This window comes from Echeneis naucrates, chromosome 10, assembly GCF_900963305.1.
Source record: "Echeneis naucrates chromosome 10, fEcheNa1.1, whole genome shotgun sequence".
In the NCBI taxonomy this organism is placed as follows: Eukaryota; Metazoa; Chordata; class Actinopteri; order Carangiformes; family Echeneidae; genus Echeneis; species Echeneis naucrates.
Window position 1 is genome coordinate 12,223,691 of NC_042520.1, and position 101,202 is coordinate 12,324,892.

Consider the following 101,202-nt stretch of genomic DNA (forward strand, 5'->3'; position numbering starts at 1 on the left):
TATACGACAAGAAGCTTTTATATTGTAGTATATGGTATATATATCGTTTTATATTTGTAGTCTGTTATAGATTTTATGGCTTATATGGTTATGGTTATATAGAATTACACACTATTACTTATAATCAGTCAAATTACACCAAGTTTACAATACATAAAAGAAAATTGCCACTGATTGTGCACCAACACTTGTTTGTACTTGGAATGTGTTAGGTCTAATCCAAACTATGTGTTATTGAGCAGTTTAGAAATGACTTTCCTGCAAGTGGATTTCTGTACACAGCTGAGCCAAGCACCTGTGTGGTTTGACCTCAGCAGCACACCTATTGTGTCAGTGACATCCTGAACGCTGCCCTTCAGCGCAGCACCATAAACAGCATTCCAGCATGCGTTTATGATGTTAATCAGAGTGGCTACTCCATACCATCCATTCACTACTGTCACTGAACCCCCTGCATTGTTTCTTCTTTCTTTTTACTGTCTCGTCTGCCATACCACAATTCCCAACTAACTCTGTTAAGTTATCACAAAAACATGCCTTACATGGTCATGTTTTAGGCCGCAACTTGGAAACAGATACGCAGTCGAAGATGAATGAATGAATAATAAGCGTCAACTAGTCAATCAGTCTGAAAAGCTTTAATGATCTCTGTAAGGACATTGGTTGTTTCAGGCAACACTAGTTGATGTGTGAAGTGTGTGAAAGTGTGATTTGAAAGGGCAGGAATGCTGAATATGACTTGTCTTGTTCACAATTCCTCAATTGGCAGGCTCCTAAGTTGATGGCCTCTCGTGACACAAATGATGCAATCATGCAATATGACCCTGTAACTGGTTGAACTATGGACTGTTTCTCCCTTGAGTGAGTACTGATGATGTACATTTGACACCCTTAAGTTACACTCCGCACGAATTTCAGTTGGGCAAGAATGACAGATTATTACCATCTTCATTAACAGATATTAGATAATAAATTTATCAGCCACAGCCTCACTTCGTGATGAGTTTATTTCTAGATCAAATGTTCACAGGCCCAGCTTTGTCACATCTCTGCTTCCTGTTTCTTCCTCTCTCCCCGCATCATTCATTGGTGCACTTCATATGCAGACCAATCAAACAGAAACTCCCAAACATTGTCAAGGCCCAAGAAGTGCTGCACAACACGCACATACACGTAAACATCAGTTCAGACACCCTCACAAGCCAATCACCATAGCAACAAAGTCCGTCCGAAGGACATGCGTTACCAGAAGTTAACAGGAAATTGTATTATCTGATTTCTTTTCTTTCTCTTTCTCTCGACTTTTGATGAGTTTTGTCCTTCAGGGTGTAACTCAGTAACACTCTGCCACTGTGGGTGTGTATTTTCTCAGCTCTGTCTGTCTTATCAACAGATAAAAATGTTATATATATATGTGTATCTGTGCATGATCAGTTGTGTATAGATTGTGAGCAGACTTGCTTAGACAGAAGACAATGAAAACTTGTGTGTGTTTTGTAGAGCTACACAGTATAACTAACATCCCCTCTCTGGTGTAATTTGTCCCAGAGGCCTAAGGCAAGGAAATGTTTGCAGCCCTCTTCTCTGCTCCCCTTGAAGCTCGTGCTCTCCACAACCCTCTCACCTCCTGCGTTTGTCCTCTTCTGTTTCTGTCTCTCCTGGCAGGACAGTGAACGAATGACCTCCTGAAAAACAGGAATTCTAGGGATTCAGAGGAGAGATTAGACTTTCCAATGCGCCGCCCGCCTACTGCCTGGAAGCCCCCCGAGGAAACAAATGTAGCATCATGCACACATATATAAAATATTCTTACTTGCTTGTCTAAACATATACATACATGGCAGCTTCCTTCTGTATTATTAGTGGCTTGAAAGCTCTTGTGGGTGGGCTGTATCACCCTCTGCCAAAAATCCACACACATCATGCACTCGAGCGTGAATACTCACATGAGCATGCTCACTCACACAGCAGTTTGTCTGTCATAAACACTTACGTTCAAAAAATGAACGCCAACTTACTCTTACACAAACAAACAAAAGTTTATTCTCACGTGTGAATGGATGCATTGACATCAAAGATGTCTTAAGCTCTAAATCCCTCTTGCAGACCAGAAATTCAAAGACCAGAATGTGTCAGTCATCATTTTGCACACAGCCACACAAAGATACAGACTCAAGCCAACGCTTCGATCACCCCGTCAAGACCCTTAAGCTGTCTCAGTCTGACATTGTAGCATCCCATTTGAAGAACGTCCTATTGAGAAGGCCTCATCAAGACAATCCTCTGCAACAAACCAAGGGACAACTGTGGACCATGAAGCTGTCACATCTTATAATCATAGCCATTAATCACTAAATCCTTTAATAGAGCCATAAGAAAATCATGTAGCTTGTTTCACTGACATACATCCAGTTAAAAAATTAGGCAACCATAGTTCAGAGGCTATTTTTTTATTGGTGGAACGTCAATATCTAATTTCTAGAACAGTCAGTTGGCTGATGGAGTGGTGATGGAAAGACACATCGGGGGGGGGGGGGGGGTCTATCAGAAGGAAAGTCTTGTAGAGTGTTTCACAATTCTTCAAAACTGCAGCGCACTGATTCGAGATGGATGGATGGACTGATATGACAACTCCCTGACAACCCTTCCAGGTGACTCAACCGGCCCCCGAAGTGAGTGAACTGCTGCACTAAGAAATGAGAGTATAGGCAGCCCTGAGTCTGCACTCAGCGCAAGTACTGCACATGGGATTCGTCTTCGTCATCCCGGCTGTCACGATACTGCTGTTTTCTGTATTGTAACAGATTTTATAATGTAGTTTGTCCTGTCTGAGTTTCAAAACTTCAGCACTATGTTTCATTTTTGACTGGAGTTTACTAAGCACGTTAAAGCCTCATTGTGAGGACGTTCGATGCTTCTGTGTGTAAAAATTGGTCATTGACCTGCTGTTGGACCAAATTCAACTTATCTAAATTCTTTTAGAAATAAGAATACCTGGCTTGGGCTGTGTACTGCCCAAACCCTGCGAAGATATTTTACTACTAAATTTCGGACAAAGGGAGAATTTCCTGCTTTTGAATGATCCTGGGTAGCACTCATCTATGACAACTTTAAGATTATAATTGGAGCACTCTAACTGGAGTGCAATTGCCATGAATATTTGAATCTCTCTTATGACAACATCAATTTTAGGGGGGAAAAAAAATCTTATTGAACGAATTATCCTGAAATCATGTCCAAGAGGGTGTACCTTTAGCTCCTTTTAATATGGAAGTCCAAAGTAGGCAGTACGCAGGCCTCTTCCAAAACCCATTACATGCATGACTCAGTATGTCATCATCATCATTTTAATAGCATTTGGCCCTTTGCTACAGTACTATCACCATTTTCATCCTCAGTGTGCTTTGTAAAGCTCACTTTTCTGATTACTACTGACAGCAGTGAGTAATAGATATGGAATGCTTTGCAGCACTTCCTGGGTAGCAAACACAATCTCATTCACTCTTCGTAAGAGCTGTGTGTGAGTATGAGAGAAGACTGAGTGAGACGTAGAGAGGAAGTTATGTTTATAACACGAAGCACTGCTGCTCGTTATATACAGCAACATTTCCCCTCAGTATATTTATGTACCTACAACATAGTTTCCCTTTTATGGGCCGGCCATAGCTGCAGCACCACCATCTATCTTCTGACTCACTTTGCCTTTCTTTGTCTTTCTTCTGCTCTGGCTTGGATTTGTGATTTTTTTTTTTTTTTTTTTTTTCACCTTCGCCTCCTCTCACACATGCACCCTTCTATTTTCTTTTTGTTTCTTCATCTTTGTCAAGCCTGCTGTTTGTTTTGTTCCATCTCCACATTGCTTTTGTTCCCTGTTTCCACTTCTTTTCTTCTCATGTTTTGTGTGTTTGTTGGGCTCTTCCTCTCCATGTCACTAGTTTTGTCTGAATCACTGCTGCATGGGACCCCAGTTATGCAAGAGCCAAGACGCATTGAATAATTAGCTGTTTCTGTCTCACCATGCTGTCCAGACTCAGTTTATACACACACACACTTGTCTTGTACGGAACACAGTTTTTTTTTTTTTTTTTATATAATTATTTTATTTCTTGATCTGCTTACTTTCCTTTAGCGCCTTTACCTGCCCATTCCTCTTATCTTCCACCACACATCTGAGTGTTTTGCGTAACCAGAGGCTTCTTGGTGGAATATTACTCCAGTTACTTGACCAGGGACATCCCCAAATTTAGGCGAGAGTCATTTTTTTCTGGAGCCTTCCCCTCCTAAAACACCCTTCACTTGTTCTGAACACAACCACACCAGAGTTGGTGGTTTAAACTCAGATGAAGGCAAAGGAAACCGAGGAACACACATCTCTACTGCCCTCTTGGTGTTTGTTTACAGTTCTCAAGATCGCATTTGTCATTGAGCTAAGAGGCCACTTGACCTGCACTGACATCTGATTCTACACTATGTACACAGTAAAATTCTTTGTGAAGTCAAAATATAAGAGTATACCATGTGGCCATAGGTTCTGTGTGTGTTTCAGAGATACATACATTTTAAGTATCCATTCGTCATTTTCACTCTGGAGGAAAGCAAATGCCTCTCATTTGATTCCTTCCTTCCCCCATTGGGGGTTTGATGTGCTGACAGGACTAAATCTTATTTTCCTATTTTAAAGCTGAAACTGTTCACAGAAAATGAATACAAGCACCAAAAAAAAGGAGAGAGGGAAGAAATTTTGGTGGCACATTTTTTGTTTGTTTAACATTTTTGTTTGAAATCAGTCAGAGAGAAAATGGAACTGTATTGACATCTGAGATAAAGTCCTGTCTGCTTGTGTTGCCATTAGTGATCTTATTATCTGTGCTGTGTGACTGTCTACACGTGTTTGTGTGTATATATGCAGGATTGCACACATCAACTGCTGCTGTGTTTTAGTCTAGACAGTCTGTCTGGATGTTTCACTTCACTGTGATAGCGTGTTTGTGTGTGAGAGGTTTTATTGTTTAGTATTATGGAATTATTGAGCATTAACAATTTGGGGCTCTGATATTATTGGTTTTATGAGACAGTCTGGAGTAAAACTGAGAAAAGCAGAAACAGATAGACTCTGTAGGCAATATATTTTGGTGGCTGCTGTGTTCTTGCTTGTGCTTCAAGTGACTCAACTACATTGAGGAGCCCTTGCTGAGGGAAGCAACAAAACAATATTACTGTTTCATGAAGCAAAAATAAACAAAACTCAGTAGATTTCAGAAATTGAATCTCAAAGGAATAAAAAGTGCCAGCTGAGAAAAGCACTGCTGTGAGTACCAGTGCTTTTTCATTAGTGCTCTTTTCTTTACCCTTGCTTGACATGGCTTAATTTGAGGCAACTGAAAGTTAATGATGTGAAACAGTGGCGAAAAGCTTTAAGGGAAGATTTTCTAAATTTTGATCCTTCCCCCATGGAAATAAATGAAAATTAAGAATAATAACATAACAGCCCCTGAGCAGACCCAGTTCTCCAGTTAGCTAGTTTAGGCTTAGCAGAGTTGGACTGCTTAGGTTATGTGTTTTATTTATCCCTCTGTGTGTTGTGTGTGTGTGTGTGTGTGTGTGTAAATTAGAGACCAGTGTGACTGGTAGGTTGACCGTCCATCCATTTCCTTCTTGTAAAACAAATTTATTGAAATCAGAAAAAGAATCCCCAAACTTTTAGTTTTGTTGTTCTCTGTTTTAATTCATGGCGCTTCATGGGTGAGTTATCGTTCCCCCACTTTTTATGGATTAAGAAGCAGAAGGAGCTATAGAGTGTGGTGGAGAGCGTGAGTAGGAGGAGAAGGTAAGAAAAAAAAAAAAAAAAACGTGCAAAGAGAGGTGAGAGAAACAGACCAAACAGAAATGGAAAAGAGGCACAAAGGAATTAGAATGGCAATGACTCCAAGAGTAAACAGCGACTCTGCATTGTGCCTCTGTTGGTGTGTGCATGGATGACACAGAGGAAGAACATGTGCACAATGCTTTCAAAGAGGTCGTTGTTTTGTTCAGTGCCTGACAGTCTGGGACGTTGAGGGGGACTCAGCTGAGCTCCTTAATGAAGTCTGTATTGGTGGAGAATTACAATTCATCCCTCTTAATCAAAATTCCACTCTCATGGCTTACAGCTAATGAAAAATGTCTGACAAAACGATGTATTGATCAACAAATATATTTATTTGTATATCTCAACCTTACTCCCTCCCCATCGTCCTCTCCTTTCAGCTAAACCACATTGCTTGACCATAATGCCTAGTTTAAGAGAAACACCAACTTCAGAGTGGAGTTTTGCAATTACAGTACAACTCCGATCAACACTCGAAGGCACTCACACAGAATTTGGCGAAATGGGTCAGCTTTCCTTTATGTGTGTGTGTGTGTGTGTGTCTAATTTGTCTCAGAGAAGCAAAGCTGCCCCATCCAAAAAGCAATAATAAACAGTAATCTGCTTAGTCGTCACAATTATTGCTGTCCCACCACATATGTAAACAGGGATTTGGGCTGTATTTAGATTTCCCATGTGACATGTACATTCTGCCAAATTCTGGTCCATTGTAATCCTCTTTACTCTTCAATACAAAGAGTTGTTGCGGACATCAAGTCATTGTTAGCTATTTGTGTAGTTATCTGTAGACAAGCTTGCCTCAAACTTCATATTATCTGCTTGTGTCTGTGTGCGTCTTACCAAAGTTTTCTGTAGTTTGGAGGGGGTTTACAGTATTTACGGTGTGGTGTAGTGTGTGTGTGTGTGTGTGTGTGTGTGTGTGTGTGTGTGTGTGACCCTCTGTCCTTGCTCTGTATGCCTGGCAGCCATTCTGATAATGACAGAACAGGTGCAGATGAATATGAAACAGATCAGCAGAGCTTTTAGGGTCTAACACTCTATACGCATACTGATGGTTGAAGAACCACCGAAACGGCTTCAAATCTTCATCTTCAGCACCTTCTTTTTTCACACACACACACACACACACACACACACACACATCAGGCCACATGGGAAAGGGCAGCATTGTTGGTGTTACAATAATAAATGGAAGGAGCATAGCCAGGCACTAAGAATCTGCTTGGTACACCCTCTCTAAGATTCAATCATCCCCATGATTCTTACACACACTCACCAGCCTTACACTCTCCTTCCTTACCCCAGTGTGAGACATTCCCCACATGGCCATGGCTCAACTTCTTCCATTACTTTGGTTTAAGGGGATAGATAGCTAGATTGATGAGGAAGAGAGGGGGGGGGGGGGGGGGGGGGTGAGACAGATAGAGAGAGATATAATTGTGACTCCTTCTACTCCTTCTAGTAACGAATCTCCTTCCCACTCCGGAGCTACAATAGTCTGTCGCCAGCTCGATCTATCTCTCTCTCTCTCACACACACACACACACACACACACACACACACACACACATCCCAGGGCGATGGAGGTGGGCTGCAGGCGACCCAGTGTGCTGCTGCGCTTTCTGCTAAATCCCTCCTTTTGTCCCATTTCAATTCATCTCGCTGCCAGTGCACTTGTAGGCGGCGTTTGCGCCTGACAAATAAATATCCGAATCTTCAATTTTCGACAACTGCACACAGGCAATGCTTTGGTATCATTTATCCAGCACACATCGACCCTGTAGCGGATATAAAACCCAGCAAAGGGTTGGAAATTCACCAGTGCCCTTCCTCTGCGTCCTGTACGCACAAGCAAAGGCGACCTAGCTGCGCACCACGACGCGCAGAGACTGATGTGCGCCTCAGCGATGCAGTTCAACTTCAGCTCCTCTGACGGCTCTTAGTCATTTGGACGTCCCCACAGAAGCCTCGCATATAAAGCAGTTTGGATTTAAACGGCGCACACGTCGGTGCGGTCGCTTTTCCTGGAACCTGATCTCTGCCGACACATGGATCCAACCTGTTCTAGCTGATGTGACGGCAGACGCTTCGCCCTCGACCCCGCTCTGAGTCACAGCCTGCTGGAAGCCACCGAGCCGCCGCTCCACCACAGCGCGGCGGACAGAGCCGGGGACGCCGAGGAATGCGGAGCTGGGATTTGGTCTTTTCCAGCTCACCTGCGGAACTCTTCGCAGCGCACACGGAAGTGAGTGATTTCCAGAACTTAACAATGCGATTTGGTTCGTTTCTACAGTAAAGCAGCAGTCCTGTGCTGTTTTAAATAATCGAGCTTTAGTTTGTTTAAGGTGTTTTCACCAGGATGCAGCTTATTTAGTGACCTTGTCAAATGTTAAGGAGTCTGATTTACTGACAGTGACAACATTGGATTTCAGTTTTGGAAAGTCTTTCCTAAATTTGCCACAGCTGATTATTTAATCGCGGTGGGGCATCAGAAATAGGTTGTACAGGGTGCGAAGGCTGTATAATCTGCTCCGTGTCTTTTCATCCTGCAGCCGGGGAGCTCGCAGGACGCCATGCTGAGGCAGATCCTCCTCAACTCCACCGACACCCCAGATTTCGGTCTGGTGCTCATGGCCCATTCCTCCACGCATGCTCCCTCTTCCCTGAACACCTCCAACGGAGGCTCGGTGAGCGTGGCGGCTCTTCTGAGACCCACCACGGGGCGAGGCGGAGGAGGGCTCCGGGAGGGCGTGATGCACAAACCGGACCTGATCACCTACATAGTCATGTGCCTGCTGCTCTTCCTGTTGGTGCTGCTCATTGTGTTCTTCATCAACTGCCAGCTTCGGAACTCTTTCTTCGCCTCCATGCCGTATGACAGGTCTCTGAGAGAGGCCCGGTCCTCCTACAAGTAGGACTGGACTGGCAGGACAAACCTCCAGGACAATGGACTCTGTAGGTAGACTCCTTTGGGGATTAGGGACGAACTGTTCTCCTTTGGACTGCTTATGCAAATACTAGCGGACACATGAAGTTGCCTTTATTAGTTGTTTTGGACACGGCTGGTGGTCTAAGTAGACTGGAATCAACAACAAGAACTAACATCATTAGTTTTGCCAAATGTTGCCTACATTTTCACTTGAAAAGTAAAACTCCATCCTCAGACCACCGGGGACGTTTCGGGAGATAAGTGGTGTTGTGCCTGGGACAAATGGAGAGATAACACCGAGTGTGATTAGATGAGTGACTTAGATTTTCCGGTAATTCGTGAATGAATTATGAAATAACCCATCTTACACTGCAACACAGCTTTCTCCCAGCATTAATAAAAACTTGTTTAGTTCTTCTTCCAAAGCCTGTATTAATTCATCTAGTTGGTGACTAATTTGACCTGCAGTTTGGGTCCAAATTCATTGAATTTCACGCTGGCCCGGGTAAGATAATATGTGTGGTGTTTTTTTGTTTTTATTATTATTATTCAAGGAAAAGTGATTTATGTCAACAAAGAAAGGGTTTGTATATAATATATTTTGTATGATTATAACTTAAACGTCCTGTCTTGTGAAACGATGGAATCTGCATACAATTTCCACTCTTTTGTCCATTGTAAAATCAATTAAATGACAGACTAAAGGTATTTAAATGTACTTTGAAGTGACAGTCCTTTTGTTCATCCACTAATGCATGAATGACCATGCAGATGATGATGATGCTGCAGATGTTTAAGAACAAATTGTTAAGCCTTGAATAAGTCCGGAGGTGTATTTATGGGAGAGCCATGGGTCTGCTGGACTTATTCTGCTCTTTCTCTTGAATTAACCTATCTATCATTATTTGTAGTGCCGAGGCAGAATGAAGCCATGAGTCTGTATGACGAGACCTTTGCGATAAATCAAACTATTGTTTCAGTGCCACTGGTGATGTGAAAATCCTCTCTGGTCCTGTTGTTGGAAAACATTCCTCACATACCAAGACAGATAGATCAGGCTATCTCTGTAATCCTGTGCCAGTGCTTGTGTGTCTGTGCACAGGGTTGTGTCAGAAAAACAATGCATTTCAAACAGTGGACACTTTGCCTTGAAATGATCGAGTGGGGATTGTTGCAGGGGGGGTGAGGTGTTGAATCTGTGATAAGTGACACTGACTGAAAAACTAAATGGTGTTATTCGTATGGCATTTTGCTAACAATGACCCAACTCTGTGGCTTCTTCGCTCACTCATTTGCTGACTGCTGCCTTGTCCATATTATAGCATTCTTTTTCACACCATCATTTCCAGTCACATTTTAAATGCAAGGAAAAGTTTCAAAGAACAACACAAGACTTTACAGGAAGGAGATTGTGGGTCTGACTCCTGGTCCTGGGGCCCCTCTGTGTGCAGCTTGCATATCCCCCCTCCCGGTCGCTGGCTTCCTCCCACATGCATGTCTGGGTTATTTGGTGACTATAAATGAACATGAACATCAAACAGGTTAAACCTAGTGTTGACTGGATTTATGTCCATGCATTTTACCTGCAGTTTATATTTTAACCTTCTGGTGGCGCCACAGCTCGAGTTATTATTTTAGTGGCACAGTGTCACAACAGCACAGGAGGCTTACTAAATCACCAGTTTGACAAAACAGTTGCACCTGCTTGAGGACAGGAATTAAGCAGCATCACTGATATTCAGTGTTGGTCAGGTTACTCTGAAACACTAGTTACTAGTTATTTATTACTCCTAAAAGAGTAATGAAGCTACTTTACTTATTACTTAAGAAAATTAACAATTACTTTATTTTAACTTGCCTACCCCTCCTGAAGAAAGACAATATATATTTAATGTAAATTAACATTTTCTTAAAATATTTTGGCACAAAGAAGCCGAGGCGAAGCTATGGGTCTGCAACAAAACGATGGTTTGTAGAAAAGGGGCCTAATGTTAAACAGACCACTGACTTAGTGTTGACAGCTAATTTCGCTAAAACGTGAAGACTATTCAAACAAGTGAGCGTACACCAGGCTATGCTATGCTTTTTTCTTTATTTTATTTTAGCCTGGCACTAAAGAAAGTTCCCACGCCTGTCGGCACTGTTGGCGGCTAGCGAGATGACGTCAGCGTCTCAAGACCTGATTTTGACCTCAAGCTCATGAAATCTCCGCAGATTCGCAGGTTCATCACAAAAGACATGCAGCAAACAAATTCAATAACTGTAATTTATATTACTGTTTGGCAATTGTAATAACTCGTTACTGACCAATACTGCTGGTATTGTTAGTTTAATGAGGAAGTTTCATGATACATTGTATCCTAGTGAATTCAATCCTTAAATTTGCCCCATTACCAAGATTCCTCTTCACATATACAGCATGACATAAGATCCGTCGGTGAATTTGTAGAAATTGAGGTAAAGGAAGAGGTAGCCTTTCTAATACAAAGAGAGGAGCTTTTTCTAACATGGTAATTATCGTTTCATGCATTAGACTATGCTTACTGTATTTTAATCCCCCATGCAAATCATACCAAAACAAACTCCGCAGGTGTCTTGGGCTAATGTTTGCACTAAATGTGTGTATGGAATTTGATGTAATGCTGAACTGTAAAATCTAAAAATGTGTCACTGGTTAAACTTCCGTGTATCGAGGTTCCTGATTCACACAAGCTTCTGTGATAGAGGTCTGTCTGGCAGTCTGCTGAATGCATATGGTCATCCAATACCAGAAGCCTGCTATGAGGCAGCAGGCCGGCGAGTAGCTGGTCTGGACTGCCTGCTGGTGGTGAGTTTTTCTACTACAATGCCCAAATCAAATTTTAATTGAAGGTCTATAAATACGCTCTACATCTGTTCCATCATCTCCTCATTCATTTTGGATTCTGTTTCATGACGCAATAATCATCAAATAGTCCACATTGTTCGTCAGCATCATTCCCCGGGCTCTTTGAGTACACATAGGGTGTAGTGATGCCCTGAAAACTAACGAACAGCGATCGTTGTTCACATTTAACACTGTCTGACACCTGACGGATTTCCATCGCGTCGGCCTGCGGGTCTGTCACAGATCCGGTGCTCTCTGGACCTGGACCCGGGCCATCGGTTAAATCCTGCCAGGTGAAGCAGCGGAGCTCAGGCTCCTCCTCCCGCCTCTGACCGGCCCCGAGCGGACTGTCAGTGAAACAGGAAGGGCCGCTTCTCCGCTGTCACAACTTAACAAAGGAAGAGTTAAACAAACTTATGGCAGCCATGGGGACTAACTTGGGAGACACCGTCGACCCGACTCACCCGTAGAGTCGACTCGCCTCCGGTGTTTTAGGCAGCGAAGCGGGGTTGATTTCTTCTTTTTCTGACTGACGGAGAATTTACCTCCAGCAGCGGAGAGGCTAGGTTAGCCACAGCTAACGTTAGCTCTCCATACTTTCGGCACTTAAAATCCACCTCGTTAAAGCGCCTCATTGTGATAAAACCGGCTACTACTGAGGTGGCGTCCTAGTTTGTACTTAATTGGCGCAACAGATATTTTTTTTTTTTTGCACTTTTCGGCCCGAGGCTCGGGGCTGAGCTTTGAATTTCCCTCCTTCGGTGACACGGACAGACGGCGCAGCAGCGACGGGCTCGTCCGGTGCAGCTGGCTTTCTACCAAATCATTAGCAGCGCTTTGCTAATTGTGGCTAGTTAAGTTTAGGGTAGAGGAAGTGGGGTAGGCCCAGGGCGAGCAAGGCAACGCCGTCGGATGAAACCCTTTTCTTTGTGTTTAGAGGGAGGAGATTGCCGCCACACTGCTTCAATTTGACTTCCAATTCAAGGAGACGGATTAACTTTTAAAAACATGGATCCACAGTCTGGCAGCGCTGCCTCAGCTGCTGGTCCCAAGAAGGACAAGAAATCAAAGAAGAGCTACGAGGATGGAGACGGGAAAAAGAAATTCGTGAGTATCCCATCAGCTGTACTTCTGTGATGTTTGGGTACGCAGGCACTCAGGTTTTTTTTTTTTTTTTTTTTTACCTGACACGACAGAGGGTGTCATTTTCTCCCTCTCGTGTTTCGAGTGAATCCACGAAGCACCAAACGCCCTCCATACCTGTAATTACATTCAGACCCCGAAGCTGTTCACCAGCTGTCAGTAGAGTCTGAAATGTTGTAATTCACAATTTAAGTTAAACTAAGTGGCCTGTATGAGGAAGTAGCTTGCCCCGGACTTTGAAGGCTTACGCAGTGAAAACGCACTGCAAATTGTGCAAACCTGACACATTGAAACAAGTCAACACACGATTGACTGTGAGGTGTTTTTTATTTCGCACATTCTGTGAAAAAGCAACGTTGTCTTTTCTCTAACGACTTAGTTGCCGCTTATTTCTTTTGCATATCTTGGATTATTCTAAATTTGACTACATATTTGAACAGGATAAATGAATAAATAAACTCGGAAATTTGTCATGGGGACTTCATCACAGGGTCAAGTGTGATTCTGTTTTGGTGGGAGCAGAGCAAGAGGTAGTCACTTTTATTGATTTCTGTCATCAGCCAGAGCAAACTTGTGTAACTTAACCGCATGGCCATGTCTAGCAACAAGTGAAAACCGATATTGTACAAACAGACTAGTGGTAACCAGAGAAGACACATCTGGCCACAATTTAGACAGCTCAAACACATGGGTGTACACACATTCATGCAAAGTGTTCACACTCTTTATCCTGTCAGTATTCCTTCTGTTTAAATGGTCGCGTGCATCATATTTTGTTGATAGGAATGAACACAAACTCTTCTTTCACACTGTTGCATTCTGAACAGTTTGCTAAGGCTTTTGTGTGTAGCACCTATGCCAAGCAGTGGGCACTGGAGGTTGCCGGTGGTTTTTCTTAGCTGATCTCAATGACAATTTGTGCATGTACGCAGTCCCGTGACACTAACATGTAAACAGATTCAATGGCATAGCGCAAAAGTATATTTCCAGCATTTCAAAACATGTTTTTGTCCTAAAGAATATACAGAAAACTAGATGACAGTAAAAGTACAATTTTGTATGGTAGAATATTTTAGTACTTTTAATGTATGAAAAAGTTCCAGGTTGGCCCATAAGTAAACATGAGTCATAAACAGAAACTAGTTGTGCAATGCCCTCAAATAAAACTGCATGCACATGTTTGTTTGTTTGAATGAATACCTGCCTGAAATTGTGATTCTGTGTGTTTTTTTTTTTTTTCTAAGCAGAATAGCCATCATAGTAAGGTCTATCCTTGACTACATTGCACCACTTTAATTTGAAATTTGAACTTTATATGGTAGAATTTTTCACTATACCACAGTCAGAGTTGTGACAAAGGTAAAGAAGTGTCGAGTTATTCATGGTGTACTTTATGTGCAGAGTGATTTAATCTGTCAAGCATTTATGACTTCAGACATACCAGAGATAACATGATCTGATATGTCTTGACTTATTTTCAGTTTCCAATCAATTCAGTAGTTTTTGTCATTGTGTCGTATGGGACTGATGAAGCCCTGTGGGTCTGTTATGCAGTTGAATCATCATTTCTGGATTAATCTAACACTGGATGTATGTTTTGATTTGGTTTTTTTTTTCATTTAAGACACATTCTATGGTTCTTTGTAGCATCCAGAATTAATGACGGATCTGCATTTTCATGCTTTTTTATAGCCAATATCAGCGTATTTACATTCTGCCCTCATCATATATCACAACTTTATATGTTACCCTGTCTGCATTCTCCTCCCTCTCTGTTTTCACCGCCTGTTAAAACAAATTCTGCACTAGAAAGCTAGACTGGAGCGGACAATCTACTGATGCAGCACTCTTAAGTGTGAACAAAACCCAAAACACATCCTTGCTGGTTGTGCAAGACTACATGTCACCGAACCTCAACATCAACCATCATGTTTACTGCAACTCTACCCAACGAAAATATAATTTATAGAGGGAATGTTTTCTTGGCTGTCTGTAAACCTGTGTGGCTGTTTCGCTTCTTACTCTGGTTTGTTTCTAGTGTGTATGTAGTGTTAGGGTTGTATTCAACATGAATGTCTATGTTTGGCATGATTGACAATGTTCACAGGTATGTCTCTAGTTGAATACGTCCCAGGTATTCTGTTTGAAGCCACAAGCAGTTTGTTTTAGCTGTGCTCCCTGAAGCTCTATCTGTTTCAGGTCCAGAGACACAGAGAGGATCTGCATCCATGAATTATGTTGACACAAACAGCCTGGCTGAGCTCAGCAGGCAGGTGCAGAGTGGATTAGACAGGGATCACTGCCTTGGACAGTTGTTTGGGATACAAGGTGAATTTGTAGATCGCATATTTTGGCTCTGGGACATCTTGTTGCATTTGGAAAGTTATCTGATAATTTTTAGGTGAAAGGTTTGATGAATTCTCTTAAGTAGATGGGGACTTTTCCTAACTTTAACTCATAACTTATAATTATAGTTGATGCCAAACGGTGAACTCACAAGCAAATGGCTGTGGTACATATTTCTCTCCCTTGTTAAGTACTCATAGTTGGAAAGTATTCTGACTTGCTCATGCATGCAACATCAACGTACCAGCTGGAATCTGACTTACTATCATGTTATTAAACATTTAACTTTTTCACATAATGAATAGTTTAGTATTTTGTTGCAGTAATAAAATATATTTGGATAAATAATTTTCATGCATAAAGAATCATCTTGCAATCAATTATAGCACCTGAGTTTCAATAGAATTGTTAGGTACAAAGAGATTGCGGCTGTAGAATCTTGATTCTTAAAATATTTGGGCCCTAGGTTCATTGTTGATCTGTTAAGGTCTGATTTATAGCACATATGAATACATTTTCCTTCAAGCATGAAAACCTGTGCCTATGTATGCCTTCGTGCAGCAGTGCACCTACTTCCTGGGGGAACCACCTCAGCAAATGCTTCACTAAAGATGAAACCAAGAATGAAGTGTCTGACTCAAGTAGTCTGAATGAAGTTGAGTGGTTAAGAGATTGTCTCAGTCTACAGTAGGTCTCCTTTTGCCCTCATCCTTTCTATGTCTGTTTTATTCACCCAATACACACAGACACACATTTTCCGGCTCTCTGCACTTCAGGTGAAGAAGAGCATACTGTGAACTGAAGAAAAGGATGACAGACTGCCAACATGACTCTGGAGTGGTTAATGGACTGCTAGTGGCAGGGGCTGCTTGGCTCAAGGTTCACAGGAATATTTAGAAAACAAGGTGGTGTAAAGGAAAGCAACTGAGCCATCAGTAATTGGAGCCTTGGGGCAAAAGTGTGAAAAGAGATGTGCAAATAAGGGGATTAGGAAAACCATTTAATTTATTTATTGTTAAGTTAACATTAAGTTGAGGAGCAGTCAGTGGTAATAAGTTACAGGTGTTGTGGGTATGGAACTTTAAATTTAAACTGTTATCTTACAGCAATTGAAATTCACTACCAAGTTAGACTAATGTCCTGTTCAGACATTAGTTATTAGATGGAATAATTGATGGAATAATCATTCCTAAGTTTAGGTTAAAAAGCACTGTGATCTCTGTTTGCTCTGTTAGTGTACTTCGCAGATATGAGGAGCGACTGTTGGCTCAGCTGATGGCAGTGTTGGGTGTGCTCTGCTTTGCCTGGACTCACTGGTTGTGACACCTGAGTGGTGTAATAAAAGTGACCATGACCACTTTGTCAAGGTACACACGCATAGGAATGCAGAGTCACAACACCGCTATCATACTTTGACTTGTCTTTCACCTTATGACCAATATTTTTTTTGACTGCAGTATCTGATTTCAATCACTCAGTGCCTGACTAGTGCATAGCTTTTAACCATTTCACAGGTGGGTAATGGGTCCGTGTAATAATGGGGGACTTAGCATGTTGCCTCAGGGCAACAATGTCCTCATACTCTGATCCTACTACTACAACTGGGAGACACACTGGCTTGCTGAATGTCTGACTACTTATGAGGATTGTGATCTGGCGCTGAGCAATCTCCGCCACCTACCCCCCCTTGTTTTTACCACTCAAAATGACTAATGAAACCTTCTGCACTTGCTTAAAGATGCATATGCTACCACTTGCATAGTGTGACAGTGAAATGTTACAGAGGAAACGGCACGGTATCTGTGTATGCCATTCATTGCCATGCTTGTTTCCTCTCACTAAGAGGTACTTTCACTCAGTATCTGTGCACATTCATTAGCCGTCAAGTCTGTTCGGTTAAAATGAAGAGGATAGTCCTTACAGTGTTTCACTTGGTTGTTCATGCTTGTGTTCTACTTCTCTGCCCGGTCTGGGTATTTCTGGCAATTTATCAGTTGGATTGTTGTGGCATAACTTTATAGCAGTGTTTATTCTAATAGTAAAAGTTCTGAAAATATGAAGACATGGGAGAATTTTGTGTTGAAGGACCTCTAATCTCTGGAGTATTTTTGTTCTCAAACTCATTTTGTCAATTGTTAAATCTCACTTCTTTTTACTCTTTGTAGTTGTAAATATACACACACGGATGAACACAAATGTTAGTGTTTCCATGCTGTTTCTATTTCTCAAATTCTGTGGGCTGTGACAGGAAGTTGTGTGAAAATGGTGAACAGGATGCTTCCTTATTCATCCCCATTATTGCATGGCCTTATCTTGCACACTCCCTCCTTTCCAGCCATTGTGCACAAAGGTACCAGTGGATTACTCAATGTTTACATATATCCACACAATCCCCTATGGATTTTAGAGGCCTGAATGATTTTAAATCGTAAGGAGTATTTTGGACTAAATGGACAAGTTTGGAATATTGTGGAAATGGATAACACTGAGTAATTGTGTCATACCCTGGGTAAACGGGACATTGTTTTTGCTGTTGGGCTTTCCAAATTGAATCTTTTGAATACATAAGACACCACCAATTTTCATAGGCAAAGCACTTCAGGATAAAAAATATTACAATTTACAGAAAGTTAAAACAACTTATCAATAAACACACTATATACAAACAACAACAAACAAAATATGGTGTTGGTCTTTGTTGTAAGGGGTATAGCAGAACCTATGTCACCCATCAACAAGAATTGTGACTGCAGTCCTATTGTTAGTTCAGTCCTGAGCATGACTCTTAATTAGTGAGGAATTACTTGAGTAACTTCAAAAAATGACACAACTCTCTCTCTGGCAATGTATGTTCCTTCATATTCCACATTTTTCTATTTACATTTGTGAAAAACAGCATGGTTTTGGTGCTTTAATCAGCATTGCTTATATGTGGCTGATCTGTCATTTATGGTGAAGTTGAACAAAATTCTGTGAATTGTTGAAGACTATTATGTTGCTTGACAAGTGCAATACCAAGCTCACTGAAAATGGAAGTTTTAATTGACATTACCATACAATAGTCATTCTGTTCGATGTAGCAGTACAGAAGACGGTGTTTTAGGATCTATCTATTTTTAAGTTCAGGAGCAACGTACTCAAGACACTGTTGGGTCATATGAATCCTGTTACCTTTTTTAATTATAAGATACTGTTGACTTTGTGTTACCGATGTGGGTTGGGGGTTTTTTATCTGGGATTCCAGTGTCAGTTCTCCTCTGTGACTCTTCTTTGTCTCTCCCTGGCATATTATAGTTAATCTCAGACTGCTGTGTTTTATGAAATGATACCTGTAAAAAGCATGGGCCTATGTGCTGTTTTCACAACTGGGTGCATCGAGGAAAATGCATTCAAGGCGGTGGAAGAAATTTCTTTGCTGAGCAGGCACACATGCACACTCAACAGCATCTTGGCGACAAACTCACACTCAACAACGTGGAATCTGTCATTACTTCACTTTGTAATCATCAATGTTCATATGTAATGAGATGGGGAGTCTGTTCCAGATGGAAGCCGACAGGGCCAGAACAACTCCTATGAGAAACTTTTCCTGTTCTTCCTCATTGGGAAAGTTTCTTCATGCCTGTTTTAAGATTACTTTGGTTTATTCTTTAGGTCAGCATAGGAAGAAATCCTGAGTGTGCCACTGTTGATAAAGAAATGTGAAGTCAGTAAGAGCAGTTAACGATGCATGCATCGTATGAGGGAGGTAAAGAGAATATCTCAGTGAATGACCTTTGCTGTTTCTAATATCGAGGTAAAAGGTTGTGATTTTGTGTGTGGCAGTCTTACCTTTTTGTATAATTTAAGGATCCAACAGAATTTGAATGATATATGGTTGAACACACCCTACCACCAGATTTTATTATTATTATTATTTTTTTTTATTCTGTACTTAAAGTGTGAGCTAAATTTAGGTCCATAAAGCATGCAATCATGATGCTTACGTTGTCAAAGCTTGCAGCAATGGAAGTTAACCCATGGAAAACCCCTTCATCCATTCCTATAATCATGCTAGCTTCATCATTTGATAATCTGTGGTGATGGTTCTGGGGTCATATAGAAAGTAATTTTTTTGTTCTCTATCTATTCTGTTGTTTTGCTACTTATGCTGACGATAAACAAGCCTTTTCATGTTTAGTGATGATAGGTGGGGTTCTTAAAATTAACTGCACTGTTAAATTCCATGGAGTTGGAAATGTAGATTGGGGTTGACCATATTTTAGTATTTCTTATTTTTTTTCTGAGCTGTATGCCTTACTTGTCAGTGTAATTTGTGAAATATTAGCATCAGGGACCAAGATGTTGAATACCCTTTTAAATATCTGTACAGTGTAAATGTGAAACTCACTTGTAAAATCCTCTTTTCCTCTTCAAATTACAGGTTTAGCTTTAGTCGTGTGTTATTTAATATGCCCTCCCCACGTTATATCCTCTACGCAGCTTTCTGTGGTAGTTGGTATATAACATTTCAGATTTTTTGTTCCTCTGTTTGTGTCCATGTGTGTTTGTTTGGCTGTCTCTTTTTGTTTTGCTTTCCCCCAATATGTTTAGATTTACTGGAAAATGGTAATTTTGCATTTCATAAAAAAATTAAGATTGTGTGATTTACTTGAGATTTGTGCCAAACAGGCTTGTTTCTATATGGCGGGAGAATTGGATTTGTAGGCCTAAGCCATAACTGAAGCGTTGTGGTGCTTCAGTTATGGTCTGTTGTGACACAGGTTATCTTTCAATTTTGATCTTTCGATTTCAATGTTTAAGTTAATTCTTCGAGAATATTCTTCATACCAAACATTGTGTGATTAGCAGATGAGTCGTTTCTAATTGTTGAATAGTGAAAACCCATCAGTATGAAGGGGAACATGCTGAATGTCTGAATCTTATTTTTACCGATTTGAATTATATTGCAGTCAGAAAGTTAAGCTTTTTTCCATATGTACAATGAAAATATTTGTAAAGGAAATAATTTGAAATGTGGGATTTTACCTGGGAGTGCCTGGACAACATAATTGAGATTGGATTGGATTATTCAGCACACTGGTTTTATCCCATAGCAATAATATGAGAGGGGCCCATCTTTCAGCATCCACTTCAGATTACTTCATCAGAGGTTTATTGTAGACTTTTACTAGGTCTGCTAAGTGGCCACCTTTAGGCCAGGAAAAGTTTTCACTCTGACTTGCTCTAAGGGCAGTGTTAGGTTAATGAAAGGCTTTTTGATTTCAGCCAATTAGCCTTGTGACCTAACAAGTGAGAGACTGTCTTTATAATTTTAAATAGCATGAGCAGGAAGTGCTTGAAAAAAGATGATAGGCTTGTGGCTCAAATTAATTAATATCCCTGAAATTGACAGCTCTATTGGGGAGCTAGTGTCCAGCAAATTCTGTTTTTCTGCCTGGTCCCCTCAACTAGCTCAAACAAGGGGGACTCCAGGTGATTATCAATAAATTAAACACATCAACTTAAGCTTGTCTGTGAGTACGATAAAAGTCATAAACTGACAAAAGGATAAACTGTCAAAAAATAGAACAATTTAGAATTAAAATATTAAAATAAATGAATGTAGAAGACAAATGTTTGTTTAGTCAGCTTGAGAAGTTCAAGTTGGCAAATGACATGGCCGCAGTGGCCTCCCTTGTTTTAAATAGGCCAGTTGGGTTTTATGTCTAACAACAGTAGACCAAAGATAGTGAGCAGTCATGCAGAAAATATGCCCCACTTGGACAGACGTACAATCATAATATCTGTCACACACAAACATTCATTACATTCAAAAGGACCTTGAGTCAGTAGGTCTGAACTGTATAAGAATGTTAAGTGCAGGTTAGAGAAAGTTTGATGAGAGAATTTGCAGTTATCAAATTCAACGTGGTGTAATGGAGACGCTGACATCTTAGGGATAGACCCTAGGATTTAATTTTGTCTCTGTGCCTTTTGCTCTGTTGTCAGCAAGTGTGCGTTCTTTTGTTGCAGGTTGCTAATAAGTTGATACTTGGAATGGGAGTCAAGGACATATTTCAAATCGGGCTTATCAGTTCCTTTTATTGATGTTTTCACTTTTTTTTTTTTTTTTTTTTTTTTAGGAGTTCCATGCAACATTGGATTAAATTACAAGAATGTCATGTACATTCTACTCACAAGTGCCAGTGTTTTTGTTGATGCAGGTCTTTTGTTTTTGAATGGCCACTCCAGTAGCTTGACTTTGTTGTTGTTAAGCCATAAGGCACAACTTGTAAGTATGCATGCATACATTGTCCATTTTTTGGAGACCTGTTATTGACCACTTCCTGGCAGATGTTTTGGACTGAACTAACTAAATTCATCTCTACGAGACAAAACACGTCTCGTTACTGAGTGCTATGACACCAACAGGGACCCATGGTACTAAGGTTGCTACAGATTAATTTGGTGCATTCTTATTCAGATTATGTCAATTAGTTAATTAGTTCGCTTCTAAAATCATGGTATGTTTTGCTGGAATTTTCAAAGTGGTGTGAAGACAAGAAACTTGAATACAAACTTCTGTCCCATTGGTGTTATGATGCAATGAATCATAAGTGAACCAATCTGTTAGCAGTTGTCAACGAAAATACTGGTGTCATGCCCAAAATGATTTTTTTTTTACTGACTTGCCAAAACTATATTTTGACAACATTAAATGGAGGAGTTAAAATAGTTTGAATAACTTGAATTAAATTTTATTGAACTGTCTGACTTTAACTGTGTATATATATATATATATGTGTAATAAAAGCTCACAGCTTTCTGAGCGTGTAATACCTCAGTTGTTGCCAATTTCCTGTTTCGGCTGTGCGAAGGAAACTCTTCAACTGTGTCTGGGTGTGCCTCTACAAGTACTGTTTTTCCCTGTATGATGACATGTAACCATGGCAACATGGTAAATAATATTAACTCAGCAAGGTTAATGTGGTGGCACACTGTATGACTCGCCACAATAATCTTGTTCTTCAGCTTAATCTTATGTCACAGATTTTCAGATGTATTTTTTTCACACTTCCAGTAGCTTTTTTTCTCTATCCCATTTTATGGGATTTTATGCTGCCTCACTCTGTACATGCACAACCTCACCCGTCCTTTCCACACTTTCATGTCCTGTTTTCTCCTTCTTAGAAATTATTTATTTATTTTCGGCCTTCCATTCAGGGATTTTGCCTCTAACAGGTCACAGACCAGATTTCTTTTGTACTTGACCGTAAATCTTTTATGTGAAGACAAATAGTTCACCAAAGTTAGACAAAGTCAAACGGCATATGCAGTCAACATAGAAAAATGTATCAAAATGTATAAGAATCAAAATGGACTGCACTAATAAACAGGCCTTCACAAAAAAATTGCTTGGTGATCACTGCCAAATAATTACATCAACAAAAGAAATATTTGTTTATTCAGTTAAAGTTTTATTTTGAAGACCCGAGGGATGCAATGATACAGTATTCCCACAGTTTGGTATGCGTTACGGTTTTTGGGCCATCTTAATATAAAGCTACTCATTGGAAAAGGCAATATATTGCATGTAAAAATAATTGCAAGCAAGCACATCTATAGTCAAACCACTTTATTATAAAAATGTAACACCCTACCATTTAAAAAAAACAGAGTGGTATCCAATAAAAAATAAAAAGGCAAACATTATTGTAGCCACCATAATTAGAAACTACTTAACCGTTACAAATAAAATATCAGAGAGCAGCACTGATGTAGTCGAACCACAAAATGTATCATAGAAAGGGAACACTTATCTTACTTGCTCTTTATCAAAAATAAGCAATATCAAATAGAAAGCACCAAAATACCGCTGTTTGCCTCTGTGTATTGAACCGAACAGGATGTATTGAACAGTTCAATTGAATATTGTTTCATCCCTTGAAGACCCCTTGTTCATTCATGTGAACATCCAGAATAGTGCACCATGGAACTTCTTCAAGCCTAGTTTCATAAGAAACTGAGGAATAATGAATAATACAAGATAAAAGTAAAGTTCCAGATAATGTGCTTTAATATTTCTCCTCCAAAGTCTGGTGTGCGTTTCTTGATATTATGATAACAGGAGCTCGGTGCAGTTTTATTTTGTGGCCTATAGTATTCATAAGTTATGTTACATACTTATCACATCAATATCGATCTGACAAATATCGTTTTCACGCGTTATGCTGCCCAACTTTTGACCTATGTAAGCCACATCTGGACTAATCTGACAGCTGTGGCTACTTCACACATTTACCTATAAAAGTAGGTACTCTGCTTTCTGCTAGTCTGCATTTACACAGTTTGACGACTTGCTCTGATTTACATAATACCTGCTACTCAAATATATATACAATGTTAAAGAGAGAGAACTTTTCTAAGCAGAATGGTGGAGCAGAGCATTGAACTGTTTTAACTAGCAATGTAAATAACTATTTACTACATGCATCAAAGTTGACTCATGTAGCTCATTAGCTGATGTACAGAGAGCAGTTCTGAAAGTGGTTTATGATTTTATTTATTTATTTATTTATTTATTTATTTTTTTTTTCTCTCCATTATTGTTGTGTGCCAATGCTGACTCAAACACTGTGGCAGTTTGTCTATGAGTGCTTCTATTCTTAACTCTGCATGTGGTCTAAAATAGCGGAAATTAGCAGTTAGACTTTTTTTTTCCTCTTCCTCCCCATATATCTGTAGCTTTCTTCTTGAAACATTTGTATTCAGTTTCTTGGTGATTACCCAGAATCCTCTGTTATACTGTTAGCTGTATATTTCCATTCTGTTGGCTAAATAGCACCACAACATTTTTGCATGTTTGCGTGTGCCTGCTGCCACTGTGCGCACGAGTGTGCGCGTGTTTGAGTGAGTGAGTGCCTGCATGGATTGAGGGTCTGTTATTTAATGGCAGCTGTGTAAGCAGAATCTTCCTCCTCTTGACTGTTGCCCCCCTGAATCTTGATTTAGATAAATAAGAAATTAAATAAGAGATTTGCTGCACTCAATTTCTGTCTTTTTTTTTTATTTTGCAAGATGCAACGACTTCACTATGACTGTCTTCACTTAAATTTTATTCCAACGCATCAAGTTTCAATCCACTGTCATCTGCCAGTTAGTCGCTGAGGCTGTACATAGCAGGGGAACTGATAGATACGATAAAGAAACAGCAATTCAGGAAAAACCTGTCATGACGTTTCATTTGTTTATTTTTTTCTTTAAAAATGATTGTAGTTGAGGTTTGCTCTGCTATGTGCAACAGTGCATTTATTAATGCTTTCCCTTCTTTAACCAGGTACCTTAAGTTTTAAAATACTGGAATTCTTAATGTAAATAAAGATTTTGAAAAATAGTAAATGTATATGTTGTTTTCAAGCTGAACCACGAAGAGTGTCCTCTCTTCTTGGTCTTAAGCTAACACAAGGAGAGAAAACAGCTGTGAGAAGCACAACACTTGTGTGTTTCCTTCAAAAAGAACTTCACGAAGACTTGTCCCCTACTCTGTTTGACCTTGTGACCCCTTGATCTTACACTTCTTTGGAGATCAAACTTGCAAACTGTATGCAGACTGACAACAGACTGATCTTTATAGGTTTTGACGAGGATTATAGCTTCTAGGACTTATGTCCTCCTCCTTTAACAAGATCATTGTTTATTTTTTTTTCTTTTTCCTATCAAGCCTTGTTTTGTGATATTTATGTTGGTTGTACTCATTCTAAGAGATACTTTGGTGTTACTTGTACCATACAGACCTTGTGTGGCCTGAAATCAGGTCTGCTCATACAAATATTTCTAGGTGTAGCCTGACATCTAGGGGCCACAACATGGTAGTGTGATCGTTTTTTGTTTACCGTTAAGGATGCAATGGTATTTCTGTTCTATTTTGATACCCCCATCTCCATTTTCTCTATTAATTTGAAGGTAATTTAGAAATAGCAAATCTTGAAAATGTCTTCTTGTTCTTGTTCTTCAAATTGTTCTTGAGTAAATTGCCACAATTTTTTTCTTTTAGGGTTTCTCTCTGTCCTCCAGTGAATCACTCACAAAACATGCTATGAAACTGACATTTTCCTGGGTCTATTTGGTGCCATAAAATTATTTCTAATTGATTATTTCTTTTTCTCTCTCTCCCCCCCCCCCCCTACCCTCCATCTTCTGCATCTTCCTGTCACCACTGTCATCTGTTTGATTTCCATGGCATATTTCTCCTTTTTACTCATTCATCCTCTACAGAAACTCAAACGGCTGATTCCTGATGAGGTAGGTTTGTTACAGCTTACCACTGTGGCCTGTTTGGTTGACTTGTCCATCTGTCACTGTGCTCTTTACCCACACTCACCGTTATCCATTTAACATTATGTCAGTGTCTGTCTAAAACCTAATCCACTATAACACGTGTAATTGAGTATCTGTGTCCTGTGATGTACTTGTACTTGTTTTGGATGTGCATGTTTTCAAAATGCACTCTGACAGCATGAAATACTTGGCACGCAAAGCAGTGATGCCTTCTTGATCTTGATCATTATTTTCAGAAGTCATTGTGGATGATCATTAAGTAAATATGTGACAAGGCCACATTCACACTAAAGTTGACGTTTTTCAGCGTCTTGCATTTGGCAATAGATTACATTCAAATCAGAGCCAGCATTGGCAATGTGCCACAGCATGAATGAAAGGAATGAAATTTCCAATGAATGATAACTCTGCATTGTCTCCAATCGCTTCATCACTATCTCACAATTTGGAAAGGTTTCTACAGCAGTATTTGAAAATTCATAGTGAAATAACTTTGAATTATTATTAGTATTCAATTATGGAATATTGATGTTAATAGTAGGCCCATTTTCAAGCTGTGAGTTGATGAGGGAGTGCTGCCTCATTTATTTGCCCCAACTGTGATCATTGCACTTATGCAGTTTTTCTTTCTGAACCCTTTTCTCTAACCTGTGTCATGTTGTCTGCGAATCCAGTTAGAGCGATTCACCAGCATGAGGATGAAAAAGGATAAGGAGAAGCCCAGCCATATGCCAAGCCAACGTCATTCTTCAGCAGCCAGCTATGAGCTCACTTCTCAAAGCTCCATGCTGCACGATCATTCTGATGAATATGTCCTGGAGCTCTTCGAACAGATGCTGGTGAGAGGCAGTAAATGTAAACGTGTATGTGAGTGTGAGAGAGAGAGAGATTTTTATCTTCAGCTTCGAGGGAGTCACCTATTCATTATCTCACCTGAACAGCCATGAAAATGTGGGCTTGGTGTATTTCACACATGAGTATCACTCAGTGCATAATGACCCTTACTCTAGAATTAGCCCAAAACCACTGTGAATTTTTTATTTATTTATTTATTTTTTTAATCAGGTTCTATATAAATCTTTGTCTCACAATAAATTGCCTATCCCTCCATCCTTTCTTTTTCATTTCTTTCTCCAGGTGGATATGAACCTGAATGAGGAAAAGCAGCAGCCTCTAAGAGCGAAGGACATTATGATCAAGAGAGAGATGGTCTCTCAGTATCTCCACACATCTAAAGCTGTCAGTACCAAAATAAGTAGTGCATAAATATTTGGCAAAATCAATGCAAGATATATCAATTTGGATCTTTACATCTTTACATTTTTGCTACATTTGCTAATCAATTCACTAACTGAAGGTTTTCAAGGCTTAAAAAAAAAAAAAAGACCTTATGTGCAGACAATAGCCACCCCTTGACTGTTAATATTCAAGTATTGGAGTAATAATTTATTTTTACTGCAGTTAGGTAAACAATCCTTCAAAACAGCAGGTGAAATATACTTAAATATCCTGAAAGCAAGGAGCTCAAGGGGCCTACACAACCAAGGACAGATGGTTGCTAGTACAGCTCATTTAACTGTAAAAATAAGCCTATTAGGAATGCGCATTGCCCTTCAAATCAACATTTCAAATTAAGTTTGACTTTTGCCCTTTGTGATTTCTTCTGGAAATAAAACCAATTCCAACCTATAAAAGGAAAATATGATTGCAGAAAACAAACTGATTTCTTTATATGTGTACTTGTGTGTGCGTTTCTTTTTGTTTGCTAGGGACAAAACCAGAAGGAGAGTTCCAAATCAGCCTTGATGTATATCCAGGAACTAAAGTCAGACTACAGAGATGCACAATTTCTAAGTGTTCTTGAATCGCTACGAGTCTCACTCAATAACAACCCTGTCAGGTAATACATGTATTTTCATAGCAATCTTGTGCAAAAAAAAAATAAATGCTTTCTCATTCAAATTTTTAGACACAGAAAGCTTAAAAGATATTTGGGCATATACTGAAGATTAGAACAGAATGTAGAAAATCAAAAAACATGCAAATCTATACACAGACAAAACGTATTTAGGTAAATGGTGACTTACAAGTACTTCACGATCATTGTGCACTTTTTGCTTAGGCTGTATGCAGTATATACACTTGAAACAAAGCAGTTTGTATTTATAGCCTTTGTTAGATATTTTGTATTTTGAATATCATAGTGCATACCTGAAGAGTACATGTTTCAGAACACTGATCATCCAAATTAAATTCAGAACAAAAAAGACACAGAAAGGTGTGTGTGATACTGTGAAAATGGGAAAAAAATAAGCAATCAAACAACTTTAACGGTCTACTTACCATAAAGTTTTGTCTTCCAGTTGGGTGCAGAACTTTGGAGATGAGGGTCTGGCTTTGCTGTTGAATCTGCTTAGAAGACTTCAGGAGGAGAAAGTGGACTACTTGTAAGACTCTTAAACCACAGAGTGGCAAAACTGGACCTTCTAGCAATGCGTTCATAATATCTGTATCTCTCTCATTTATACAGAATGACGGGGGTGAAATGCCAACATGAGATCATTCGATGTCTAAAAGCCTTTATGAACAACAAGGTAGAGTAAGACACCAGACTTTTTTCCTTCACTTATGTCAAAATGTTAGATGATTTCTTTCTTAGAACTTGTAACAGAAACGTGCCCCTTTTTTGTCCTTGTTGTAGTGTAGAAAATCTTCCACTAGAGGGGATAAAACTGGAGTGCTCAAGTAATTGAATGCAGACAGTGATCACATATGAGACCACTGTAGTACTCATGTAATACTGAATATGTAATGTGTATGTGATTTTTAATAGACAATCTAATTTTAACTGGAAATTTTCTGCTATAATCACTGTAATTTGAACTATGAAACACCACAAAGCCATCCTCTTGCCTGTTTCAAAGGGTACCTAAGGGACTTCTCCCCCTTCCTCTCTCTCCCTTTTAGTATGGTCTTAAATCTATGCTGGAGTCAGATGAGGGAATTCCTCTGCTGGTCAGAGCCATCAACCCTGAAGTGCCTCATATGATGGTGGATGCTGTCAAGCTGTTGTCTGCCATCTCCATTTTGCAAGTTCCTGACAACCTGTAAGAATAATGGGCTTGATATGATTCCGTTTAATAAGCTTAACACACAGAAATTATGGCCAAGTCTTTCCCACATTGTGAAGTGTGGCGCACAAGCCTGTATGTAAAAAAAGTTAATGAATTTTGAATTGTTCCCATGACTACCTGCAAAAGTGTATAGTTTCATAGGAAATGTGTCCCTTATTTATACATGTAATAGCAACATAGTAACATGTAGTAACCATTTCTAATATTTAGGTGTCCTTTTTTTTTTTTTTTTTTTTTTTTTTACAGTCACGAACGTGTCCTGGAGGCCATTACAGAAGAGGCTGAGAAACGTGACATTGAAAGATTTCAGCCTCTCATTGCTGGGATGAACAGTCACAACATTGCTCTTAAGGTATATTCAGTTAAAAGAGGTACTAATTATAAATTCCACAGAGCATATTTGTTTGACCAACAGAATTACTTGAGCGGTACTTAAATATATGAAGCTTGACAATTTGCTGTAGGCATATAATCATAAGGTTCTAATTGTAATATGGTGTGTTTTTGACAGGGTGGCTGCATGCAGCTTATTAATGTCTTGATCAGTCAAGGAGAAGAGTTGGACTTTAGAATCCATATCCGCTCTGAACTGCTTAGACTGGGACTCAGAGACCTGCTGACGGTACAGAAAACCCACTCTTTTGATCTTTCTCTCAGAGGGACTCTCCAATAACAGACATTTGTACAGCCTTACTCTTCATGTCTCTCATTCTTGATGCTTCTGTCTTGCTGACTGCCAGAGAAACAGTCATATGCTGCGAAAACTCTCTCTCAACTGTTCAAACTCACTGTTTCATTGTCACACTCTTCTTGCCATCCCTTGCCTTTTCATCCCCCTGCATGAATCCTATCCCCCTCACTGCAGGAGGTGCGGACGATAGAAAATGAAGAGCTGAGGGTGCAGCTTAGCGTGTTTGATGAGCAGGCTGAGGATGATTCTGAGGACCTCAAAACGCGTCTTGATGACATCCGCATTGAGATGGAATATCCTTCCATGGGAAAAATGTTGCAGAAATTGAAGATACATTTTTTTGACTTTTAAAATAAAGAATGTAAGCCTGGAAAAATCTGTAACCAAGTACAACATCGTGCTGCAAACTCGTAGTTTTATATTTGCATTTTTTCCCCATTCCCTTTCTTCCTCATTTATAGGCAGCTTTACAATTGTCCTACAAGAGAAGGATTAATTAAATATGTTCACCTAAAATAAGAATACATTTGCATGCCATAAGGAGCCAGTTTAACCTTCTGCTGCTTTTTTTCACATTTATCTGGAAATAATAGATATATCTAATATAAGTACCGATCCACACTCAAGAGCAATAGGAACTTCTTATCTATATTCCTAATGCTTCTTAATTAAATGTGTTTCTTTATAATGATGCAGGTGGAGTTGATTGTTCATGCACCTAAATTTTGATATTGTGATTAAATGCATAATTTACACCTGGTGAAAAAGGTATAACAGCTGAACCTAAAATATTTGCATTAACAGTCTTCTGTCATGCAGTTTTAGTATATTCCAATAGAACCATGCCCATATAGAAGTCCTGATTTAACACATACATACTTAAAGAAAAGGATATTTTTCGTTTTTTACTCTTTTGTCACGCAACACATAGTTCAACCTGCAGCTGTAATGCTTTCTGCTGCTTTTGACATGCAGTTGCAATTTTTAACACAAGGTGTCTCCTAGGGATAGCCGATGCAGACGGCCTGTCCAACCCACTGTACGTACAGTGCATTCAGAAAGTCTTAAGACCCCTGAAAACATACACATTAAACCGATAAGGGATAGATTTTATTAAACTGCAGCCACACAACCTAGATTCTCAAATGAACAAATTCAGTGTCGCTCTGATTTGTATGTCTTTGTAAGCTTTTATGAATCTCATCTGGATGAAATGTTGTGAGAGCGTTCAAATACCATTTGTGTTATAGTGACTCTTTTTATTTGTTAAATATTTAGCAAAAAAACTTCAACTTATTGTGCTAATTGAGCCTTAACATCCTGCTTTAATGATGTTAGGGAAGTGTTTGACATTCTGGTCAACACTGTGAAGGACTCCAAAGCCGAAAGCCACTTCCTGTCTTTGATGCAACATTTGCTGCTGATCCGTACTGACTATTTTGCCAGGTAACATGCAAACACACATAGTATACAGGACAAACTATTCATTTGCTCTTGCTAACACATACAAATATTCATTCAGCTGACATGTTGATATAATATTGTTTAGTATTAAGATGCTGTGTCATCTGAGATTTACTTGCCCATCATTGGGAGGCAACTATCTGGTTGGGTAATAAAAACTAGACAAAAAAACTAAACAGAGAGATCATAATAGATTCATACTACAATACTCCATACATAAAGACATCACACATGGCACACAGACACTAATGCATCTTGCACAATACCACTTATTACTTAAGGTACTTACAATGCTCATGATGACATTCACCTCATCGTCCTCTCAGCTCTTCACTCCATTTATGCTGCTATTTGTTTCTTAGCGCACCATTTCTGAGATGTGAAATTAATACATGCAAAAAAGTCCCATGCCGTTTTAATAGAGATGAGAACCATGACCTCTTATCACCAGAAATATGCTAATGGCTCTCCTTGTGTCTTCAAAAGCCCAAGGGGGTTTAACGGGGGAAAAAAGAGTAGAAAAGAAGAGAGCATTAATGAATGGCAAGAGTTGGATGATAGTGTGTGCGCATTTCATATAGTATATCCACTTTGATCCTCAACAACACAAAAATAATGGCTTTCTTCATGAAACCCCAGGAAACGGTCGAAAACATGCTAGCATTCACATATTTGACTTGAGTTGGTTGTATTGCCCTGCAGTGTATTCATGATATCAGGACAGACAGGAAAGTGTTGTGTGCTTTTAGTGATCCAGATATACACAATAGAGAGGGTCTGTAATGGATTTCAAAGAGACACAGCAAGAAAGAGTGGGAGGGAGAGCTGTAGAGTGGCAAAAAATACAGCTTTGTAATTACAGAGATGAAAAGGAAGGTGGAGGGCAAGACAATAATGAGGATGAAATTGAGAGTTGAGGTAAATTGCTAGGTATATTTTGAAAGAATGAGACAAGTACACATAGGAAATTACAGAGTTAGAATGGACGGAGTCCAGGAAATTTACAGAAATTCTCATAAATGAAAAACACATTCAACGTCTTTATATTTACTTTATTAAAGTAATAAAGTATAAGATTTATTAAAATTGTATGTGCACTTAGGCCTAACCACAGTCTTTGCACACTTTAATATATCTAGTATCTTGAGTGTAATTTGTTTGGAAATGTAATACGTTTTCTTGAGGGGTGGTAAATTTGTTATTTTTTAACAAGGACACTAGATGTCTCTCTTGCTCCATGGATAAATCTAAGTAAATCTAAAAAAAGAAAAACTTGAAATATAGTAAATGACTGGAAGTGTTAGACAAAAGCTGGGTGACTAAGAGCGGCAGAGGAGAAGTGGAGAGACACAGAATAAATAAGGTGCGAGTTTGCAACTGGCAGGATCTAATGGGGTCAGGGAATAAGACACCTCCGAAATTGAGTGTCTGTCTGAAGCATGCTTGATCAGGCAGGGCACTGGACATATACCAACACACTCTCATGAGCACAGTTGCGCACAATCAATCTTAGTGAGAACAAAGTCAAACTGTCATGCTTACACAGACAGCCAATTTCAATTGCAGATCGAGTGACAAAGCACATGTTCACAAATTCATCAGAATAAATGAATGTACTTGCCAGTACCACCTTCTATTCTCATCATGTGCCACATTTGTGAAATATGTTCAAATGCTATATTTTTGATTGTGGACATGACATGCAAAGTTTTGAGTTACTCGTTATCTTGTCCCCACCAACAGAATATATAGCATATATTATATCTCCTCTGTTATTTACATCCCTCAATGTTTCTTTTCTTCCCCCTGTCTCTCTCCATTTCTTTCTCAATGTCTCCTAATCCATCTTTTCGTAAATTCACCACTCCCTCCTTCCAACAGGCCTCAGTACTACAAGTTGATTGACGAGTGTATTGCTCAGATCGTGCTCCACAAGAATGGAGCAGACCCTGACTTCAAGTGCCGCAACCTTAGCTTCAACATTGAAGGGCTGATAGGTGAGTTGTCTTATCATACTGTATTTATGTATTTCATGATGACATCTTTCCCTTCTTCTTCATCACTGTACATGGTGCTACCTGGCCATCACTCTCCACCCTTAACATTTAGAGCTACTGTGTCCTATACAGTACATTTGCAGAATACACATAGACTATTGTTGTGCAGTACTTAAAACTTACCAATATAATAAATTAAAAATATTTCAATCACTGTATTACTGTTAATGGCAATATAGCTGCCCAATCTTATTTACCTGAGTTTGAGCATTGTTTGTGCATGTCATCATGTTGGCTTATAATATACATGGTTATCAGGTGTGCAGTGGCTGAGAAACACCACAGGGTGGCGCCAGAGTGTGTTTATTAGTGTAGCTCATGTGTGCACCAGGTACAGCCAGCTCATGGTGGTATAAAATAAATTTTGAGGATGAAAGCATTGTGAATCTAAGCAATCTCAGTATCCTCAATATTGCAGGTGAAAGCTCTCAATTCTTTTCTAATAGTTAATCCTTGACACCCAATGCTAGATTGGTCAGACACTTGCTCATAGGCACTTGTGGTGGAGTTATTAATATAAATAGAAGGCAGCCACAACCAGGTACATTTGTCAACCAGAGACTTCTATGCTTTAGCTGCTGTGGAAAAGAGACAAAATCCCTCCAAGCTTCACTTTGTGGATCAAGAACAAACTATGTTACCCATTGATCCATGTTATTTCCTGTCACTGTCCACTGAATAAAAGCCTCAAATGTTGCATTTCCACCAAAATGTAAGTGTTTACGTGAAAGGTGGTGTCCACTGGTATATGTACATATATATTTTGTGAGCCACCTTCTTGAGATGTGGCTCTGCAAGCTTAACCAGAGCAGAGTTGGAGGTGCAGGGCATGTCTCAAGAGTTCAATACTCTTTTATGGCAGGTCTCCGTTGCTCACCACAGGAGGCTCTAATTGCACTGCTTCTAAATGTGTCTTGACACACACACAGGCTGGCTTGGCCTCCTTTAAGACTGCCAGAGTTATTATCGGTGGAAAGCAGCCCAATTCTGCCCTGCATGCATTATTTAGTGTTTTTCTTTGAACTCTGAAATTCAGCACAGTTTTTTCCCCCATATTCTCTCTCCCTTAGTGCCCTCTATTCGAAGTTTGTCCCATTTAGCCCAGCCACCATGACAGAAGTAACGCCCCTCCCCTCTGTTACACATCCAATACCCATGTAAACTCATACATAAACGCACACCCTGAAATCGTATGTGTGGGAAAATTATTGTGAGTTTCTTTCATCTGGCAAGACCTTCTCTTTTGTCTAAATACATTTCTCACTTTTTTTTCCCGCCTTGCTTACAAGCTTGTTTAGATAGCATTATTAGAATACATCGTTTCAACTCCTTTTTCCAATACTATTTTCAGTGCAGCTGAATACTAATATCTCATAATTTATGATCCTGTTGTCTATGAGTTTATGTTATTTCCTTATTTTTTATTTTAGCTTTTCCTAGCTCTAATATCATATCCCCTCCTGGGCAATGTGATTAGCTGTTTTTGATCCAATGACTTTGTGGCATTCATCTTCATGTTAATAAGCTCCTTTACTGCACATACTCGCTAAGCCCTTTGGCACTGAACCACCTGTAGACCCTGTAATTATTCTGTAAAAGTACCCCATTGGTCACTGTGTCCTTCTAACCCTGTCCTCTACCAAGCAGATTCTCTGATAAGGCGATTACTCTGACTGGTTTTTCTTGTTTCTTTTTTTAACTTTTTCTAAAAAGGAGTGAGTGATGGATATTTTTCACATTTAGGAAGTTTAAAGTGATGATGTGTAATATAGGCATGCAAGGGATAGCATCCTATTATAATGGGCAATGGGGAAACTAAGGCAATAGGATATTTGGTGTGTGTATGTCTCTGTTTGTGAATGTATGCAAATACACATTATGTATTAGACTACACATTATGTATTAGACTGAAGAATGCATTGTCTTAGATGGGCAGGTGCCTGCTCTGAAGCCCTTATCTTATCCAGTACCCTTTTTCTGCTCTCTCCTTCCCTGTCTTTTGTTATTTTGTGTCTACAGACAATATGGTAAACCAGACCAAGGTGGAAACCAGTGAGGCCAAGGCCACTGAGCTGGGAAAGAAGGTAATATACGCACAAATGCATGCACATCTAAGATTGTGAATATACACACTTACAGACATACACAGCAGCAGCATGGGGGACACGCAGACATATTTGCTTGTCAACCCAGATAAACTATTGCAATCATTTGAACCCAACACAGAAAATCATACATAAAAAATATCTAACATTTCCCTTGACACACACAAGACGCAATGGGAGTTGTAATGAAACGTTGTGACCTATGTCAGACTAACATGAAATAACAAATGAGAAAAAGGGGAGACAGAAGGTGACTAAGAGAACGAGCATGTCTGTTTGTCAGCCAAAAAGCAGACAAATATTCTTACAGGCTAGCAGTCAGGTTAAATGTCCTGAGTCCAGTGTGCTGCTACTCAGATGACTCTGTCCGAGTGACAGGATAATTGCATAGAGGGGTAGAAAACCAGCCTTCACTTGGCTGGCACTCAGAAAAACACACAGGCTAATAGCCACTGAGCACATGTACATTCACACAAATCTGCATACACAAACACACTTGGATTTATTTTCATTGACCACACACACCGTAGTACCAGTTATGCATGATGAGTTAATTGCCGGCAGCCTCTTTGGCAGGAATTAAGGATGGGGTTGTCAGGGCACTGACAGTGAGAGTAACAAATCGGCTGTCTGCAAATTAAACAGTCATATGCGTCTGTGTGTTCCTTCCTTCATGAGTTTAAATACACTCACCCTGTTTGTAAACTGTCCCAGAAGAAAAACTCTTGAAAATATATGAAAGTTGAAAATTGAAACTGAGGGAAAACTATTTCCCCAGTTCTTTTTACTTTACGGATATGAGGTGAGAAGTGAGCTCATACAAGTGCGCTGAAGCATCCTAACTCAATAATTGACACTAATTTGCAGTGTAAATTATACAATGAAAGTATACAACTGAAAGCACTAGACTGCAGGAAAGAGTTTCCACAAGTCTTTAAGATATGGAAACTTCTGTAGCTTCAAGAGGCTAAAAGCTTATGCATGCACTTTGATCCAATATCTCAATGGAGAACCCAAGTGGTTTTTTTTTTTTTTTTTTGCAACAGAGCTGTAATTGCATAATTGCTTTAAAAAATGTTTTTTCCTCTCTTGAATCATGTTTAGGACTTAAAATACAATAGAATAATTTTGCCTCTGACCACTGCTTTTTAGACTGGTGGCTAAAACATGTATTGAATGTATTTCCCTGGCCTTTGACGTGTGCCTTCCCCCTGCATTAACAAACAAAAATATCACAGTCCCATTGAATTTAATCTAGACTGACTCTCAGAATTCTAAACTCAATTAAGTTACATAAACAAACTTGAAAAAAATAATATAGTGGTGACACAAAGCTAAAACAATTGATATGACCTTTTCTTGTAAAACAATTAATTGTTTCTCATAAAAAGAAAAATCACAAGCAGTTACCTAATGAATGAACCAACTGATTACAATTTTAATAGCTTTTTCTCAATAGTGCATCCAGCTCTGGCCACCAAAATACCAGTAAATATAGTCTTCTTCAGTTCATGATTTTACTTTTTTTTTGTCAGTTACTGATGTTGAGACTCAGTAGATCTTAATCAATCAATTAAACTTTAAAGGGCAAATTTACCCATTGTCAAACCTATATCACACATTCTTTCATGTTGCCTGAAGATTGTCTCACATCAAGGCCCTGAAGGAGTTTAGCCAATTCTTTTACTGTTATCATTTTTTTTATGGAATTAAGTGGCATTTTTAAATTGTATTTTACAGTTACTCAAAAATATTACTCTTATCATTTCAATATTGTTCTTATTAATATTCAGTAATATTACTGAATGTACACCACATGATTGTGTTTTATTTTCCTACTCATTCTCTGCAACCTCTTCAAATAAAGGAAAGATATGTTTTCCCAGTCACTGGTGGCACAGCATCAGTACAAGACCCAATTGGCTGAGTATTTTTTTGACAAATAAACATGTCACGTATACAAATCCATTCATACAAAAGACAACATTTTCACAACAATGGCACCATCCTGTGCAGTAAGGTTAATAGTGGGATTCTTTTTTAGCACCTGAATGAAATGGGGGGTACTACCACCCTCAAGATAATGCCCTTTAAAACTGACTACACAGGAATTTTGGAAGTCACTAAAACTTTTGAGGGTGGCATATCTGAGACTATCTCTGTCTATGACCTTTTGCATATGTAATAGCTGGATGCAGAGTTGACAGCACGCCACGAGTTGCAGGTGGAGCTGAAGAAACTGGAGGGCGACTATGAGCAGAAGCTACAGGACCTGAGCCGAGAGAAAGAACTGCTTGCCTCTTCCAAGCATGAGACGGAAAAGGAGAATCATGGACTACAAGAAAAGTTAACCTCTCTGAAACAGCAGGTAGACACAAACACATTATTTCTCTCTCTCACTCTCTCACACACACACACACACACACACACACACACACATGCGCGCACTACTGATGGCGGGAGGGCTGGGGGGCTTAAGCCCCCCCCCTCAAAAAGTCTTAGCCCCCCCCAAGCAAAAATAAAAATATTGTAAGCAGCATCCACAATCAGCTGCTGCGTTGCTATGCCGTTACTGGGAGAGCTGTCAAAGCTGTAACGTGTATCAAACCAATCAAATGACACATTACGAAAACGTTACACGCATATGAGAGAGCTAGCGTGCCTGGGTCTATGTGTGACCAACAGACAGTTAAAATTCATAAGCCCCCCCAATGAAAATTCCAGCGCACCCAATTAAGAATTTGTGGCGGCGTTACTGATGCGCACACACACACACACCTGTATTTTAATGTGTTTGTTGTGTGAACTAATCCAAACAATGTTGTTCTTGATCCCAACTATAAAGTTCCCAAATTAAAAAGGTTAATATTCCTTAACTCATTTGATTACAGTCTTATTTTTGAGTTGAACCAAGCATAATATCTCCAGAAATCTCTATTTTACAGCGTAGATTGTATTTATATTATTACTAAATGACATTGTAAAGATTAAGGCCCAAAACATTAGAACATGGTCAATAAAGACAAAGTCAAATAATGGGATCATTGTTTCTCTGGGAAACACAGACACTTCATCTTAAGCTCTGAGAAGTAAAATATTATGAGGTCTTCAGAAATGCAGAATTGCTGAAGTCTTAAGTACCAAAATTTGCCCAACGTCTATGCACACTCACAAAAACACAGAAGCCCCCTGGCCTTAAATGATTTAGCCAACTTCCAGCATGGCATGAAAAGAAGAATAAAATCTAAAAGCATATTGTGAGATGAAACCAAATCCTTTAGAGATTAAGAAACTCAATAAAAACATGGAAAGTCTGGGAATGGGACCACAGAGAGTGACTAAACAAAGAAGAAAGGAAAAGGATAGAGATAGCACAAGCAGGTTTTCTTCAGACCTAGATACACAAGCATTATGTGCATGTATTTGTGTTTATGTCTTTGTGTACACATACACAAGGGAGGCAAAGATGAGGATTGTTTAGCTGTCAGTGTCCTGCTGCCACACCAGCTGGACCCTGCCTCACAGTGACACCCAGCCCAAAAATGCACCAACTGACCCAGAACCGTCTGCCTCTGTGCACGTTTACTTATGAACATATGAGTGCATGTGTCTTTTTGTGTTTGTGTGTGTTTGTCTGAGAACGAAAGAGCTTCCAAATTTAGCTTCATCCAAAGTGGCTAATGCAAAGTCATCTTCTCAACATTAGAGGGCTCTAATACACACACACACACACACACACACACACACACATGCATATGCATACACAGTTGTCCAAAGCATCAACAGCATCACGAGCCAGGCATCAAACAAACTTCTCATTTTATGATGGCTCACTTGCTCTGCCTTTGAGGCACTGCCCATCGAAGATTTTTTCACATGTAGAAATTGCTCACTGTTCCTCTGTATGAAACTGTGCCCAACTCTTCATCTGCTGCCTCACTAGGAAAGACTGCCTCAGAGGCCCTTTATGTCTGTTATTGTTTTCTTCACCAAGTCAGAAGAGCACAATTTGTTGAACTCCATCCTCTCCATATACCAGGCACTCTTTCCACTCACGTACATCCACACTGTTTACATACCTGAGAACACATACGAATGAACAAATGAACTTCTCTGTGCATGGTTCTTTATGTCACATATAGGATATTTCCATATAACTCTTTTTCTCACCAACCAGTATTAGCTTTCTAGCTTTAATGACTTTTCTCAAGAATTTTCCCCTCACCCATTTAATTCCCCCATGCTATGGCTTTCTCTCAGTCCCTTTTTCTCCATTCTCTCCCCAAGCTCTGGCCTGTCCAGGCTGTAATCCTTCTCTCTTACTCTTTCCCACTCTTTTTGCTCTTTTTTCTCTCAAACCTAATCACTCTTGTGGTATGACTATCAATTTGAAATGGTGGAAATTACAAAATCTAAACGATATTACTGTCAATTCAAATTATAACTGGCAAATAATAATCAAGACTTGCTATGATACGTTACTGTATATGTTTTGATATATTTCAAGTGGTAGATGGTAGTCCACATTCATGATGATGATGCATTCTGTTTTTACTGATTTGCAGATTGAAAAGCTGTCTAAAGATTTGGAAGAGGCCAAGACCAAAGTTGTCACAGTTACTGTTCCTGTGCCAGTAATTGGTTTGCCCACTCCACCACCCCCCCCTCCTCTCCCTGGCCAGAATGGAGGTGTCCCCCCTGTACCTCCACCGCCACCTCTCCCAGCCCATGCAGCCCTATCTTTTCCCCAGCCCCCAGTCCCTCCACCTTTACCGAGTCAGTCATCTATTCCTCCACCTCCTCCTTTACCAGGCATGACAGGGCCTCCACAGCCTCCACCGCCTCCACCTCTTCCTGCGATGCCAGGACCACCACCACCTCCTCCCTTACCTGGGATGGAGCCTCCTCCCCCACCACCAGCACCTGGTTTACCTGGTATCCCTCCACCTCCGCCATTTGGCATGGGAGGCTGGGTAGCCCCTGCACCACCTCCACTGCCTTTTGGGCTCAAGCCTAAGAAGGATTACAAGCCTGAGGTTCAGTTGAAGAGAGCCAATTGGAGCAGGGTCAGTTCTGAGAAATATATATTGCTAGTATCCAAAAAACTACAAAATTGCCAGCCATTCACATGGTTATGTCAATAATACAGCAAAGTCTTATTCATAATAATGGCATACCTTTACTGGGTCATCATATGACATATATGTAGTCTGCAGTATGTTTTTTGTTGAATAAGCCACATGGAATCTCCTTGTTATCACAAGTATAATTCTCATACAAAACAGGTGAGGATTTTATTGTAAGTAATTCAAATATAATAAATCAAATATCAAATCAAATATAATAAATTATAATCTTCAATTAATAAATCCGAAATAGCTCAGGGTGTGCTTTGTATGCGCTACAGTGTGACATGGTGCTTGAACAGTGAGACTCTGACCTAGTGACTCTCATGCATACGTGTATCTCATGACTGTGCTTCATGTTCCTCTCCTCCCTCTCATCTGTGATGGTTTAAACATCAAAACAGTCCTCTGTCTTTCTTTTGCCTAAAGCTACTGTTTAATGGCTTCAGCAGACTTCATCAGCATTTAGCTGTCCTTTGTCCCTCTTTCTCTCTCTCTCTCTCTCTCTCTCTCTAGCTGGTGAGTGTTTGACGAGGATGTCACAGAAATTGCTTTTTAATAAGCCTTCTTCTTTTAACTGCACCACTGAAAGATAATTAAATTGCTGCTAGAAAAGACAGTATTCTTTTGTAATTTAAATTAACTTTTTTTCTTTTTTTTTTTTGGTTTAGTCTCATCCTTCTTTTTGCTTGTTCTCTTGCTTTCTTTCTGGTGCTTTCAGCCCATCCCAATATCACATTTCCTTTTCCTACTTTCTGACTTTTTTACCATACATCCCTGTCCCTGAGGCTTTGTCCGTAATGAAAGGCCTGATATCTACAACTACCACTTTCTCACTGCCTCTCTTGATTTCATGTTTTTGTCTTTTCCCCTGATGAGAACACTCAGAAAGTGGAGGAGAAACATACAAAGTTAATTGTGTCTTGTTACTAGAATAGAGAGAGTGCAACACTAAGACCGAGAGAGCACCCACTTAAGGGTAAAGGAAAAAAATTGAAAACACTTTTTTTTTTTGTAGTTCTGTGAATCTCTGAAGTTCAATATGCTCTTGTTCTTCTGTAGAAATAGTGTATGAAGATGTGAGAAAATTATACTGCTTTCTTTCTTCTCCCTTTCTCCATCCTTGTTCCTGCCTTACGCTACCATATTTTTCTATTCTTAATATTTTTTATTTGTACACATCATTGTTGATGATAATTTCTTCGAAAAAGTCTATTTGATAATATGGATAACTGTTTCAATGCATCCTTTTCCTTCTCATTTTCTCCTTTTTTTTTTTTTCCTCTGTAAAAACTGGTATTCTCTTAGATTGGAGCTGAAGACCTCTCTGAGAGCAGTTTCTGGACCAAGGCGGAAGAGGATCAATATGAAAACAATGAGCTCTTTGCCCAACTCACATTGGCCTTCTCCTCAATGAAAATAAGTAAGTGTGTATTTTATGCTTCTTTTTGAAGGAAAAAAAAATCATGTTGTCTTTCACAATAATAATGTCTCTGCTTCTCCTCTCTCCTGTGCGCCCCTCCCCACTGCCATATCTGTTTCACTTGTCCTATTCTGCTTCCATCAGCCACCAAAGGTAAGAATATCAGACACAAACTTCCATTTAATAGGTTTTTCACACATATTCTTCAGCTTCTTCGTTCTTCTTTCTTCTCTATTTGGAGGAGATGCTGCACATTTGCATTATTCAGTAACACTATGTCAAAACATCAATTCTCACAAATTCATGAATAAACCACCCACACCTGTGGTTGTGTATGAGTGCATCTTCCCAGTGTCCCCATGACTTGTTGTCCAGAGACAGAATGCTCACATCCAGATTAGATGAAATGGGACTAAGGAACAGAAGGAGAGATGGACAAAGCATGGAGGATAAAGGGAGGGATAAGGAGAAGGTCACTGATGTCCTTTGACTAGCCACCTGCTGTCCTGGCACAAAGCGCTGACACTCAGGCATACACTCACAAACACACACACCTGCCCACTCCAATCACCTTGTTCCAGTGTCACTAAGCCTTCTGGTCTAGCTCTTCCATATTCATATCATAACCAGGACACCAGGAACTCACAGACAGTGTGTGTAGGTGTGTATATAATTCCATCTGACCTTCAGATTCAATCTCAACACACACACAAAAGCACGCACGCACACACACAGACTCTTTCTCATGTCATATGTGTAAACAGAGGTGCACATACACACATAGCTGATGCTAGCTGTTGATATCAGTTAAATGTCAATGTTGGCAGCTGTCCCATCTGCATTCACCTGTATGGCAAGTCCTAACGTCCACCTGTCACTCCTTAATTTGACCCCCCTCTCGCTTGGTTTCTGCACCCACACCCCTGCTGTTTATTGGCTGAGACAGCCGCCTGTTCCAATTGATGTCTAATAACCTTTTCTGAGAACTGACTATAAAGACATTGTGGCCTTTTCATAGACCCACACCTGTCTGTACGTCTGCCTGTGTGAATGTATTATGCTCGAGAGGAGAGAGATACCAGATGTTTATTACTCTGGATGTTTTGGTTAATTCTTGTTCATGTTTTGAATGTGGTGAAATCTTTCAGCAATAAAACATAATTTGAAATTATTTAATTAAAGTTACAATAAATACCAAAGTGTGTCACAAAGAAAAACTGGAATACAGGTGCAATGATATCTTTTCTTGGACCTTGTTAATATTTATGCCGCTTAGTTGTAAGTTGTAGTTGTAAGTTGGAGATGGTAATGTGAGAGATGCCAAGGTAGGGTGAGTTAAGCTTGGTTGATCAGAGGTTGGTTAAAAATGCCTAATTTTGAAGATCTACTTTGGAAGAAGCTGGACGTGCCAATGAATTTTACCTGCTTTTTAAATCTTAGATCACCATGAGATATAATGCCCAGGTTCATGTTCTGTGGGATGATGTAGGCGGAAAAGTGGTTAACATTTGGCCTGATTTGGGGAATTGAGGAGGAGGAAACTCAGTAAAATTAGATGATTTGATTGTGGGTGAATCTTCATAGTGGCAGTTGTTTAAATAATTGAACTGTTGTGAAAGAATCAAACATTTTGTGTGTTCGCTTATGAGTGCCCATCTGTAGTCTTATCCAAACTGTGTCTGTAGTGTGTGCACTGTATGTGTGTCTGTGGCTGTGCATGCGCGCATGCCCAAAGAGCTACCAGCTCTGATGATGATGATGGAGATTTACCTTTCAACCTTCATCTGTCCTTCTCTTTCTTAAATGCATGGCTCAAGGCCTAATGTGTCCTTCCTGACCTCCCTATCATTTTCCTTATTCCTCAGCTCTGGGAGACCAGATTCACTCTTCCTCTTCCTCATCCCACTCCTCCTCTCCTCCTCCTCTTGTGCCTCCCATTCCTTGTTACCCAGAAAAAGCACACCGACACTGCACCGAGCCACTGCTGACCCTGCATGACCTTCTCCTCCCCCTCTCTATCAGCTGCCCAGCAGCATAACTGAGGTTGCAGACACATCCACACCCACACAGAAAATGGACGGGAAGGGGGAGTAGCGTGCTCAGGGCAGGGTCAGAGGTGTTGACCTCAGAGACTCGGTGATAGAGCAGAGAGCTGATGGTGGGAGACACACCCTCTGGCTGCACATGGCTCTCGTGAACACAATACCACACTCACGTTTTGACTCACACACACACACACAGTGTACTTACATTTATCTTTTGTTCTTTGTTTTATTTTACATCTAAGTACTAAACCCAGGCCAGTTGTCCTTTATTCTCCTGAATCTCCAGTCACTGAACATTTGAGAATTAAACCTAACTTTTATTTTATGTATTACTTGAAGTGATGTGGTTTTGTCATGTTAGTATCATGACATGTCTAGTATTTTGCCTGATCAAAAACAGCTCATTGTACATAAATATCCCAAAAGCCTGTGAAGCTGTTTATGACACTGTAAAAATCTCTGAGCAAACTTACTACAGAACATTTTTTTCGTTGGTTTCTTGTTCACACACTGTCTCCTTCCTTCTCCTCCTCTTAAATCTTTACTACTTCACAAAATCTTTTCATCAGTGGTTCAGAGGTCAGGAAAGATGATAACACGAACAGACACCTATTGGAGAGTTGGTCCACCTTAATTTATATTAGTCATCTTTACCTCAAAACGTTTAGCCTTTCTCTTCTCAAACAGCTTAACCTGCCTTGAAATCAGCTATTGGAGCCAAAGTCACAGCTGGTGGTACTAGGCTTGTAATCATCTTATTCATCACAATAGATAAAATTGTTGGGTGATTCAGATAATCATGAGAAATATGGCTGATGCATTCTGGATTAGTTGAAATGCATGAAGGCATCTTTGTTTCACATTTATTAAGACAATTAAAAGTCCCAACTGGTCAACAATTGAACAGCTTACTTGAATTGTGCAATGTGAATTTTTTTTTTTTTTTTAATTTATGCTCTCTTTGTTATGATAATATTCTAATAGTAATACCAACAGGTGCACAGTAAAAAGAAAGGTGTTTGAATGGACAGTAACGGTGCCAGAATATGTGCACTATTCATGTAATAAGCTTTTTTTTTATGACCAGAACTGTCCTTTTCTCACTTTTAGTCTCACTTTGTGTTTGATAGCAGGTGCTTTTCGAAGTCAGCACCTCAGATAGCCTAATTAATGAGAAAATGAGGAGTGAGAGATGGAGAAAGGAGGTGTGTGAAATAAGAGTGAGTGGATTGAAAGACTCGGCTTCGGGGAGCCTTGGTGATTAATTTGATTTGGGAGAGAAAAGAGGAGAAAAGGGCCAGGAGCATATATGATTATTAAAACCCATAATGGGAAGATCATTTTCATATCCCAATTCTCTAACCTTTACACCCTTCTCTCTTCTGTATTTCTGTGGCTGAGTTTCTGTGGGTCATTTGTAGGAAGGTTACCTCATTATTTTTATTTATTTATTTAATTTAATTTATTTATTTATTATTATTACTTTTTTCTTTTTTTTGGGGGGGGGGGGGGTTAAAATACCCCACCCACCAATTCAAAGGAGGCATTTTGTGATGCTGTCCAACGGGGATTGCTGCATAACACATCTATACATGCAACAGTACCTTCTTGTGCATGATTTATCTCCTAAAATGTATAGACAAGTTTATTGCAGGTGGATGCACATTTCTTAGTACAAGTGTGTTTGAGATCATGAGTGGGTGAGCTCAACCACATTTTACAAACCAATTATAACAAGTCCTTTGTTCTCTCTATGCTCTGAAGAAATCAATTTCCTTCACCGTATGTATTTATCTGTGTCTGACATTCTATGCACGTGCGTGCATTCATGTGTAGATGGATGTATCTGTATTTGTGATCCAATTTACACTTTGCCCTTTTCTATTCCTTTTTCACTTTAATGAGACAGTAATCAGCATGCAGTGTTTGTTTGTATTTATATGTACATTCTTGCTAGTACGCTCTCTTGAGTTGTAGTATAATGAGCTATATATTAAGAATAAAAGTCTAAGGGGCACTGGGACGCTACGTTGCAGTGATCTTGATTAGATCACCTCTTTTGCGAAACAGAGATCATTATATTTGGTCATTTGTTTTTTTTCTGCTACACTCACTGAAGGTCATTGTTAATCAAAGACTTTTCATGCAAATTAAATATCTTAATCACCAGTACACCATTATTTTGTTCAACCCAGATTATTTGATGTGAATTATCTGATACAAAATGTCATCAACGTGATTGTGTGAAATATTGTCCCTTTAAATTTACCACTTTCCAGGCATGGATGCCTGATAAATGAGTTGCAAGTTTTTAAAGAGGAAGGCCCTATTTACAGTCCTTACCTCCCTAGCTCCTCCTACATCAAGATTTCTTCCCACTGTTACTTCCCCTCTAGGTGACAGCCAAGAAATGCTTTCTATCTGTTCTGTTTGTGCATGATGGTGTATAATTATGGAGAGTTTAAGATAATGGGTTATTGGGATGTGTAGACTTAACTCTGCAGTCTCCAGAGACTGTTTAAAGTATGTACCAATAAAACACTTGTATGACTAAATGAGGAATGGGTACACTTATATTAAGCCATAAGAGTGTTTGTGTGCGCTAGCGCAAATTAGTGCTAAATTAGTGCTGGCTTTGAAAAGCATGTGTGCAATGTGTTACAAGTTCTCTGTGACTGTGTGTATGTTTATACTTGTGTAGCTCACACTAGGAGGCCTTGTTAATAAATCATGCAGTTTTCCGGCTGAAGCTACATAAGGAGAAGCGGGTTAATGCAGGGGTCACTAATGCTGCAGAGAGAGCTGGGAAAAAGTACCACACTGTTCTTTCCCTCTATTTTCTCTTATTCAGTTCATTTCTGCTTGCAGCCATTTCTCCACTTATATCTCTGATCCTCATTTTCTCTTCCCACCTTTTTGCCACCAACAAATGGTGACATGATTGGATGACTATGGGTCTGTGTACAGTGATGAGACCTGAAGCACCTATAGCCGATATATAAACTGTCTTTTCAATATGCTACTTTAATCTGTAAATGTAAGGATTGATAGATATTTTCGGGTTGTGTATATGCGTTTGTATTTAAGTGTTTATGTGTACCAGTGCTAAAGTTTAAATAATAACTATACCATTAAGCTCTCAACAGTAGCAGTGCATTAGGTTGGCTTTGCTTGATCTCTAAGCCTTGGTGTGTATTCTCAGTGCGGCAATAGCCAGCATTCCCTCATTCACCATCTCTTTATGGTTGAGGAACAGCCGCAAAACGATGCTCATTCATCAGGCCTTATCAGGTTCAAACACATCTGTGTGTGCTCACATTGGCTCCCACTGCCAAATGCAATAGCTCACTCACATTCACAAACAGAAGCATACACATATGCACGCACATTAAACACACACACACACCCGTGGATGCTTTTGTCCCACTCACTCTCTTCATTCCGTCCTTCCCTCCATCCCTGCCTCGTTACATCTCTCCCTGCCCTGTTTTACATGCAAATAAGCTGTGTACACTTGCCACAGCATCACTGCTGTGTGTGCCTAATCTCCTTGCTGCCTTTTCTTTTTCCTGGAGATTATCCTGTTTTTAAATGGAATAGGCCTTTCTCGCTTCACTTGGCTTCCCTCCCAACAAGCCAGCCAGTCGGTCAGCCAGCCAGGGCTCAAATCTCTCATACCAACACCATTACCATTTAAATGTTACCAGTGATATGACAGTTGAGCAGGGGCTGTGAGAACTTCTGTGCATGTGCCTGTACAGTATGTGTGTGTATGTGTGTGTCTGTCTGCTTTTGTGCTTGTGAGTATGTTTGTAATCTTTGTGAATGTGTGTTTATTTGAGGGATTGGCTGAGAAGCTCAAAAGCTTGTTACAGATGCTAAGTATCCCCAATGTTCATGATTCTGTCGCTTTTCATCCGAGCCAAGAGGGAAAAAACATGAACAGAGATGGGGAATGAAGGGATATATCTATGTACACCTACACTGCTTCCACCCACTCTTCCTTTCTGTTTTGCTCCTCTTGGTCACAGCAGCATACTCGGTCCTCCCTCTCTCTTTTTCTTATAAGTATGCTTTGTAGGTGTGTGCATGTGTGTACTTATGTGTGCATGCCTGTGTTCCCGAAGGTTCTTTAATTTTAATGTTGATGGGTTGTGTAGAAAGGCGAAGCTTTGCTGAGGCTGTGTCTGTGATGCACATAGAAACCATGGTCGTCATGAGAAAAGAGAGGAGAGACGGAAGTGTCAAAGGTTAGTAAAGCAGAAATCTCAGGTTGAACTCCCACTCTATTTATTTTTTGCAATATTAGCTACGTATCCCTAAGGGCGGGCACGCATGCACGCACAGGAGACTTGGCCCACTTTGATATCACTGATACATACATAAAAAAAAATAGATAAATAAAGCTGCAAAGAGCAACAACTTGAAAGATGGAGTTGATAACACCATAGTATTAACCCCCATCTACCTTCCATATTCTCGTCTTCCTCTCCTTATTTCCTCCCCTCTTTTCTCTTATCTCTGCTTAATAAAGGCGTTCTTACAAGAAGAGACAATGAACAAGATATCGAAACCAGAAAAATTTGGGAAGACATGTTGGGGTAGGGGGGTGGAGATAAAGTAAGCAGTGAAATGAGTAAGAAGGAAAAAGATAGCTAGAGAAACATTTGAAAGTATCCTTTTTAAAGTCCAATGCCTCCATCTCATTCAAATTGTTTAGCCTTAAGTTGCTACTGATGCAGTGTTAGCCAGCTAGTGAGTTATAAGGGTGCTATTAGACAAGCTTTCCCACTATGCTGATTGCTTAGACCATGTCTTCAGGGTTCCTGCACAAACACACATATTAAAACTATCAATTTCACCCAAACTTTGTACACGGTCTTCCCAACTTTCTTAGACTGCACATTATCTTGTTTGTTTCCATAATCCATATGTAGGCATGCGTGTTATTTTCTCACCAGTAGTCTGTGGTCCAGGGTCCCCTGGTCTCTGGCTGTGGAGCCTGTGTGTAGTATGGATAACCCAGTGGCATTTACACCAGACACTGATGATATTTACAATGCTTGGTGGACCAAGCCATGCTCCACTTTCTGACCTTAATCAGCTACCAGTAATTATGTGCTTGTCTATGTGCACCACAATTTATGACTGCCTCATGGATGTGTAGGACAAGGACCGTGACCTGCATACATAGTTTGAGTACAGTTACTGTGTGTGTTGTATTCTACTTGGTCAGTTACAGTGGATTGCCTCCTGTGTCTTTTTCTCTTAGCTCTCGGTTTGTGTGTGTGTGTGTGTGTGTGTGTGTGTGTATGTGTGTGTGTGTTTGCATGTTGAAGCCCCGGCTCCATTACTCAGTATCTGCATGTGTCGTGTTCTGTGAGACGTGCGTTCTACTTCACCCTGCAGGCATCTTAATTTTTTACTATGGTGTGTGCTACACTACATCACACTGCATAAAAGTGTACGTCTACAGCCTCTCCTTCCCCCTCTTCCTCTCTCTCTATTCATCTACACACACACCCACCCACTCCTTGCCACTCACACATACATACACACACACACACACACACGCCTAATCAAAGGAAGGAGCTCTTTAGATTAGCGCTTGGCAAAACTCCCGAAAGATATTCCTTCATTTTGACCATTTTCAGGTACTCTCTTTCCTTCTTTCCTCCACCTCCTCCCACCTAGCTTTGAATTTTTAACCTCCCCACTGAATAAGAGATGTGACAGTCCTCTTGGGGAAAAGAAAGTTGGAGGGAGGGCAAGGAATGAAGGAAGGGGCGAAGGTGGGGGAGGCAGAACGGAAAAGGTTGTCCCTAAACACACTTTCACATTTATCCCCTAAAAACTCAACTCTGTATGCTCAATAATGCATGGCCATCTCTCACTCCCTATAGCCTCCTCCTCCTCTCATTCCCCTCTTCCTTCGTCTCCTTCATCTTCCTCTAGTTATCTCCCAAAACGCTCGTCACTCCACCCAGCAGATTAACTGCAGGTTGAAACTGAGACTTGGCAAAGCAGGGTGATGGTATCAGGGCATCAGGGATTGTCAATGAAAGACAAAGAGAGAAGAAAGCAGATGAGTAATTTCTGAATGTGTGAATGAAGGTTCTACTTTTAGTACTGATCTGTGAGTGGGCTTTGGAGTTGTACCATACCAAAGTTGCTTTAGAGGCAGACTGTACCTTTTTAATAAATAAATAAATAAATGTGTGTGACTTCACCCAAAAACTCAAAGGATATGGAGTGAGTTAATACCCTGTTGAATTCTCTAATAATTTCTTAGTTGGGATTTGAACGCTTTCAGATGCAAAACTACCCATGCTTAACCACTAATCTTCCTATATCTGTTTCAGTTAGGCAAGACTATGAAATATCAGTGTAAAGGGTACAACCAAAATCCACCGTGGCAGCAGAAAGTACACTGATAAAGGAGTTGAACTGGCACCATTTCAACTGGAATGGAATTACACATTAAACAAAAAACACTGCATGGGACATATGATACCTATGATAACAAATGCTAATCACATATTTTGTATGTATGCATTGTCTGGCTTTTGTTTTGTCTGTATTATACTTTAAAGAGCTCTGTCTACTCAAACTGTTGCACTCTAGATGTGCAGCTGGCAAAGTGAACCTTTCAGGACTTTTTGTGCATGCGCATTGCATCAGCAGCAACTCCTGTCTGTTTGGGTGAATACGGTGGTATGCCAGAGACATCTAAAGATCTCTCCAAGAATGTTTTTTTTAAGTCTGCTCTGGAAAGTTTTTGAAGAACCCTGAGAGTTTGTGCTTTCAAAGTTTCATGTTGATTTTTGCTCTGAAGTTTTCTCCTCTCACCGTTCATAGCCTCAAAGAATATTGTGGTTTAATAATGCAAGAGCAACGCTAAAATAAAATTAGACTAATAATAATAAAATGAAGAAACAAGTACTTAAAAAAAAATGGCAGATGTTAGAAATGTTTCTTAAATCATTACAGTGATGGATTCTGTGTATAAAGTTTCTTTTCAATTGAATTTTATTTCAAAGGAAATTTTTGTTTTGAGGAAAGTTTTGAGGATATTCAGGGCTCTAAGGCTTCTCAGTAGAACTACAAACATTCCGCTTTCGCTTTCTTCCCAACTCTGAAGAATGTGGGTAGCACTCGATTCAGCATTGCACCTTGGTTTTAAAAAGAAAATTACTAAAAGCAGTTGTTTGTTGGCGCACAAGGTGTTTGGCTAGAGTAATAAAGATAAAAGCTTGCCGCCTCAATGAGAAAGTGCTAAAAGAGAGCTGGATTGATCATAACAAGTCTGCTGCTTGATTGAAGCGAGGTGAAGGAAACGGACACGGAGACCAATGTGCTGTTGGCTGGAAAAAAACAAAAACATACAGTGGCAAAGGAGAGTGGTGGGTTCACGTTTGCACTCTTTAGTCAGTAGGTCAATATTTTTCCATTGTAAGGTTCATGATTGACCTTTTCCATTTCTGTATTGATCTTGTTTCTTGGTTAAATGCGGCTGAATTTATTGTAAATGTAATTAATGTGACTTTACACCCTGTATATGCCATTTAAACAAAGTACATTGGTGTGTGGCAAAGGTACACATGGATGGGGACTAATCTTTGCTCAGTAGAAGAGAAGTCGGATGGTGTCATTGAAAGCAGAGTGAAAGAGAGAGGTACAGAATGAACGAGGCCTGCAAGGACTAATGGAGGCAGGAGTGATCAGTGTATAACTGAGACGAGCACTGAGGAAGGGAATGAAGAAATGACAAATGATCAAGTTTTGGAGACATGATGTGCCTAGAGTGATGGATACAGAGGGAAGGTAAAAAGAGGAAACTGAGTATAGTGAGGTGCATGTAGTGCAGCTCGCATGAGTAAAGTTAGGTGCATGTGGATTGAGAGTTGCTGTGTTTGGCATGGTAATAGTGAAACATACTGCAGCTCTGGCAAAGAGTGATTTAATAGAAGTGTGTCCTCCATGGCCTTTTTTCAGCTAGAATGGGGAAGGACCAACTGGATGAACTGATACTGTGCCTTTCAGTGCCTCTTAATCTTGCTTTACCACTTTACATTTTTCTTTCACTATGCTTCTTGTCTCTGATGGGTGGAACATCACAGCGAGCCTTCTAATGCCTCACTTGTTTGACAATGTTGAGCTCTCCACAGAAACTCTCTGTTTCCCAAATAGGTTTTTTAGGGCTTGGTACTTAACTGTACACAGTTAGCGGTCAGTCAGCGCACACACAACAACACTCCATGCCACTGGGTCTCCTTCGAAATTGTCTACTTAATACTGCATAGCACTTAGAGGCATCAACAAGCCCCGTGGTGCTCCACTGAGGCATAGTGCGCAAGAAAGCATGCTAATTCCCCCCAACTCAGTCCATCTATCCCTCTGTAACCCCGCTCCATCCATCCATCAATAACAAGAAAAGCATTTGCTCTCGTATATATTTATTGTACAATGTCACAATGGGTTTTTTTTTTTGTTGTTTTGTGCGTGCATGTATGTGAACGCTTGAAAGTAGAGAGAAATAGAGCGGGTAGGGTGAGATGGATGTTGGTGTGAGAGGTTTCTGCTCAGATTCAAAATTCCCAGTAATGTGGAATGTGTCTTAACATGCAATCACATCAACTGATATCCTTTTGTGAAGTTAATTACATAATTTTGAAATATGTCCTGCTCCAGTGTCCCCTCGCATTTCCCATCAAATCAGGTTGTTCTTTGTCATGCCAGATCACAAAAGATATTCAAATCCTCTCTATTCCAACCACCAGCAAGCACTCGGCAACAGATATTTTCCTATAACAGACATGTCAGACTTGTCAAACATGTCAACGTACTATATGATATGGAACCTAAAATGAATTATTTCATTTGGGATCCGTAATAGGTTGATTTCAGTCTGCAATGTAGTACAGAATACATTACATGGGACAGTTCGTGTGGCAGTTTTCAAACCAGGACATGTATGTGTGACAAGTTTAAGTAAACACACATCCCACCCAATTCCTCACTTAAAATGTAAGTAAGTGTAAGTGTAAGTAATACCAAGAGTTCTTGCCCCTCACCACAATTATTCACAATTGTTTTGAAACCTGTAGTGTAAGGTGTGTGTAAGAGACATTGTATGTGTGGGAGAGTGTGAATTAGTGTGCATATGAATGTTTGTGTCATTAGGAACCACAGACACTGTCAGCTTCATTTCCCAACATCATGTAACCGAGGACAGGCCAGCCTTATGAGACCTTAAGCTGAAAAACAGCAAAGTGACATTACACGCACACACGCACAGTAAATGGGGCAACGGGTGGAATCCTGGCCTTGTCGGGCTCTGCAACATAATCCAGTTTTGAAGGATTAATTAGGAATTAAGGAGTGTAATGTTATCAGAGAGTGATCCATTCTCTCTCTAACTCACACACACACACACACACCATTTTGTTCAAGTGTGTATATAGGGCATGGATTAGTCAGAAAGAAGGAAGAAAAGTAAAGTAAATTTCATGATTTTTTTTGACTTTGGTACTTGTAATTCAGTTTGTCTTTCTTTATTTTTCCTCCGATCTGCTCCCTCTTTCTCTGGCTTCCTTACTTTTCAGTCTGTTGTCCTTCTTACTTGCTGCCCTCTCCCACTGTACATCCACCCTCACACTTTTTCCCTTCAGCTTGCCTCCTTTTGTACGTCTTAGAGACATCCATAAAATTACTTTTTCTGTCTTCTCCTCACCTTTGTTTACTGCAACAAGTGTTGCAGTACTGTTTACTTTTCTGCTTTCTGTGCCACCATTATCGTGTCTTTTAAGGTACTATGTGGCTTTCATTCGGTGCTTTCATCCTTCCAGCCCTGTTTTGTCAGATGAGATTTCTAGATCTTTGCTACTCATTCAACAAGGCTGCAGCATTCAGGTGTGTCACTCTTGATGTCCATTTTGTGTGTGGCTCCCTATTTTTCAAAGTTTTTCTTTATTTCTGTGGTGAAGAGTGCGACTGGGGAGCTGCTACATACAATTTCTTGACTCAAGTCTCAGCCTCTTTGCTGTATGAAGCAGCTCTGCTTTTGGACAACAGTTGAGTGGCTTGCCTTTGAGATGATGCTTTTAGTATTTCTGCTTTTTCACACCACCTCCCATCTTGCTGCTCATTTGTGCCAATGTCTGCACTTGTATACCCATACTCTGTATGTGCTATAGCTTACACAATGATGTTAAAGATCGATTGATGGATGAAAGATGATTAAAAAAGGTGTGGGGATAATAAGGAAGGAAATAATCTAATCAGCAGTGGGAATGTACATGTCTGCTTGAGTGTTTATTGGACTGTAATTCTGTTTGTGTGCCTGCCTGCCAGAATCAGTGAGCTGTGTGTTGATGCATCCTAAGGCAGGCAGTAATGATATTGTGTTTATATCCCTCATCAAAATTTTAGTGTGTGGTTGCCTTGTGCTTTTACAACACTGTGTCTCTTCAGTTCTCTGTACACTTAACATGACAATACAAAATACTCTCCAACTCTCCTCCTATCAGATTTTTCCATAATAAGCAACAAGTACTTTTAATTGAAAAAGTAGTATTCATCCCATGTCTGCTTCATTCACTGCTATTTTTGCATCCTTTCTCTTGTCCTTGATTTTATGTACTTTTATGAATGCTTTTAGATACCTCACCCCTTGTTCCATCTATTTCCTTAATTCTTTTTTTTTTTACCCATTCATAAACAGATCACTTGTCAATCACTAGTTCTTATTAGTGTCTATCTCTTAGGACGCCATATTTAAACTATTGCAACCTATATGCCATTGATTGGCACTGCCCCCCCCCCCCCCCCCCCCCCCCACCTCCTCTTTAGGTGGGTGGTGGGCTTTATTTTAGTTAGTATTTGATAGGAAACAGGGACAGAGAGGGGGGATGACATGTAGCAACAGTCCTTAACCAGATTCAAGCCTGAGATGCTGCATTTGTGTGGCATGCACTGAAACCAATTGAATTACCGGCCATCATTTGGAAATGTTTTGTTACATCATCTGCAGCATCTTTATGATACCCTGCTTATTTTGCAGGATGTCTGTTCACAGGGTATAAAAGTCAAGATTTTAATTTGTTTTAGATAAATCATCCATCAGTAAACGCCATTTCTTTCATGCCAAAGTTGTCTTTGGCATGAAAGGTGGTTTTAAAGTTGGCTCCCTGCAATAATATATATCAGAGACTTTGTCAGAAAATCAAACCTTGGAGACAAACAATAAGATCAGCATAATGTAAGAATAATTTGAGTTACTGTGATTTAGGTGGTCTCTCAGGTCAAAAACACATCATACTTGCATTTTCACTGATGGCAATAACGCATCTTTTTCACAGATGGGAAATAAGCAGGCATAGTGTTAGCTGTGATGGATTATGCACCTCAAGCAAGTTTCAAGTCTCATCAAGTTGGCTTTCATCTTGTACCAAAATAAAAATGTTTCCAAAAGTGCCTCAGAAGACCAAACCTCAGTCCTATGTCAGGTTGTCAAATTGTTGCAGTTTGCAAACATTAACATGTTTACACATGCAGCAAATAGAGAGAGGGGAATTTCATTGGAGTCAGATATCAAGCCATCTTAAAACCACATTTTATCCTGTAACCATCTGCTCCAAAATGGAATATATACCTTTCTTAGCTTATTAGATCTTTGTGCCCTGTTAGATATTTTCACTTTGTCTCCCAATATTTTATGTTGATAAGATAACCTAGTCCTTGTCGAGAGTTAGTAATGTAAGACAATGTAGTTATGCTCTGCTGAGTCATAATTAATTGAAGGCTGAATTGAAAACATAATTATGTTCATTAATATAGTAATGGCTTCGTCTGACATAGACAAATAGGTAAACAGATTGTAGTTTAATAACATACAACAGTTAAATTACATATAACATATACATAAAAAGTTACATATTTATTGTTATAAATGTATTTTGCTCTTGCAGTTCTGGTAGTTTTGGCTTAAATTTGAGATTTTTGTCTGTTTGTTCTGATTGTTTGATGGGGAGAGTGAAAGAAAGAGAGAAACAGGGACAGCTCTGCCTCCAAGCTGTTTGGCCCCAAACTCTCACCCGCCTGCTGGTGCTGAAACAGAGAACCTTCTGGCCCTTGCCACTATACAACCATACACACACACACTCAAAATAAAGCACTACAAGCACACACGCACACAAAGAATACCCACATGAAATTCACAATACACACAGTCAAAGTTTGAGACTAAATAATCTTTTCCATCACTTGCTCTCATCTTTACTTGTTTTATCTGTGCATCCCATCCTCTTTTATCCACCTCCCTAATCTGTCTCTGCCTCTAACACACACTTTTTATTCCCATATCTTCAGTGTTCTCTTTTCTTACTCCTCCACTCCCTTCATCCTTATCTTGTTTCCTTGCACCTCCATACATTGGCCAGCTTTGGGTTACTTTGAGAATGTTACTTATCCCCTTGCCCTACTCTTCCATTTCTCTTTTGGTTTCTCTTCCTTCTCTGTCCCCCTGTTCCTCTTCCTCCTCTTCCTTCCATGTCTCCTGCTCTTCTCAGTGGTGCTTTTAATGCATTATGAAAATGGACTGAGGCTATGAAAGCAAAACAGGACAAGTTTGGCTGTTAAATGCGACTCCTCATGTGCCTCATTGGCAGTGTGTGTGTGTGTGTGTGTGTGTGTGTGTGTGAGCGTTGGCGTGCATGCTCATGTTCATGCTGCTGTGTGAAGTTGTGCTTTTTGTGCGCTTATGGCTGTTTTGTTTTGTGTTTTTTTTTTTTTTTGCTTCTAACACTGAAAGCTCAATGTGACCAACACATCAGCTGGTCTTCAAACATGCAGTGACATGTTACTGCTCTTTAACACGCATACATGCACACACTTTGGGCATGCGTTAAACTGCATGAATAATAGAATAGACAGGCAGACGGCATGGAACACATGTTTTTCCTGAGTCTTGTGTTAATGGAAAAAAGTGTTAGGGCATGGATAGACGGATAAAGGAAGCCAAAGAAGGGGTGTTTATGAGACAGAGGATAGATCCTACCCTACAGGGTGGTGTGACCTGGATATAAGTCTCCCCATTTTTATCTCTCTCATTCTCTCTCTTACGTTTATCTCAACCTCTCATTTTCTCCCTCTGCTATTCCCACTTTGTTAATTTGTGTGAAGTTAAATCTCTTCATCTCTGGAGGGAGGGAGATCATCCTGTGGAGACATGGTACCAGATGAGCTGATTAGATGGATAGAGATGAACCAATGATAGATTGGAAGCAATGCAACGGCGGGTTAAAAAAAAAAAAAAAAAAAAAAAAGTGAGGGTTAGAAATAATGTTTTAAGTATTGAAACTGAGGCCAACTGTTCGTTAGCAGTTATGTGGTTTTTGACTCTTAGATTAAGGTGGGGAATGTGTGGGTGTGATTAGGTCACTAAACCAACTAATACTTTAATGTCAGTTTGCAGTATTTAAATAAAGCTGATTTTGTTGAGCTAGAAGTTTAATGACATTTTACTGTGCTACTTGAGAGAACAGTAGCATTGGTTTAAAATAGCCTCAGTCTTTTCTAGTAATTTCTTTTTTTCTCGTTCCCAGCCTCCCTTTTCTGCCTCTCTGCCACCTCCTCTCTTGCTTGCTCTTTCTCTCTGATGTTGCAGTAATGTGTATGTGTGGCTTGCAATGGATATTCTGAGCGCAGGCGGTGTATGTGTGTGCATCAGGGTTTAATTGCGGTGTGCATAGAAACGAGTGTAATTAGCCAGCACTCGCTTCCCTGCTGCCCGGCTAACAACCAGCATCCCCTCTGTGCTTGCTCTTTCTCTCTCTGCCTTTCTTCTTTGTCTCCCTCCCTCTCACGCTCTTGTCTCATGCCTGTTGCCACAACGACAAGCCCCACTCCACCATTGTTCCCCGCTGTTCTCCAAGAACAAAGGATGAGGCTATTAGCTCCCTGAGAGTGGAGTGGTGGAAATGGAGGAGAGGGATAGAGAAAAAGAGAAAGGATTGCTGTGAGGGTTGGATGATGAGTGTGAGAGAGAATTGGTGAACAAGCCAGGGAAGGGGAGACAGGGATGGAAGAAGTATGCAAGAAGACATAGAAATAGAAAAAGGGAGCAAGAGTTTAGGAGAGGTATGCAGAGGATGAGAAAGGCTTGTTGGGCCAGCAAAGAGAGTTCTTGTTTTTTTTTTTCTATTCGGAAGTAAAACATGAGATTTAATGTGTTATTTCATATAATTAATAGAAAGGCATATCTAGCTTCTACAGAGAATTTCATTTGTCTATATTTTCTGTTTATCATTTGTCTTTACCCTCTTCAGCCCTCTGAATGCCCTTTGTCAGTCAATTACAACCAGAATTTGAGCCCGTTTGTGTGTGCATAGTCACTTTCTTTATTTCTTTATTTCTGATTATTGCTCGTATGTCCTTGCTCTCCTTACTTGAGAGTGTGTGTATGTGTGCACTCTGTGTGAGGGTCATTAGTGGCGAGTGTAGGCGGGTAATGTGCTGTCTGCAATGGTGGCCATCTGAATGGTAACAGATTGTAACATAGAATAAAAAGTGAATTTGCTTTCCTGAGGAAAATGGAGAAAATTACACTTTTATAGCTGTCTGCCACTATCCTTTTCTCCCAGCATTACTCACTGGTTGTAGCATGGGAGAGATTAGGAGAGTGAAAGAGCGAGAAAACAAGTCATTGGGAAGGCATCCTGACTGAACAAGATGGTTAAAGTTTGATGCTGAAACTGTGGTTTGCCAGGGAAATGCAGGCGGATCCATTTCAGTAGTCAATAACTTCTATTTAAACTTCTTAAAAAAAAAAAGCTATGAACATGCTGTATTTTTCCTGTGGAAGTTTAGGTAATTGGCAATATTTTCATCCCAAACTGAAATTCACAATACTTAAATACATTTCATCCTTAGAATAATCAAAATGTGAGCTTTGACTGTGCAGTATCTGTACTCTGGTGCTCCTCATACTGACAGATCTTCATTTTCAATTAAAGTTGGATTTATGTCAATTCACTTACAAGTGAAATGCAAGAGCTGCAGTTTTCAGTCTTTTGCGTCTTTTATCAAAACATAAGTTTTAATACTGTACTGTACGTATGTAATTATAAGCTTAATCGAATCTCCAACATTAAAGAGACGAGTTAGCTTCTCAACATTGGCACAAATCATTAATTTAGTACATTTAAATGAATTTCAATATGAAAATATTCAATGTCTGAAACCTAATTGTGTTTCTTGACTGTGACTAATTTGTAGTAAGTTGTTTGCCATTGTGGACTATTACCTATAGTGAATAGCTACTGTCTATTTGTCACTCATTTTGTCTTTCTGACTTAACCTACTGAAAACAGAATTCAAAACAAAGTAAAATTTCTTTAAAAAAAAAAAGAAAAGCGTTGGTATCTTCTGATATAAAAATACATTGTCGAGGCAATAGCCAAGTGTTTAAGTTTTTTAGTTAACTCCAGTGACTGTTGATCATTAATTTGATAACACACGTACGACAATCATTTCAAATGGACAAATCATCTCTGGCTGGAAATTAGAAGAGAACAAGAAAGGTTCCTTGCTGCACTACATAACAACTGGAATTAATGAGTGTAGCTCGCTTGCACTGACTGGCACTAATGGTACTTCTTTGGTACTACTTCTTTGGTATGGGAATTAGAACAAATGCATCAATTTACAAGGGCTGTTTAACTCACTAAACCTTGCTTTGCCTTTTAAGATTCCCATTGCTCATGTTAACCCTGACACAATGCATATATTGTCTAATTCACTACTGACTTTTGCTTAGGTTCTTGACACTGTTGAGTATATAAATTTTAAAGACTGGCAGAATTTCAATCACTTTAAAAGTAGAATTGTGGATTAGAACCCAACATATCTTATTTCAGTTGTTATGAGCATTAATGGTTGGTTGCTGTTCTGGTTTTTGCTCTCTATGGTGATGTAAAGGAAAAAAGTAAATACAGAGTTGCTTCTTCTCTTAGAGGTATAAGTTACTTTAATGGGATTGTTTTCCTTTGTTTTTTTTGTTCCGTAGGACTGTAACTTAAACCAAATAGCTGAATAGGAAAGCTACAAGAGCATTTTGAGAGGCTGTTCAAGAGCTGTCTCATCATTACGTTGTGATAAAGTTGTAATGGAGAGAAAAAAGAGATGGCTTTTGTTTTGAGAATTAAAGCAGGACTAGCCAGAGTGAAACAGCAGTCAAGGTTGGCTCAAGGGCAACATTGCTCAGCCAGGCAGAGACCTGTTTGTGTGTACAAGCTCACAAATTTATACACACATATATAGACCCTCATATGAGGATTCACCCGCCTGACCTGTTGGCTCTGTTTCCCTCCAATGGGAGATGGGGAATATCTTTCCTGGTGAGGTGTTGCGTCTTGGCATCAGAAGATTGTATTCATCCTTCCTGGAGGGAGCAGTGATGGGGAAGTGTCTCAGTCACTTCAGCACCACCTGTCTCCGTCTGAATGTTTCTTTTTCTCTCTTCCCTTTTACCTCCTTTCTTCCTTTCTCTCTTTCTCTCTATCTCTCTCTCCCCTCCATCTGGTACTCTCCCAGAGCTGACATTTGCTGTCAGACAGCCTTATTATTTTGTTCTTCAGATTTCTGATTAGGATTCTCCTGCGCCTTCCTTCTTTCTTTTGTGGTCCCTCTCTCTTTGTCTCTTCTCCGGTGTCCCTCTCTCACAAATAATTAAGTGAAGTAATGTTTCTTCTCCTGCATTTTATCCTCACTTTCAATTCAACATAATCTGATTCAGTCTACATCCCATCTTCCATTAAAACTCTCTTGTCCCTCACGTTTTTTTTGTCTTGTTTTACGTTTTAAAGACCAAATTTTTCCTTATTTCTGTTGCTCCCTTCTTGTTCCTCCATTTTCTTGTCCCCATAAAGTTCTTCCTGCAGTCTCTGTCTCTGGCTTTTAATTATACTCTGTGGGCCTTCTACTCTGTCCCTATAGAACCATACACACATGCAGATTTATGCACCTGCCCACATGCACATAATGGAGCAAACTTGTGCAGAATAAAAAAAAAGTAGGCTCAGCTATGATTCTCCTCTCATATATTGAGTTTGAAATGAGCTAGTCATTAAAAGTACATTGGATGGTTGTACAGCTCTTAATTTCACTACAGATTGATTTTCGGGCTGCAATAATGAATGGATATTTGGTCCATGCTCAGGTCCAAAGTAGCAGAAGTTCATCATGCAACTGGACGGCGAAGGGGAAGGGTTGTCATGGTGATACAAATCCCTTGAGGGTATATTTCTCCCCTCATTTATTCTCTCCAAGTCTGCATCTTGTCCACTTGCTGCACTTTTCCTTTTCACTCTTACGCCTCTCATTACATCTTGGTGTCTATGTTTCACTATCCATTTTCTTTCTCTGTCACACTCTGCTCTTCGTTTATTCCTTTGTCTTAGCATCCCTCTTGGCTTTGTCTCTCTTTTTTTTATGCCTGCCTTTGTTCTCATCTTTCCTCTTGTTTCTCCTTTCTCTCCTTTTCTCTGTCCCTGTGGTCCTCACCTCTTGTTCAGCCATTGAGGGAGAGAGAAACAGAAAAAGAAAAGGAATGCAAATTTTATCTACACAGCGATGGAGTGCAGAAGGAAAGAGAGAAAAAGGGGGAGAGAAAATGTCACTTGTCTGAGGAAATGAAATGGCCATTGCACTGTGTGCGTGTGTCTGTGTACGTCTTAATGGAAAAGAGTGGTGATCTGAATGACATTTTGTGTATTTTTCTTTTGCTTTGCCATGCTTCCCTACTGAGTAAATGATATATGTGTGTATGTGGCTATTTTTGTGCACTGAGCAGAAATGCTAATGTATGTATGAATCTGTGTGTATACATTTCTTTCTTTCTTTTTTTCTTGTTCAGAAGTTGTTTCCTTCCTCTCTTTATTTTTCAAGTCAGTCATCTGTCTCTCTCACTCTTTCTTCATTTCACTGCTCTCTCTCCACCCCTTACTCATGTCAGGAATGTAATCACGTTCAGGAGCTATGGTTAAAGAAAGGGGGAAGCATAGTGGGGGTGCAGGATGAGTTTGAAGCAAATGTGGGGAAGAGACGAATAAGGAATTTGTATGTGTACCCAATTACCACTCCAGCCAGCCCAAAGTCACCTTCGCAGAGAATGGATGCACGTGCTCTCAAAATAGCTACTTCCATCTTGCTGTGTGTATGTGTGAGCAAATGTGTGTGCACTGGTTACAGCAGTGATGAGCTAGACTGAATAATATCATGGCCTTCCTCTTGTCCATCAGCTCAGAGCTTATTACATGCATCATCCCTGTGTCCAGCTGCAGCTCTGTTAGTGTGTATTTGTGTCTGTCCAGTGTCTGATTGCACTAGCTGATTGAGTATTAGCCCTGTAGAATTTCAGCACAGGTCCTCAACCTCTGATTAGGTTTTGTGATGTGTGAAAGAAGAGGAAATTGTGTGTCTGTTCCTCTGTTTCTTTGTGAGCATGTGAGTTCTTGTTAATGTGTGCCTGTGTATGTTCTTTTGCTTCCATATCAGTGTGGGTAGAGGTTTGGGTAAGACTCAGGGAATTGCTAACTTAAGCACTGTGGCCCATAGACAGTGCAGGTCCTTACAAATAAAGCAATACAAAAGTCTGTGAATGAGTGTCCTTGTTAACTGTGGCCTCTGTTCCACCCTGCTTCTTAATTAAGCGACCATAGGCCTCCCAGCTCTGCCAGCTATCCCACACTCCACTAGTGCAGAAAAAGACAGGAGCAGAAGAGAGAGGGGGCGGTTTTTACCTCTCACAGAAGATGGTGCAAGAGAGAGAACAGAGAAAAAAAGAAAAAGCTCTGTCAGAATATTGAGGAATACGTTTAGAAATGAGAGAGAGAGCTGATGAGGACAAAAGTGTGAAAATGTGGATTTAGTGAGAGGGATTGCGTAGATTGATAGGACATAAAACCCATACACATTCTGGATTTCCTGTGCTGCATTGCTGTAGCTCATTTCCAACGCCATCTATGCATCAGATATGTGTGAATGTGTTGTTTTCAAGCAATAATTTGTTTGTTATATGCTTCACTTTTCATCTGTATAGGATCATTTGCTCCATCGCTATCCATCTCTTGCTATTACTTCAGACTGAATCCTTGGAAGTGTGTTTGTGTCCATGTATGGTTATTTGTGCATATCTTTGGTTAGATACAGTTGTGGTTTATATACATTCAACACAGGAATGAATGCCATATTAATTTTGGGCTTTTAATGATTTATTTGAACCATTCTTTTTCCAGGGTGGAATGATAAAACAATGTACATCTTCAATTGATTTTTTAAAAACAAGGATAAGGTGCACAAGTTTGAATTCATTTGGGATTTTCTCTAATCCACACAGGGCCAAAATTATACATATATACAGATATACGCATACATTCACCAAAATCTTTAAATTAAATGGTGCAGAACGTTGTAGAATGTATTTTAACTTGACATGGCCAAAACCCATTAACTTCTCTTTTGTGATAATGTTTGACTGCAGCTGGTAACCATTTCTAAACCACTTCAGATTCCAACATCATCAGTTTTGTATGCAAGTACAATCGGATGCATCAGCACTTTGCCAAGTCCTGGAAGAAGACCCAAACTGTCACTCTCAGATGAAAAGAAATTGTTTTGGAACAACCTGGGATCGTCCAAGGCTCAAGCCTGCCATGAACTGCCACAGCGAAGAGAGTTTTACATCATGATGGACTGAGAGGGTGCCAACCAAGAAGAGAAGCACCAGCTCTGAAATCGACATCTTAAAGCTTTGGCTGAAATTTGCAGCCGCCCACATGGACAAACCAAATACCTTCTGGAGAAAAGTTTTGTGGTCAGTCAACACAAAGATTGAGCTATTTTTCCACAATGACAAGAAGAATGTTTGGAAGAGTCAAGTTGAGGGTTTCAAACCTGAACCAACCGAGAACACTATACCAGCTGTCAAGCCTGGTGGTGGTAGCATCATGCCCTAGGACTGTTTTACTGTCAGAGGTACTGCTGCACTGCCCAAAGTAGATGGAGGGAGGACTACCTCCAAATTTTGCTAATTCACCTGTGGTCAAATATCCAGTCAATTACGCCAGAAGGTAGTTTATAGCTACAAAAGGTCTAGGAGAAACTTGCTAAGGGACATTTAACCAAATATTAGTGGTGTTGTTTGTAAATATTCGAGCCTGTATGTATTATTTTGACCTCATCTAGATTAGAGAAAATCCAAAATAAATTCAAGACTTGTGCACCCAATTTTTGTTTTTAAATATCATTGAAGAAAAAGGAAAAGAATGGAAAAAGAATGGTTCAAATAAATCATAAAAACCACACAATTAATATGACATTCATGCCCATGATTAGTGGATGTAAACTTCTGACCACAACTGTACATGCCTGTATATCCTTGTATGTTTGCTTGGTTATCTCAGCCAGTCTCTCTCCCTCTGTTGTCAGAGTGCAGTGAGTGATGAGATAGTGGGTTAAATTTTAATGGTGCTGCCATCTCTCAGTAGCTTCTGAAAGAGGGCCAATGCAGACTGACACACTCACTGAGCCATGAGAAACAACAAGAAAGTGAGAGGAGCGATAGCTCACTAGACAGACACACACATGCCAGGTCACAAGTCCACACTGAAAACAACAGGTAGAATAAAGAAAATACTGCTCTCACCTTATAGTAGAATATTGTTGGGAGACCTCTTTTGATTAATTGGTAGAATTTAAATGTTAGCTTTGTTATTTCAATACTAGTATTTTATTTTAATTATTTTTTAAAACTGCACTCATTGTAAAGATTGTGGACATTATCGCAAGTCTATACAGAAAAATGCACAAAGTAAAAATCTGTTGACAGTCAGCCTGTTAGCATGTCAGCAACATAACATGGTCCACTGTAGTCCATGTCTAGACTGAATCTGATGCATGTGTTGGACATAAAAAAAGTAAATATAGTTTCAGCAAACATTTTAGCAGCTGTGTGCACAAACAATGACATTTTAGAGACATTTACTGTAGAAAGCACATAGGTTAACAGCGTCGGTAGTAACAGTAATTGTAAGACAGCTGATGTTTTTCTGCAGCAGATCAGGAATGGCAGCCATGATGCACACACCACACTTTAAGTGTGTGTGTCAGAATCCAGGATATGCTACTCTTACCATCAATCATAATAGGAGACCAAGAACATATCTCCAAACACTGTCTGCTGGGAATAAATTGTGTTAACACAGAATCTCTGGTTGGCACTGTGTATAAATTCAGTCACACAAACATATGTACACACATGCAGACACACAAACACAGACATACTCCATGGTTCACACAAACGTGTGCCAGTCCCTGAGCCATATTTTGTTTTGTTCCTTGATTGTTTTCATTCGCCCAGCCTCACATAGCTGTCTGATTGGCAACACATCCCCTGTTGGCTCACTAAGCCATGGTGGGATTATGTGTGTACTTTCGTGTATCTGTATTTGCGTTTGTGTCTTTGTGTGCCTGCATGTGTATATTTTTGTCTAGTCCTAACCATGGCCAATTCCAGAGAGAGGCCAGCAGACAGATGTTCTAGGAGAGGATTTGTACACCTGTCTCTCTGTTTAAATATCTATTCCTCCTCTTTAGTTTATTTCAGGGGTTGCCATTTCTTTTCCTTTTGTTACAGTGTAAAACTGATTTCACAACCTGTAAACCCTGCAGCACTCCAACAGATCTTTGATGAGACAGACTTTTCCTCAGGTTCCCAAACAAAGGTAGATGTTCCCAGATCATGGTTGTCACCCCCCTTTAGCTACCTAGTTTGATTATGAGCCAATGTTATTGATGTATTTCAAACACATGCAGTCATTTCCTCAAAGCTTTTGCAACACAGCTAGGGATTGACATACACTAATGCAAAGAACTGTGTACTGTGCTCTAAGCAGTATGGATTTCAGGATCACTGTGCTGGCAACTTTTCCAAAGATTCAAAGTTCTACATGATTTACACCAAATTCAAGTTGAAAGAGAGAAATAGGGGGTCTGTATGTGCATGGAGATGATTGGGTATCTCTAGTGTGTTAATCATACTTTTGCTGGAACTGGGCTCTTATTCCCCTTTTGTTTTTTCTCGCTCTGTTGACAATATCACACCATCTTTTTCATCTTTTTGTTCCACTGTTTCTCCTACACTATTCATTTGATTTACTTAGTTACTCATCCCCTTTATCCATCCTCTAGTATCACTCTCTGCATGTTTTTCCCCCAGTATTTTCTACTCCTTGCTTTGGTCATATTAGCATCTTTGCTGGAAAAAAACATGGTAACAGCACCAGAAAATAGCACAATCTTTTTGCCTCCAGACAGCATGCATACATACACACACACTTCGGAAAGTGTGTGTGTATGTATGTATGCTGCAAGCAGTGGCTGACATTAGAAAAGGCAAAACTCCCTCCTCCTCTCTGGCCTCTTCATTCTCCATGGCTCTTGCTCAAGGGTTTATTAGACCTAACAACACAGGCTCTTCTCATTCCTTGTGCCACATATGCGCGTCTGTATGTGTGGACATGCTCAAGTCTGTGTTTGCGTGTTTGCCAGTCTTTCCACCATGTGGTCAAGTCACAGTTGCTAATCAGGCCTGCAAACCTTGCCTAAAGAGACCAAGAGACATGGGGGAGGTGGGCAAATAAGTGAGTTCTTTCTGTGGTGCTCATCACTGAAGTAGCGATAAAGACGAGTGAAAGGATAGGTGGTTGGAGACGAGGGGAAAGAAGTTGAGGGATTAACAGAGGATGATTGTGTGCTCCATCCCTGCGACTAGCTTTTAACTGTCCTCCATGGCATGACACCATGTAGACCTCCATTTTGCTCAGTCCTCCTTTCATCTATTTTGCTTTGAATAAGTTAGAACTGCTTGTATTCATAAAGTGCCTCACTCATGCTCTCTTTTTGCACTCTCCGTTTTTTCTCATTCCTTGTTGCGCCCACTCGCTCTCTGTCTGCTATCTTTCTATAAGGTAATAATGAATATTTTAGAGCTGACAGAAGAGCTTCACCTAATCCTTTTTGCCCAGGGCAAAATGTGCCTCATGGGGTGCATGTGTGTTACAGTTCATCTAACTTTTTAATTGAGATAGAAACCCAATTTAGAAGTTTTCATTTCTACCTCTGGGTTCATGTAAATTAGACTTTTTCCATGGTTGTGCACATGTCACAGAGGGGGTCAGGATGGACAGTAGACAAGGAAATGTGCATTTTCATGGCAGCTGGCGCTGTATGTAAAGAGGCTAAGTTCAACTACATGACCTTAGTCCAAGCGTCTCCTAAGATGAGGTGTCCATGAGTAGACCTTCAATCCATACTAACTACATACACCTCAAGGAACTAGGTGAATTGGTTACAAATGGTTGATTGATGCATGATACATGACACTGAGCAAGCCTGCTTAATGATGTAATTCTATCTGCTCCCCGTAGAGGGAGCATTGTGCTGTGAAGGCCAGTACAGCATCAAGGACAGTCACACTGTGAATAACAAACACTAAAGCACCACACAGACTACAAGAGTCCCAAAGAAAGGGTACTTACACACTCTGTGAGTCACTTACTCAGTCGGTCACACACACACAAGCACATACATAGACACAGCTGTTCGTTATTTGACACTGAACTGAACATTGAATATTTATTTTTGTGTTGTCTCTATGTACTATTCAAGACTCAGGTGTTGTCTTTTTCTCAAGGTCACATCCTCATCTTCCTTGTCCTTTAACTTTTCACTATCTCTCGCTCTCCCTCATATGCCTGGCTCAGTTTTCCCCCTTTATTTGCGCTTGCTTCTTTTAATTTGATTTTCCTCCTCTCCTTTACACTCTTAAGCTCTCCAGTTCTCCCTTACTCCCTCTGTCTCTTCTCTTTGTAATTAGCTAGTGTAATTGCTGTAGTAAATCTTTACTGCTGTCCCAAGGAGACTGGCTGATGTAGGACTGATTTAATAAGCGGTTCTGTCTCTGTGCGTGTGTGTGTGTGTTTGGGGGGGGGGGGGGGGGTGTGGCCTCTGTTATTTGCTATGGGGATTTATAGGCTGTTTGTGTGGTTTCGGCAAGTGCAAATTCAAGTTCAAGGTAGTGGTGTGTCAACTGTAGCGCACCTTATCAGCAATGCAGGCAGCATATTCCGTGTGTGTATGTGTGTCTCATCAGTGATGCCAGTACGTGCCATGTGTGCGTCATTGCTGAAGACCTTCATGGCCAGAAGAGCATAGTGAGGTCACAATGGCCCTGAGAGAACAACACTAACACATGCGCACGCACACGGACCCACTGTTTCCAAACCTGTACCTTAATTCCCCTTCAAACTTTTCAGCACCCTTTTGGCTGGTTTTTGTACACTCTCAGTGTTAGTACACTCGACACTGCACATTCTCACAAGCAGGATATACTTTATTACAGCTTATTTCTTCGCTCACTCACACACACAAACATGTTGAATGGTTAATGTTGGGTTGTGAAGGTAATTAACAGAGTGTAGGGCCAGATTTACACTACCTAACAGCAGTACATCGATTTCCCCAGTGGAGGGCACTGTGACTCCACACATAAATAGTAACCTTACTGAGGGACCAACACTGCAAGAATGATGCTTTCAGATACATACAAAAAGATAATTATACTACACTGCAGTATTTTTTAATAATAGGAAGTAAGGAATGAAATCACCGAAGACTGGGATTTTCTTTTAACCATTTAAAACTAGTTCAGAACAAGCACAGAAAATGTACTTTAGGATTAGAAAGAAAGTCAAGGTCAACGAGTTTATGTTAAATGAATGTGATAAATTCTTGTAATATAGCATTCTTCCAGTATAGTTTTTCAGCAGTTGCCTCTCAATCTCTCAAAGTGTTACCAAAATAATAACAAAACTTCAGAGCTATAGTTTGGGACACAGAAGTCAAAATGTCTAAAACATACCATCAATTCATTAGTCATTTATTAATTTGTTTATTTTGAAAAATCTGGTTGGGCCAGAATAATACAAGAATTTGTGTTGCCAAAATTAAATTAAAAAGATCTAGAACTTAAAATTATACATTTGTAAAATGGAGAGGTGTTGTGCTTATATGTGTATATATATATATATATATATATATATATATATATATATATATATATATATATATATATAGCAAAGTTTTAATATTCAGATTCTGTTTTTTTTTTTTTTTTTTTTTTTTTTTTGCTTGTAAACCAAGCTTATTTTGATAATATCTAAATTGATCAGTTAAAATTATTTCAGCTGCAGTAACACTATTCATACACCAGGGGAGCGCAAGGGAGCACCTCTAAGCCCCTCCCACACCCCCGCCCACATGCCCTCCCCCAACATCCTGGCCCTCCCACATCCTCCCCCGTCCCCCCTCCTCATTGCCCCACCCTGCCATCTGGTCCTATTCACACACACGCGCGCACACACACACACTCACACAGTCAGGAATCTTTTCTCTTCGTTTCCTTTCATAGTGAAAAACAGGATGAAGGGGCTCTTTCAGACCCGAGGTTACCGTGGAAACCCCCTTATTCTTCTTCTGTTAGACATAATCACAATTATACATACAAACACACACACACACACACACACATTCTTATTCTAAAAGTGACAGAATGTTGGACATTTAAAGTTTAAAGGGACCAGGGCTACAGCTGTCCTTCTGTCTGCCACAGTTTTAGCCTTGTGTTTACTTTAGATGAAAAACTTAAAGCTCCCTCCCTTTCTCTTTTCTTCTTAGTCTCATTCCCTCATTTTGGCACAAACACCTAAGCTTAAAGTAAACTTTCTAAAACAGAGAACATATTTTCTAGACTTTGTTGAAGTTAAAAGTTGGCACAAAAATTGTTTGTGTCTTTGCATGTTTCTCTGTTGGGCAACATCAGCAACTTTTTCCAAAGAACTGTCCACACCACAGATATTGATGTTGAAACCAAAAACCCTCTCCTCTTTTTCAGTTTAGACAATCTCCAGCTCTGGTATGTGAAATGGAAAAAAAAAATTGATTCAAAGTTATATAAAGTTAATATTGTGCTTTTCTTTTTTCTTACCACCAGAGGGCCTATGAAAAGCCCTCATGGTATTACAGATATACAATAGAGCACATCATCTGAAAGCTTTTAGTGGGTTAAAAATAAACTGTAGCGCTTCACAAGCAGGGAGTGGTGATGGCAGGATGAATGACTATTTGAAAAGAGTGAATAAGAGTCTTTGCCTTCTGAGACACGACTGAAACTACTTTGAATTGAGGCCATAGTTTCGGCTGGTCAGGAATGAGCATGTACCACATGGTCCTGTATTTTACTTGTTCTCTGTCATTCTGTTCCCTTTTTTCCATCAGCCTTTTTCATGTTTTTTTCTCCTCCAAGTCTGGCTGCTCATCACCTTCCACACCACACATTTTCTCCTTTTAAGGACAGAGCGAACAAGAGAGGAAGGGGGGGGGGTGGTGTGAAGGACACACTCAGGTCTGCTCACTGATAAACAGACTCCTCTTTGTGTAGACAGATACACACACACACGCACGCACACATATGCTTGGTTACATATTGACAGAGACCTCTGCGTGACTTCGCTCGTCATGAGTCTCATTTGCCTCCCCCTTCATCCCAACTCTTTTTTTTTTCTTTCCCCTCTTCCTCATAATTAGAAACAGAAGTCAGAAATGAAAGAATTCAGTTTTTTCTTTCAGGACGCACACATGTGTTTGTAGGGAAATACACACAGACACCCCCTACGCCCCCACCCACCCTCGTCATTTCTCAGTGCCAAGCAGCTGTTGGGGGGTTGAGAGGGAGGTGTTCCAGGAAAAGAAACGTGTGTGTGTTAGTCTGGATGGCAGTGATTTGTTCCCAGGGTCCTTCATTGTGTGATGGTATTACAAAAAGGAAGGATAAAACATGTGGATCTTAAGATGTCAGCACTCTCGATGTGTTGCTATATGCTGTGGAAAGTTTTTTGGGGGGGGGTTTAGTTGTTGTTTTCTTTGTATGCGTGGGTCTATTCACACATGTGTTCTGCCTCTGTCATCTCCTCTCCTCCCCCAACAATGACTAAGTCTAACGTGGTGCAATTCACCATAGCCTCCGCTAGAGGTGCCATTGGCTCATAAATGAAATGAGGTGGCTGTGCAAGTTGAAACCATGGAGCAGCCATTTTACAATCTGAACACCAGACCCCATTTTATGAATCAGCTATGATGTCAGCATAGCCAAACCTGATCTCATTGGCTAGTACACAGCTGGCACTGTAGTCATTATCTCACCAATGCGCACACACACACTCACAGACACTCATGCTCTCTCTGCAGCTCTCTAACTCTCTCCACACACACACTGACCTAGTAACATGATGTTGCCACTAGGTCAGTAAGTCCCAGACTAGCAGCTTCTTCCAAGTATATGCTGGTCAGATGGGATGAACATTGGAACTGTCACTCAAAGGAAACAAGGAGTGGCGAGTAGTTTCACTGTGCTTTAGTGTGGTAATGTTTTCTGTACCTTTTTATACGTGTGTATTCGTACCGAATGCCCTATACCGAACGGTTCGGTATGATTGCACGTACTGTTACACCCCTAATATGTATATCAGAAGTTCAAAAATTTTCTAGTTGACAGTCGTCAAGTTATTTTATTTTAATATTGAGCTAGTTCACAACAGACCTTATCTTAAGTCACCTTCCAAAGAGAGCAAGTCTACACCTGCTCAGTGAAATTATGAAATATTTTATGCTGTTACAATTGTAGCTATTTGTGTTTCTAACTTATGTGTTTTTGTGAATGAACACTTCAGTTTTTTTCCTACCTTTGAGCTGTGTTTATGAGAAGATATTTATGTTGTTTCCTCATGGATGTCCTGATGGAGTTTCCTATTCTGTGTGTGTGTGTGTGTGTCTAATGGTTGACTTCCTGGCATAGTTTCTTTCTCTCAGTAGGGACTCTGACTGGGCTGGTGGACACACAATAGTGTTATTGATTCACGGGATGCATTGCTTGTTTACAGTAATGCAACAAAAATTATAAAGAAAATGTAAAATTAGAGATTTCAAACAAATCAGTTTTCTCTGAAGTTTGAGCCAAATTTCAACCGCAAGTGTTGGTGGACCCTGAGAGTGGATTCAAAAGAGCATAAGCTGACACTGAGTGAAACAATGGGACTTATTGATGCCACAGTTCATTAACTGTGTTGTGTGTAGATGTGTTCTGAATGAATGGCTAAATGGAGAGATGAGGAGCTCATTAAGAGGCTTACGCTCTAGAGAAGGGGCTGTTCAACTGATTGGACTCACATCAATACACAATACAGTTTGACTGGACATATGGAAAAATTCACAGATGGATGAATGAGTTGTTATGACATTGTCACTGTTTCATTGACTGTGTGGAGAATACATAGTGTAACTCTTTAAATCAGACTCATGTGGAATGGAGAAAGATGGTTGAATTACTGCCGAAACAGGCAAACATGTAATACAAAGAGCTGGGGGTTAAGTTAATTATTTTATTTTAATAGTTTCAGAAACAGAAACTTGCACATATACACAATCACAATTTGCATATATCAGAAGACTCACAATATGGCATATTGGAGAAAAGCTAGCTCTGACATATGATTACCCAGTAACAGAAACACACAAGGCATGGAGAGCAGAGAATATGATAAATGATGTACCAAAAGTGACTTCAGAAATGAAAACACTCTATATAAGTTTCTATAAGACTGGATACAAAACCAAAATGGGAATTGGCTGGATGGCCAATGAATTGTAGCTTCTGATGTCATTACTTGAGGTCATTACCAGACACTGGAAACTGGTGGGCGGCTCAGGGCACAGAGGCTTATTTTCATTTGTATTGTTTGTCCATGTATTTCAGACAGGAAGTGACATAGAGACGATGCATACTCATTTTATGCGATGTGCCAGCATTGTTTCTGACAGGTTTCCAGACGGTAACTCATGTCTCAGTTCCTCCCTAGTTTCTGTAAAGATAAGGCAAGGCTGCAAAGGCAAGTTCAAAACCCCTGCATAGAGATTCAGAAAAACCTTAAAGAGAAAGAGATGTATGCAGGAGAGATGAAGGACACACAAAAAGATGAGAAATAACTAACAAGATCTCATGTAGGATGCATTATATGTGTTGTATTTAAGGATACCATTGACAACAATGTTCACTGTCAATTACATCAGTTGAGAGGGTCATCCAAAATTAGTGTCGCCCAGTTGTTTGTAAGCACACCTGGTAGGTAACGAATAGATTAATTTGTGGTCAATCTAATAATGATTTCAGTGCTCATTCTGAGATGCACTATTTGTGCTTAATTTTTTAGCCGTTTGTTTACTTTGATAAGAGTGAACTGATGGTGTTTGGTAATATAAATTAACTGATTAACTGTGACACCCAGTCTGCTGAGTGTACAGTGGGCTGTTATGTGGTCATTTCACTCTTACTTATCATCTAGTGCATATTCACCCCCCCCACACTGACACATCCTTACAGTCATGGATCCTGACCTTGTCAGAACAAGTTTTTCTTTCAAGTTAGCGTGTGTGAGTGTGTTAGCTAACCCTAACCCTCTACTTTGGTATGAACATATGCATATGTGCAATCAATTTACTGTATATACATGTGTGTAAGCTCACAACAAACTTTGAATCCCCTCAGCTTGCAAACGTCCAACCATATTTATGAGAGCAGACCTCCAATATACAGGCCCTTCACCTATCCCTCTAATTCAGTTCATTCTGTTTTCCACAATCAATGTCACTACTGTCCTCCTTTTCAAATCAACTTGATTTATATCCAGGAGTACTAGTCATCAACTAGTACTGTCAAGTACTTAGTAAGATTTCTAAAAAAGTCTTCTCTTTCTTCTGTCCTTTTGTCTATAATTTTACCCCACTCCCAATTTTCTCTTTCCACCATACCAGCCAAAAAGGAGCATGATGGTGGTGATGAAAAGAAGCAGATGCAAAAGAAGAAGGTAAAAGAGGTGAAGATTCTTGATCCCAAGTCTTCACAGAACCTCTGTAAGTCCATTGCCAAAAGTCCACGTTTACATCCTTGGTATCCCCTTACAAGTGGCTTGACTATTCAAGTGTATTTAGTCAACCGTTTTGTTGAAATGCTAACAATAAAGCATCTTCAACTGAATTTCAACCAGAAGTTTAGTGTTGGTACTTGCCTTTCTTCATACAGCTATTTTCCTGGGATCATTCCGTCTCCCTTATGAAGAGATCAAAAATGCCATCTTGGAGGTCAATGAAAAGATCCTGTCGGAATCTATGGTTCAGGTACTGTGCATTGATTTTTACTGGTATCTGCCTACAAAGTTTCCTTAGGATATTTCAGAGGAGTTTCAAGATTCGACCAGTTGAATTTACAGATATAAATTCCTATAATCATAAGTGAAAGTAATAAGCCTGAGAACAATGTGTTTGTTTGAGAATTGTTGTGAATCCTCAAGGCTCAAGGCTCTCAATATCAAGTTACACAGAGATTGGTTGATGTAGGGGGTTCATATTATTGAGTGTAAACGGATAACCAGATGAAATTGCAGTTCTAAGGTAGTATTAATGAAAATGATTTCATTATTAGGGAGACAATGTTATTCCAATTGTATGCCCTTTAAATGCAATTAATTATACTGGTTTATGATATTTCATGACATATTTAATTCATCTACAGATGTTTATTTATCTATTTGATTTTGTGTTTGTTCCAAACACTACACCACTTTGCGATGTGCAGTAAATGTGTTCAGTACACTGGTTAGTCCATGCTCTCAGACTGAAGCCCTGTTAGAGCCAAATACTCTTACCTATTCCAATTTACTAAAGGAGTATTTTATGGCATGTATATTTATGAATGTACATGTAACATCATAAAAAGAAGTGTCTCCTTATCCTGTTGGTCATTTATATTCTCTTTTCAATTATCATATAGAACCTGATCAAACAATTGCCTACACAAAAGCAACTACAGGACCTGGGAGAGATGAAGGATGAATATGATGACTTGGCTGAGTCTGAACAATTTGGAGTGGTGGTGAGAAATGAGATACACAATGAAAAAACGCAGACAGATAACTATTGTTTATTTGTTGTTTGTTGATATAGTTGAATTCTCAGCTGACTTGGACATGTTTTGACCACAAGCCTAGCACAGAAATCAGTGTGATGCCAAATGAGGCATAGAAAATGTTAAAATGGGGAGAAGAGTCATGCTATTTTCATTGTATTAGACGTAGAAAATCCCCTTGCTGTTAAACACAGACTGCTTTGTTCAACCATGGCAGATGAGCGTAACGGATGAAATTCCCTTCAATCACACACACTCCCCAACATGCATCATCTTGCGACAAATTTACAAGGAATGGATCTCAAATTCCCCATCTTCTTTTTTTCTCCCAGATGTCCAGTGTGAAGAAACTGATGTCACGGCTTGAAGCCATCCAGTTCAAGCTGCAGTTTGAGGAGCAGCTGAACAACATCAAGCCAGATGTAGTTTCTGTGACAGCAGCATGCGAGGAGCTCAGGCAAAGCCAGACTTTCTCCAAACTGCTGAAAATCATCCTTGTTGTGGGGAACTTCATGAACTCTGGCTCTCGCAATGGAAAAGCATTTGGTTTTCCTGTATCATACTTGTGCAAGGTAAAACTTCGGAGCTCAAGTGTCACCATGCTGACTTAAGTAAATAATGTGATATGGTCCCCGTAAGAGTAAAACATTCACCCTTTGATTGAATCATACCTTAATATCATACTCAGCAATAACTGAATTTTTCGCCCTCATGCTATTGTTATTCCATTTTAAGCAGATGAAATGCAGTACAGAAAAATATGTTTTCCGTATGGCATGCAGTATACATAACATCAATATACATGTTTAGATGACCCCATAATTTCAATGAAGACAATTACTGCTATACAAGTTTTGTGTAACAACAATGATATCTGTACTGTATTATTTCTGTGCAATTTTTCTGTTTTCATCTGATTCTATAATATACAATATCCAATATAGAGGCACAGAAAAAGTTTGGAAAATGTGAAACACTGACAGCAAGTTCTAACATATATCATATATGTCAACTAAAAAGTACAAGAGTTGTTTGTACCCCTTTTCAGCCTACCCTTTTTCAAGCTTTTTTTTTCCCCCTCTTTCTTCCCAATTAGCTGCGTGACACTAAATCAACAGATCTGAAGCAGACACTGCTCCATTTCATTGCTGACATATGCCAGAAGCAGCATCCTGATGTCATGAGCTTTCCTGATGACCTCATTCATGTGGAAAAGGCCAGCAGAGGTACTTGATCAGCACACGTCTATTGTACAACAGAGCATTATCCATAACAGCCACTCCTATCTAAACACATATATATATATATATATATATATATATATATTTTTTTTTTTATATATATATTTTTTTTTCCCCAACATTTCCCTTTCCCTGTCCTCTGTAGTCTCTGCAGAGACACTTCAGAAGAACCTAGAACTGATGGGCCGTCAGATGAAGCAACTTCAGCAGGATCTGGAAAGGTTCCCTCCTCCACAAAGTGATAAGGACCACTTTGTGGAGAAGATGTCCATATCCTTTCACATATTTAATTTAACTTTTCAACAGTTGGAGGACATAGTCTGTAATTTGTTTAATGACTTCATTCATATATTTTTGAGTGATTTTCAATCTAAGTTCCTTAACTACACTTCTCTACAGTTTTGTTATCAGTGCCTGTGAACAGTATGAGAAGTTAGATCTGATGCATAAGAATATGGAGAAGCAATATGCTGACTTGGGAGAGTACTTTGTCTTTGACCCAAGAAAAATCTCTGTAGAGGAATTCTTTGGGGACCTCAACACCTTTAAGAACATGTTCATGGTAAGTGTGAGGCAGCGACAAACTCCTGCCTATCATCAAAAAAACAGGAAGCAAAGACATATACACAAAAGCTGTTAAAAAAAAAAAAAAACAGGAAAAGAAAAATGTCACACCTGTTAGTGGAAAAAATAACCTGAGAATTACTTCATTATATTGTCAGTTTATACATCAGCGTAAAATGTGCCTGCAGCAAGAAACTTGTTTTACCAGTTATTGTGAACTGCCTTTCGCTGGTTTTGAATTTTCGTTTTCAATCTAAATAATCTAACACACCAGTCTTGTACATATGTAATTGAGGATGTGTGTTGAAAAAGTCACCTTTAACTTCATGTTAGTTAATCATACTAGCAGTCATTTGCCACCACACTAGCGATGGGCAATGATTTTTGTTTAATCAAAAGCTTTTCAAAATTAGAATTTTTAATTTGACAATCATTATGTCTTATTTCCCTTGTTTTCAGCAGCAGCCAGAAATATTGAGCTATTACAAAATATGAGGAATAAGGCCATGTTTGTGCCTTGTGCGCCATTTCATATAGATTTTCCAAACTTGTGACACCTCAAGTGAGGGCCAAGCACCGTTAATATGATTTGGTCCAGTGTTTTTTAGATAAAGATGTTCTTCTCACTAAGACCTGTTCTTCTCAATTAAAAAAAAACAAAAAAAAACAAAACTGTGGATCAGCCCCCCCACTTTCAGTGCAGTGTGTGTGAAATGGGCGATCATCAATTAAAAGACTAGTAGTTACTGGCAACAATCAAATTGCATTTTTTCGCATTTTTGCTAAAAATGCAGTTCCCTACCCCACACTATCTTAAGTTTTCTCCACTCTTACTTCTCACACCAGCAAGCAGTGAAGGACAATCAGAAGAGGAAGGAGGCTGAAGAGAAAATTAAGAGAGCCAAGCTGGCCAGGGAAAAAGCTGAGAAGGAGAAAGAGGAGAAACTGAAGAGGAGCCAAGTCCTTGACATCAATGCAGGTGACAATTGCTATATTATGCCCATTTACCTACATATGACTGAAAGACTGGAACACACTCCACATCTGTCACTTTGTATTTCCCTCAGATTCCAGTTGGGGGCAGTCAGAGTCCATGCTTGTGAAATACTGTTTGCGTGTGTGACTGTGTGAATATGAAAGCAACACATCAGTCTTTGTAGGCCTGAGTTAATCTAATGTTGGTGACCTGTGTCTTGAAGTTGGCAATTAATAATGGATTTCCACAGAAATTAAAGGCAAGGCAGATATATAACAAGAAGCAGTTCTTTCATTCCTCTGAGTACATGGGTATTTTCTTCCCCACAGGAAAACTGAAAAGAAGTCTAAATCTCAATGTTACCAAACGCATGTTTCTTTCCCTCTAAAAGATGCTATTTGAAGATAAATGCCAGCAGAATGCTTTTTTGTGTAACACAAATTCTTGCATTCTCGTCCCTGTATACACACAGTTAAAACCCAAATCCTGCCTTGCAGGCTGAGACTGTGACCTAGTTTCAGTACATTCCTCCTCTCTTTGGCTCCACTCGGGTTCTCCTGGGACTCCGCAGCCTATGTGCACTGTGTGTATGTGTGTGTGTATGTGTGTGAAATAGTAACTGTGTCTTTTTCTCATGAATCTGTCTGTTTTACTTTGCATGTGTTGCAGAAACTTTGTGTGTGTGTGTGTGGGGGGGGGGGGGGGGGGGGGATAGAGTGGTGGGTTTGTGAACTTCTTCCAGAAACTCTTTCTGGCCTTTCTCCTAGTCCTCCATGTTCCAGCTGGCTTACTCTCCTCGCTAACTTTGGTCCATCGTTCCCTCCTCTCATCCTTCTACCCTTCCCCAGTTTCTGTCAATTGAAGGGCACTTAAAGAAACAGCACATTGCATGGAAAATTTGGTCTCTGTTAAAAGTATGTAGTAAACATTTTGAGAGTAAGTAAAGTAGACAGGTTTTTATGTTTAGTCTGTAGAGGCACCTATGAAAGGAACATAATAGTGCTTCAAACGTGTGTGTGTCTGTACATTAGTGGGCTTGAGGTCATTTACATACAGGTGGTGTATTTGAATGCCCTTGATGCCTGGAGTAATTCAATATCCCCCCCCATATTTAAATTTAACCACACACAAATCCAGCATAAACACACCTGGCCTTTGTTCTGCATTTGTTTATAACCCTCATACTGGATGACCTTTGTACAGTGTTTGTTTTTAGCAGCTGGTCTTTTGCATGATTTTCTTGGCTCCTGTTTTTCTTTCCATCTTCCACAGACATATCCTTACTGTCTCGCAAACTCTAATTGTGTAAACAAAAAATACCCTCGTTGTCATTAAAGCTCTGGAAGGTCAGTGTCTGCGGTATGTGGCCTTGTCATTCCTCTGTGAGCCAGAGATACAGAGATTTGTTCACAAAAGCCTAATGTTTGTGATTGTGTGAGTTTTTAATTGATCACTACTTTTATTTTGCATTTAGTTGATTTGACATATGTAGTTGGCTCTTATAAAACATCAAAGTTCAGGATTCAGCATACCAGGCTGCCAAATTCCACACCCAAAGGTCCAAAACCACAGTCTGATTTACATAAGAGCTTTGCAACAATTTAATATGATTTATATGTTTTACAGATGCAGTGTCTAAGTACATTACTAATGTCAAAGCTACTTGGAAACAAACTATTCCTTATTTCTACAGCTAGGTGGCTGTACTGTCTGTAAAAAGTATGAGGCTGAGTGCCTCATGATGTGGCAAGGGGTGTGTGCATGTCATGTTTACACACCCACACTCTTGCTGGTATGGGAATTGCCACTAGGGGTGCTCATGCTCCACTCAGAGCAAGTGAGCGAGTGGACTGGGGGAGGGGTGGAGAAAGAGGATAGTAGGGCAGCAGATGCTCTCTTGGGGATTAAACTATATTGTTGCCTCTTGGAAAAAGAGGTTAAACAAAGAGAGGAAAAAGGCACAGGGTGAGAGATGGGATCAGATGGGATAAGCCTGGGAAGCCTGATGTCTTACCTCAGGTGACTGTAAAAGGAGGCACAATCATGAAACATTAAGAAAATGGAAAATCTTTCTTAAAGAACTGTCTTCCCTTATCTTGTGCATAACTTTTCCTGTTTCTTTTCTCCCAACTCTTGTTATGCTGACTCTGTAAATTTCTCAATTTGTTTCCCTGTTGTTGTGTGAACAACCATTAGGAATGCTGTTGCTCCACACAAGATGATCTCTCTCTCTCTCTCTCTCTCTCTCTCTCTCTGTGTCTGTGTCTCTGTGTGTGTGTGTGTGTGTGTGTCCGTGTCCGTGTCCGTGTCCGTGCATGCGTGCATGCATGCGCAAGCACCAGATAGCATTTGTTCGCTGTAGATTACATCCAAAGAGATGATCTAATGCTATTAGACTAATTAATCCGTCTTATGTTGTTTCAGGCAATACCTTGTTACTTCTATGCTTTACAAAAGCTTCTGCTGCATTGTTGTACTTTACCACTACAACTTTTGAGGCCAGTTTTATATTGATTTTCTTTTGACTGCCAGCAATCAACCATTTATCTGTTATTTATACAAAATCGACGTGAATTAACAAAAGCACATGATTATCATGGAATGACTGAATGAAGTGTTTTTCTTCACTATGACTACTGCTACTAACCACTAACAAACCAAATGTTGAAAAAGTTTTCTTTGATGAAAGATGTCTCATAGTGAAATAGTTTTTCTCAAGGCAGAACTCACATAAAAAGCAGTATCTTCAATGTTAGAGTACTTAGGCCCCAGGAACTTGTAGTTTTAGTCCACATTAAGTCTTATTTTATACAGAGCTAGTTCATTGTGTGGTCACTTGACCGCCTCCAGAGCTTTTTCACAAATGGGATTGTGTGTCTCTGTGCTTCCGCTAGTGGTCTAAGCCAACCATGTGATTAGTGGAAGTGGAGATCTGCCAGATGTGTTTCCCCGGAAAGAGAAAAACATGGCCTACATCTTTGCAGTTTGAACTGTCTTTGCAGTTTCATGCTATCGACATTGAGGGGTGTATGTGAGCTTTGCAAGGCTTGGGTAGTGTATGAGAGAGACTTTCTCTGACGTGACAGGCGAGACCACTGGCCATCTGCTTCAGGGGTTATTGTGGGATTAAATAGTGTGTGTCTGTGAGAGAGCAGAGTTATGTGCATATGTGTGTTTGTGTTTGGGGGTTGGGAGGTGACAACATAAACCTTTAACCCCCAGCCCCATGCCCCCTTTTCCAGACCCCTCTGCCTCTTCTAAGATTCAAGTAGAAATAATTAAAACCATCTGCCTGAGTGTTGAGCTGTGCCACTGAATCCTGCTCACAAAACAATCATGACTGTCACACACATACACACACCAGCATGTAAGCAAAATAAAAACTCCCCTATGGTTTTGACCCTCTTCTGTCATTTAAGGCCACCAGCCACTGAGGCTGTGCAGAAAATGTGCATGTACACAACACAAAGAGAGACCACCCATACAAAATGTCCCTGTGCACAGACACAGACATACACACACACACACACACACCCACACACACCCACCCACCCCTACATGGTCAGTTAGTATCTTTTTACTGTAAACTATAATTACTAATTTTGCCCTATTTGAATGTTTATGTGTAGGCTTTGTTTCAATTGGATGTCGCTTTCATAAATGGTGTGTATATGTTGTTAACTCCCTGTAAATTCAATGTTTAGCCCCTATCAGTGATAATAGCTAAGCTAGGTAACTGCTTAACAGGGTTAATACATCTAATTTCCCAGAGTGGCCATGCAGCTGGTAACTAGGAGGAAGGTTCTGCTAAACCTGAGATTATTGCAATATTTTTAGGGCAAAAATGTCTGTATGTCAGCACAGGTTATTGGTTAAAAAAAGCATGGTCGTGTGTATGCTTGATTGTCTGTGTATGAGACATAACTAAATGCCAATTATCAAGCAAATATCTGCCTCCAAAAATCTGTGTGCTGTGGCATTGCTGACATCCTGTTTTGGTTTTGTGTTTGCAGGGGATGATGAAACTGGTATCATGGATGGCCTGTTGGAGGCACTCCAGTCCGGCGCAGCTTTCAGGAGAAAGAGAGGACCCCGGCAAGCAGGTAAACATTTGCAAGCAGAACCGTAAATCTCCACAAAATTGTTTGTAAGAGTCTTCATTTAAGTTTCATTTGACACACATTGTGGGATGTATTCTATGCTGAAACATAAGGAGCATATGAGACCCAACTCCCTGATTCGGTGAGTTGGGTCTCACTGTAAGAATAATTAAATTGCCCTTACAGTCAAAAATATGTTTTGCAGATTGTAATTTAACTTTGAACTTTCTCACTATGTGTTAAGCTGGTTTTAAATTCATCTGCAGATGATTAGTTTTAAAACTTTCACATTTTAGTAAAAGTTTGTAACAGTACAACTACGTAGGACAAAGCTTTGCACGTCCACCAAAAACAGAAGTAGTAGAGATCTGTTACACATGGTTTTATGATAGCTTTTAAATATAGTAAGCTGAGCACTGATTTTTATTTATATATTTTTTTAAATGTATATTTATTTATTTTGGATCACTGATTTTCTCTTCTATGGGCTGTCTTCCATGTCCTGTGTGAGAGAATATCCTCCCGAGCACAGTTTTGGGCTGCATGGATTTTCATTCAGACCATGTAGTTTCAGTCAAGCTAATAGACTTCAACTACATTCTCTGCTGTCTGTCTTGCTGCCCAGTCCTGTCAAGTGCTTATTGGAGATTAGAAAATTCTTCTTTTTTGATTTTAAACTGTATGTGTCATACATTTTATGAATAATATAGCTTAGTGAGGCCATGTGGCTGAAGTGAGGTAAGTTTTTACTTTTTCACTTTGTAACATGATTCCCAGTGTTGGAAAACTCATGTGCAACCACGTGACAGTGTCCAGTGCCCATTAAGAGAGAGAGCGAGAGGTAGAGGGAGAGAGAGAGAGTCTGTGTGCGTGTTTATTCACATGCACATGTGTGGGTTAAGTATTCACACATAAGAGAGGTTGGGGATGACTGTGTGCAACCCAATCCCTTCCTCAATAGAAGCCATATGTGAAGCAGTGATCCAGAGTCAAATAGCTCAGAACCAGAGGGTGGGCTGCACTTTACTTTCTTTCTTTTTTTCTCTCTCTTTGTTTCTTCTCCCTTTCTGTCTCTTTCTTTGTCCCTTTCTTTCACTCTTTCACTTCCTTCTCTCTTTTCCTCTTTATATTTCTTTCTTTTTATGCTGTTTACATCTTTTCTCTTTTTTTTTTTTCGTTCTCTTATATTATAGTACAGTGGTTGAGACAAAATGCCTGAGGGTAGTTAATGGTCTTAATAAAAACAACATACGCTTGTCATGTTTAAGGCCACAGAGACAACAGTGAGAGGAGGATATTGTCATGTGGAGGAAGTTTGAGTAAGAATGGGGCCCACTTGAAGGCTTCGTCAGTCCCCCTTTATGCTGCATGGACACCTCACACTCCTAACCGGAAATACCTGAACATGTGTGTGAGAGACAGTAAGGAGGAATGAGCCTTCCTCCCTAAACATACTTGTCTGTGGTAGGAAAGTATATGTGGCTGCATGTACCTCGATCACCACTCAGTACCTCCTTCCAGTCTCCCCTCTTCGACAGTCTTGTCATTTTGGGTTTTTTTTTTTTTTTTTTTTTTTGTCTAATTCAGGGTTTTCCATGGCTCATGTGGAGGTTGTGAAGCCGTGCTGTGTCTATATTTCCCTCAGTGAAAAGAGGCAGCTGCCTCACCAGTTACCAACTTTGCCTCTTACAGCCAGGAAGGGCCTGAAGCATTCACCCACACAATAGGGAGGGTGTCTTTGTGTTTGTGTGCGTTTGTGCATGTGTGCATTTCAGTGCGCCCACTTGCATATGTTTGACTGGTTGGTTGAGTCAAATATCATCATTTTGTGGCGCTGAAGAAAGAGGAGGTACATCCTAGAAACACTGTTCCGTGCACACGCATAGTATATACTGTAGACAATATTGTATAGAAGCTTGCAATAATGAATAATGCATAGTATTTATGACTTGAGAAATGATTTGGACTTCAGGCAGAGGATTCAAAGCCACATGAGTTTTCTTTCTTTTTTTTAATGAAATATTTACATTTTCTAGATGAGGTACTTGAAACATAATTGAATGATTTGTGGTGTAATGTCTGCAAACCAGCTGTCTTGGGTAGGGGCCCAGCCCAACAAAGAGAGTAATTAGAACAGCTCTCAATGTATTTCTCTGCCATATCAAATTGATCCAAATCATTAAGGAAAAAAATAAAAGCATTTCCTGAATGACCAAATTGAATGGGTTCTTTCCTGACCTATGCCCTATGCTTCAAGTTAAGTGTAAATAATTTCCAAACTTTTTGTTACACACACATTAAACTTTAATAAGTCAGTTTAGGTCCTTTAACATATTGCATTACGTCTTATCACTTTATTTGTCATTATGTTATGGATACAGTTTGAACCTAATAGGTCAGGATAATGCTTAAATTTTTGTCAATGGCGCTAGTGCCATTGTGCATGTAATGGTCTTCATTTCATTAAGTGCCCCCCCCCTCGCGTTTTCTTTCCTAACAGCTGTGCTGCCTGCAGACGTCACCAACTCTGCACCCATTCAGTTATTGGTCATGCGTAATGTGTCACAGCAGTGTGACTGAATGTGAAGCTCCGAAGCTGTTGAGTCTCTCACCTTTGACCTGTACCTCACTTCACAGTGTGTGTCTTTGTGCTGGTTGTATAAAGTGAATAGACTGCATGGGGGATCCTCACCCGTCTAATCCTGGACTGTCTACCACCCCCCATCTTTAAACACATACAGACAAATGCGCACAAACCAGATGTTCACATGCCAATACAAACATTTTCTGCATACCAATACGTGGACCCAAACGGGGACATCACATTCCAGAAGAAAGACAGCCTTGCATATTCTTACTCTCAGCTAATAATCTAAAGCTGAAAGCCGAAGTTCTTTTGTATCAATACAAACTGGTCATGTTGCCAAAATTAGGTTAATTTGTGTGTTTACGTTCCCAAAGCAATTGAAGTGGGGGAATAATGTGTCTAAACACACTCTATAGACCCATCTGCCGGGTCTTGACCTTTGTTACAACAGCCAATCAGAGTAGCAGCTAGTGAAAAAGAACCAATCACAACAGAGACTTTAAGATAAAGAGGACAGCAACAATAGAGGCACACGCTGGCTCTGTGGACAGTCTGCTCTACCAAAAAAGAAAAAAGACTCCCCATAAATATCTGTGCTTTCACAGATGTCTACACACAATAGAGACATTTGAGACCAAAAGCAGGACACAGTCAGTAAAAGCCTTAGTGAAGCCCTGGTCATACATACTTATCACCTACTGACACGGGCTAGCAAACAGCATATATGCAGTCGGGCCCAATCTGTGCCATAAACGGCATGTTCATCCACCCATACTAACTCAGATTCACTCAGAATCATTTACCAGGTTTGCACACAAACAATGAATATGACTCTGGTTGATTTCACTCTCAGCATGCAAGCGTTTTTAAATAGGAAATTATATACATAAGGAAATATATACACAGCAGATGAAAGTAAAAATATAAAAAACATAAAGTAAAGATAAAATAAGAGGGACAACAGAGGGAGAGAGAGAGACAGATATAAAAAAAATATATAAAAAAATTTTTAATTCAAAATTGCAAATGACGTGATTTAAATAAACAGTGTTATGTTAGTCGTGTACTAACTCTTCCTTTGTTCATGACAGTGGCAGGCTTTGGGAAGAAACTGAAGGGAGAAGTTTAAAGAGTTAATGTCCAGGATGTGAGGGGTCTGCAGAGATCTTTGCTGCCTGTTTCCTGACCCTGGACCTGTACAAGTCCTGGATGGCGGGAAGATCAGCCCCAATGATCTTCTCTGCAGACCTGATTGTCCGTTGCAGTCTGGCCCTGTCTTGGCTGAGCCAAACCAGGGGTTGGAGGGGAGAGGGGTGGGGGCTGTAGGTAGTCCTTTTGTGTAGGTCTGAGGTGAGGCTGAGCAGCTGGGAGGTGTGAATCTAGCACCACTAATGGTGCTAGATGACGTCACTCTTTCCCACAGTCCTCTAGTGCAGAGTTGCAATGTGTTACCCAGAGCATCCTGAGGAGGGCAATATGCATCTCTAAGCTGAGAACAGTGATGGAGGTCCAGCCAACATCTGTAAATAAACCACAGCGCGGGTTGTGGCAGTGTTACTATGTTGCCATGTAAATGTTGCGTTGCTGCAGCTGCTTTGTAATTTACTGAGAGCAGAATGACGGGAGCTTCTTCATCATACAGATAGGAGGGCAGTATAATCTGTGATCAGAATTCTCTGTAAACTTCAATATTGGCCCTTAGCTAGGTCTCAATACCCTCTTAAGGTGAACTTCATTGCACCTGCTTTTCTGGGTACCCTCTTTATTCTTCTCCATGTGTCTGTCTTGCACTCATAAGGGCAACAAAAAAACTGTACAACAAAGTGTTCTTTCCCTCATCAGGCAGCCATTATTGAGTCTCCTGGAGAGTAATGTGTTACAGATGATCTTTTCACTGCACTTTATGCCCAGATCTGCCTCCTAGCGTGCAAACGCACTCTCCCAATCTGCCTGCCAGTAAACAGAGTTTTTTTGTTGTTATTCCCAACATCTCATTTCCTACTGCTATAGTGGCCAGGCGTCATGCCAAGTATGTGGATCATTTAGACAATGTCAGAGGTAGTTTGTTGATGAAACTTACAGTTTTACTTTACCGTTTTTGTACCAGTTATACTGGGCTTCTACAAAACCAGTGTGTTTAGCTTTTCTAAAAGCTTACTGTACATATTCAGTAAGAATGATTGGCCTCCGGTGTGAGTGTCAAAGAGAGGCTGTGAGTCGAAAATGCTTGAGACGTGGATTAATTGCATTGAATGTCTTGAAAGTTGATCTAATCATTTAACCCTTTGGAGTCTATAATTATGCTGGTGTAACCAGATCCCATGATGTCTTCAGAGTGCTGCCAAGAAAAAACTAGGACACCTAGAGTTCTGCCGGCACCTGAAAGTGCAAACTTCAAACTCTCTTCCAGTTTTTGTGTGACATTGATAGACCATGTAAAACCAGAGATACAATTGTTTTAATTACATACTATGAAAATATAAATCCCAGTGATGCGATGAAGTGGCAGGTGATGCGATGAAGTGGCAGGTGTTGCAGGTGTTGTTTCGACACATTTCAAATTTTTTGTCATTTTACACAATTGGAAAAAAGTAGTCAAATTTACAGATAAATAAATCAGCAATAAATAGTTTATGGGGGCGGATTTGATGATTTCTGTTTATTTTGGGACCCAATTTATTAATACAGTAGGTTAAAGTGAAAAAGTAACTATAGTAATTTGTGCTGGGGGAACAAAGGTACCAAACACGGGTATGTTAAACATTTTTCAAGTGGTATATCAAGGCAAAACAAAAATATTCAAAAACAGCCTAATAGGCTCAGACCTCTGAAGGTTAATCTGCAGGTTTTCTCTCTAAATTCATCCTGTTCCCATGCTGCTTCTACTGCTGACATCCTCTGATCCTGAAACTCATCCTCTTTTCTGGTTTCTTTCTTGGGAGAGAGTAGAGAAGATGGGTTGACAGCCTTTGAATAGCTATTCTCTGTGGGTTAAAGTTGTTTTTTTTTTTTTTTTGTTTTTTTTTAGGGCATGCTCAGTACAGTGCACATACATTTAGAGCAACAGACACTCTTTCTCCCTGTTTTTGGGTCATTTGCATAATTTCTATTTAATACATTTATGAGGCAGGGAGATGAGGGCAGGAGCAGGACAGGATAGCTATGAAAGATGTAAGTGAGAGCAACCTAAGAAGGACTATGTTGTATTGGTGTTTGTGTTTATGTCTCAGAAATCATTGAGTGTGAGCCATCAGTTTGACACTCCAGCTGTTTGTTTTGATCAGTCCAACTTACACTTGACTCTAAATCTCCAAATCCTCATCCTTCTCTTTCTCCCCAGACTCAATTGTTTCTTTGTCCCAGCTAGTTCTGGAGACCTGCTTGGTAACTCTGCTTGTGTTTGTGTCTTGTTGTTTTGCATTTATATGTATTGGCTTGATTTGTGACATTGATAGATGTTTTTTTGTGTGTTAGTTGTCTTTTGATTTGTTTTTTTAAAACCATGTCATGTAAAGGGAAAGGACATGAATGTGTATTCACGATACCAAATATGTAATTTTGCAGAACTCTTGATCAAACAGACAGGAAATACCAGTAAATACACAAACACATTCTCCCAGGGGCCTATATAATTCAAAATGGCTGCTGTTGCACAGCTGTCCTCCCACAGAGTGATAAAGGAAAGGGGGAGATAAAGCCCCCTATCCTTGCACATGTGTGTGTTTGGGTGGGTGGGAAGAGGAAATAAGAGAAGAATGAGCAGGTAGGATAAAAACAATCACATCCTCAGAGCACAATCTGTCACACTGTTGTGTTTCTGACCTTTCCTGTGGACCTCCTCACTGCAGCCACTCTTTCACTGTGATCTGTTTTTTTTTTGTTTGTTTGTTTTTTTTTTATCTCTAGCATTCCCCATGCCCCCCATCCCCCTTTGTCCATCCATGTTTGTCTCATTTTCATACATTGCTGCTGATTTAATACTCCCAACAGCATGAGTCTTCTCCCACTGTCCATACTGGCTTTAAAACACTCGAAATCTACATTCATTCATGTCATCAGTACCTTTTCTTCTAAATGTCTCCATGTTTTTCCCACATTAAGATTGTATTTAGGTGTAAATTGATACTAGCAGGGATTTGCTCCTCATGCTAGATTAATCACACACATACCCACTTTTCCATACCTAGTCATTATTTTTTTTGTGTGGTGTGTTAATTGTGTCATGTTATGGCATATGATTGTATTTTGAAAATGAAGGGAACATCCATCTTGTGTTTTTTTGTTTAAAACACATATATGATGTTCTCAGAGTCGAATGCCAGATGTGTCTTTAATTACTGAGTGACAAATGTTTACTGTTATTGTGTTGTTTGACTGACCAATATCATTTTGCATGTCTTTTTTGCATGTATCAGATATGGCACTTCATGGCATGCAACAGCATATCTGTATTGACTTTATATGATAAAAATATATGGTAAGTAATTTATGTCTGTATTTGTTTCTCTCACTCACTGTTTGTTTTTCTGTTTCTCAGCCAACCACAGACGAGCTGGTCATGCCGTGACCAACATCCTGGCCAAAGAGCTGATGCAGGAGGACACGCCTTCGTCAAGTAAAGTGGCCACGAAGAAGAAGTCATCAGAGGAGAAAGTCGAGGCTAAGCTAGAAGGGGCAGAGTCATTGGAGGAATTACTGGAGGTTGCTCCCCCTCGGTCTAACTAGACGGTGCAGAAGAATGTTTTTCCTCAGAGTACGAAGTCAGTGAAATTTCTTAGACATTCCAACATCAATCTAAGAAAATACTAGTGAAACAAGGCCTGTTCTTCTTTGACCTTTGTCTTAACTGGACCACCGTTTAGGGTAGCACTGACTGTGTCCCCGATGAGGACTGAGAGGCGGAGGACAAGGACAGGGCTCTCACCTTAGCTCTTGGAGGTCTCTCATCAACATTTTGATTTTTGCCAGCATCATAAAAATGTTAATTGCTTTGTTCAGCACCTGCACATATCTGTTAATGTATTTTTGTCAATTTCTGTAACATGCTTTCACTTGTCTTTCATCAGAGGGCATGAGGAATTCCAAAGACTTACTCAGGAGGGATCCACCCTTTATTTTTTCACTTATTTCCAAATTCTAATTTTAGCCCTGAAGCCTCTGGAATGAAGCACATTCTGTTGCAGCTTCACAGTTTCTTGTTCTGCCTTGATCACTTGATGCTTTTTCACACATTTGTCCTGACCCATAGAACATATTGTCCAATAATTGTTTAATATACTGTATGTTGCTATCTAATATACTGTATAAATGTTAATCAGTTTGCTGTGTTATTGGGAACTTGTGCCAACCAACAGAAATTCATTTGTCATTTCACTTCCCGGTTTGGTCCGGTCACAGTTTTCACTGGGATGGTGTGTGGGTCAGTCAGCACCAGGGTCTTTCAGTGTGTGTTTAGTTTTCTCTTTTCTGTTTCCTTTCTTCTTCTTTTTTTTTTTTTTGGGAGAAAGGATTAAGTTCACTTGTTTGCATGCTCGAGTTACATGTCACATAAGAATGTGGATGATATATGTTAACTTGTCTTTGGCTGTGATACTACACATGTCGAATAACTTCATGAAGACAAGAACATGAACATTCTCATAAACCCCTGAGGGAAGTAAAGTTTGATAGGAGGGGAAAGTTCTTTCACAGCCTGTTAAACCAAAAAAAGTAACTTTGCATTTTAAAAGGGTGTATCCACACAAAATCTAGCCTGAGTGGTTTACATGCCTGTATGTTTCCGTGTATCAGAATGTCAGCCTGTGTGTAGTAAGTCACCTAGATTTAGATTTGTGTGCACAATCAACTCCTTACATTTGTGAAAATAGTTTTGAGAATGTGTTCATGTTGCCATCTGTAATTACTGTATGGTACTGACCATGCTGTCATAAATGCAAGGTTTCATAAATGGTTTGTGGTCTTTCTGCTGAGGATGTAGCACACTGGAAAACTGCCCAAAAACTGCTGAGACAAGTATATGTTTGTTCAAGTCTTGTGTCTCTGTGTGTGCATGTATGTCTCTCTTGTTCACCCCCCACCAATGAAGTTTAGCAGTAGTTGCTGAATATCTGGCCTTGCCTCTGTTGTTTTTCTGTAGCCACCAGTATATATGTTACCATGATGTTGTTGTGTGCTGACAGGGATCCTGAGATGATGCCAGCTGCTCCCTGCAATAGTTAGTCCTATGCAAACACAATACTCTAGCGTGTACTTTAGCCAGCATCAGGAGGGAAAACCATTAGCAAGAAATGACTGGTCTTCTTCACCAAGCATATCAGGAATGGAGGGGAAAAAATTTTCCTCAACAATACCTTTTTTTTTTTTTACAAGACATCTTCCAAAAGAATATGAGCTTCTTCGGACACTTGAACAGCATTAAAAATAAATTAGGTACAGCAGAAATTTTCTCTGATCAAGTGCAGCTGCCTCACCTTATTCCTGTAACACTGAGAATAATTGGACGCAAAACTGCTTTCACACTGAAGCACAAAATGTTATGGCAGTATTTAAACCAGCAGCAAAACTCCAGTTTCACTTCTGATTGTGTATACCAAATACCAGCTGTTGGTGAGAAGGAAAATCAACATCACTGGAATATTAAGTCTGTTTAGCTTTTTGTTTGTTTTTTCATTCGAGTCATTCCTTTTGTGCAGTCCTTTTGAGGAGAATCTTTTCAATGTGGATTTTTACAGTTGATTATTTTAATGTATTTGAATGACAATTTTTTTTTCTCAGATTTCTCTATGTACACAGAGTAAGGCTCATGGCCATTCTGGTTGTTATGCAGAACTATTAAAATTGTCTTAAGTCATTAAATTATATGATTGGCTTGTTTTTGGTCAGTGTGCAGACTATCTGCTGTGTTGTGTTGTGTTGAGGTGTACATGTCTGTGACAGTGTGTAAAACTTCTGGCTCGGCTTTGTTCCCATGTTTTTGGCGAAGTAAATTCCCATCTTTCTGTTTCCTCCCCCTTCTGTCTTAACTCCTGTCTCATCTGAGCACATTGTGCAGTAAAATACCAGATAGTGCATGTGCCCTGCAAAACTATAATTTTACTGCCAAGACAGCAGAAGAATGAATAAACAGTGGAATTAGTTATTTTTACAGAGAAATTCCAGGCTTTTCCATGGCTCCAGGGTTTCTGTAGACATTTTCCAACATTGTCTGCCAGTGTTCAACCTGATCCCTGACTCTGGCCATTACACATTGTCTGAATGTGCATGTGCGGGCATGGGACAGAATTGGAGCATTGTTATGTCTTATGTTGTTTTTCATCATGTGCCCTTTCTCTCTAAATTTTTCTTCTTCCTCTTCCAACCACCTCCTGTCTCTGCCTTGATGCCTGTCTGTTATTACCATGTTAACTGTGATAATTCTACCCAAGCTACATCAAAACATCTAATTTTGGTCCAGCTCAGTCTGAATGACAGTCTGAGGGTAATACTGCCTGGGTAACTCCAGCCATATTTAAGATTTATTGTGTACTGATAGTTTCGAAGTTTGTTTTTTGTTTTTTGTTGTAAAGACTGTAGCTTAACCTGTAAAACCTGGGGCGTTCTCTAACAGCAGCCAGGAAACCCTCGTGACTCCAGCTGCCAGTCAGTAAGATCATCAGCCAGAATGTCAGAATTCTTTCTTTCTTGGACAGATGCACCGTCTCAAAAACGTGTTCTAATATGAGATATCGTGGCTTCCACTGATCCCTTTTCTCCAATGTAATGGTCAGCCTGGCTGTTCTGGCATGCTCTGTCTGGAAATGTCTAAAAAATGACCGTGCTGTGTCACACCAGCCACCGCAGACACAAGCCTGGCAAAATATTTTGGTTGGCTTCAGTTGAGTTGGGTCCTGTTTTTCAAAAATCCTTCCTTCTACATCTCCAAAATCTATTCTAGTCCCCCCCCCCCCCCCCCAGGATATTCTGTTGATGCAGTATGTTTGGACTCAAACTTCTGCATCTGCTCTTTATTTATATTGGAAAAAGAAAAAAGATCAGTCACATCCATTTATCTTCAGCAGTACACTCTTATAAAGGCTGAGTTCACATCAGTCTCTATTTAAGGATTATAATGGGTGGATGCTCATTAGGAAGCCAAACTTAATTAGTGTTGCTGAATGGAGCGCCCAGTTTATGGATGACATCTTGATTCAAAATTTCCATTATCATCTATGTCTAATGATATATAACGAAAAATGATCCATTGTTTGTACTGCAACATTTGCTTTTCCCTCGCTTCAATTGAGCAGCTACTTTTTATCTCTGATTTAATAGTCTGTCCCAAAAAAAGAGTTCTGTTTTAGAAAGTCATTTCATGTGGAACACCTGGGGAATAAGAAGGCCATTTCTCACCAGCAGCACTGTGAATGAAGGGCTCTGCTCTTGAGTGAATCTGAGCTGGTGCTGTCGGCCTTTCACCTCATTTACTGCCTCTGTTAATTTAACTAGAAACCGCACCTTCCTTTCATCATTTACAATCGTTCTTTGGCAAAACACACACACGCACATCAGCCTCGGGGTAACCCTAACCCTGATTCTGGCTTGAAATGAAAGTAGATGGTAACTTAAAATCTGTGCTACATTTCTTCAAATCCATGTGTCACTCTTCCTGGGTCTTTGAAAGCAGAGACATTCCTCTTCCAGCATCTGATTCTGATCTCTGCTATTCCTGTCTATTTGTGTGCGTGCTCTCCTTATGTTATCCACAATGACTGCTGAACTATATTGTCTCTCCGTGTGGTAGAGCAGCAGTGAGATTGAGGAATGAAAAGGATTTCTGTACAAATATCATTAATACTCGAAGAAAAAAAAAAAACAGTTTTAGAACAACTTCATTGTGTTTTTATTTGTGTTGTGTTATCGCGTGGTCAGAGCCAAGCCAACTAAGTGAAGTGTTGAAGGTTCAAATCCAACTCGGGACCTCTGCTGCATGTCATGCCCCCTGTCTCTCTCCCTGTTTCCTTTTGGGCTTTCTGCCAAACAATTACGAATAATAATATTAATGATAAACAGCCCAGAAAATAGAATCTATTAAAATATATAAATAGCTCAAGTAATTCTATTCATTATTAACTTGAAAAATAGCAATAGCAAAAACATTTCCTACTATTGATAAAGAGAAACCAGTTCATTTGTTTTCTGACCCTTTATTGATCAAATCAAATCGGTAGTCAATAGTTTCCTTTTCCTCCTTCACTCCATTTTCACCGCCATATAAAATAACACTATCTAATTAGTGCTTTGGGTGGTATGATTTATTGCAAAGTGACACCATCCAGGTGTGAATGAAAGAAATGTAGAACGTTTACAGGAAACCCCAACAAAAAGAGCCCATTTCTGAAGAGAGCCTTAGTGATTAATAGAGTCTGGAGCAGAGGGGAAAGTTGCCATTAAAACAGCAGGGAGGTTTGAGGGTGAACGAAATGCAGAACACATACAGAAGAACAGAGGAGACGAGGGGGCTGAAACACAGACGGGAGGAAATGATGGCCACGATGAAGTGATTAGCTGAGGTCTGAATTAAAAAGCAGGGACTTTGTTTACACCGACACCACCGTGGGAGAAGCTGAGAACAGTAAAGCCGCTTGTGCGTGTGTCTGTGTGTGTCTGTGTGCTCTTTGGACTCATGCCCACTGTGCACACATCCCCCCCATTTGTTTGGCACATTTGCATACTTCAGTAGATGTCTGACTGTAGGTGTGTTCTCACGTGGGTGTGTCTAAACGTGTGCAGGTTCTCTCACAGTATTGTTTGTGACAGCACAGTTGGTTGTGTAAATACATCCTGTGCATGTTAGCTGAGAGAGGACTTTGAGTTCATGTCAGTGTACGAATGTAAGACAAAATAAGAGTGTATAAGCTTATGAGCTCCGGCACTTTCACACACTTAACATGTCTGATTAGACGCTTTTAGTTTACTCACCGGGGTTGTTCCCATCATGTTGACAGTATTTCAGTCCAGATTCTTTGTAAAGGTTGCACGAGTGATAAGCGGTGAATGCCGTCTTTTGTGAATCAAGCTGCTGGTGCTGATGAACACAAGATGTTGCTTTCCAGTGTAACACTTTATTTTTTTTCAGCCATTTTAGCATCAGCCTTTGTTTATTTTTAGCCATCCATTCACAGCATTGTTGAACATTTTGATGAACGAAGCGAGACATGGTGAAAAATTGATGATCCATTTTGCTTGGCTTGCACTATGATGGTCTCAGTATGATGTTAACATTTGTAGGTGTGTGTGTGTGTGTGTGTGTGTGGGAATGTTGAAAAGGAAGATGTGAATTTGAACATGAAAACGTGTTCTTTTCTGTTGAAGCCAACCTTTCAATGTAAGTATTTAACATGGTTCTTCCTAAATGTTGTCTCACAAAAACATGAACACTACCTGTATTTGTATAAGCAAATGTGCAACAGTGTTTGTTTTTTTTTTTTGTTCTGTTGATGATATTTTTGTGGGCTGTGGGTCTGTTGAATGAATTGTGGTTCGATCCATAGTGATGTCTCATTACTATGAGTTTCAGGTTCTCCTGATTCCCAGACTCACTCGGTCTCTTGTTGTGACGATCAAGAGAGTCAGGGGGAATTTGTATGTGTGTGATTCTGTGCCATTATACGCGTGAAGGGGGTGTGCTGGAGAAACCAGCTCTGAACAAAGACAGGGGGCAGTATAATTGGCTTCAGCCCTGCCAGACGCCACAATGACACGGCCATTTATAGTGGAATGAGTTCCCGGGAGCAGTGAGCCAATGGAAGAGCAGGGGGCTGTTTTTCACGGCCTCTGATTGGCCATATGAGAGAGGCTGTCGGTCTCCAGGTAGCAGAGTGAACCTTGGAGCATATCTGCTCCTCTCTGCCTGTCTCCTGGAGGAGGAGGAGGCGTTAGATGTGGAGATATGACCTCAGCTATGGAAAAAAACAAAAGAGAGATAGATATACACGCAGAGCATGTTATCGTATATATGTTACCTGCCTTTGTATGTCCCCTCCTCTGCTTTATCTAATCCAGGCATTTTGATTGTGCATTTAAATGTGTGTGTGGGTGTGAGAGTCATCCACACTGCCATGCTCTGAAATGAATGTGTTTCATTTGTCTTAAACTTGGCTGTACACTCAACAGTCCTCCTCTCGCTGCCTCACTTTCGGAGAGCTGCGTATTAAAGCCTCACTTCATTTGTTTAAATTGGCCACTTCTCAACTTTTCTGCTGGTTGAGGAGAGAAGTACATTCTACTGTGGCATTTAAACTCCACACCAGCAGGACTTGAGTGACTGCTGATGAATGCGAAAACAAAAAGGCCTTCAACTAATATTTTTAAATCATATCACATATGTGACTGTGCCTATATCATATTATTGAATATATTAGTTGTATCTCCTGGGGTGTAGTCTGTCTCTTCCTGCTTTATTTGGCCTCCATATATGGGTCATATCTTAATGACATCCCCTTGATCAAATTACTCGGCTACTTGTATAACACTCTCCATGCGACGCACAATTAACAGACAATTAGCCTGGGCCACGGAGTGTCAACCGATTGGCTCTGCCATCACAGCCCTGAATGACATCTTCATCATAACAGCGCTGCCTGCTGTCACCCTGAAGCTCCAGGACACAGTGCTAAATACACTGTCTGTCTGCCTGTGTCATGTAAAGGTCTGAGAGTGTGTCTGATTCTGTCGCCACACACTGTATATCTGCGGAGCTGCTTCCTTATATGTTCATACAGTCTTGGCTGCTCATCGACATTGCTGGCTTCCTCTATGTCCACTCTTTCCTGGCTTTTCTCCATCCCTTTGTTTCTGATAATCTGTTGATTGTGGTAAATATTATTGCTTTGCCAGTTCATCCTGTGTTTGCCTCTTATCTGCACATTCGCCCAACTCTCTTAAATAATATGATTTGCCTACTGAGAAAACAGTCAGCATGTCCTGCATGCCAGCATGAATTTGTGTGCCTGGCACCATGGTGGCAGAAGGACTGTGATGTGAGTGTTTTGTTGTGTATTTGGTGCCAGGATGTCAACATATAGAGGCAAACTAAGCCTTAAATCCTATTAAAGGGCAGATGGGACTCTGTAAGGACAGACGTCCATTATCTGAATGTTCAACCATTCTTATTTTATCAGAGAATTATTCCTTTCGCCACACTTGTTTTTTTGTTGTTTGCTTTTTTTTTTTTTTACTTGTATTTACTTAATTCTTCACTCCCTGAGTCATTGCCGCTTTCCTCTCATCATCACTGCAGCTGTTGTGAGGAAGCAAACTCTAGTTCTAGTGCCGTAATGTGGTCTGATGAAAGTGCCAGAAACATCAGCTATACTGTGTTCATACACCAGTGGAAATGTTTCAGCCGCCATTTTTCCCTATTTTCTCCTTCTGCACAGATTCACCATGACCCGCCCCCCCCAAAGAAAACCTCCCCACATTGACACAATAAATACATATTAGTCCTGCCACTACCTACAATTTTAATTTCCAAGCGTTTTCTACTCCTAATCCACTATGTCATGGTTAATCCCAGTGGATCTCTCTCTCTCTCTCTCTTGGGATGAATTTCTCCCCAAAATATGAGGGCGACTGAGAGAGAGGAGGGTCTGTCTGTCTTCTCCAGGCTGAGCAGAAGCTGATGCAAACAGAATATCAATGAGCACCAGGGGTTGCACAGACACATGCATGACCATAGTTGTTGCTCTCTTTCTCTGCTCCCCCCCTCCACCTCTCTGTCTCTCACACTCACACACCAGCAGGAGTCCTACACAGTCTCCACATAAATGTAATGTAACATAAACAAATAAGAATGGAAGAGAGACGGAGTTCAACATATACAGACAACAGTGTGGACATAACAAACCTGACATTTTACATCACACACAGCTAAAAGTGACATGATTAGTGCCAAAATCCTTCACTCCTGCAGAGTCCTAGTTGATTTGCTCCTCTTGTTGTTGATGGTCTTGTGAATGTGTTGATGTGACTGCAACTGATCACGGCACACCATCCAGGTCACTCAGTAACACACTGTACATGTAAGTGTGCAGATTGAAATCCATCGCATTCACTCACACATATTTTTCAGCCCTATTAGAATTTGTGTTTGGAGTTTCTTGCTACACTTTTAGAGCTGTTTGTGTAGTTGGCATTGAATGCTTATGTTTTATAAAAACAACATAATAATTTTCTCCCTCCGTACACACTGAGAAATCTTGTGGACAGAATTTCTTCCTCAGGATGTAGAAATCATAATGCTGTTTGTAGGATTTGCAACTTTGCTGTCTCACAATATGTCACATGTTCAAGGGGTTATTCATTTTTAGACAGATACATAGATATTCTCTGCTGATGAGAAAAAAACGGGGGCAAAAGACCAAGTTCCTGTCTCAGTTCTTCCCTCAGGTTCTTTCAGATGTCAGAATGATGAAGGCAGGGTGTGGTGATACAGCAGTTGACTGATAACACTAATGTGAAGACGCTGAAGGGACAGACACTGGTATCCTCGTGGAAGCCCTGAGGCTGTTGTCTGTTCAGCCAATTCAGGCTCTGATCACAAGGGTCTGAGCCCCTAACCATATTTGATGAGCGTATCCTGTTTGCTTACTCTGTTTTTTTGTTGAATGTATATGCATCCACACATCCCTACTGCTTTTAGGCCTGTGTCTTTGCTCTCAGTAGCTAAATTTTTATTCCAATTTGAATCTGTAAGGGGGAAGGAATTTTGTGCTTCTTCTTTTTTTCATCTTTTAGTGTATCTGTGTCTTGAGTGTGTGTGTAGCCATAGCCCTCCCTCCTGCCCCCTATCTGTCCATGCACATTGATGAATGTAGGGGAGTTGTCAGTCAATTAACCTACATTAGCTGAGCCTGCTGCGGTCTAATTTCCTCTGGGTGCAGTAGATTTCTGGGTGTGGCAGCATACATGCATCCGTGCCTTTCACATCCACATTTGTATGTTTGTGTGGGTGTCCTGCATCCCCCGTCTCATGAGGCTCGTGAGCATGGGGTGTGGCAAGTTGTCCATATCACCCTTGATATTTTGTGGTTAAAGGGAGCTGATTCTACTACAAACAAGAATTCATATATTTCTGTTCAGTCCCAAAGATGAGTCTCCACCTTTAGGACTTACAGTAGTGATGGTTTTAAGAGTCTTTGCTGTTGACACTAAGATTCCTCATCATCGTGGGAGTATGCATAGAGGTTTGCGTGAATAACTGTCACAGTTAAAATCAAAACAGATACATAACTTTACTTGATTTTACTGATCAGTTCATTAATAGAAAATCAGCTAATTGTTCCAGTTGTGTTTTTCTGCTTCTCTCCATTTTAAATTATTATATATTAAAATATCTTTTGGATTGTTTCTTGGACAAAGGCAGTTTAGTTACTTTGAATACCACACAACTTTTCATAAACTGTTAAAGGATTAACTGATTCATTAGAAAACATAGTCAACAGATGAATTATTTATGGAAACATGCCTCACAGTGCAGCCCTCACATTATGAGCTGGAATGGCAAAATTCAGAAAAATGAATGAAGGAGAAACTGCTGGGTAACGATGATGATGTTGGCTCCCTCTGAATGAGACTGGTGCAGTGTGGAGGCTGTGAATGAAACTCAGAAAATTCCAAACGCACGCATTCTTTTACACAGTGGCGTCCATTTTCATCCTGATTTGAGACTAACTGACGAGGCTGAAGACAAATTTTTACGTCCAACAACTCTCATGTTTTTCCCACCTAATTTCCCTCCTTTTTCATCCTCCACTCCCTGCGTTCCCTTTTCTTTTTCATGTCCTCTTCCTCTATCCCTTGCTGCTACTCTCAGTGTATTGTACATTATATATTTTACCTTGATTTTATAAAGGTTTCGCCTCCTCATTTAATTAAAAATGGAGCCTGAGGTGTCGTTATGAGAGGAAAGAGAGGGATTGATGCAGTGATGCAGATGACCCACATAGACAGAGAAAACGCAGATGTGAATGTTTAGCAGCAGCTCAAAAGATTCATCTTAATCCAAGTGTAATAAGCACGGTGGATGATGCTCAGTTAAGTGTAAAGTAGTGATGGCAGTAGAAGCGATGAGAGGAAAATCTTTCAGTGAATGGAGGTTGGTGGACAGTAACATCAGGATGTTGCAGCTAGCAGCAGTCAGGCCGCTGCCCTGATAACATAAAGGACAAACGGATCTGGTCATCCATCAAAACTGGTTTCAGAGATGTTCTTATGCAGAGAGGAAGTGTAGTGCTGCTTTATCCCAGAAGCAGCAGCTGGAGAGCAGCACACATGGATAGGGGGCAGCATGCAGCATTACAAACAGGCAGGCAGAGTGGGTGGGGGCTAAATGAGGAGCATTAGAAACTATTGTGCAGCTGTGTTAGAGTAAGCAGCTTACAGTCTCTCTTCTTTATTGCCAGGGGGGGTTAAAAAGAAGGAAAGGACAAAGAGAGAGCAGGAGTGAGACAGGAATGGCAGGAAGATGAGGAGACTTTTTGTGGAGTCACATCCTGTTAGAGACTGACTTTGGTTTACAATCAACCAAAATCTGTGTCTTTGTCCTTCTTATTCTCTCGACTCAGCATTAATTATTTGTAGTTTTTCCATTTTCCTCCTCCTCTCCACTTCATTCTCTCTCATCTCCCTGTGATCTACTCCCTGTGAGCATGTCCCCCCCTCCCCTCAGCTGTATGCTCTCTCTACCCACCCAACTGAGTCGAGAGAGGGAGGGGATGGATGGTGGAGGTTGCCATGGAAACTGCAAGTCTGTTGCAGGCCGACATCATCAGTTGTTGCACGACGCAGAGCAGGCACATGAATATTTGAGCTTTATGGACGCAGACAGAGGAATGACACAGACTGCTCTCTGGACCTCCACCACCACCCCAGCTGCAGAAACAGAAAGGTCACAAAACAGGGAGAGGAGGGAAAAGATTGAAGAGATGGCTAGAGGAAAGGCTGGGGGACAAAGGATAACGAAGAGACCTCCATTTTATCTAGGGCAGAGTGTGTCTCCTCATCTGGGTTAGAAAGACAGAGACTCAGGAAAGGATGTGGCAACAGGAATAATAAAAAAAAAAGAATGGAGAGGAATAGGATTAAAGAAAAGAATCAAGAAAATGAGTCTTGTGCGTTGACAGAAATACAGCGGTGATGGGAGGGGGAGAACAAAGAGAAGGAGAGATGGAAGGAGGGTGGGTGGTGTGCCATATGAGTAGTGAATTAGGGCACTGGAGCTTGTTTTCTCTTCCCTCTTCCTTTTTTCTCCCCCTTTCTCTGAACATCCTGCAGTATTTTCTAATTAATCCTCTCGGAGGGTTTTTTCCTCTGCCTGCTGTTAATACACACAAACAGACACACACATACTCATGCAATCAGGCTAGTCATGATTCATGCAGATTTACATGAGGCAGTGAACTGACTTGGTAAGTACGCAGTGCGCCAAAAAACATAAAAACTGGAACAAATATAGCTCATGTATTTATCAATATTTTCCAGCTCTGTGTCATAGACCCTCTTTTGGCCCTTCTTGTATTCTTAAAATACACTTTTATACAGTTTATAGAGCAGCAGATGGTACAATGGGCCTTGAGGAGCAAGAAACATAGTACTTTTCTTCACCTGTCACACAACAATCAGTTTAAACCTCTGACATGTCATGTTTGCAATGTTTCTGCAGCATTGTGAGTTTGTTCTACTACTGATGTTCCAGAGGCTTTGGTCTACAGCACTTGAGTCCCCTGTAGCCCGTCAGTACTGCCATGCTCTCTGGCTGAGAAATACATGAGGAAAACAATACTATAACAGTAAGTGTATTTATTCTGTGTCACAACACAGAATAAATGCACTTGTATGTTCAAGATGGCCTCTCCTATGAGTTTGCATTGCAACCCCCAACAACAGGGAAGGGTGTGTTGGTCCAGGAAAGGGAGCAGAGCAGTGAGACGGGGAGGAAAAGCAGAGAGGAGCTTGGTGCACGCTTGTTAGGCTGAAATATCCATGCGGCAGCTGCACCATTTCCGCGGCAACACCTGTCGCCATGGCGCTGAGCTGTCGACATGCTTCTG

General features: G+C 40.1%; 2 protein-coding genes across 4 annotated transcripts; both read left to right on the forward strand.

The window, feature by feature from the left end:
- Positions 1-7,628: 7,628 nt before the first annotated feature.
- Positions 7,629-9,587, forward strand: smim32 (small integral membrane protein 32). Its single transcript, XM_029512952.1, has 2 exons — positions 7,629-8,111; positions 8,419-9,587. Exons 1-2 carry the CDS (start codon positions 8,049-8,051, stop codon positions 8,779-8,781), a joined length of 426 nt encoding a protein of 141 aa, XP_029368812.1. The 5' UTR covers positions 7,629-8,048; the 3' UTR covers positions 8,782-9,587.
- A 2,411-nt stretch (positions 9,588-11,998) lies between these two features.
- On the forward strand, positions 11,999-90,975 carry diaph1 (diaphanous related formin 1). Of its 3 annotated transcripts, XM_029511965.1 has the most exons (29): positions 11,999-12,768; positions 25,408-25,434; positions 26,145-26,309; positions 26,608-26,709; positions 27,240-27,370; positions 27,834-27,917; positions 28,001-28,064; positions 28,438-28,577; positions 28,851-28,956; positions 29,116-29,226; positions 29,470-29,588; positions 30,625-30,741; positions 32,641-32,756; positions 34,836-34,900; positions 37,110-37,289; positions 39,487-39,987; positions 41,356-41,470; positions 41,615-41,623; positions 73,498-73,596; positions 73,766-73,860; positions 74,513-74,614; positions 74,980-75,219; positions 75,744-75,873; positions 76,034-76,158; positions 76,286-76,450; positions 77,299-77,431; positions 81,442-81,531; positions 88,653-88,875; positions 88,978-90,975. In XM_029511965.1, exons 1-28 carry the CDS (start codon positions 12,670-12,672, stop codon positions 88,838-88,840), a joined length of 3,618 nt encoding a protein of 1,205 aa, XP_029367825.1. In that variant the 5' UTR covers positions 11,999-12,669; the 3' UTR covers positions 88,841-88,875; positions 88,978-90,975. The 3 variants fall into 3 exon arrangements, with proteins under 3 accessions (XP_029367825.1, XP_029367824.1, XP_029367826.1); XM_029511964.1 differs by having other exon boundaries at positions 88,653-90,975; XM_029511966.1 differs by lacking the exon at positions 25,408-25,434 and having other exon boundaries at positions 88,653-90,975.
- Positions 90,976-101,202: the final 10,227 nt, after the last annotated feature.

What these genes read in the sequence shown, in the direction of transcription:
- smim32 (XM_029512952.1), top strand. Translation starts at nt 8,049, where the DNA reads ATGCGGAGCTGGGATTTGGTCTTTTCCAGCTCACCTGCGGAACTCTTC. An exon ending in TCTTCGCAGCGCACACGGAA is followed by an intron (nt 8,112 to 8,418) that starts GTGAGTGATTTC and finishes TTCATCCTGCAG; the next exon opens with CCGGGGAGCTCGCAGGACGC.
- diaph1 (XM_029511964.1), top strand. Translation starts at nt 12,670, where the DNA reads ATGGATCCACAGTCTGGCAGCGCTGCCTCAGCTGCTGGTCCCAAGAAG. An exon ending in GAGGAGAAAGTGGACTACTT is followed by an intron (nt 27,918 to 28,000) that starts GTAAGACTCTTA and finishes TCATTTATACAG; the next exon opens with AATGACGGGGGTGAAATGCC. An exon ending in TAACCTCTCTGAAACAGCAG is followed by an intron (nt 37,290 to 39,486) that starts GTAGACACAAAC and finishes ACTGATTTGCAG; the next exon opens with ATTGAAAAGCTGTCTAAAGA.